This window comes from Oncorhynchus kisutch, linkage group LG15 (assembly GCF_002021735.2).
Source record: "Oncorhynchus kisutch isolate 150728-3 linkage group LG15, Okis_V2, whole genome shotgun sequence".
NCBI classification, from domain to species: Eukaryota; Metazoa; Chordata; class Actinopteri; order Salmoniformes; family Salmonidae; genus Oncorhynchus; species Oncorhynchus kisutch.
In genome coordinates this window covers 71,599,493-71,743,671 of record NC_034188.2, presented here as the reverse complement: position 1 = coordinate 71,743,671, position 144,179 = coordinate 71,599,493, and the positions used below count along the sequence as shown (strand labels likewise).

General features: G+C 43.1%; 4 protein-coding genes across 12 annotated transcripts; 3 read left to right on the top strand and 1 right to left on the bottom strand.

Moving 5' to 3' along the window:
* Positions 1–9,525: 9,525 nt before the first annotated feature.
* Positions 9,526–10,889, bottom strand: LOC109904873 (gap junction delta-2 protein-like). Its single transcript, XM_020501990.2, has one exon. It carries the CDS (start codon positions 10,820–10,822, stop codon positions 9,713–9,715), a length of 1,110 nt encoding a protein of 369 aa, XP_020357579.1. The 5' UTR covers positions 10,823–10,889; the 3' UTR covers positions 9,526–9,712.
* A 2,315-nt stretch (positions 10,890–13,204) lies between these two features.
* Positions 13,205–29,629, top strand: LOC109905825 (vascular endothelial zinc finger 1). Of its 5 annotated transcripts, XM_031791041.1 has the most exons (8): positions 13,205–13,326; positions 15,830–15,889; positions 20,776–21,569; positions 23,690–23,759; positions 23,988–24,153; positions 25,462–25,506; positions 25,938–26,006; positions 26,203–29,629. In XM_031791041.1, the coding sequence occupies exons 1-8, from the start codon at positions 13,294–13,296 to the stop codon at positions 26,523–26,525; spliced, it is 1,560 nt and encodes a 519-aa protein (XP_031646901.1). In that variant the 5' UTR covers positions 13,205–13,293; the 3' UTR covers positions 26,526–29,629. The 5 variants fall into 5 exon arrangements, with proteins under 5 accessions (XP_031646901.1, XP_031646902.1, XP_031646904.1 ...); XM_031791042.1 differs by lacking the exon at positions 15,830–15,889; XM_031791043.1 differs by lacking the exon at positions 25,938–26,006 and having other exon boundaries at positions 13,216–13,326.
* A 19,514-nt stretch (positions 29,630–49,143) lies between these two features.
* LOC109905824 (CUE domain-containing protein 1) lies at positions 49,144–102,953 on the top strand. Of its 4 annotated transcripts, XM_020503447.2 has the most exons (11): positions 49,144–49,460; positions 49,694–49,772; positions 79,812–80,505; positions 87,352–87,479; positions 89,007–89,133; positions 89,926–90,208; positions 90,527–90,592; positions 95,467–95,556; positions 95,715–95,808; positions 98,749–98,871; positions 99,238–102,953. In XM_020503447.2, coding segments are annotated over exons 3-11 (1,230 nt in total). In that variant the 5' UTR covers positions 49,144–49,460; positions 49,694–49,772; positions 79,812–80,187; the 3' UTR covers positions 99,239–102,953. The 4 variants fall into 4 exon arrangements, with proteins under 4 accessions (XP_020359036.1, XP_020359039.1, XP_020359040.1 ...); XM_020503450.2 differs by lacking the exon at positions 49,694–49,772; XM_020503451.2 differs by lacking the exons at positions 49,144–49,460; positions 49,694–49,772 and adding an exon at positions 49,497–49,652.
* Positions 102,954–103,559: 606 nt separating this feature from the next.
* On the top strand, positions 103,560–129,982 carry LOC109905823 (WD repeat and SOCS box-containing protein 1). Of its 2 annotated transcripts, XR_004203184.1 has the most exons (10): positions 103,560–103,900; positions 104,868–105,036; positions 110,446–110,714; positions 114,855–114,986; positions 119,192–119,292; positions 119,936–120,105; positions 121,582–122,252; positions 122,336–122,449; positions 123,570–123,677; positions 124,047–129,982. XR_004203184.1 is itself a non-coding variant. In XM_020503446.2 (9 exons), the coding sequence occupies exons 1-9, from the start codon at positions 103,861–103,863 to the stop codon at positions 124,207–124,209; spliced, it is 1,269 nt and encodes a 422-aa protein (XP_020359035.1). In that variant the 5' UTR covers positions 103,566–103,860; the 3' UTR covers positions 124,210–129,982. The 2 variants fall into 2 exon arrangements, 1 of the variants encoding a protein (XP_020359035.1); XM_020503446.2 differs by lacking the exon at positions 119,936–120,105 and having other exon boundaries at positions 103,566–103,900; positions 122,080–122,252.
* The last annotated feature ends 14,197 nt before the right edge of the window (positions 129,983–144,179 follow it).

Genomic DNA, 144,179 nt, shown 5'->3' with positions numbered 1-144,179 from the left:
ACTTTGGGAAACATGATCCGGGCCCTGCCAACGAGAGCAAAGCACAGATGGCCTCAGGCGCTGAAGTCCCTTACGTTTGCATACAATTGTACAATCCACGAGACCACAGGCTTTGCCCCGTTCCTGCTAATGTTTGGGAGGACGCCAAGACTGCCTGTTGACATAGTCTTTGGCTCTGTCATAGAGAACCCAGAAGTTGTCGACTATGACCAGTTTGTTCAGTCTTTGAGGAGAGATCTGAAAGAAGCCATGAATGCAGCACAGGCATCTGCAGCGAAGCAGTTGAAGAGGCATGCTGACCTTTATGACAGAAGAGTCAGAGGAGCACCAGTGGAGATTGGGGATCGAGTATTGCTGGCTAACAAGGGGGAGCGGGGAAAGCGGAAGCTCGCTGACCGTTGGGAGGATACTGTCTACCTTGTCACTGGATTGAATGCTGACAGTCACACTTTTAAGATTCAGAACAGCTCCACTGGACGGGAGAAGACGGTACATCGCAACCTGATAATGCCAGTCAACTATCTTCCTCTTCCCCATGCTGCGGTTGAGGAGGGAACAGACATGTCTGGATTAACAGAGTCTGAGGACATGAATGACAGCCTTGTGGTCTCAGCTGCCATGGACACTGCAGTAAATGATGGTGCTGAGTACAGAACCAGAGTGTGGGTGTCAGAGTTGTCTTCTGAAGGAACAGGTGACACAAGCCTGGAGGGTGATGTGCGATCCTTGGATGCTCAGGATATTCCACCTTTGGATTCCGTGGATGATATACTGCAGTTGGAAGGTCTGCCTCGATCAGAGAGTCTTCAAGAATCTGACCGAGACTGTAACAGTGTAGTGAGTGAGCTAATTGACCAGTCTGCTTACGATATCCGTACTGACCATTCCTTACCTGATCAGTTACGTACTGACTGTGTTGACGGACACACTATTGCAACAGTACACAACACTGTTACCCCTTATGCAGTTGAAGGTAGTCGGGGTCATATTAGGTCAAGGGCAGGAAGGCTAGTTAAACCAGTGTCAAGACTGATTGAGATTATGAATCAGCAGAAAGTTAGCTCTTGAAGGTTAAATATGTGAATAGAGGGTCAATGGTATTGACATCTTTTATTTGTTTTGCTTTTACATCACTGTGACCGTGATTAGAGGTTGCAGGATGGTAATGTGACATATGATAAAGTCTCTTATGGTGGTTTATTTTATTACTTGGATGTTTTAAAGTCACCGAGTGTACATAACATGTGACAGGCATGTTTACCTATGAGGGCTAAGGGGATTGATCAACCGCTTTTCACTCTAATTCTCAAGGAGAATAGTCTAATGACTGGAATATTTAGTGACTGATTTAAAGCAGGGTCTGCATCCTTGATATACACAGCTTTACCTTTTAGTTCTCTCTATTAGGTAGTATATATATATATTTTTTTCTCTGGATTATTCTGTACATATGTTGAGTGTCTCTGTATCTGGTATGTTTGCACAGTGCCGTTTTGTATTTTGTTATTTTTCTTGGCAAGTGGAATTCAGTAGGGGGGAGTGTAACAGGGTTATATTGGTGATTCCCCTTGCCACTTTATTGTTAAGCCAATGGGTTTTTGGTTTGAGTTTGTCTTGCCTTCACCTACTCAACATGGCATCTTATTGGCTGGTTTGCGTAGCTTGCTTACGAGGGGGGATGTTCCAGTTAGAATGGTCCCAGAGAACAAGCACCAAACCAGCGGTATGTTGTTGGTTGCAAAGCACTGTACATCAAAAGTGATTTTTATACTCTCAAGTGATGATTTAAATGTACAATTTATATCAAATTGTTTGTAAATGTTATTCGAACATCACACATAAGATGCAGTGGTTTTTGGAGAATATTTGTTGTGCATTTTGTTGTAGAGAATTCCCGCCAGTACTAGCTAGCAACTTACCGTGTCTGGTGGGGGGGGGGGTTTCATATATTTTGTACAGTGCGTGAGTGCAGAGTTGGATGGTGAGACGTGCATTGCATGACGTGCAATTTTGTGTCGTTCTTATCAGAATAAAGCTACATGACTGGTGCTACATGTTGGAGTTCCGTGTCGATGACTGATTGTACACAACGCAAGACGAGTACTGTTACACTAGTCAGCCTTAGGTTGAACCCAAAATCTTCTGGGAAATATTTGTTAATAATATTCATTTCAATATCGTTTTATTCTTTGATTTAGTCCCAATCCAATCCTATTGTTGGCTGCCAATCCCCACCAAATATGTCATTGTAGGACATACTGTAGCGGGAGAAAGTGAGAGCTGCAACGCGGACACGTTCGGTGGCTCCTTCAGTGCAGAGGCAAGCGCGTATTCCAGTGCCACTAAAGCCCGGGCTTGTGAGGCAGTAATATTCTGCAATTGTATTTTGAAGTGCTATTGCTCGAGAATGTGCTCTTCACGGTGGATAGACGACAGACGTAATTTCCGGTCACAACTTGCAGACTTGTTTACGAGTTGCTGTGCGTTTTGTTGCCAACCTATTTTGCTACCTGACAACTTTACCGTTTTTACTTTTTAATTACCGTTTATATTTTTGTTTTTTTCCCCTCAAATTTTTCACTCCGGACGCTTTATCTGGACACGGTTCGTCAGGACCTCCAACAGCCGAAGCTAAGTAGTAACATTAACATGATGCCTTCTAATTGCAGTCGCTGTACTCGCCTTACGGCGAGGATAGCTGTGCTACAAGCCCAGCTTCAGACGCAATCGTTAGGCAAGATTGATTTCAGTGTAGGAAAGGATGAAACAGCGTCTGTGCCACCAGTAAGTACAGATAGTAGTATAAATCCCCTGGCACAGTCCCCGCAGCCGGACAACTTTCTCACGGTTTCTGGAAGGAAATGCTGTAGGAATGCTCAACCGGTGTCGCTCATTCAGCCGACAGAAACTTTCAACCGGTTTTCCCCATTAAGCAGCGAGTCAGAGGCCGAGTCTTCTCTGGTCTCTACTCCTCCCGTTACGGGGTCTGAGACGCTGAAGCTTCCCACCATTAGCTCTGACAAATTGAAAACTCTAGTCATTGGCGACTCTATTACCCGCAGTATTAAGACTTAAAACGAATCATCCAGCGATCATACACTGTTTTCCAGGGGGCAGGTCTACCGACGTTAAGGCTAATCTGAAGATGGTGCTGGCTAAAACAGTCGAGTATAGAGATATTTTTATCCACGTCGGCACCAACGATGTTAGGATGAAACAGTCAGAGATCACCAAGCGCAACATAGCTTCTGCGTGTAAATCAGCTAGAAAGATGTGTCGGCATCGAGTAATTGTCTCTGGCCCCCTCCCAGTTAGGGGGAGTGATGAGCTCTACAGCAGTCTCACAACTCAATCGCTGGTTGAAAACTGTTTTCTGCCCCTCCGAAAATATAGAATTTGTAGATAATTGGCCCTCTTTCTGGGACTCACCCACAAACAGGACCAAGCCTGACCTGCTGAGGAGTGACGGACTCCATCCTAGCTGGAGGGGTGCTCTCATCTTATCTACCAACATAGACAGGGCTCTAACTCATCTAGCTCTACAATGAAATAGGGTGCAGGCCAGGCAGCAGGCTGTTAGCCAGCCTGCCAGCATAGTGGAGTCTGCCACTAGCACAGTCAGTGTAGTCAGCTCAGCTATCACCATTGAGACCGTGTCTGTGCCTCGACCTAGGTTGGGCAAAACTAAACATGGCGGTGTTCGCCTTAGCAATCTCACTAGGATAAAGACCACCTCCATTCCTGTCATTATTGAAAGAGATCATGATACCTCATATCTCAAAATAGGGCTACTTAATGTTCGATCCCTTACTTCAAAGGCAATTATAGTCAATGAACTAATCACTGATCATAATCTTGATGTGATTGGCCTGACTGAAACATGGCTTAAGCCTGATGAATTTACTGTGTTAAATGAGGCCTCACCTCCTGGCTACACTAGTGACCATATCCCCCTTGGTTCCCGCAAAGGCAGAGGTGTTGCTAACATTTACGATAGCACAATTCAATTTACCCCCCCCCCCAAAAAAAATATGTTTTTGTCTTTTGAGCTTCTAGTCATGAAATCTATGCAGCCTACTCAATCACTTTTCATAGCTACTGTTTACAGGCCTCCTGGGCCATATTCAGCGTTCCTCATTGAGCTCCCTGAATTCCTATCGGACCTTGTAGTCATAGCAGATAATATTCTAATCTTTGGTAACTTTAATATTCACATGGAAAAGTCCACAGACCCACTCCAAAAGGCTTTCGGAGCCATCATCGACTCAGTGGGTTTTGTCCAACATGTCTCTGGACCCACTCACTGTCACAGTCATACTCTGGACCTAGTTTTGTCCCATGGAATAAATGTTGTGGATCTTAATGTTTTTCCTCATAATCCTGGACTATCGGACCACCATTTTATTACGTTTGCAATTGCAACAAATAATCTGCTCAGACCCCAACCAAGGAACATCCAAAGTCGTGCTATAAATTCACAGACAACACAAAGATTCCTTGATGTCCTTCCAGATTCCCTTTGTCTACCCAAGGACGCCAGAGGACAAAAATCAGTTAACCACCTAACTGAGGAACTCAATTTAACCTTGCGCAATACCCTAGATGCAGTTGCACCCCTAAAAACTAAAAACATTTCTCATAAGAAACTAGCTCCCTGGTACACAGAAAATACCCAAGCTCTGAAGCAAGCTTCCAGAAAATTGGAACGGAAATGGCGCCACACCAAACTGGAAGTCTTCCGACTAGCTTGGAAAGACAGTACCGTGCAGTACCGAAGAGCCCTTACTGCTGCTCGATTATCCTATTTTTCTAACTTAATTGAGGAAAATAAGAACAATCCGAAATTCCTTTTTGATACTGTCGCAAAGCTAACTAAAAAGCAGCATTCCCCAAGAGAGGATGGCTTTCACTTTAGCAGTGATAAATTCATGAACTTCTTTGAGGAAAAGATTATTAGAAAGCAAATTACGGACTCCTCTTTAAATCTGCATATTCCTTCAAAGCTCAGTTGTCCTGAGTCTGCACAACTCTGCCAGGACCTAGGATCAAGAGAGACTCTCAAGTGTTTTAGTACTATATCTCTTGACACAATGATGAAAATAATCATGGCCTTTAAACCTTCAAGCTGCATACTGGACCCTATTCCAACTAAACTACTGAAAGAGCTGCTTCCTGTGCTTGGCCCTCCTATGTTGAACATAATAAACGTCTCTATCCACCGGATGTGTACCAAACTCACTAAAAGGGGCAGTAATAAAGCCTCTCTTGAAAAAGCCAAACCTTGACCCAGAAAATATAAAAAACTATCAGCCTATATCGAATCTTCCATTCCTCTCAAAAATGTTAGAAAAGGCTGTGCATCTGTCCTCGTGCTCCTAGACCTTAGTGCTGCTTTTGATTCCGTCGATCACCACATTCTTTTGGAGAGATTGGAAACCCAAATTGGTCTACACGGACAAGTTCTGGCCTGGTTTAGATCTTATCTGTCGGAAAGATATCAGTTTGTCTCTGTGAATGGTTTGTCCTCTGACAAATCAACTGTACATTTCGGTGTTCCGTTTTAGGACCACTATTGTTTTCACTATATATTTTACCTCTTTGGGATGTCATTCGAAAACATAATGTTAACTTTCACTGCTATGCGGATGACACACAGCTGTACATTTCAATGAAACATGGTGAAGCCCCAAAATTGCCCTTGCTAGAAGCATGTGTTTCAGACATAAGGAAGTGGATGGCTGCAAACTTTCAACTTTTACATTCGGACAAAACAGAGATGCTTGTTCTAGGTCCCAAGAAACAAAGAGATCTTCTGTTGAATCTGACAATTAATCTTAATGGTTGTACAGTCGTCTCAAATAAAACTGTGAAGGACCTCGGCGTTACTCTGGAACCTGATCTCTCTTTTGAAGAACATATCAAGACCATTTCAAGGACAGCTTTTTTCCATCTACGTAACATTGCAAAAATAAGAAACTTTCTGTCCAAAAATGATGCAGAAAAATGTATCCATGCTTTTGTCACTTCTAGGTTAGACTACTGTAATGCTCTACTTTCCGGCTACCCGGATAAAGCACTAAATAAACTTCAGTTAGTGCTAAATACGGCTGCTAGAATCCTGACTAGAACCAAAAAAATTGATCATATTACTCCAGTGCTAGCCTCCCTACACTGGCTTCCTGTCAAAGCAAGGGCTGATCTCAAGGTTTTACTGCTAACCTACAAACATTACATGGGCTTGCTCCTACCTATCTCTCTGATTTGGTCCTGCCGTACATACCTACACGTACGCTACGGTCACAAGACGCAGGCCCCCTAATTGTCCCTAGAATTTCTAAGCAAACAGCTGGAGGCAGGGCTTTCTCCTATAGAGCTCCATTTTTATGGAATGGTCTGCCTACCCATGTCAGAGACGCAAACTCGGTCACAACCTTTAAGTCTTTACTGAAGACTTATCTCTTCAGTGGGTCATATGATTGAGTGTAGTCTGGCCCAGGAGTGTGAGTAAGTTGGTAGTTGAAGATATCCCTCTAGTGGTGTGGGGGCTGTGCTTTGGCAATGTGGGTGGGGTTATATCCTTCCTGTTTGGCCCTGTCCAGGGGTGTCCCCGGATGGGGCCACAGTGTCTCCTGACTCCCCTGTCTCAGCCTCCAGTATTTATGTTGCAGTAGTTTATGTGTCGGGGGCTAGGGTCAGTTTGTTATATCTGGAGTACTTCTCCTGTCCTATTCGGTGTCCTGTGTGAATTTAAGTGTGCTTTCTCTAATTATCTCTTTCTCTCTCTCTCTCTCGGAGGACCTGAGCCCTAGGACCATGCCCCAGGACTACCTGATATGATGACTCCTTGCTGTCCCCAGTCCACCTGGCCGTGCTTCTGCTCCAGTTTCAACTGTTCTGCCTTATTATTATTCGACCATGCTGGTAATTTATGAACATTTGAACATCTTGGCCATGTTCTGTTATAATCTCCACCCGGCACAGCCAGAAGAGGACTGGCCACCCCACATAGCCTGGTTCCTCTCTAGGTTTCTTCCTAGGTATTGGCCTTTCTAGGGAGTTTTTCCTAGCCACCGTGCTTCTACACCTGCATTGCTTGCTGTTTGGGGTTTTAGGCTGGGTTTCTGTACAGCACTTTGAGATATCAGCTGATGTACGAAGGGCTATATAAATAAATTTGATTTGATTTAGTCTACAACGCTGACAGGCAACACCGTGTCATTTCATTAACTCACTAGAATTACCTTGTCTTCTTCATTCATTTCGATTGCACTTCCTTTCGTGGTGAAATTAGTTTTGATTACTATTAACTTTAATCCACAGAGTTTAAGTGTTTATGTTGCCCACGTCATCATGTGATGCTGTGAGCAAACAATTTATGCCCAGCCTTCCTAGATAGGCCTGGGCTGCATAACACTATGAATCTGGGAAAACATAACACTTTAAAAAAAGTTTTACAGTGCAAAAATAGCGTAGGCCTACTTGTGTACTATTCAAATCCACACTAAAGCCACACCTCTTCACACAGACGTACCCAGACTCTGTTGTTTTAGCTTTAACCTCTGTTAAATTCACTTCCCTGGTTAATCTGTCATCATGTTTAGTGTTCTCCATGGTTAATGTGTCTCTATGTTTAGTGCACTTTAATATAGCCTGTTTACTTATTTAAATGTTTGATTCTATTGCTTTTTATCCTGCAGATTTTGTTGTGGATTTAAATTGACTTTGGGTGTCTTGAAAATCACTTAAAATAGCACTGTTGTTCTAATCGTCAGATCGCAGGTATTCTGATCTTCACTGTCCATGGTGCTGAATCTGGCTGGGTAGATTAGTTTGAATGCTGAAAACTTGTTTGCCTACATTTAAAGGCCCTGTGAAGTCAAAATAATTGTATTTCATATTGTACAACAGCTGATGAAACTAACATTGTAAATGTGTTTTACAAAAATGTGATCGGGGTTGCTTCCTGATAATTCTGGTTGAAAATACGGAGCATGTTCCTCTGCCCAGGCCTTGCTGACACTTGCCAGATCTTACACTGCCCGGATGGGTATTTTGTGTGTCAGCTAACCACATCATATGTTATAGCAATCTGTCAGTCGATGACACAATGGATGACTTGGCACACAACCATTGGTTGATGCATGCAACACCTGAGCAGGGACATTTTCTTTTTACAGCACTTCAATGCAAAGTAATTTTCGTAGATGTTTTGGAGAGCATTTTCACTAACCCTAACCCTTTTCCTAACCTTAACCTCAGTTTCCTAACCTGCTATGAAAAATTCACTTCGATATTGAAGTGCCATGAAAAGAGAGTTTCCCACATCTATACAGCACCTTCTGATCAGCAGGTTTGCATGGGCGAGAGTTTTGGCTTTCCATGGCGACATCACCATGTGTAAATTGGTTTATAGACCAACGACAAAGAGAGTGCCAATAACAGTTAGTTTTAATTTCCCCTACACACTGACCACTACCAGACAGTCTTAGCAAAATTCTTGCTTGAGAATTTTTTGTTGTTGCAAAAAACACATTTTTCTACATTTTCATCGTAATCTATTACAGTAAGGTACTTAATTGTTACCCAGGAATGATTTGATATTGATATAAAACGTCTGCTTTGGGCCTTGCACTACATACTCAGAAATCACATATATTTACATTTTAGAATGTATGTTATCAAGGAAGTAAGTTATATAAGTCTTTTTTAATCTTACTCTTAGTTGCAAATAATTAATTTGGCTGTGGTTCATTTGATTTTCAGCACAACCCTGTTTGATAACTTATAGTATTATAGTGACCTCTTGTGGTGAAATTTCAAACTCACAACTAAACTCATTAAAATTGAGGTTTTCTTTACCCTGTCTTATTAAACAGTGCAACATTTGACTGATGAAATATTATTCTTCTAAAATTCTTACACTTCTAGATGCAAAATACAAGTCACTATTCCAATACTGTTTGATTCTGCCATTTTTGAAATACTATTTACAAATATGAGCGCAAATGTCTGAGATCGAGACACCAACATTTAACATTTCAGTTAAAAACCCTTTGGATAATTTCAACATTAATTACTTAACATCTTAACACATACACACCATGCAAATATCAATAAACAGAGGAACACATGCTACAAATAGTTAGTGACTACCTACCAGTCAATTAAATTAGATTATTCAGAAAAATAATATTGTTATAAGAGACAAATTGCCTTTAGACAACATAAATGACTGCATCTGGACACAGGTCAAAACTACTCTGCCAAGCTCAAGTACTCTGTCGAGCTCAAGTTACCAGCTATGTATGGTGTCAACACTTACATTTATTGAGTTATTGAAAAGTATCCTACAAACATTGTTCGAATGTGAAAGTGATCAGGTTTTCTGAAACAGGTGTGTTTGTATTGAAGAACCCTGAGATTGTGGACAGTAGGACTTGTGTGAACAGGTGTGAACAGCCTGAAGATAAGGATGTTTTCCTTTCTCTGTCTTTCGAAACTCAGGAACAGTTTGAATGTTTTTTAAATTGTAATTTAAACAATGGTATGGATGATTAAGCTGGATCTTTCTCTCTGAATCAGGAGTGCACTTTCATTCTCCCAATTTTTCCAAAAGCCCAATCTGAGCAACCTTTGCTATAAACCCTGTCTTTCCCATTGTTGTTTCAAAAGTGGAAAATGATCAATTCGATAATCACACATAATGGGCATTTCACAGCCAAGACTTTTTGATCCTTCCCATCAAGGCCATGTTGGCCAGTTTAACCTTCACCCGGTCCCTCTCTTCCGGAGTCCTCTTGGAGGTGCACTCCACAGTAGAGTCGGTCTCAAAGGAGATGGCTGGGACGTGAGTGAGCAGGTGGCCCCCAGCCTTCTCCTGGGCCATGGGCGTGGGAGTCTGCAGGACCAGCCTGCCTCTCAGAGAGTGTTTGAGCTGCAGCAGCAGAGGGTTGTGGTGGTCGTACAGCCCCACAGGGTGGCTCTCGGGCTGGAAGCAGGTGGAGCAAGCGGAGCACAGTACGCGGAAGATGTAGACCCAGCCCAGGTAGTGCAGCTCTGCGATGTTGAGCACAAAGCAGCCCACGCTAATGCTGAACATGAAGTTGAGAAAGATAGTCTTCTCAGTGGCTCGTGACACAAAGCAGTCTGTGCGGGTGGGGCAGGGGTATGTCTCGCAGCGGTACAGTTGGGGCACCTTGAAGCCAAACAGGTAGTACTGCCCCACCAGGAAGGTGATCTCCATGACGGAGCGCAGCAGCACGTGCAGGATGTAGATGAGCAGCACCTGGCTGGACAGCTCAGTTGGGTCCTCCCCTACCTCTCCACAGTCCTCCTCTAGCAGGCTCTGCTCCACCCCCTCCCCTTCCTGACCACTCCACTCCTCTCTGTATCCAGGGCAGTAGGTGGACATACCAGTCTCCGTGTTCTCCAGCCCTTTCCTCACCAGCTGCCCAAACACCTTCTTGGAGGTCCGCTCAGCCATCACCTGCCCCCTCTGGACCTCCGGCGTCTTATCCTTGGCGATCTTGTGCAGGACGTAAACGATGTAGAAGATGGACGGCGTGGAGACCAAGACGATCTGGAAGACCCAGAAGCGCAGGTGTGAGATGGGGGCGAAGGTGTCATAGCAGACGGTGTTGCAGCCGGGCTGCAGGGTGTTGCAGGTGAACTTGGACTGCTCATCGCTGTACACCGTGTCCCCCACCAGGGTCACCAGCAGGATGCGGAAGATCAGCAGCATGGTCAGCCAGATCTTGCCGATCACTGTGGAGTGGTTCTGCACCTCGGACAGGAAGCGTCCGAGAATGGACCAGTCTCCCATGGTTTAACCTGGGGGGATCACAACCTCTCAGTCCACTACTACCTAAAACAGTACAGTAGGAATCATTTAGACACCAATGTTAATTCTATGTAAAGGAACATTTTCTAATGTTTTGCAAACAGTGAGAGCAAATGGCTTCTCATCTGATCTAAGATGGTTGTATTGCAACTCACAATACAGAAAACCTTTTTATTCTGTTGAATAAATAAATGTTCCAAAAATGTCACTCATTATCTCATAACTTCTCAGACAGCTGTTGATACACGAGACGTATAGAGTATGCACATATCAATGAGGGGAATACATTGCAAATTGTAACAGCAGAAAATACTGTTTCCCATTTTTCCCTTTATCATAACAATTGAAAATGCAAACAGAGAAGAACAATCCGAACAAAACAGATAGAAATCCACTCACCCCTGGATAGTTAGTCTCTTTCCAATGCAAATCTGTAAAAAATGCTTTGCCATGCAGTCCGCATTGGCTATAATGAATATGAGTGCTGTTTAATGGACGATTTGAACGGTGTTGAGCCTCGTATGGGAGAATAGGCATATTCAGACATATTCAGCCACTCTATCTGAAACTCTCATTGTACTGTGGGGATACAAAGGCAGCCAATGTACAGTTTAACAAAGATTTAAAATACAATGGGAGGCACCTTTTCTGAACAGCCGGGAATAGTCAAACAATAACAGCAGGGAAAAAACTGGAAAAGGAAAACAATGCCAATTTATGCAAAGCTTCTGCTCTAAGCCTGTTTCAAAAATACAATTTAGAGAAATGGAAGATTTAATATTTCTCACTTTTCCAGACTATGCTCAATCTTTGAATGAAATGTGATGACAAAGTAGAGGAATCATCCAGCAGTTTTAGGCTTATAGTCACCAGTTATGACGACAGCATTTGTCTTTCTCTAGGCCACTAGCCTTAGTGCTGTGCCCCATCCACTTATAGGCCTGACCTAAAACAGAGATACAAATCTCACAATACATACAGTTCACTAAAATTGTCTTCCAGGAACTGTCTGAACTAAACAGGACTGTGGTATCCCTTCAAATTGTATACTGAAGTCCCTATAAGCAGCTAACTTCAATAACAATCCAATCCAAGTCCACAGCTGAAACACACAGAACAGGTTGTATCTCCATTAAAATAAGTATGTTTAGAGTCTATCCATCCACTTGAATGTCTATCATGGGATCAAATGTAAAGACCAAGCCTCAGTATCCTCCGCAGCATCCGTGTCTCTGCTTCATCATGGTGTGGTCCATACACTGGTGCTCTGGGACAGAGGACATCAGGACCATTACCCTGCAGTTTGTGAGGGCTGGAATTCAATTGTTATTTTGTGTTGTTGGGCTGAAAGGCTGGATTTGGTGTGGTCCGTGTGTGTCATATGTAAACTACAGGGCAGCCAGTGCCAGTGGGCCAAATATGATCATTAACTTAATTATTGATCGAGTTAATCTAAATTCAAATATTGAGGAAGCATCTGGCTTTCTGAAAACATCAATCTGTCAAAGACAGAAATTGCTAACGAAGTACTAAGGATTGTCATGCCTAGAGCTGTAGACCCATTGATAATTTTTATAATTTAACCTTCATTTAACTAGGCAAGTCAGTTAAGAACAAATTCTTATTTACAATGACAATCTACCCAGGACGACGCTGGGCCAATTGTGTGCAGCCCTATGGGACGCCCAATCACAGCTGTTTGTGATACAGCCCATGATCGAACCAGGGTCTGTAGTGACGCCTCTAGCACTGAGGTGCAGTGCCTTAGACCGCTGTGCCCCCATCAGATAATGGACAAATGGTAGGTCCTGAGCACATTTTTAAAAAATCTGTAAATATATATAAATATATAAATGCATGTTATGCATATGTTGTATCCTAATTGTGTTATGCAATTGTGTGTTGATGTAAATATTTTCCAATCCCAGCAAATCTTGAAAGGATTTCTTAAAATGTTATTTGAAGGGGTTGACAAATAGTAGCTAAACTGTATAGAAACAACATATTGCTTTTTACCTAGTGTTGAAGCATAATGTAATGATATATATGGGCACAATCAGTAACCATCTTTGACGATGGCATACTGAAAATGATTTAATTTTATGTTATCTCTTGAAGGCGCTCTAATGGACTAGTTAAGCTCGACAAATGGGGGGCCACGTTCCATATAGTACATATTTTACTGTTTGACACGCCACATCATATGCCATTCAGTAATTTTGTAATACATATATATATAGTAATACATATATATTAGAAACATGTTTTATATGAATACTATGTTAATACAAGGCTATTTACAATATCTTGATTTCTGAAAAATCTCTAACGTCCCATAAAAGTAAACTGGAAATGGTTCAGCCCGGAGCGTTACAGGAAGTTGTAGGAGCTGCCATGTTTAGCTGCTTTGTTATAGATTCCTTCTAGGTTTCCTGCAGATTTTAAGTGTTGCAATGGAACCGAGCTGGAGTACATTTTTATTCCAGGTAAGTGTCACGTATGAGTGGTAAATTGGATTAACTACATCTAAATGTTACTACATACCTAATGCATCGTTGCCCCTAGGGAATTTAAACGTTGATTTCTAATAGTTATTCAAGCAAAACAACGGTAGCTAGCTAGCTAATATTGGCTAGCCCAATCCGCTAAACGAGCTAACGTTAGCGAGCTAGCTCGCGACATCAAGCCTAGACTTCCAGCTGTGAAGTATGGATGACGCTCGAGAGGGGGGAAATCTGGTCGGTCTCCCCCATTTTTTTTGTGGAAAATGTATGTTTCGACAGATGTTTGTTCAAGTCCGCCAGTGCATGTTTATACATCGGATTGGCCCCCATTTAGCTAAATATAAAAAGCAAGCAAAGTGACCATGGCCGCGCGTTGGTTAGTTAGAAAGCTAGCCCGCTGTAAGCTAGCCTCGTAAAGAACGAGAACAATCCCCACCTTCACTCAAGCGGCGAGCCATGCTAACCAACGAATACATTTTCGCAATCAGTGGTTTTTGTTTACTAGTTTTGATGCATTTTGAATAAATGTCTACCGTTACAAATCGCATTCCTTTACATTCTGGGCACGAGGATGGAGAGGAGGGACGCCTCACTTCTGATTCTTAACTTTCCCCCGTTTTCCTCGTCCCAAAATATGTAACCGCGGGTTGGAGAAAGAATTCAGACTATGCAGTAAGCTGCTAGCTAATTCTTGCACTACTGATCATTTGAAACCCCGCTGCCCTATGTCTGAGATTTCTATTTGGCAGCTTGCAGAGGATATTCACGTCCTTGGTTGTTTGACTTTAGTACGATGTAAATTGCAAATCTAGGGATGGTCATCAATTGCCATTGTATTTGGAAATATTGAAATCCAAACTTCTTCTTTTTACCCTTTTAATAAGTAAGCACATGATCACGGTTATTCAGGAGTATTTAGTATTTACTGATGTGTGCTTGTAACGATGTAAAACGTCCAACAACTTAATTGGTCACTTGCAGATGTTATCCCAGGTGCAGTGAAATGCTTGTTTCTATCTCCAACAGTGCAGTAATACCTAACAATAAACACAAAAATAATGCAATTAAGGAATATCAGGAAGAGAAATGTCAGAGTCTGGAATAGAATATATGATGGTCTGTGTATGGACAGTATATGAATAGAAAAGGTGTACAGCAGTAGTTGTATAGGATGAGCCTTGACTAGAATACACTATATGCATATGAAGTGGGTAAAACGGTATGTAAACATTATTCATGTGCCCAGTGTTTCCCAAACTCTGTCCTCATCTTGGTTTTTGCTCTAATTCTACTCAGATGATTCAAATGATCAAAGCTTGATGATTATTTGAATCAACTGTGTCGTGTTAGGGCAAAAACCAAAACGTGCACCCCTTGGGGTCCTGAGGACCGAGTTTGGGAAACCCTGAACTAGGTAAATAAGGCAGCAGTCAAAAATATATATACATTTAAAAAAATACTTAAGGTAGTAAACGCGAAAGCCGTCAACTTGGCAGGTACACTACATTCATAGATTGTAGACATTATGTAACCATTGAGAATTCATCCACCAGCAGTCACGTGTCTGCTAGAGCTTAAAAATAGAGGTCTTTCCATCACACCTGAGGGATTGCATTTGAGAATCCAGAGTATCTACACTAGTGTAGATATTTGAAACATCCTCTGTCTGGGTATGGGAAAGCACATCAGTCATAATTTAAGACCCTTTTCTGTTTTCCTTGAATGTGTCATTAGCATAAGGGGAACAGGCTATTTCTCCTAGTGGACATGTACCTTTTTTACTGTCCTATGTGACAACCTAAGATGCATAACAAAATGCAGTGTCGGTTAAATTATTAAATGAATTGGACACTTGACCCTTAAGCTTCACACATCCTCTCAAATGGCTTACTATGTAGTGTTCTACTCCCCATCCCAGGTCAAATGTGAACACCAGTGTTGAAAATTTACATTTTCAAACCAAGTCCCCCCTACCTACTCCACATAATCATATTGCAGCCATAGTGGTAGGCCTATTTAGTTCTGTTCCCTCAGCTCTTGAGAGTTGCAGCTGTTGCCAGTTAATTGCCGCGAGCCAGGGACCCATGATAATGGTTTTATTTTGTGTCTAACAAGGCACAAATACCTGAAGCTGGTGTGATGGAGCAGTGGAGGAAAATGAAAACTAAGTAGTTGTTATTTGGAGGCTCCGTTTGATTTGCTCGATTTGATGAAGCGTCTAATGAGGCTGTGCGTCACTTGTTATTGTTCTGTAGGCATCAGAGGTTATGCGTGCGTGCGTGGGGGGGTGTCAAGCTATGCAGCTCTCAATAGTATTCTCGTAATCCTGAATCAGATGAAAATGAGTCATTTCTTTTCTCCCGATTTTTAGGACAAACCTACATTTTTATGATTCCTTTAAGACGATACGTAATAGGGTTTTGTTTTACTGTTAATGTTAACATTTTATTAACAAGCCCAGTATTTTCCTTTTCTTTTGTATTAGTCTTCTGTAGGTCCCATGGTTCCAGGGAATCCACGTAGGGACTACTACACAGGGATCAGAGTAAGTTAATGTTCTCCACAGTAAAATGTCCCTGTAAATTCCCCAACTTCCTTTTTCACAGGTTTTCTGCACATGACATGACCCCCACCCAGCCCTCGAAACATAGATAGAGCATAGTGTGAAGTCAGGATCTTAGTCCTGGTTTCAGGGTTAACACTCGGATCTTGTTGCTTCCCTCATGCAGGTTAGTGCCAGACATTGAGTGTGTTTATCAAGTTTTGTGAGAACAAAAGCAATACCAATATATTTGAACTATTACTGTTGTTTTTGGGATCATAAAATAATTTGGGCACTTGTCTGAGCAAATGGCAAGCTGCTGCCTTGGGGCCTCGTTGTCTGATATCTAAACAGAGTAACATTGTGGTAATTGAGATTCTCCTCCATTGTAAAGCCCAGTCAGTCAGGCAGGGATGTGGAGGCAGAACAACAGAACAGGCTGATTTTTATTTGTTGTAGTTTTGTTATTTTCCACGCCCCACTCCATTTCAACACTATTTATCTGGGAATGACCTCAGCCTTCAGAGCGAATTTGTATCAAAATCATCAGAGCAGCGTGAAGGCACAGCGGGCTGCAGCTCCCTATGCGTCTGTGTGTCTTGGTCTGAGCACTTTGCTGTCTCTCTCACTCACACACACACAGCTAGAAGAAATGCTAATGGTGGTAAGAATTCCAGTCTGGATCCAACTAAAGTGTGGACAGAGGACAAAAAGGGACATAACACCCTGTGACTGAACCATGTTTTTCTCCCATTCCCCAAAGCACTGCTTCCTATGGTAACTCACTAAGCAGTCTGCAGCGTCCGCCAGCTGAACAGAATCCCCAAATCAGGCAGGACTGGTGTTACAAAGGCCCCCCTGAGGGCCGTAAGTGCATCACTGCTCGGATTTGTGTCTTCTACGGCTCCACAAAAGAGCATAAAGAAAAAGGAACACAATTTGGGATTTTTTTCAGACTCCCCCAGCCCAGACAACCATCCCCTGCCTGCCTGGCTGACCGTATTGGGATGCTTGGCTGAACCTGAAAGCCCAGGGGTCAGCTCTTTAACCTTGCCCTATGGTGATTACGGAAAATAACAAGATCGTCTCAATCGGGGTGTCTTTGGTCGGCCCGTTGTAAGGTTGCTGGTTACAATGTGAAACTCTATTCACACACCAACCAAAAATATTCATAAACCCCCTGCCCCCCCACCCATTCTTTGGGGCCTGCCGTGACCAATTGGACAATGCCAGCAGCTGCAGCTGTCCTCTGTACACTGCTCTATTAGCTACCAGTGTTGGGTCATTTTTTTGCTACCTTATCAGTTTTTGTTACACTGCTACACATATATTTTTCAACCACTGCAAAACAATAGACAATCAGCAGCATTTTGTATGATTTATTAGGTCATAATGGAATAATTTACAAATTTAGTGTGTTTAAAGGAAATATTTAAAATGTTAGGTTTTAATGACTGGTTGTAGTAGGTTATATGAGCCTGTGTGATGAATGTGATTCGGGGGGGGGGGGTGTAGTTTGAGAGTATGACGCCTCAACCAGCCTGCGCCCACAGAGCCACTTGAAAGTGGTGTGAAATTGCTCCAAAAGGGATATTTATAGCAGATGTGTAAGCGGCTATTACAACTTGTACTGAGACACGACAGAAGTTGCATTTCAAACAATTAGCATTGATAGGTTCTGTTACCACCATTCAAAACGACACTGAATAGTGAAGGGACCAGTTGCTCATCATTGCAGATGGATACCGTGTTCAGGAGGCAGACATGGGAGGAAATGTTGATGTAGATGAGAAACTACCTGAACTTTGACCAATTGGTCAAAGCAACCATTCTGGACAATATTTGTTTACCGAGGGCACCATTTTTGTCTATATAATGTAGTTTTGTGAGTTTCCAAAGGTTTCTTGTGGTGCCAAGTCCGGCTCCTCAGTCTTGCATCATATTCAGTTGTGTTGGGGTTAGGTATTGTTGACTAACATACAGGTTGTCCCATGCTAGATGTTCTGCCAGTGGAGAGAACTAATCGGCTCAATCACCACAGGAGATCACCTTACATGCAACAGATTTAGATTGAGTGGCAGGGAGCTCTGTGTGTTCATCTCTGAAGGACTCATTTGAGCAGATCTCGAATTGCGGAACTTGAATACTTTGGGTGTACAATGCCATATTTAGTCATAGTTCAAGAAACTGAAGAGTTTGTGGGAAAGGTCAAGAGACTTAAGTCTACAAAGTGAAATTAACATGTTGATTCATTGTATGTGTACTGTATATTGTTCATGTTCTGGCATGACACAACTGACTTTACTTCACCCTCTGTGCTCAAATCGCAGTTTCTGTTTCTTTATTATACTGAACAAAACTATAAACACAACATGTAAAGTGTTGGTCCCATGTTTCATGAGCTGAAATGAAAGATCCCAGAAATGTTCCATATGCACAAAAAAACAAATTTCTCTTAAATTTTGTGCACAATTGTTTTCATCGCTGTTAGTATTTTTTCTTTGCCAAGATAATCGAAACTCCTGAAAGGTGTGACATATCAAGAAGGATTAAACGGCATGATCATTACACACGTGCACCTTGTGCTGGGGACAATAAAAGGCCACAGTAAAATGTGCAGTTTTATCACATTAATGCAACAGATGTCTCAAGTTGAGGGAGTGTGCAATTGGCATGCTGACTGCAGGACTGTACACCAGAGCTGTAGCCAGATATTTGAATGTTAATTTCTCCACCATAAACCGCCTCCAACATTGTTTTAGAAAATTTGGCAGTATGTCCAACCGGCCTCACAACCGCAGACCACATGTTACCACGCCAGCCCAGCACCTCCACATCCGGCCTCTTCACCTGCGGGATCGTCTGAAACGATTACAACTCATCCAGGCCCACCTATGGTAGTGCCCCTGCCCAGTCGTGAAATCCATAGATTAAAGCCTAATGAATTTATTTCAATTGACTGATTCCCTTTATATGAACTGTAACTCAGTAAAATCGTTGAAATTGTTGCTTTTTTATCTTTTTGTTCTTTATAGTTTATATGGAACCTGCAACAGCTGCCTCTTAACCCTTCTCTCCCCTAATAACCCTTGTCTCCTGACCCTCGTCCCCTTGTCTCTTGCCACATTCATCAAGGCTGCACTCTTGTTTTTTCTGAGGTGCTCAGATGCCTGGGCTGGAAATGACTCCCTTTCTATTTCTGAGAAATTAATGGTTGTTACTCTGTTTTAATCAATCAAATGTATTTATAAAGCCCTTTTTACATCAGCAGATGTCACAAAACATCTGAAACTCCAAACGGCAAGCAATGCAGATGTAGAAGCACGGTGACTAGTGAAGACTCCCTAGGAAGAAACCTAGATAGGAACCAGGCTCTGAGGGGTGGCCAGTCCTTGTATGGCTGTGGAGTTTATAAGTGTACATGGCCATATAAGGCCAGATTGTTCTTCAATATGTTCAAACATTCATAGATGACCAGCAAGGTCTAATAATAATAATAATAATCATCATCATCAGTGGTTGTAGAGGGTTCAACAAGTCAGCACCTCGGGAGTTAATGCCAGTTTGCTTTTCATAGCCCTGCATTCAGAGTTAGACAGCATGTCCGGGAAAAGGTAGCGGGTAAAACTGGCGCAGCAGTGTGACCAGGTGGACTGGGGACAGCAAGGAAGACCGGGTACTCCTGAGGCAAGGTCCTAGAGCGAATTAGAGGGAGCATACTTAAATTCACACAGGATAAGACATGTGGAGTATTTCTCCTATAACAGACAGACCCTAGCCCCCCCGAAACAGACTATTGCATCATAAATACTGGAGGCTGGGCCTGCCGAGTGGCACAGTGGCCTAAGGCACTGCATCGCAGTGAGTAGCTGTGCCACTAGAGATCCAGGTTCGATTCCAGGCTCTGTCGCAGCCGGCCATGACCGGGAGACCCATGGGGCGGCACACAATTAGCCCAGCGCCGTCCGGGTTAAGGGAGGGTTTGGCCTGCAGGGATGTTCTTGTCCCATCGCGCTCTAGCGACTCCTGTGGCGGGCCAGGCACATGCACACTGACACGGTCGCCAGGTGTACGGTGTTTCCTCCGACACATTGGTGTGTCTGGCTTTTGGGTTAAGCGGGCATTGTGTCAAGAAGCAGTGCGGCTTGGTTGGGCTGTGTTTCGGAGGACGCACGGCTCTCGACCTTCACCTCTCCTGAGTCTATACGGGAGTTGCTACCAATTGGATACCACAAATTGGGGAGAAAAGGCAATAAAATAAAGGAGGCTGAGACAGAAGGGGTCTGGAGACACTGTGGCCCTGTTAGACGATACCCCCCGGACAGGGCCAATCAGGCAGGATGTAACCCCACCCACTTTCTGTTAAAGCCTGTCCTTCCTTTTCGAATGCTGCATTCATGCTGACAGGGTTGGGGTTGTAGTAACTGGGCTGGCTGAATGGCACTGGGGAAGACTTACAATAATGGTATAAATTGAACAACATCTTTTTGAGCTTCAACGTCACCCACAAGGCTACCCTTAGATAGTATAGCTTAGTTCATGGAATTCGGCAACTGAATCTGGAAATAGAAACTGACATTCAAATGGACTCTTCAAAGAAGAAAAGGGGATGAAGTTGTCATACTCTGCTCAGTCCTTTTGGAGAAATGGGAAGTCCTGTTACTTTCTGTATTTACTTTCATCCCCATCACTAATTACAATTGTAAGCACATCTTGGAAACAGTGGTAGTTCTGCTGACAAGGCAGTCCGTTTCAGCTCTCGAGCAGTCAGAAACAGGTGTCTCTCCTTCTCTTCCCCCCCCCCCTCTGTAGTAGCTTTGAGGGTGTGGGACTGTCTAGACTGTGTACTGATGTGCTTCTGCATGGCTGTCTTTGTGTTGTCCTTCCAGCAGGCCAATGAAGCCCTGCATCACCAGCACCAGGTGGCCCAGAACAGCTTGCTGCCTCTCCTCCAGTCAGGAGGACCAGAGCCTGTGGACCAGAAGCCTGTGATGCCCATCCTCCTGGATCAGAAGCCCCCGGTCAGTGTCGCTGAGCTCCTCAAGGACAACGTAGCCAGCGGGACGGGGGGAGGAGGTGGCGGTGGTCCCGTTGCAGTGGTGAAGAAAGAGCCCAAGTCCAAAACACCGTTCATCTGCGGCTACTGCAACAAAGCCTTCCGGGACAGTTACCATCTCCGACGGCACGAGTCCTGCCACACTGGCGTCAAGATGGTGTCCCGTCCCAAGAAGACACAGACGGCACCCACCATGGTGCCCATGATCTCCACAGTGCCACAGCGCGAGAACAGCGGCGGCCAGCCCTCTTACATATCCACCATCGCTGGCATCCTCACCACAGCAACCACCTCGGCCTCCACGGGCTCCAGCATCATGTCTCCCACCATGGTGCCCCAGCAGCATCAACATCAGCAGCAGCAGCAGCATCAGCAGCAGAGCCAGCCCAAGAAGCCTGCCAAGCCAGTGAAGAAGAACCACGGCTGTGAGATGTGTGGCAAGGCCTTCCGTGACGTCTACCACCTGAATCGTCACAAGCTGTCCCACTCAGACGAGAAGCCCTTCGAGTGCCCCATTTGCCAGCAGCGCTTCAAGAGGAAGGACCGCATGACCTACCACGTGCGCTCACACGACGGGGGTGTTCACAAACCTTACATCTGCTCTGTCTGTGGGAAGGGCTTCTCCAGGTGCGTGGCACAGTTCAACTTACTCAAGTTTCCCTTTTCTTGTCCACTTACAAAATGTTGAGTATAAACTCCATAATGTTATTGTCCAGAGCACATGATGTTGTAATTGTCAATGCATTCTGAGAGTGAATTTATTATGTGTGAGGTTAGTTGGAATTTCACACATTTCTTACCATTACCACTGCACTGTGAAGGTGATTCCCCTCTTCACCTCTAATATATTTCCTTATTGTGGGGTTGAAAAGCAAGAGGGCAATATTACAATTTCCAAAAGTCGTCTTTATTCAGAATCTGATACATTTATGTACAGGATACGACTATGTAAAAAAATAAAGGCATAACGGGCTACAATTGGGCAGATTGTTTTGTGGGTCTGCACCTGCTGAAGTCTAACTATGTTAGATGCAGCCCTAGACGAATATGATATGGATGATGGCATACAAGTACATGGTGGGCTTGGTTGGGTAAAAACATTCCACTTAATTGATATTCAGTTGTCAGTAGCCAAATAATTTTAAGGTGTGATGACTTGTAATGTTGGAAATCCCCACGTGTTGGAATGTAATTGAGTTGAATTGGACTGGGTACTCACTCTCAATTGTTAATTCCGCTATGATGCTTTAATACACCTTCTGGCTATGTGCATTATGTACTATTTCCACTTTGAATGAAATTCCCCAAGCAAAGAACAATAAGTGTAGTATAATTTCAATGTCTAAAATCACATACCGGAAGCCCTATTTATATGGTATCTCTGAGACCTTGTCCTTTAATTGTTGTTCTGGACCACTTCTTGTTTGTGTGTAGCTTTATGAAGCTTGGCCATTATTACTGATGCCCCACGCAGCTTCCGTTTAGACCCTAGTACTGGCTCATGACATACATGGTGGGGCACTGCGTGCATTTAAACAGTATCTGGAGCTTTACGTGCGTCATAGCAGTCCCTCGTGTCCCCCCTCTCAGGGATGTCAGCACGGGACAGGGAGACTACTGCAGGGGCCAGACGGCACCAGAAGAGATGGTCCTGGGTCTCCAGTGTCACTCCTGCAGCTCCCAAGGCCAATGGTAGTGTTCTGACTCATTGACGGGTCTGATTTCTAATCACCAATTTAGCACCTCTCCTTTTTGCTATTTCCAATATTGGAGAGCACATGTCTCTTCACCCCAACCCCTTCAGACATCCATTAAGTTGTCCGTCAACATGGTGGGGTGTTTCTGAGCTAAATTATTAGCAACTAGGGAAGTGAAGGATATTGTATCATATCTAATGACTTGCGAAGTAACATCTTACTCTTGTGCGGCGAGAGGTGCATGTTCATTTTCACATTTGGCAGTCCTGAAAAAGGCTATTCCCGTCTTAAACGAAAGAGCGTTGTGTTGGAGGGGAAATATGAGCTTTTCAGCTCCACTGCACTCCTGAGGAGATGGGACTGGACTCCTGCTAGCCATCACAAAAAGCCTGCTAGTGAGAAACCGCCTCCTTCGAGACTTTTTCAAGCCACACTCTCCTCTTTTGTTGGAGGGGAATTCTCTGGCTGCGTTTGTCCAGTAGCAACATTTCACTAGTGCGGCTTAGTTGGGGCAGAGGAGGAGAACTAAGAGACAGCTGTGGTTGCCACATCATTGTCTTCTTCGGGGGTATATTGTAGAACAGGTATGATTTTCTGTCATGTTGTTGGATAGAGTTCTAGCTAGATTTTGAAGTGCCAAAATTCTATCCTTCTCTGGTAATTTATTTTTGGTGGGGCTCAACTGAATAACTCTGGTTTTGTTGCAAGAACATCAATTATTACTTTGGGAGAAGGAATGCTTGTGTCCCATGGGTCAAATATGGGCCGCCATGAGACGAACATTCATTACGTAAAACATCCGCAGAAATAGCCTTCAATACAATTGACATAATTTAATTATTAAGAAATGGCAGTGGGTTCAGAGAATTTGTCATTTGCCTGCCACCTTTTGTTGGCCCATTTGTTAATTTAATCACGTGTCAACGGTGTAGTAGTGTGTGCAGCTACTGTCAATGTATGGAGTGAGTTATAAAGCTGTTACCTGTATTGTAGCTACTATACCAGGTTTTAAAGTGCCTGTGCTCTTCTGTGTCCTCTCTCCCCCTGCAGGCCTGACCATCTAAGCTGTCATGTGAAGCATGTTCATTCATCAGAGAGACCCTTCAAATGCCAAGTAACGGTAAGGAGCCAGGCATCCTCCTCCGGACGCCCCCTTCCCTGTTTATGTTCACGCTCATATTCACTCCTGATTTGTTGGATTAAGGATATGATTAGTATGCGATCTCCCAATTGTAAATGAGTATACAATATTGAATCTCCCCTGAGTCTTCAGGATGCAGACTGTGTACACAGACAGATTGAGATTGTCTTCTAATATCCCCCTCAATGTCCCTGTATACCTCCCCAGGCCTGCACCTCTGCTTTCGCCACCAAAGACCGCCTGCGCTCCCACATGATCCGACACGAGGGCAAGGTGACCTGCAACATCTGTGGCAAGATGCTGAGTGCTGCCTACATTACCAGCCACCTCAAGACCCACGGCCAGGCCAGCTTCAACAATCCCTGTAATAAAGGTATGCCAGGCAGCCTCCACCACTCCCTCCCCTAAGCCACACCTAGCCTGGGGTCCTCCAGTCCTAGGTATTAAATCGTATTTGTATTCTTAAAAATAATTTAGGTACTTATTCAGTCTCCATCTTTATGCTGAAAGCACCCCAGGCCTTGTTGTTCAGTGCTGTACTATACACAATAGGAAAGCACTTTGTCAGGTTTGTCATGCGGGGTGTAATCATTCCGATTCTGTAGCTACACTTTTCCTAAATGGAAGCAAGCGTAATGAAACGTGGAGGGACCTACCTGAATTTGTCCAATAGAAACTCTTGTTTTTATCTGTTTGGTTCTTAAAAGGTTTCCGTAATGAATACACCCCAGGTTTCTGAAGTTGTCGTCAGATTTTTGGGATGTGACTCATGTCCGGCTGTATTTGATTCCAATATATATTTGGGTCAGGATAAAGAATGTTTAGGAAAATGGCATATTTATCTTGGCTGTTTTCATGGACATTCATCTCCTTCAGAGCAGTACCACAGCAAATTGACTTACAGATTCAAATGTACTGTACAACAGTCCACAACTGACAAGGACTGTGTCGTTACCACTCATTCATGAATTGATATCATGATCATGTCAGTGTGCTGGGGCTCACCTTCAGGCCAGCCCAGTCTGGTTTGTTTGTTGTTTGCACATGTGTGGTGGTGTTGACAAGTATCTCTGCTGACAGAAATGGATAGCCTGTAGCAAGAAATCTTTTAGGAGACGGTCTAAATTTAAAGGGCTTTGCACGTTCAATTCATTTGACGCACACAGCAAACTAGTGCAGCAATACAAGTCATTCAAATGCGATATGCGATCCGTCCAAACAAATAATTTAATATCCTCTCATTAAGTGTTGATGGGTCTGTGTGTGCGGTTTTCAAACTCAGTGGGTATCTTGTTTCTGTCAGCTCTTGAAATTGAGGTTCATGACATCTGCTCTGTCATTGGTTTGTCAAAGGTCCAGTTTGGAAGAATAAGATCGCTCTGACGCATTTTTCATGGGATTGATCACTCTAAAATAGCAAGGGCTATTGTTCAGCAAACCCTTGTCATTTTATACAATGGGTATGCATATGATACAACAAATCACATTTTTGTTCCCACCAGCTACGACACGCTATAAACATTTTAGTACTTGGTAGAAGACCATTTGATTGACCGTTCGTGTATCTAACCCAATGACCTGCAAACCCCTATGCCCTGCTGCCACCCAGGCCTAAATGATGCCCTGTCCCAATCAGTCCTGTCAATAAATGTAACCCCTATCTGTCTGTATCTCTGAATAGGGCTAAGTGACTGGCAGTGGAACCACCACTCAGGGATACGAAAAGGTAATCTAGTAACTAAAGCTGAAACCCATCCCGATCCCAACCCCTCCAAATTTGTAGCTGTATATTCTTACTTATGCATTGAAGTGGCCCATTTTCCACTACAGATCTGTTTTCTAGCCTAGCGTGTGTAGCTGTAGTGGTTTTCCAACCAAGTCGTTGCAGATGCTTGTGTGTTTTTGTGTGTTATGGTTATTCAGGTATCAGGGTTTTATTTCATTAAGCTGGATCAATAAGTTAGCTAGCCAAATAACTTTGATAAACCTTAAATTACAACTCAGAAGGTTTAAGTGGAATATGGGTTGTTGAAGGTATTGAGTTAATTATACCATACCATTTCAAGTTGACTATAGTATGAAATAAAGTGTTTCTGAATATTCGCTGAAAGTTAGCTGGCTAGCACATTGATCCTGCTTTTTGAATTGCCCCCTCAGGTGAGTTGACGGTAGGAGAGATCTTAAATAACTCGTTCCAAGTCCTTATGGACATCTCTCGTTTTCAAGGTAGGTTCATAAGAATCCTACCATTTTTGTTTTTTCATGTCTAATCATTTTAGTGTGTGTGACTGCTGCAGTGACTCCAACCACAGCCCCTCTAACCCTGTGGAGCTTGGGGTTATCCTAAATGGTTTGTAACGACCGATCATCCAGCTCATTCTGTCTTTATTTCGCTCCTTCCCGCCCTCTTGTCTTTCCTCAGACTCCAACACCGTGCACAACTCTGGCTCGGCGACACCTGTCACCAACTCTGCCGCCATCACCTCGGCGATGAACCGCAGCAACGCCAGCAACCCGGTGACCATCGCTGCCCAGATGAACATCACCACCAGCACGGTCAACATCACCTCTCCAATCAACTTGCAGCACCCGGTGACCATCACCGGGCCCATGAATATAGCCCACCCTGTGGCCATCACCTCTGGGATGCCCATGAATATAACCGGGCCGCTTAACATCGCCATGCGGCCCATGGATAGCATGCCTTTTCTCTCCCAGGTCCTGCCTTCCTCCCCTCCCTGGTAGTAACCCCTTCCCTGGCCCCTGGTTAGCATCTCTTTATCAACCCCTCCCATCTCTCTCCTTCTACCCCAAACCACCACCTCTTCCTCCCTTGCTTTAGCAGACCTTCCTCCTTACCAGGAGTACTATAGATGATGTTGTAGTATGGGGGGCTAGCTGGACGCTGTACCCGTCTGTCTGGCTGCAGTTGCTGCAGCAGTGAATGCAGCATGATGAGAGGTGGACTGGCCAGCCCCTGTAGATGCTGGTGCATTTTATTTCATTTAACCGCCGGTAGGAGGACCGTCCTGGAAGGCATGTGAAGTCTCAAAAGGAGAAATGGAGCTTTTGAATGATGCACCAAGTGGAAGCCTGACGTAAACAAACGGGTTATGCCTCGCCTCTTGCGTCAGAACATACCTGCACATTTGGCATTGGAATGAAACTGTAACACAAATGTATTGCTGGTATTAATGTCTTTTTAAATGCTCTCTTACAGAGCAGACTGTTTTTATATTTGTTTTCCTTTGTTATTATAGCCTGCTAATCAGTATTTAATAGTTGTAATAATTGTAAGGAGTTCAGTACAACAAAAGGGACAAAGGCTACCATTTTGCAGGAGGGTGATTTTTCTGGATAATTTTTAAGGCACCACAGTTATATCTTAGGCCAATGCCTTTGACTACATAATGTGATCCCTCCCAGGTCCTGAACATCTCTGGAAAATGGTCACTTCTCACTGCTGGATACTGTAAACCTACACATCATTTTTTTTGTTTTTTTTGTTAAGTAGTTGTGTGTTATATGAATTCACAAAGTAGCCGGAGGACATTACAGTGGTAATGTTACAGGAACACAAGGAGGAAATGTCTGGCACTGAAAGCATATCCCCAAGTTAATGTCCTGAAAACAGCAGTATTATCAAGGATCAAAAGGTTTAGTGTTGGCTGAGAGCCCTGTTAATGTAGAGGCTACCAGAGCCACCTAGTGGCACAGTAGACACTATGCTGAAAAAGTGGTCCCAAAGTTCACCTTTTAACATTTTTGTGAATATAGTTATGTTGGGAGAGGTTTTGATAGGGCCATTTTATCCCCCTCTCTTTTTGATTGCTAGTTTAGGATCCTATGTGTTTACTTCTACTCAAGAACCTTACTGAGAGTGGGCAACTCTTTTGATGAGTAAAAGGATCAAATCAAGTTTAACACACAACCTTGACCTTTTACCCTTTCATTGTAAATATTAAAACACACAATTATTTTGTCTTTGCCTGTCAGAAAAGAAAGAAAAAAGTAGATATCTTTCAACACAGGTCAGAGCTGCAAGTACTTTATCGTTGTCGATATGGCCGTCCATTGGACTACTTTTGCAAAGTTTACTTCCAAGGTTAGTTTAAGGTTTTTCTGTCTCCTGAGGTCCTTTTGTTATATTACTGTAGAACCAAAACTGCCATCTGGAGCCTGAGGTGCCCTCAAAGAGAGTGGAAGCAGAGACTAGAGGCTGTATCCACTACATGTTCTAGAAGGATCAAAGGTTATAGGTCAAGGGTCACAGGGCTGCTTCCTTGCTGTGCCTACTGGCTCTGCCTAGGCCTATGTTCAGTACACAGGCCTCTCACTCAATTGGCAGGTACTCTTAAAGAGCATGTGTAGCTGACATGACACATTGCCCAAAAATCAGGCTGTATGGGTTTGGTAGGAACAGGCGGTGCATTCAAACGTTACACTGGTGGTCCCTCTTCAGAGACTTGTGGCCTCGCCTTCCTTGTGTCAGTCTTGGGGGCGGCAAGGTGTTTGAGGCCTTTGATAGTATTGTATGCATGCCAACACAGTGCCCCAAGGGAATTGCTGGAATGGAATGGCGGGTGGTCTTGTTGCCATTTGGATTCCCTTTCCATCGATGTTGCATGTGGACGTCTGAGCTCGTCCAAGTTTGGATTTAGTTTTTTAAAAACTCAATAGAAGGCTAGTGACTTTTTTTACTGAAAGAAAACACTACAAAAAAAATAGTTTTGAAGTATGTGTGTTGTCCTTCCGCAGTAGCTGTAACTAGTGTGCCTGACCTGCTTTGCAACAACACTATTCCACACTTCTGCTTCCTCTTTTAGATGTGATGGACATAGACTTAGACGACACTAGTGGCCAAAAGCCCATTTTAGCATGGGCAGCACCAATGAGGACTTTTTGAAGTAGTCAACTACGTGGGACTTCCAATGGGTTAAGGAAGGAACACATCACATAATTCCATCCAGGTCATCAGGAGGGATCAGCCAATTTAAACTTGTGAGGAAACATTCCTTAACTGCAGTTGGCAGTAAATCGCCAACCCTGGATTTAAACCTGTTCAAACAACATTCTTCGTGACAGTATGCGCCCTTTCAGTTTGTTGGCCAAGTCATGGAAGTAATAGAATATTGACTATTTCAAAATGGAGATGGCCTCAATGGCGCTGCCTGCGCTTTCGCAGATGTCATGTCTATGGTGATGGACTTGTTTTGTGAAGGAAGCCTTAACTGTTCAGATGGCTAAGAGCTAGACAGCCCCCTCAACCAAATTGAAATGTTGTGATGTTTTTTTTTTAAGTATGATGAACACTGAATAAAGTGTTTTGTAAGTAACATTCTGTTAACATATTTGAGAACATGGTCTGTGTTTTTTTTAAAGGGCCATTACTCTTATGCATCATCAGTTTATTTTTAACCAAATGCTTTTAATTTGTTTGCAATGACACTACATTTATTTTGTTAAATGATTTGTTTTGGTCTTAACCTTTGATTTTGGAAGAGTGAAGTTGGTCTGATCTCAAATCTTTCTCTGAATTTGGAGATCTTGGAGTCCTGTGAAGGCTGCTGAATGTATATCTTTGTACAAAACCATTTAGTTCAGAGGACATGTTTAGTTATGATAGACACATGCAAGGGAAAAAAACTAGAACCTTTTTTTATAAATCTTTTTGTATTAGAACATTAACAATGGTAATTTTGTATATACAAAGACTAGGCTTTCTGATTAGCAGAAAGGTAACATTCCTACATTTTTAAATGTCTGTCAAGAATAATTGTAAACATATGCGCAATGTTTTTATGTGCCTTTTATTTGGGTTGTCTAAATAAAATAATTCTAAAACATGATTGTGGATTGTCCATACTGAGTCTGCAGGGAGGACAGAGTTAACATTTGGCTCCCCCAACACTTCCTGAAAGGTCTCTCGCTTTCTCTCTAACTCTATTTCTCTTTCCCCCTCCCCCTCAGGTGTCTACACTGCCTGGCTCACAGTTGGCATGCTATTGGAGTATGGTGTACTGATAAGTGCCTCTGTGACTATTTGCGTATTGAGAGGATTTTTAGGTGTATTGTGCCAAACCATGCGCTGTGCATGAAAACAATTTTTTTTCTTTACACATTTTATTTTTTATCAATTAAACTTGGAAACTTGAATGGTGTGTCAGCCTGTTTTCATTTTTAACTGTACACAATATTCTATTTTCTCACATCGTCACACCTGTTGGTGCCTTTTTTTTGTCCTGACTTTAGTTCTTACCATGAGTGTCCGTGTTATCTGGTTCCGTGCATGAGGAGTCGGCTCCCAAGTTATTTAGAAGGCAAGGATAAACATGACTGAAGAGGACGGAGTGAGGACTTCACACACACACACTCACCGGACAGTTTTAGGTACACTGCATTCATGAAAATGGATCGCTCTGAAAGGGAGTCTGGTTTTATATAACCACAAACTCAGCAAAAAGAAATGTCCTCTCACTGTCAACTGTTTATTTTCAGCAAACTTAATGTGTAAATATTTGTGTGAACATAAGATTCAACAACTGCGGCATGAACTAAACAAGTTCCACAGACATGTTCCTAATACAAATTGAATGTGCCCCTGAACAGAGGGGGTCACCAGCTGCATTAAGTACTGCAGTGCATATCCTCATGGATTGCACCAATTTGCCAGTTCTTGCTGTGAGATGTTACCACACACTTCCACCAAGGCACCTGCAAGTTCCCGGACATTTCTGGGGGGAATGGCCCTATCCCTCCGATCCAACAGGTCCCAGACATGCTCAATGGGATTGAGATCCGGGCTCTTTGCTGGCAGAACACTGACATTCCTGTCTTGCAGGAAATCACGCACAGAACGAGCAGTATGGCTGGTGGCATTGCCATACTGGAGGGTCATGTCAGGATGAGCCTGCAGGAAGGGTACCACATGAGGGAGGAGGATGTCTTCCCTTTAACGCACAGCGTTAAGATTGCCTGCAATGACAACAAGCTCAGCCCGATGATGCTGTGACTCACCGCCCCAGACCATGACGGTACCTCCTCCAAATCGATCCCACTCCAGAGTACAGGCCAATGGTGTAACGCTCTTGCGACAAAACCGCCACTCTTCAGTGAAGAGCACTTTTTGCCAGTCCTGTCTGGTCCAGCGATGGTGGGTTTGTGCCCATGCCTTACAATAGGCCTACAAGCCCTCAGTCCAGCCTCTCTCAGCCTATTGCGGACTGTCTGGGCACTGATGGAGGGATTGTGTGTTCCTGGTGTAACTCGGACAGTTGTTGCCATTGTGTAACTCGGGCAGTTGTTGCCTGTACCTGTCCCGCAGGTGTGATGTTCAGATGTACCGATCCTGTGCAGGTGTTGTTACACGTGGTCTGCCACTGCGAGGACGATCAGCTGTCCGTCCTGTCTCTCTGTAGCACTGTTTTAGGCGTCTCACAGTACGGACATTGCAATTTATTGCCCTGACCACATCTGCAGTCCTCATACCTCCTTGCAGCATGCCTAAGGCATGTTCACGCAGGTTGAGCAGGGACCCTGGGCATTTTTATTTTGGTGTTTTTCAGTGTCAGTAGAAAGGCCTCTTTAGTGTCCTATGTTTTCATAAACATGACCTTAATTGCCTACCAACTGTAAGCTGTTCGTGTCTTAACGACCGTTCCACAGATGCATGAAAATGAATTGTTTATGGTTCATTGAACAAGCATGGGAAACCACGTTTAAAACCTTTACAACCCATCCTATTCTAACCACCTCTTGCCGGCTTTGTATTCATGTTACCTGATGAAACTGCTGTACAATATGATCTTGTTACCATCTGATGCACATTCAAATGTCATAAAAAAAATCAATGCTGCAGAGCTCTCCCTGTCCTCTGCCGTGCCCTGATTGTATTATTGCTGATAATATCTGGAAATGTGCACTTACACCCTGGCCCATCTATTGTTGCTAGCCCCAATTCTGACTTGTGCTCTGATTTCTGCTTCACTGATTTCTGCTCTCGTAAAAGTCTAGGTTTTCTGCACGTTAACACTAGAAGTTTATAACCTAAAATGTATCAATTGAAAGTGTGGGTTCACAGCTCCAATCCAGATCTGTTGGTCATTACTGAGACGTGGTTAAGGAAGAGTGTGTTGAACACTGATGTTAACCTTTCTGGGCAAGATAGCTCTCCCGAAGGTGGTGGAGTGGCAATCTTCACCAAGGAACACCTTCAGTGCTCTGTTGTCTCTACCAAGTCTGTCCCCAAACAATTTGATCAGCTGGTTTTAAGAATTAAGCTTTCAAATAGCTCTGTGTTAACTGTTGCTGGGTGTTATCGTCCACCATCAGTACCAGCCTGTACCCTACCTGCCCCAAGTGCTCTCCTAGCCCATTACACTAAGGCTGAATTTGTCTTGCTAGGTGACCTATACTGGGACATGCTTAAACCACCTGATTAAATCCTAAAGCAATGGGACTCCCTAAATCTTTCTCAGATTATTACCAATCCCACAAGGTATGACTCCAAACACCCAGACAAGGCTGATGTTATCCTCACAAATAATCCTGATAGGTATCAGTCTGATGTTTTCTGTAATGACCTCCGTAATGACCTTCGTAATGGCTGCTTAGTTAAACAACCTTTGCTGATTTGTCATAGACGCTTGCTAAAAAACTTTAATGAGCAAGCCTTCCTTCATGACCTGGCCTCTGTAAATTGGAATAGAATCAGCTTGATCCTCTCAGTCGAAGATGGTTGGACCTTCTTTTTGATATTTTCAGTGGTATTGTTAACAAACGCCTCCGTAAAGAAAATAAGAATTATTAAAAGGTTCAGCCCATGGTTCCACCGTGATCTGGCAGAGTTACTCCACCTCCAGAATTCCATTTGGCGAAAGGATCGGCACACGCATACTGAGGCTGACTGGCTCTCGTTCAGGCAAATGAGAAATAAGTGCACTCAGGCTATCCGGAAGGCTAAAGTAAGTTATTTTAAGGAGCAGTTCTCTCTCTGTGGGTCTAACCCCAAGAAGTCCTGGAAAACAGTGAAAGACCAGGAGAATAAACTCTCCTCCTCACAGCTGTCCATGTCCCTTAATGTTGATGATGTGGTTGATACTGACAAGGAGCGCATTACTGAGCTCTTTAATCACCACTTCATTAAGTTAGGATACCTATTTGACTCAGCCATGCTTCCTTGCCCAGCCAACATTTCCTCATCTCCCAGCCCTTCTAATGTGACTAGCCTCGATGCTCCTCCCTCTTTTCCCCCAGCCCTGCTACAAAGTTTCTCCCTGCATGCAGTCACTGTGTCTGAGGTGCTAAAGGAGCTCCTTAAACTTGACCTAAAAAAAACATCTGTATCAGATGGCTTAGACCCTTTCTTTCAGGTTGCAGCCCCTATCATCGCCAAGCCTAGCTCTGACCTTTTTAACCTGTCTCTTTTTAACCTGGTGTCTCTGAGGGGTGCTCGTTTGCTAACTTACCTCTCTCAAAGAGTGCAGTGTATAAAGTCAGAACATCTGCTGTCTCAGCCACTGCCTGTCACCAAGAGAGTACACTAAGGCTCGGTCCTAGGCCCCACGCTCTTTTCAACTTACATCAACAACATAGCTAAGGCAGTAGGAAGCTCTCTCATCCATTTATATGCAGATGATACAGTCTTATACTCAATTGGCCCCTCCCTGGATTTTGTGTTAAGTGCTCTACAACAAAGCTTTCTCTGGCCTTAACCTTGCTTTGAACATCTCCAAAACAAATTTATTTTTTATTTTTTTTATTTTACCTTTATTTAACCAGGTAGGCAAGTTGAGAACAAGTTCTCATTTACAATTGCGACCTGGCCAAGATAAAGCAAAGCAGTTCGACAGATGCAACGACACAGAGTTACACATGGAGTAAAACAAACATACAGTCAATAATACAGTATAAACAAGTCTATATACAATGTGAGCAAATGAGGTGAGAAGGGAGGTAAAGGCAAAAAAGACCATGGTGGCAAAGTAAATACAATATAGCAAGTAAAACACTGGAATGGTAGTTTTGCAATGGAAGAATGTGCAAAGTAGAAATAAAAATAATGGGGTGCAAAGGAGCTAAATAAATAAATAAATAAAAATTAAATACAGTTGGGAAAGAGGTAGTTGTTTGGGCTAAATTATAGGTGGGCTATGTACAGGTGCAGTAATCTGTGAGCTGCTCTGACAGTTGGTGCTTAAAGCTAGTGAGGGAGATAAGTGTTTCCAGTTTCAGAGATTTTTGTAGTTCATTCCAGTCATTGGCAGCAGAGAACTGGAAGGAGAGGTGGCCAAAGAAAGAATTGGTTTTGGGGGTGACTAGAGAGATATACCTGCTGGAGCGTGTGCTACAGGTGGGAGATGCTATGGTGACCAGCGAGCTGAGATAAGGGGGGACTTTACCTAGCAGGGTCTTGTAGATGACATGGAGCCAGTGGGTTTGGCGACGAGTATGAAGCGAGGGCCAGCCAACGAGAGCGTACAGGTCGCAATGGTGGGTAGTATATGGGGCTTTGGTGATAAAACGGATTGCACTGTGATAGACTGCATCCAATTTGTTGAGTAGGGTATTGGAGGCTATTTTGTAAATGACATCGCCAAAGTCGAGGATTGGTAGGATGGTCAGTTTTACAAGGGTATGTTTGGCAGCATGAGTGAAGGATGCTTTGTTGCGAAATAGGAAGTAGAATAGAAATGTAATGTGGTTCGGTAAGAAAAATGCCCCTCTCCCCACCTGTGTGATTACTACCTCTGAGGGTTTAGAGCTTGAGGTAGTCACCTCATACAAGTACTTGGGAGTATGGCTAGACGCTACACTGTCCATCGCTCCAAACTGCAGGCTAAGGTCAAATCTATACTTGGTTTCCTCTATTGTAATCGCTCCTCTTTCACCCCAGTTGCCAAACAAACCCTGATTCAGATGGCCATCCTACCCATGCTAGATTACGGAGACGTAATTTATAGATCAGCAGGTACGGGTGATCTCGAACGGCTAGATGTTCTTTACCATTCGGCCATCAGATTTGCCACCAATGCTCCTTATAGGACACATCACTGCACTGCATATACCCGTCGCAAGAGCCCCTGGTTGATGCTTATTTATAAAGACCTCTTAGGTCAAAAAATCACTCAAACTGGACCGGTTTATCTCCATCTCAAATCAAACACATGTTTAGCAGATGTTATTGCGGGTGTAGCGAAATACTTGTGCTTCTAGCTCTAACAGTGCAGTAATATCTAACAATACACACAATCTAAAGTAAAGGAATGGAATTAAGAATATATAAATATATGGACGAGCAATGTCAGAGTGGCATAAACTAAGATACAGCAGAATAGGATAGAATACAGTACATACATATGAGATGAGTAATGCAAAATATGTAAACATTATTAAAGTGACTAGTGTTCCATTATTAAAGTGGCCAGTGATTTCAAGTCTATGTATATAAGGCAGCAGCCTCTAATGTGCTGGTGATGGCTATTTAACAGTCTGATGGTCTTAATATAGAAGCTGTTTTTCAGTGTCTAGGTCCCAGCTTTGATGCATCTGTACTGACCTCGCCTTCTGGATGATAACGGGGTGACCAGGCAGTGGCTCGGGTAGTTGTTGTCATTGATGATCTTTCTGTGACATCGGGTGCTGTAGGTGTCCTGGAGGCCAGGTAGCTTGCCCAGGTAGCTGATGCGTAGGGCAGACCGCAACACGGTATGGAGAGCCCTGCAGTTGCGAGTGGTGCAGTTACTGTACCAGGCAGTGATACAGCCCGACAGGATGCTCTCAATTCAAATCAAATCAAACTTTATTTGTCACATGCGCCGAATACAACAGGTGTAGACCTTACCGTGACATGCTTACTTACTCGTCCTTAACCAACAATGCAGTTTAAGAAAAAGTTAAGAAAATATTTACCAAATAAACTTAAGTAAAACATTATCAAAAGTAACACAATAAAATAACAATAACGAGGCTATATACAGGGGCTACTGGTACTGAGTCAATGTGCGGTGGTACAGGTTAGTCAAGGTAGTTTGTACATGTAGATAGGGGTAAAATGACTATGCATAGATAATAAACAGTGAGTAGCAGCAGTATGAAAACAAATGGGGGGGTGTCAATGTAAATAGTCCGGGTGGCCATTTGATTAATTGTCGGGCAGAATGGCTTGGGGGTAGAAGCTGTAAAGGAGCCTTTTGGTCCTAGACTTGGTGCTCTGGTACCGCTTGCCGTGTGCTAGCAGAGAGAACAGTCTATAACTTGGGTGACTGGAGTCTTTGACAATTTTTTGTGCTTTCCTCTGACACCGCCTAGTATATAGGTCCTGGATGGCTGGAAGCTTGGCCCCAGTGATGTACTGGGCCGTACGCACTCCCCTCTGTAGCGCCTTACAGAGGGGAGTGCCGAGCAGTTACCATTCCAGGCGGTGATGCAACGGGTCAGTATGTTCTCGATGGTGCAGCTGTATAACTTTTTGAGGATCTGAGGACCCATGCCAAATCTTTTCAGTCTCCTGAGGGGGAAAAGGTGTTGTCGTGCCCTCTTCATGGCTGTCTTGGTGTGTGGACCATGATAATTTTTGGGTGATGTGGACACTGTTGTGCCTTTGGCTGTGCCGGATTAAGTGATATGACATGCTATTCTATAAAATCCTTTCTCCGTAATTAATTTTCCCTGATTGAGCTAATCATGTAAATGTAATTAACTAGAGAGTCGGGGAACCACAAAATAATATTTATCGAGCTGTTATCTTCTGAATAAACTCTTAAAGACCTAGTAATATTTTACATCAATAGCAGTCAATATTAATCGTCACCTTAATTCAGTCTCATCTGAAAGTTGTAAATTCTTGGTTATCTTCACAAACCCTGGCTAACAAGTTGAATCAGCAATACAAAATTGGATTTAATTATTTATTTACTAAATACCTAACTAATCACACAGAAGAATTACATATACAAAGAATGAATCATACCTTGATTACAAATGACATCATAAAGGAAAACGTCCCTAGCGGGCCGAACAGATATGACAGCTGGTTACACAAAAGAAAAGGGGCTGGGTTTGAGTGAAAGAGCGGGAAGACTGAGGGACAAAGGGAGAAGCTGTGCTATCGTAAATACAGTATCTTATGCATTCTAAATTACCGCCCATTTGGAAAAGGAAAATGCAATAAATATTTACTCTGAGCTGCGCTTCGGAAGGTTGGTGGTAGATGGAAGGCCATGTTGCCAAACCAAGTCCTTTGTCCTTTGAAGAATATCTCTGGTGGTCAATTGGATACGTTGTAGTAACGTCGTTGTATGGTAGATGGGATACTCTGTCTGTGCGTTTGCAGCTGCTGTTTCTAACTCAACGGCTAGGAGGTATCATTTCTGTAGTGAATAAGAGTTGAAAGTTCATACCATTCGCAACCAAAGCTCACGCTGAGGTTGGCTTAGTTCTGTAGTTGACATGTTAGTCCTCTTAACGCAGAGGCTGCAGACCTCACGTACTTGGAACAGGAGGTTATATTGTAATCAAGGCTTTATATAGGAAGGGAGAGGAGGGCGTGTTTGAAAAGTTTTATAACCCATGTCAGGGGCGGGCCACTGATTAAATTACATTTAATCTCTACACCAATAATGTTATATTCAAACATTGAAATTGAACAACAATTCCATGTAAATCCGATAACTCTGATGTGTAGACTTTCCACTGTAGAGTTTATGTCACCCTATCATTGAGGAGAATGTCTCAGATGACAACCGAACTGACATCATATTCATTAAGTACCACCGCATATGATCAATTGGTCGGATTACCAGAATATAGTTCATTTCCCCCCACCTTCTGATGTTCCCAGAATCTCTATGTTAACCAAGGGGTTTTCAAATTTCACATTAGTAGGGTCCAGAGAGGAAAAAGGGGGGAAGAGGTATTTATGATGGTCATAAACCTACCCCAGGCCAACGTCATGACAACATCAAGGAACTTGAAACTCTCTACCCGCTCCACTACATCTCCATCGACGTTAATGAGGGCCTTTTCAGCCTGCCTTTTCCTATAGTCCACGATCAGCTCCTTTGTCTTGCTCACTGGCACCACACTGCCAGGTCTCTGACCTCCTCCCTATAGGCTTTCTCATTGTTGTCGTTGATCAAGCCTACCACTTTTGTGTCATCAGTAAACTTAATGATGGTGTTCGAGTCGTGTTTGGCCGTGCAGTTGTGGGTGAACAGGGAGTACAGGAGGGGACTAAGCACGCACCCCTGAGGGGCCCCAGTGTTGAGGATCAGCGTGGCGGATGTGTTGTTACCTACCCTTACCACCTGGGGGCGGCCTGTCAGGAAATCCAGGACCCAGTTGCAGAGGACGGGGCTCAGACCCAGGGCCTCAAGCTAAATGATGAGCTTCGAGGGTACTATGGTGTTGAATGCTGAGCTATAGTCAAGCTATATTGGGGCGGTAAGCAAATTGAAGTGGGTCTAGTGTGTCAGGTGGCGTAGCAGTGAAGACGTGTTTGTTTTGTCCTCTCGTGTACTTTTGTATTTTTCATATTTTTTGTATACATATTTCAATTTATTTTCAATCTCTTTTCGATGTTTTATTCGATTATACCTTCCAGTAACCTGCCTCACCCAATGTGATACGGAATCGCTATTATTTTCAATTTTCGAACACATTCAAGAATCTCCAGAAGCTAACCAGCTAATTAGCTACAAGCTATTTAGTCATTGTTAGCCACTGCTTAGCGGCTTTTACCTTCTGCACAGATACCAGCCCTGTTTTTAGCCTGGATAATACTCGCTAGTCTACCAATTTCGGACTGTCTCTCCACAACAACGCCGGATTCCTGCCGTAATCCCTGGACCACTACTTCTGATCTTCACAGCTAGCTCACAGCTTGCAGCTAGCTAGCTCACAGCTAGTTTTCACTCACTGTGGCACCCAGTACCGAAGCTATCCCTGAGGCCCACCTCCCGGCCTACTCAGCTGTTCACCCAAACCCAACTCATACACGGCTAGAGCCCAAAACTCTACGGATGCTTTCTGTAAACTCTGGACCTTGGCACCGGATCACCGCTGCTACCGATTGGATATAGTGGCTAACGTCACTGCCACGAAGCTAGCACCAGTTAGCCGTGAGCCAGGCACATCTCCCGACTAGCAAACTAAATTCTACAATACCTCTTTCGCCATCTGGCTTGGATTCTCTGTCGACACAGCGCCCCGTCGCACCACCACGACTGGTCTGCCGATGAATACTCCATCCGCTGTGCCTTCATCCGGCCTCCGTCGGAGCAGACGCTCCTACTAGCCCAGGGCTACTAACTTTAAATGCCGTGTCGCTAGCGTAGTGGCGGCTCCCCTGTTCCATCTACTGCTGCCCCCTGGACACTATGATCACTTGGCTACATAGCTGATGCCTGCTGGTGTAACGGAAGTGAATCAGCTAGCTTAGTTAGCGGTGGTGCGTGCTAAATAGCGTTTCAATTGGTGACGTCACTTGCTCTGAGACCTTGGAGTAGTAGTTCCCCTTGCTCTGCAAGGGCCGCGGCTTTTGTGGAGCGATGGGTAACGATGCTTCGTGGGTGACTGTTGTTGATGTGTGCAGAGGGTCCCTGGTTCGCGTGAGGGGACGGTCTAAAGTTATACTGTTACATTGGTGCCGTGACCCGGATCACTGGTTGCTGCGGAAAAGGAGGAGGTCAAAAGGGGGGTGAGTGTAACGGATGTGAAACAGCTAGCTTAGTTAGCGGTGGTGCGCGCTAAATAGCGTTTCAATCGGTGACGTCACTTGCTCTGAGACCTTGAAGTAGTAGTTCCCCTTGCTCTGCAAGGGCCGCGGCTTTTGTGGAGCGATGGGTAACGATGCTTCGTGGGTGACTGTTGTTGATGTGTGCAGAGGGTCCCTGGTTCGCGTGAGGGGACGGTCTAAAGTTATACTGTTACATTGGTGCCGTGACCCGGATCACTGGTTGCTGCGGAAAAGGAGGAGGTCAAAAGGGGGGTGAGTGTAACGGATGTGAAACAGCTAGCTTAGTTAGCGGTGGTGCGCGCTAAATAGCGTTTCAATCGGTGACGTCACTTGCTCTGAGACCTTGAAGTAGTAGTTCCCCTTGCTCTGCAAGGGCCGCGGCTTTTGTGGAGCGATGGGTAACGATGCTTCGTGGGTGACTGTTGTTGATGTGTGCAGAGGGTCCCTGGTTCGCGTGAGGGGACGGTCTAAAGTTATACTGTTACATTGGTGCCGTGACCCGGATCACTGGTTGCTGCGGAAAAGGAGGAGGTCAAAAGGGGGGTGAGTGTAACGGATGTGAAACAGCTAGCTTAGTTAGCGGTGGTGCGCGCTAAATAGCGTTTCAATCGGTGACGTCACTTGCTCTGAGACCTTGAAGTAGTAGTTCCCCTTGCTCTGCAAGGGCCGCGGCTTTTGTGGAGCGATGGGTAACGATGCTTCGTGGGTGACTGTTGTTGATGTGTGCAGAGGGTCCCTGGTTCGCGTGAGGGGACGGTCTAAAGTTATACTGTTACATTGGTGCCGTGACCCGGATCACTGGTTGCTGCGGAAAAGGAGGAGGTCAAAAGGGGGGTGAGTGTAACGGATGTGAAACAGCTAGCTTAGTTAGCGGTGGTGCGCGCTAAATAGCGTTTCAATCGGTGACGTCACTTGCTCTGAGACCTTGAAGTAGTAGTTCCCCTTGCTCTGCAAGGGCCGCGGCTTTTGTGGAGCGATGGGTAACGATGCTTCGTGGGTGACTGTTGTTGATGTGTGCAGAGGGTCCCTGGTTCGCGCCCGGGTATGGGCGAGGGGACGGTCTAAAGTTATACTGTTACACTGGACTGCCTATTAATCACGGTACACCATTCTGTTTATTTATTTTTTCGGCCCCAGCCGCGAACTCAGGCTCTGTGTGTAGTTAATCCGACCCTCTCTGCCTAGTCATCGCCATTTTACCTGCTGTTGTTGTGTTAGCTGATTAGCTGTTGTTTTAGCTAGCTCTCCCAATCAACACCTGCGATTACTTTATTACTTTATGCCTCGCTGTATGTCTCTCTCAAATGTCAATATGCCTTGTATTCTGTTGTTCAGGTTAGTTATCATTGTTTTAGTTTACAATGGACCCCCTAGTTCCACTCTTCATACCTCTGATACCTCCTTTGTCCCACCTCCCACACATGCGGTGACCTCACCCATTACAACCAGCATGTCCAGAGACACAACCTCTCTTATCATCACCCAGTGCCTGGGCTTACTTCCGCTGTACCCGCACCCCACCATACCCCTGTCTGCGCATTATGCCCTGAATATATTCTACCACGCCCAGAAATCTGCTCCTTTTATTCTTTGTCCCCAACGCTCGAGGCGACCAGTTTTGATAGCCTTTAGCCGTACCCTCATCCTACTCCTCCTCTGTTCCGCGGGTGATGTGGAGGTAAACCCAGGCCCTGTATGTCCCCAGGCACCCTCATTTGTTGACTTCTGTGATCGAAAAAGCCTTGGTTTCATGCATGTCAACATCAGAAGCCTCCTCTCTAAGTTTGTTTTACTCACTGCTTTAGCACACTCTGCCAACCCTGATGTCCTTGCTGTGTCTGAATCCTGGCTTAGGAAGGCCACCAAAGATTCTGAGATTTCCATACCCAACTATAACATTTTCTGTCAAGATAGAACTACCAAAGGGGGAGGAGTTACAGACTACTGCAGAGATAGCTTGCAAAGTAATGTCATACTTTCCAGGTCCATACCCAAACAGTTTGAACTTCTAATTTTAAAAATTAATCTCTCCAGAAATAAGTCTCTCACTGTTGCCGCCTGCTACCGAACCCCCTCAGCTCCCAGCTGTGCCCTGGACACCATTTGTGAATTGATCGCCCCCCATCTAGCTTCAGAGTTTGTTCTGTTAGGTGACCTAAACTGGGATATGCTTAACACCCCGGCAGTCCAACAATCTAAGCTAGATGCCCTCAATCTCACACAAATCATCAAGGAACCCACCAGGTACAACCCTAAATCTGTAAACAAGGGCACCCTCATAGATGTTATCCTGACCAACTGGCCCTCCAAATACACCTCAGCTGTCTTCAATCAGGATCTCAGCGATCACTGCCTCATTGCCTGTATCCGCTACGGGTCAGCAGTCTAACGACCACCCCTAATCACTGTCAAACGCTCCCTAAAACACTTCTGCGAGCAGGCCTTTCTAATCGACCTGGCCCGGGTATCCTGGAAGGATATTGACCTCATCCCGTCAGTTGAGGATGCCTGGTCATTCTTTAAAAGTAACTTCCTCACCATCTTAGATAAGCATGCTCCGTTCAAAAATGCAGAACTAAGAACAGATATAGCCCCTGGTTCACTCCAGACCTGACTGCCCTCGACCAGCACAAAAACATTCTGTGGCGGACTGCAATAGCATCGAATAGTCCCCGCGATATGCTCAGGGAAGTCAGGAACCAATACACGCAGTCAGTCAGGAAAGCAAAGGCCAGCTTTTTCAAGCAGAAATTTGCATCCTGTAACTCTAACTCCCCCCCCCCCCCCCCCACACACACATCTACTCGCCCAAGCCTCCCCAGCTTCTCCTTTACCCAAATCCAGATAGCAGATGTTCTGAAAGAGCTGCAAAACCTGGACACGTACAAATCAGCTGGGCTTGACAATCAGGACCCTCTATTTCTGAAACTATCCGCCGCCATTGTCACAACCCCTATTACCAGCCTGTTCAACCTCTCTTTCATATCATCTGAGATCCCCAAGGACTGGAAAGCTGCCGAGAGACACCCTGGACCCAAACTGTTACAGACCTATATCCATCCTGCCCTGCCTATCTAAGGTCTTCAAAAGCCAAGTCAACAAATAGATCACTGACCATCTCGAATCGCACCGTACCTTCTCCACTGTGCAATCTGGTTTCCGAGCCGGTCACGGGTGCACCTCAGCCACGCTCAAGGTACTAAACGATATCATAACCGCCATCGAAAAAAGACAGTACTGTGAAGCCGTCTTCATCGACCTGGCCAAGGCTTTCGACTCTGTCAATCACCATATTCTTATCGGCAGACTCAGTAGCCTCGGTTTTTCTAATGACTGCCTTGCCTGGTTCACCAACTACTTTGCAGATAGAGTTCAGTGTGTCAAATCGGAGGGCATGTTGTCTGGTCCTCTGGCAGTCTCTATGGGGGTGCCACAGGGTTCAATTCTCAGGCCGACTCTTTTCTCTGTATATATCAATGATGTTGCTCTTGCTGCGGGCGAATCCCTGATCCACCTCTATGCAGACGACACCATTCTGTATACTTCTGGCCGTTCCTTGGACACTGTGCTATCTAACCTCCAAACGAGCTTCAACGCCATACAACACTCCTTCCGTGGCCTCCAACGGCTCTTAAACGCTAGTATAACCAAATGCATGCTTTTCAACCGTTTGCTGCCTGCACCCGCACGCCCGACTAGCATCACCACCCTGGATGGTTCCGACCTAGAATATGTGGACATCTATATGTACCTAGGTGTCTGGCTAGACTGTAAACTCTCCTTCCAGACTCATATCAAACATCTCCAATCCAAAATCAAATCTAGAATAGGCTTTCTGTTTAGCATGCTTTTCAACCGTTTGCTGCCTGCACCCGCACGCCCGACTAGCATCACCACCCTGGATGGTTCCGACCTAGAATATGTGGACATCTATATGTACCTAGGTGTCTGGCTAGACTGTAAACTCTCCTTCCAGACTCATATCAAACATCTCCAATCCAAAATCAAATCTAGAATAGGCTTTCTATTTAGCAACAAAGCTTCCTTCACTCACGCCACCAAACTTACCCAAGTAAAACTGACTATCCTACCAATCCTCGCCTTCGGCGATGTCATCTACAAAATGGCTTCCAATACTCTACTCAGCAAACTGGATGCAGTTTATCACAGTGCCATCCGCTTTATTACTAAAGCACCTTATACCACCCACCACTGCGACCTGTATGCTCTAGTCGGCTGGCCCTCGCTACATATTCATCACCAGACCCACTGGCTCCAGGTCATCTACAAGTCCATGCTAGGTAAAGCTCCGCCTTATCTCAGTTCACTGGTCACGATGGCAACACCCACCCGTAGCACACACTCCAGCAGGTGTATCTCACTGATCAACCCTAAAGCCAACACCTCATTTGGCCGCCTTTCCTTCCAGTTCTCTGCTGCCTGTGACTGGAACGAATTGCAAAAATTGGTTGGAGACCTTTATCTCCCTCACCAACTTTAAACATCTGCTATCTGAGCAGCTAAGCGATCGCTGCAGCTGTACATAGTCCATAGGTAAATAGCCCACACAATTTACCTACCTCATCCCCATACTGTTATTTATTTACTTTCTGCTCTTTTACACACCAGTATCTCTACCTGCACATGACCATCTGAGCATTTATCACTCCAGTGTTAATCTGCTAAAATTGTAATTATTCGCCTACCTCCTCATGCCTTTTGCACACAATGTATATAGACTCTCTTTTTTTCTTTATTCTACTGTGTTATTGACTTGTTTATTGTTTACTCCATGTGTAACTCTGTGTTGCTGTCTGTTCACACTGCTATGCTTTATCTTGGCCAGGTCACAGTTGTAAATGAGAACTTGTTCTCAACTAGCCTACCTGGTTAAATAAAGGTGAAATAAAAAAATAAAAAAAATAAAAGGTAGAGGTGATATGATCCTGACTAGTCTGTAAAAGCACTTCATGATGACAGAAGTGAGTGCTACGGGGCGATATTTAGTTCAGTTACATTTTCTTTCTTGGTTACAGGAGCGATGGTGGACATCTTGAAGCATGTGGGGACAACAGACTGGATAGCGAGAGATTGAATATGTCCATAAACACTCCAGCCAACTGGTCTTCGCATGCTCTGAGGCCGTCTGGGCTGGCAGCCTTGCAAGGGTTAACACGCTTAAATGTCTTACTCACGTCGGCCATGAAGATGGAGTGCCAACAGTCCTTGGTAGGCCCACCCGTGTCGGTGGCACTATGTTATCCTCAAAGCAGGCAAAGAAGGTGTTTAGCTGGTCCGGAAGCAAGATGTCGGTGTCCGACATAGTCCGTGATTGTCTGTAGACCCTGCCACATACAGTGGCAAGAAAAAGTATGTGAACCCTTTGAAATTACCTGGATTTCTGCATAAATTTGTAATCAAATTTGATCTTCATCTAAGTCATAACAATAGACAGTGTGCTTAAACTAATAACACACAAATTATTGTATTTTTCTTGTCTATATTGAATACATCATTTAAACATTCACAGTGTAGGTTGGAGAAAGTATGTGAACCCCTAGGCTAATGACTTCTCCAAAAACTAATTGGAGTCAGGAGTCAGCTAACCTGGAGTCCAATCAATGAGATGAGATTGGAGATGTTGGTTAGAGCTGCCTTGCCCTATGAAAAACATTCACAAAATTTGAGTTTGCTATTCACAAGAAGCATTGTCTGATGTGAACCACGCCTCAAACAAAAGAGATCTCAGAGGACCTAAGATTAAGAATTGTTGACTTGCATAAAGCTGGAAAGGGTTACAAAAGTATCTCTAAAAGCCTTTATGTTCATTAGTCTACGGTAAGACTAATTGTCTATAAATGGAGAAAGTTCAGCACTGTTGCTACTCTCCCTAGGAGTAGCCGTCCTGCAAAGATGACTGCAAGAGCACAGCACAGAATGCTCAATGAGGTTAAGAACAATCCTAGAGTTTTAGCTAAAGACTTGCAGAAATCTCTGGAACATGCTAACATCTCTGTTGACGAGTCTACGATATGTAAAACACTAAACAAGAAATGTTGATCATGGGAAGACACCACGGAAGAAGCCACTGCTGTTAAAAAAACATTGCTGCACGTCTGAAGTTTGCAAAAGTGCACCTGGATGTTCCACAGCGCTACTGGCAAAAATATTCTGTAGACAGATGGAACTAGAGTTGAGTTGTTTGGAAGGAACACACAACACTATGTGTGGAGAAAAAGGCACAGCACAGCACACCAACCTCAAAACCTCATCCCAACTGTAAAGTATGGTGGAGGGAGCATCATGGTTTGGGGCTGCTTTGCTACCTCAGGGCCTGGACAGCTTGCTATCATCAATGGAAAAATGTATTTGCAAGTTTATCAAGACATTTTGCAGGAGAATGTTAGGCTATCTGTCCGCCAATTGAAGCTCAACAGAAGTTAGGTGATACAAATGGACAACGACCCAAAACACAGAAGTAAATCAACAACAGAATGGCTTCAACACAAGAAAATAAGATTTCTAGAGTGGCCCAGTCAGAGTCCTGACCTCGACTTGATTGAGATGCTGTGGCATGACCTCGAGAGCAGTTCACACCAGGCATCCCAAGAATATTGCTGAACTGAAACAGTTTTGCAAAGAGGGATGGTCCAAAATTCTTCCAGACCATTGTGCAGGTCTGATCCGCAACTACAGAAAACATTTGGTTGAGATTATTGCTACCAAAGGAGGGTCAACCAGTTATTAAATCCAAGGGTTCACATACTTTTCCCACCCTGTAGTGTGAATGTTATTAGTTTAAGCAGACTGTGTTTGTCTATTGTTGTGATTTAGATGAAGGTCAGATGATACTTTATGACCAATTTATGTAGAAATCTAGGTATTTTCAAAGGGTTCACAAACTTTTTCTTACCACTGTGTGTCTCGTGTCTGAGCCGTTGAATTGCGATTCCACTTTGTCTATATACTGACGTTTTGCCGGTTTGATTGCTTTTCGGGGGGAATAACTACACTGTTTGTATTCGGCCATATTCCCAGTCACCTTGCCATGGTTAAATGCGATGGACTGGCTTTCCGTTATGAATGCTCTTCATTCAAAGACTCAATCATGGACATTCTTATTGACACTTGTGGCTGCTTTACGTAATGTATTGTCTCTACCTTCTTGCCCTTTGTGCTGTTGTCTGTGCCCAATAATGTTTGTAACATGTTTGGTGCTGCTATCGTGTTGTTGCCATGTGGTGTTGCTACCATGCTTGCTGTGTTGTCTGTCGTTTTAGGTTTCTCTTTATGTAGTGGTGTGGTGTCTCTCTTGTCGTAATGTGTGTTTTGTCCTATATTTTTAATCCCAGCCCACATTCCAGCAGGATGACTTTTGATAGGCCATCATTCTAAATGAGAATTTGTTCTTAACTGACTTGTCTAGTTAAATTAAATAAAAAATACTGTTCGGCTGAATGTTCAAATGGGCAAAACGAGTGACCTAAGTGACTTTGAGCGTGGTATGATCGTTGGTGCCAGGCAGGCCAGATCCAGTATTTCAGAAACGTCTGCACCTCCTGGGCTTATCGTTGGTGCCAGGCAGGCCAGATCCAGTATTTCAGAAACGTCTGCACCTCCTGGGCTTATCGTTGGTGCCAGGCAGGCCAGATCCAGTATTTCAGAAACGTCTGCACCTCCTGGGCTTATCGTTGGTGCCAGGCAGGCCAGATCCAGTATTTCAGAAACGTCTGCACCTCCTGGGCTTATCGTTGGTGCCAGGCAGGCCAGATCCAGTATTTCAGAAACGTCTGCACCTCCTGGGCTTATCGTTGGTGCCAGGCAGGCCAGATCCAGTATTTCAGAAACGTCTGCACCTCCTGGGCTTATCGTTGGTGCCAGGCAGGCCAGATCCAGTATTTCAGAAACGTCTGCACCTCCTGGGCTTATCGTTGGTGCCAGGCAGGCCAGATCCAGTATTTCAGAAACGTCTGCACCTCCTGGGCTTTTCACGCATTCACTACAGTGTCTAGGGTTTACCGTAAGTGGTGCGACAAAAAAATAAAAATAAATGCAGTCAGCGGCAGTCCTGTGGATGAAAATAGCTTGTTGATGAGAGTTGGAAGGAGAGTGGCAAGAATTGTGCAAGCTAACAGGTGGGCCAAAACAGACAGATAACTGCACAGTACAACAGTGGCGTGCAGAACGCACAACTCATTGATCCTTGTCACGGATGGGCTATTGAAGCAGAAGACCACACCGGGTTTAATTTGTATCAGCTAAAAACAAAAAGAAGCGGCTCCAGTGGGTACGCGATCCATTGACACATCCTGCCTGGTATCAATAGTACAGGCTGGTGGCGGTGGTGTACAGCCGTCCAATCTGTCAGCATGGACCAACATCCCTGTGGAATGTTTTTGACTTGTTGAATCCATGCCCAGACGAATTCAGGCTGTTCTGGAGGCAAAGAGGGGTTCGACCCGGTACTAGATTGTTGTACCTAAAACTGTCCCGGTGAGTGTTCATTTGCACTCTCATTCCACTCCGCCATCACCACACATACATCATCTGCTATCACTGGGATTCTGCTCCTGGGCATGAGGCAGCCTGGCAGCTGCTGTGTGTCTGTCCTTCTGCAGCCTGTGTTGTGGCCCTGGCATGTGGCAGTATAATGGATCCATTCATTACCATTCAAGTCCTAAGAAACACATCGCATTTGTCACTTACTTCTCATTCAGAAACACATTTACACTTGACAGTTTCCCCAGATATTTTCATAATTCTGTATTGTGTATTGGTTGAACTTGGATATTGATAGTGATTTAAGCAATAATGCCCGAGGAGGTGTGGTATATGGCAAATATACCACGACTAAGGGCTGTTCCTAACCTTGACGCAACACGGAGAGCCTGGACACAGCCCTTAGTCATGGTATATTGTCCATATATCACAAAACCCCGAGGTGCCTTATTGCTTTATAAACTGTTTATCAACGTAATTACAACAGTAAATATAAACGTTTTGTCATAACCGTGGTAACCAGTATTATAAAATGTTGTTTAAAAAGTTGGTTGTTCTAGCCCTGAATGCTGATTGGCTGACAGTCGTGGTATATTTACGCAATAATGCCCGAAGGGGTATGGTAGATGGCCAATATACCACTGTTAAGGGCTGTTCTTAAGCACTACGCAACGTGGTATATTGGCCATATATCACACCTCCTCGGGCCATGTTCTATATTTGAGTTACTTTTGAAAGCAAAAGTTCCCCCACATTATTGGCATTGTTTAATTCAATTTTCGTAATAGCAAGTTAGGCCTGATGGTTTGGTTAGCTGAACTAGCAAGTATGTTTGATTACCAAGGCCACTACTGTAGCTAAACAGTAGCTAAATGTCCTAACTACATTATAGGTATCACAAAAGGGAGGAATTAAGTCAGTCACACATATTGCTGACCTAAAAAAGGAGAATATAGGATATCTGAAGGAAAGGGTAGGCCTATGTGTTTTTTTTGTTTGTCTCATAATGAAGTGCAGTACATTTATGTCATTATGTCTTCAGACATTCATCAAATATACATGCTTTCCACTGAAGCGCAAGAGTGTAAATTCTGATCGTGAGTCTCTGATCGTAGGCTACCCTTTCTCATGCGCTCACTGCTGTATTTCTCCCATTTCTCCGCTAGGAAGCTGTGTTGTTCTTTGTTTCTGGGACAACACGATGCAGGCTCTGTGCCTCCGACTGACAGACATTTTTTCTCTCCATTGCTCTGGTTTACTACTATTATCAACCAACATAAGGATAGTTTTGTGGACAGTTCTCTGTTGCAATAATTCGGACTATCAAAACACGGGCACTGAAGGGAGTCACCCACAATCTGTTTTTGCCAATAAAAAAAAAACATTCACAGGAGAAATCACCGTCGTAGTTCCCCTTCGGAAACCATTTGTCTGCTTTTCAATTAGTAAGTAACATTAGCTACATTTGTTGTTTTCCAGCTAGCTAGCAAGTTATGCTATCAGGAATAACCACATTAGCTAACGCCAGCTAGATGCCAATTTGTTTTACTTGCTAAGTGATTTAAAAAACAGCCAACGAAGGAACGTTTTTAAGTGTTCTCAGTTTACGAAGATTATGAATATCTAAAGGACACTGGGTAAGGTGAACCTTGATGGATTTTCCATGTTTTCATTGTAGAATTGGGAGTCAGCGAGGCCCTAAGAACAGAAGCGTCCCAGGATTGCACCATGGCACATTTGTCACAGATAGAACAAGGGTTAGTTATAAACATATTTTGTTGTGTCCGGAGTAGTTAACGTTACCCGTAGTTATCTAGCTAGTGAACAGAGATGTGCTTGCTTGTCTTAACTAAATGCTATCGTATTTGCATCATACTATTTATATGCACTACAGTATTTCAGCTAGCCAAATTATTGCAATGCCTAAATCTCCAGTTTCCATTCCTTTCTCACAATCCACTTCATTAAGCTAACGTTAGTTTGCATTCACTGATTTAGCTGACTAACGTTAGCTGTCCTCATGAGCAGTAAATGTTAGAGAATGTTTTAATATCATAAACTCAAATCCTAAACAATCATATAAAGGTAACACTTGGGTAAAGGAGTGATACAAGGTATTATGAAAGTATTTGCTTTTAATTAAGCTTATAACATCCCATCATGCTTATGGTCAAGTATAACAATGCCCAGATTACCATTTTTGGGGGGCTATCATGTCTAGAAGAAGAGATCTCAGTGACTTTGAAAGAGGGGTCTCAAAGGAGCATAGGGGGTTTAAAGTGTGTGTCAGTCACCTGATCTCAACCCAATTGAACACTTATTTAGATTATGGAGCTGTGTCTGAGAGCGTTTTCCACCACTAACAACAAAATACCAAATTATGGAATTTCTTGTGGAAGAAGGGTGTTGCAGCCCTCCAATAGAGTTCCAGACATTTGTAGAATCAATGCCAAGTCGCATTGAAGTTGTTCTGGCGGCTCGTGGTGGCCCAACACCCAATCAAGACACTACACCATTTGACATATTTTGGCAGTTACCTGCAGTTGACAGGAATTTGTTCATAAAGCCATCTAGCAGCATGTGCCTGATTTTAGTCAGCAACACAAACCAAGAAAGCTGCTAGAGCAATGTTGTGATGTGATGGTTCACCGTTTAATAACGCCACACTGTAAAGATGTATTTACCATCAATAAGATGCAGTGACTTAAATGATCTCACATAGTATATTATGAAAGTTCACATGTGCCAACAAAGCTTTCACAATAAAATGGCAAGTAAGGCAAGTTTATCGATAATTATGGAATTATAGTGCCTTTTTATCATGAATGTGCTCAAAATATGTTCTGGCTGTCATTCCTACGCTCTGCCAGCTAAACAGTGCAAAATTATTGATGGTGTTCATAAGATGTCCAAGCATGTCTTTGTCAAGAATGATGACATTCTCATGTAACACAGACTGCTCTGATATGTCCAAAACATTTTGGCTGCTTTAATGCCACTCTGTCATAAGTCTAAACTGAGAATCCATAAATATTCCTCTTTTCGTGCTCTTGGATTTATAGGTTTCAAAATATTCCGGGTCAGGAGTTTGTTCACACTTTGGTTGACTCTTTCCCATAGAACAGCTTCAGACGACAGCCCATGAATTGGCCGGTGAGGCTGAACAGAACTCACAACCATGTTTCCAGATGAGTGTCAGATGTGCTTATCGTTCAATAGAAATGTTTTGGACCGCTGCCTATGGCTTGAGAGATCACAGAGATGGTATTCTGAAGGTTTGCACTTCAGTTGGCCTCACTCTCTCCATCCTACTCTCATGATGTCCCAGAGCGTGCCAAAGTGAACTGATTGTTGTGGTTAAAATGCTCCCCGATCTTTTGAAAACGTGCACATTATCAATACTGTGAAGTCAATCATGTGGATGGATCAACAATTTCAAATTAGTATATGTTTGGTAATGGGCCTACTTTAAGTATTACCTGTGCAGCAGCGTTAATGTTAGTTGTCAATTGCAAAAAAAAGATGAAAAGCTGATTCAACTGTTGCTGGCCAAAATGACCGGCAGAAAAACATCCATTGAAAAATAATGCTGTTTATTCATGGATGGAAATACCAGTCGATGTACAGTGCATTTGGAAAGTATTCAGACCCCTTGACCTTTTCCACATTTTGTTACAGCCTTATTCTAAAATATTGATTGAATTGTTTTTTGTTCCCCATCATCAATCTACACACAAAGCATACTTTTTTTTCCAACAAATGAATAATAAAAAAACAGAAATAATACATTTACATAAGTATTCAGACCCTTTAATCAGTACTTTGTTGAAGCACCTTTGGCAGCGATTACAGCCTTGAGTCTTCTTGGGTATGACGCTACAGGCTTGGCACACCTGTATTTGGGGAGTGTCTTCCATTCTTCTCTGCAGATCCTCTCAAGCTCTGTCAGGTTGACTGGGGAGTGAAGCTGGGGAGCGAAGCACAGATATTTTCAGGTCTCTCCAGAAATGTTAGATCGGGTCAAGTCCGGGGTCTGACTTGGCTACTCAAGGACTTTCAGAGACTTGTCCCGAAGGCGCTCCTTGGCTATATTTATCCTACCATTTCTACTGTTCTGCGTGCCAGTTATGATTTTCATGTAACGTTTTTTTTTCTCAAAATTGTCAAGTGGTTAATCAAAAAATCTGTAAGCAGTAAATGACTAATACATGCATTAACAGAAATGTACAGTGGGGCAAAAAAGTATTTAGTCAGCCACCAATTGTGCAAGTTCTCCCACTTAAAAAGATGAGAGAGGCCTGTAATTTTCATCATAGGTACATTTAAACTATGACAGACAAAATGAGAAAAAGAAATCCAGAAAATCACATTGTAGGATTTTGAATGAATTTATTTGCAAATTATGGTGGAAAATACTTTCAACTCCCTCCAAAGATCTTCTATGGGGTTGAGATCTGGAGACTGGCTAGGCCACTCCAGGACCTTGAAATGCTTCTTACGAAGCCACTCCTTCGTTGCCCGGGCGGTGTGTTTGGGATCACAGTCATGCTGAAAGACCCAGCCACGTTTCATCTTCAATGCCCTTGCTGATGGAAGGAGGTTTTCACTCAAAATCTCACGATACATGGCCCCATTCATTCTTTCCTTTACACGGATCAGTCGTCCTGGTCCCTTTGCAGAAAAACAGCCCCAAAGCATGATGTTTCCACCCCCATGCTTCACAGTAGGTATGGTGTTCTTTGGATGCAACTCAGCATTCTTTGTCCTCCAAACATGACGAGTTGAGTTTTTACCAAAAAGTAATATTTTGGTTTCATCTGACCATTTGACATTCTCCCACTCTTCTTCTGGATCATCCAAATGCTCTCTAGCAAACTTCAGACGGGCCTGGACATGTACTGGCTTAACTTCTTGGATATAGGGGGCACTCTTTTAATTTATGGATAAAAAAACGTGCCGTTTTAAGCGCAATATTTTGTCACGAAAATATGCTCGACTATGCATATAATTGGCAGCTTTGGAAAGAAAACACTCTAAGGTTTCCAAAACTGCAAAGATATTATCTGTGAGTGCCACAGAACTCATGCTACAGGCGAAACCAAGATGAAACTTCAACCAGGAAATGGGCAGAATTTTTGAAGCTCTGTTTTCCATTGTCTCCTTATATGGCTGTGAATGCGCCGGGAATGAGCCTGCCCTTTCTATCGTTTCTCCAAGGTGTCTGCAGCATTGTGACTTATTTGTAGGCATATCATTGGAAGATTGGCCATAAGAGACTACATTTACCAGGGGTCCGCCCGGTGTCCTTTGTCTAAATTGGTGCGTAATCTACAAGCTGCACGCAGTCATCCAGTGATTGAGAGGAGAGAGGAGGCTTTCAACGAATGATATATCATGAAGAGATATGTGAAAAACACCTTGAGAATTGATTCTAAACATCCTTTACCATGTTTCAGTCGATATTATGGAGTTAATTTGGAAAAAAGTTCGGCGTTTTGAAGACTGAATTTTCGTTTTTTTTTGGTAGCCAAACGTGACGCACCAAACGAAGCAATTTCTCCTAAACAAATAATCTTTCAGGAAAAACTGAGCATTTGCTATCTAACTGAGAGTCTCCTCATTGAAAACATCTGAAGTTCTTCAAAGGTAATGATTTTATTTGAATGATTTTCTGTTTTTTGTGAAAATGTTGCCTGCTAATGCTAACGCTAAATGCTATGCTAGCAGCGCTAGCTGTTACACAAATGCTTGTTTTGCTATGGTTGAGAAGCATATTTTGAAAATCTAAGATGACAGTGTTGTTAACAGAAGGCTAAGCTTGAGAGCTAGCATATTAATTTCATTTCATTTGCGATTTTCATGAATAGTTAACGTTGCGTTATGGTAATGAGCTTGAGGCTGTATTCACGATCCCGGATGGCTCGAAGCAAGAAGTTAAGCAGGGGGACACGTCTGGCACTGCAGGATTTGAGTCCCTGGCGGCGTAGTGTGTTACTGATGGTAGGCTTTGTTACTTTGGTCCCAGCTCTCTGCAGGTCATTCACTAGGTCCCCCCGTGTGGTTCTGGGATTTTTGCTCACCTTTCTTGTGATCATTTTGACCCCACGGGGTGAGATCTTGCGTGGAGCCCCAGATCGAGGGAGATTATCAGTGGTCTTGTATGTCTTCCATTTCCTAATAATTGCTCCCACAGTTGATTTCTTCAAACCAAGCTGCTTACCTATTGCAGATTCAGTCTTCCCAGCCTGGTGCAGGTCTACAATTTTGTTTCTGGTGTCCTTTGACAGCTCTTTGGTCTTGGCCATAGTGGAGTTTGGAGTGTGACTGTTTGAGGTTGTGGACAGGTGTCTTTTATACTGATAACAAGTTCAAACAGGTGCCATTAATACAGGTAACGAGTGGAGGACAGAGGAGCCTCTTAAAGAGGAATTTACAAGTCTGTGAGAGCCAGAAATCTTGCTTGTTTGTAGGTGACCAAATACTTATTTTCCACCATAATTTGCAAATAAATTAATTAAAAATCCTACAATGTGATTTTCTGGATTTTTTTCCTTCTCATTTTGTCTGTTATAGTTGAAGTGTACCTATGATGAAAATTACAGGCCTCTCATCTTTTTAAGTGGGAGAACTTGCGCAATTGGTGGCTGACTAAATACTTTTTTGCCCCACTGTATGTAACCAAATGACGAAGATTAACGGTACATTTACTACTGATGACATATAATTGGGAAGTGCAAAAAAAAAAATCAAAGAGCGAACAATTCACACAGAGAAACAATGAATGCGCATGAATTGGCGGGAGACAGTTGAGCCTGATTTTCATCTCTGTCACGTATGGAACCGATATCCGTTTATTGGCTGCTTCATTACATGAGTTGCATGTTCTGTTAAGATGCATTACCAGAATCTAAAAGTGATTTCTGTAATTCTGAGTAGAGTGGGTGGATGCTCTAATTGGTTATGCACCCAATGCATTTGGGTCTGGTAAATTTCTCAAATGGCCTGTAAATAAAAACCTTCCCGGTCACGTAGTCTGGCGCCACATTTTACTAACGGATACCCTGCTGCCTAGTAGCACTGTTATTACATTGCTATATAGTACTTTAGTAATTACACCGTTATTACATTGCTATATAGTACTTTAGTAATTACACCGTTATTACATTGCTATATAGTACTTTAGTAATTACACCGTTATTACATTGCTATATAGTGCTTTAGTATTACATTGTTATTACATTGCTATATAGTACTTTAGTAATTACACCGTTATTACATTGCTATATAGTGCTTTAGTGTTACATTGTTATTACATTGCTATATAGTGCTTTAGCAATTACACTGTTATTACATTACTATATAGTACTTTAGTAATTACACCGTTATTACATTGCTATATAGTACTTTAGTATTACATTGTTATTACATTGCTATATAGTACTTTAGTAATTACATTGTTATTTCATTGCTATATAGTACTTTAGTATTACATTGTTATTACATTGCTATATAGTACTTTAGTATTACATTGTTATTACATTGCTATATAGTACTTTAGTAATTACATTGTTATTTCATTGCTATATAGTACTTTAGTATTACATTGTTATTACATTGCTATATAGTACTTTAGTAATTACATTGTTATTTCATTGCTATATAGTACTTTAGTAATTACACCGTTATTACATTGCTATATAGTACTTTAGTAATTACACCGTTATTAAATTGCTATATAGTACTTTAGTAATTGCACTGTTATTGCATACTAATGAAGTTGAGTGGTTTGTGTCAGTTATTTAAATGTTTATTTCTATCTCCATTGAAACTCCCATAACCTCTGGATCTCTGTCTCCCACAAGGCCAATGGTCTGTTCATCCATGGGATGATCAGAGTTAAATACTGATGGAGGAGGAGGCATGTTAAAAAACCTGACCCCATCTTCTTGTTTCGTCTGCTTGTTCCAGACAGCTGCTACCACTCCCTTCCCCCTTCAGTGTCCCCAGTTTGCAAATGGCTCCTGAGTCCTGACCCTCTGTTTGGCCCTCCCTGGGGATGCTGGGAAAGGCAGGCAGACGGGCCCTTCTCCCTTGTTGTCCCCCTCCTATGTCACCCCACGGTAATCGTCAGTGGTCATGTGATGCCACATGGGAACGTTCTCCTCTATCCCAGAGTTCTGTGTGCATAAGGGGATGAAAGGGTTGGGCGGGGACCCATTGGCGAGTATGGTCGGTCTATGGGCTGTTTTCACTACCTGCTGTAGCCCTACATCGATTTAATCTCTCTGCTTTATCATGAAATCTTTCAGTAAGTCTTAGTAGCCATGGTATTATAGCATGCAACTTTTGACTGTGGAAAGTTTTGTTCCATCACTTTCTTCTGTGTTTAAAACAACTTAATATAAAGGTGCTTTCTGCTTTGACAGTAAAAAATAAACAAGCCATTTCATTAAAGGGTATCTCAAGCGCACTCTTCCCTGGGTTGTGTTGGGTGAAATTAGATCCATGAATCATCTCAGTGAGTTGTTCAACTCCTTCCCTGGGGTAGTAGGAGGTAAAAACTGACAGATGGCCCAGAAAGGGCCTGCTATTACCATTATTGCCATTAGTTTTATAACGTGTGTTCAGATGCAGCAGGCACACACATCTAAGGCTTCCAAGAAGACAGGAAGAGGAGGACGACAAATGGGAGAGGGAGGGTTGGTTGAAATTTCCAATAACACTTTTACTGACACCGATGTGCCCTCCTCACTCACTCACTCACTCAGTCAAGCACTCTCTAACATTAAAAATCATTCACTCACTCTCTTCCTCCTCTGTTCCCAGAACCAGGTCATTGAACAGGAGGATTATGGGTTGTCACTGTCACGGTAGTCACTAGGCTTTGGTTCAGTGCCCCGTTGTCTCTGATTTGTCTGTCCCACTCCCATCATGCTTATGGGTCACAAATGATTACTGTAATTGGTTCAGGGAGGCAGGCAGCGCTTTTTCTTCTTTTCCTATGTTTTTATTTTTTACCTCTGACCTGGAAGTTGAAAGAATTCAGCAATCCTACGCTGCTGTTCAAAAAATGTTATTGGTTGTGTACATGTATTTTGCAGGTGCAGTGAAATCCTTATGTTTCTAGCTCCAACAGTGCAGTATACACTGAGTGTACAAAACCTTAGGAACACCTTCCTAATATTGAGATGCATCCCCCTTTGCCTTCAGAACAGCTTCAATTGGTCAGGGCATGGACCATACAAGGTGTTAAAAAGCGTTCCACATGGATGCTGGCCCATGTTGACTCCATTGCTTCCAACAGTTGTGTGAAGTTGGCTGGATGTCCTTTGGGTGGTGGACCAATCTTGATACACGGGACACTGTTGAGCATGAAAATTTATATTTTGCAACAGGGCTATACATTTGGGCGAGTTTTTTTTCTCGCCTGAGTAGCCTTGTTTCACTGCCAAAAGTAAAATTAAACCATCTAGTATTCAGCGAAACAACAACACAATGTCAAATACTGGTAGCCTCGTCAAATAATTAACATCCAATCACATTACTCGTTACTCTCTCACAGGAAACCTTCACTCTTGCGCAGATATTTAGAATCTAAACATGACAATTTGAAAAATAAGCTACAGGAGTTTTTTGAGCGAGAATAAAGACGACTTTCGAGTAGTAAGACGTATAAAAGCATCAGATACCTTTAATAAGAAGGGGTTAGAAGCATCTTATATGGTGAGCTACTGAGTGGCTAGGACAGGCAACCCCATACTATTGTGGAGGATTTAATTCTTCCTGCTGCCGTGGATATGGCTGGGGCAATGCTGGGGGAAAAGGCCCAAAAAACTATACAGACAATGTCTTCATCAAACAACACTGTTTCACGACGCATCAGTGACATGGCAGGAGATGTTTTGAAACATTTACTGCTTTGCATACAAGCCAGTGAATTATATGCGTTACAGCTGGATGAGTCAACAGATGTGGCAGGCCTGGCACAGCTCCTGGTATATGTCCATTATGTTTATGGGGGGTCAATTAAGGAAGACATCCTCTTCTGCAAACCACTGGAAACCAGGACAACATGAGAGGATATTTTTTTAAGTACTGGGCAGCTTTGTGGCATCAAATGGACTTTGGTGGTCAAGATGTGTTGGTATCTGTACTAATGGCGCAAAAGCCATGACAGGGAGACATAGTGGAGTGGTGACGTGCGGGCAAGCAGTTGCTCCCGATTGCACTTGGGTACATCCACCGAGAGGCTCTTGCTGCCAAGGGAATGGTTAACTTTGTTAATAAACTCTTGTGTATTTTCTGCACAATGCAATGATATGGGTAGCGACCATGTAACGCTTTTACAACATACAGAAGTGCGCTGGTCATCAAGGGGCAAAGTATTGACACATTTTTTTGAATTGAGAGACGAGCTTAAAGTTTTCTTTACTGACCATCATTTTCACCTGTCTGACCGCTTGCATGTTGAGTTTCTCACACAACTGGCCTATCTGGGTGATGTTTTTTCTTGCCTGAATGATCTGAATCTAGGATTACAGGGACTCTCCGCATTATAGTCAATGTGCAGGACAAAATTGAGGCTATGATTAAGAAGTTGGAGCTCTTTTCTGTCTGCATTAACAAGTACAACACACAGGTCTTTCCATCATTGTATGATTTTTTTGTGTGCAAATGAATTCAAACTTACGGACAATGTCAATTGTGATATAGCGAAGCACCCGAGTGAGCTGGGTGCGCAATAACGCAAGTACTTTCCCAAAACGGACGACACAAACAACTGGATTCGTTATTCATTTCATGCCCTGCCTCCAGTCCACTTACCAATATCTGAACAAGAGAGCCTCATCAAAATTACAACAAGCTGTTCTGTGAAAATTGAGTTGAATCAGAAGCCACTGCCAGATTTCTGGATTGGGCTGCACTCAAGAGTTTCTTGCCTTGGAAAATCGTGCTGTTAAGACACTGATGCCCTTTTCAACCACATACCTATGTGAAAGTGGATTCTCGACCCTCACTGGCATGAAAACTAAATACAGTCACAGACTGTATGTGGAAAATGATTTAAGACTGAGACTTTCTCCAATACAACCCAACATTGCAGAGTTACAGTGGGGAGAACAAGTATTTAATACACTGCCGATTTCGCAGGTTTTCCTACTTACAAAGCATGTAGAGGTCTGTAATTTTTATCATAGGTACACTTCAACTGTGAGAGATGGAATCTAAAACAAAAATCCAGAAAATCACATTGTATGATTTTGAAGTAATTAATTTGCATTTTATTGCATGGCATAAGTATTTGATCACCTACCAACCAGTAAGAATTCCGTCTCTCACAGACCTCACCGTTTTTCTTTAAGAAGCCTTCCTGTTCTCCACGCATTACCTGTATTAACTGCACATGTTTGAACTCATTACCTGAATAAAAGACACCTGTCCACACACTCAATCAAACAGACTCCAACCTCTCCACAATGACCAAGACCAGAGAGCTGTGTAAGGACATCAGGGATAAAATTGTAGACCTGCACAAGGCTGGGATGGGCTACAGGACAATAGGCAAGCAGCTTGGTGAGAAGGGAACAGCTGTTGGCGCAATTATTAGAAAATGGAAGACGTTCAAGATGACGGTCAATCACCCTCGGTCTGGGGCTCCATGCAGGATCTCACCTCGTGGGGCATCAATGATCATGAGGAAGGTGAGGGATCAGCCCAGAACTACACGGCAGAACCTGGTCAATGACCTGAAGAGAGCTGGGACCACAGTCTCAAAGAAAACCATTAGTAACACACTACGCCGTCATGGATTAAAATCCTGCAGTGCACGCAAGGTCCCCCTGCTCAAGCCAGCGCATGTCCAGGCCCATCTGACGTTTGCCAATGACCATCTGAATGATCCAGAGGAGGAATGGAAGAGTGTCGTGTGGTCTGATGAGACAAAAATAGAGCTTTTTGGTCTAAACTCCACTCGCTGTGTTTGGAGGAAGAAGAAGGATGAGCACAACCCCAAGAACACCATCCCAACCGTGAAGCATGGCGGTGGAAACATCATTCTTTGGGGATGCTTTTCTGCAAAGGGGAGAGGACGACTGCACTGTTTTGAGGGGAGGATGGATGGGGCCATGTATCGCAAGATCTTGGCCAACAACCTCCTTCCCTCAGTAAGAGCATTGAAGATGGGTCATGGCTGGGTCTTCCAGCATGACAACGACACGAAACACACATCCAGGGCAACGAAGGAGTGGCTCCGTAAGAAGCATCTCAAGGTCCTGGAGTGGCCTAGCCAGTCTCCAGACCTGAACCCAATAGAAAATCTTTGGAGGGAGCTGAAAGTCCGTATTGCCCAGCGACAGCCCCGAAACCTGAAGCATCTGGAGAAGGTCTGTATGGAGGAGTGGGCCAAAATTTCTGCTGCAGTGTGTGCAAACCTGGTCAAGAACTACAGGAAACGTATGATCTCTGTAATAGCAAACAAAGGTTTCTGTACCAAATGTTAAGTTTTGCTTTTCTGATGTATCAAATACTTATGTCATGCAATAAAATGCAAATTCATTACTTAAAAATCATACAATGTGATTCTCTGGATTTTTGTTTTAGATTCCGTCTCACAGTTGAAGTGTACTTATGATAAAAATGACAGACCTCTACAAGTAGGAAAACCCGCAAAATCGGCAGTGTATCAAATACTTGTTCTCCCCACTGTATGTGCATCCTTTCAAGCACACCCTTCTCATTAACCTGAGTTATTCACAATTTTTTATTCACAAATAAGGTTTTATATGTAAGATGGCTAAGTAAAGAGCAAAATTATTGTATTATATTATTATTTGTGCCCTTGTCCTATAAGAGCTCTTTGTCACTTTCCACAAGCTGGGTTGTGACAAAACCTCACACTCATTCTTATGTTTAATAAATGTATCATATAGTGTGTGTGGCAGGCTTACAATGATGGCAAAAAACATTTGAGAGTGCGCTGACCCTGGTGCTAGAGGGGGTACGCAGCTGGAGGTTGAATGTTTGAAGGGGTACGGGACTATAAAAAGTTTGGGAACCACTGATCTACACTGATTGAAGTGGATTTAGCAAGTGACTTCAATAATGGATTCACCTGGATTCACAGGGTCAGTCTGTCATGGAAAGAACAGGTGTTACTAATGTTTTGTACACTCAGTGTCAAATCAAATTTTATTTGTCACATGCGCCGAATACAACAGGTGTAGACTTTACAGTGAAATGCTAACTTACAAGCCCTTTAACCAACAATGCAGTTTAAGAAATATGGTAAAATGTTATTTACTAAATAAACAAAAGTAAAAAAATTATAAAAATAATCAAAGTAACACAAGAAAATTACATAACAATAACAAGAAAATATACAGGTGTGTGCGTGGATACAGGTTAGTCTAGGTAATTTGTAAAGTGACTATGCATAGATAATAAATAGCGAATAGCAGCAGTGTAAAAACAATGGGGGGGGGTGTTAATTTAAATAGTCCGGGTGGCCATTTGATAAATTGTTCAGCAGTCTTATAGCTTGGAGGTAGAAGCTGTTAAGAAGCCTTTTGGTCTATATGGTTCCTGGATGTCAGAGAGCTTGGCCCCAGTGATGTACTGGGTCATATGCACTACTCTCTGACGCGCCTTACGGTCAAATGCCGAGCAGTTGCCATACCAGGCAGTGATGCAACTGATCAGGATACTCTCGATGGTACAGCTGTAGAACCTTTTGAGGATCTGGGGACCCATGTCAAATCTTTTCAGTCTCCTGGAAAAGGTGTTGTCGTGCCCTCTTCACAACTGTCTTGGTGCGTTTGGACCATGATAGTTTGTTGGTGATGTGGACACCAAGGAACTTGAAACTCTCGACCCGCTCCACTTCAGCCTCGTCAATGTTAATGCGGGCCTGTTCGGCACTTCTTCTTTTCCAGTAGTCCACAATCAGCTCCTTTGTCTTGCTCACATTGAGGGAGAGGTTGTTGTCCTGGCACCACACCGCCAGGTCTCTGACCTCCTCCTTATAGGCTGTCTCATCGTTGTCGTTGATCAGGCCTACCACTGTTGTGCCGTCAGCAAACTTAATGATGGTGTTGGAGTCGTGTTTGGCCACACAGTTGTGGGTGAATAGGGAGTACAGGAGGGGGACTAAGCATGCACCCCTGAGGGGCCCCAGTGTTGAGGATCAGCGTGGCAGGTGTTGTTGCCAACACTTATCACCTGGGGGTGGCCTGTCAGGAAGTCCAGGATCCAGTTGGAGAGGGAGGCGTTTAGTCCCAGGATCCTTTAGATGATTTTTGTGGGAACTATGATGTTGAATGCTGAGCTGTAGTCAATGAACAGCATTCTCACATAGGTGTTCCTTTTGTCCAGGTGGGAAAGAGCAGAGTGGAGTGCGATTGAGATTGCGTCGTCTGTGGATTTGTTGGGGTGGTATGCAAATTGGAGTAGGTCTAGGGTTTCCGGCATGATGGTGTTGATTTGAGCCATGACCAGCCTTTCATGGCTACTAACCTGAGTGCTACAGGGCGGTAATCATTTAGGCAGGTTACAGGGACTATGGTGGTCGGTTTGAAACATGTAGGTATTACAGACTCGGTCAGGGAGAGGTTGAAAATGACAGTGAAGTTGTTTTAAAAAAAAAAATCCAATGTTTTTACTGACATGTGTCTCGAAGCGAGCATAAAAGGCATTTAGATTCGTCGGGTAGGCTCGCGTCACTGGACAGCTTGCGGCTTGGTTTCCTTTTGTAGTATGTAATATTTTTCAAGCCCTGACACATCCCACGAGCGCTAGAGTAGTAGTAGGATTCAATCTTAGTCCTGTATTGATGCTTTGCTTGTTTGATGGTTTGTCTGAGGGCTTAGCAGGATTTCTTATAAGCATCCGGATTAGTGTCCCACTCCTTGAAAGCAGCAGCTCTAGCCTTTAGCTCAGTGCGGATGTTGCCTGTAATCCATGGCTTCTGGTTGGGATATGTACGTACGTGTGGGGACAACGTTGTCGATGCACTTACTGATGAAGCCAATGACTGAGGTGGTATACTCCTCAATGCCATTGGATGAATCCCGGAACATATTCCAGTGTGTGCTAGCAAAACAGTCCTGTAGCGTAGCATCCGCATCATCTGACCACTTCCGTATTGAGCAAGTCACTGGTACTTCCTGCTTTAGTTTTTGCTTGTAAGCAGGAATCAGGAGGATAGAATTATGGTCAGATTTGCCAAATGGAGGGAGAGGGAAAGCTTTGTATGTCTCTGTGTGTGGAGTAAAGGTGGTCTAGAGTTTTTTTCCCCACTGGTTGCACATGTGACATGCTGGTAGAAATGAGGTAAAACGGATTTAAGTTTGCCTGCATTAAAGTCCCCGACCACTAGGAGTGCCGCTTCTGGATGAGCATTTTCTTGTTTGCTTATGCCCTTACACAGCTATTTGAGTGCGGTCTTTGTGTCAGCATCGGTTTGTGGTGGTAAATAGACGGCTACGAATAATATAGATGAGAACCCTCTTGGTAGATAGTGTGGTCTATAGCTTAGGTATTCTACCATGCTTATCGGGAAGGACACTCAACAAGCACAGCACTTACTTACACAAATGACTGATGATTGGCTGAGATAAATTGATGATAAAAGGATTGTGGGGGCTGTCTTGTTAGACTTCGGTGCAGCTTTTGACATTATTGATCATAGTCTGCTGCTGGAAAAATGTATGTGTTATGGATTTACACCCCCAGCTATAATGTGGATAAAGAGTTACTTGTCTAACAGAACACAGAGGGTGTTCTTTAATGGACGTCTTTCAAATATTATCCAGTTAGAATCAGGAATTCCCCAGGGTAGCTGTTTAGGCCCCTTACTTTTTTACATTTTTACTAACGACATGCCACTGACTTTGAGTAAAGCCAGAGTTTCTATGTATGCGGATGACTCAACACTATACACGTCAGCTACTACAGCGACTGAAATGACTGCAACACTCAATAAAGAGCTGCGGTTAGTTTGAGTGGGTGGCAAGGAATAAGTTAGCCCTAAATATTTCTAAAACTAAAAGCATTGTATTTGTAATTAAACACTCACTAAACCCTAAACCTCACCTTAATATTGTAATAAATAATGTGGAAATTGAGCAAGCTGAGATGACTAAACTGCTTGGAGTAACACTAGATTGTAAACTGTTATGGTCCAAAAATATTGACGCAGTAGTAGCTAAGATGGGGAGAAGTCTGTCTATAATAAAGTGATGCTCTGCCTTCTTAACAACACTATCAACAAGGCAGGTCCTGCAGGCCCTAGTTTTGTCGCACCTTGACTACTGTTCAGTCATGTGGTCAGGTGCCACATAAAAGGACATAGGACAATTGCAATTGGCTCAGAACAGGGCAGCACGACTAGCCCTTGGATGTACACAGAGAGCTAATAATAATAATATTCATGTCAATCTCTTCTGGCTGAAAGTGGAGGAGAGATTGACTTCATCACTCCTTTTATTTATGAGAGGTATTGACATGTTGAATGCACCGAGCTGTCTGTTTAAACTACTGGCACATAGCTCTGACACCCATGCATACTCCACAAGACATGCCACAAGAGGTCTCTTCACAGTCCCCGAGTCCAGAACAGACTATGGGAGGCACACAGTACGACACAGAACCATGACTACTTGGAACTCCAATTAGTAACTGACGCAAGTAGTAAAATTAGATTTAAAAAAAACTCCTTATGGAACAGCTGGGACTGTGAAGCAACACAAACATGTCACGCCTTGGTCTTAGTATTTTGTGTTTTCTTTCTTTATTTGGTCAGGCCAGGGTGTGACATGGGTTTATTTTGTGGTGTGTTTTTGTATTGGGGTTTTAGTAGGTATTGGGATTGTGGCTGAGTAGGGTTGTCTAGGAAAGTCTATGGCTGCCTGAGGCGGTTCTCAATCAGAGTCAGGTGATTATCGTTGTCTCTGATTGGGAACCATATTTAGGTAGCCCGGGTTTCACTGTGTGTTTGTGGGTGATTGTTCCTGTCTCTGTGTTAGTTGTCACCAGATAGGCTGTATAGGTTTTCACGTTCCGTTTCTTGTTTTTGTATTGTTCGTGTTTTTTCGTTTATTAAAGATGTATCGAATTAACCACGCTGCATTTTGGTCCGACTCTCTTTCGACGGAAAAAAACCGTAACAAAACATTGGCACAGACGCACGCACACACACACACACACACTAACATGCACAATAAATACACATGATTTAATAATGTAGATAGTGTGTTGTGAAATCTGTGAATGTATTGTAATGTTTTAAAATTGTATGAACTGCCTTAATTTTGTTGGACCTCAGGAAGAGTAGCTGCTGCTTTGGCAGCAGCTAATGGGGTGTCACGACTTCCGCTGAAGTGGGTCCTCTCCTTGTTTGGGTGGCGCTTGGCGTCGCCGGTCTTCTAGTCATCGTCAATCCACTTTTCATTTTACATTTGTTTTGTCTTGTTTTTCCACACACCTGGTTTCAATTCCCTCATTTTCGTGTTGTGTATTTAACCCTCTGTTCCCCCCATGTCTTTGTGTGGGATTGTTTATTGTAGTGCTTGTGCACGTTCCCCGTGAGTGCACGACGGGTGATTTTTGTGCTTATTTATCTTGTTGTTCTGGGTGCCATTGGTTTTGCTTAATAGATCTCCGGTTCTGCTCTCCTGCGCCTGACTTCTGTGCCGCCAATTACGCACCCCGCTACATGGGGATCCATAATAAATACAAAACAGTACTCATTAAAGAAAAAATCTTTGTCCAGTTCGAGGTGAGAAATCGCTGTTCTGATGTCCATCAACTCTTTTGCGGTTACAAGAGACGGTAGCAGCAACATTATGTGCAAAATGAGTTACAAACAATGTAGAAAAATTAACAAAATAGCACTGTTGGATAGAAGCCCGTAAAATGGCAGGCATCCCCTCCGGCGCCATTACTATATGTACAGTTGTCATGGGAATTTAATAATTTCTATATGTGTTCATTAACCAATAGACAGAGACCAGTCTTATCAAAATTAGACAATCGTATTTATTCTCGGAGCGCGCTGCCCATAGAACCATGTACAACAGTTTATATATAAAATATAACGTCAGGTTATAAAATGAATCTCCTCTCGACCAAGACAAAGCAGGTTCAAATATTTATTCCAAACTACTAGCGCATACTCTTGACACACACACTATATCAAGATTAACTTCTGAAGTCTCACCATTATCTATCATTACTTAGCAGACAGTTCCAGATACGGAAAACCTGGAGAGGCTCTCGCTGTCTTATTTAATCGCCACAGAGTTATAGCTGAGTGGGTTCAAACATAGGTTAATGATCCTCTTTGCTTACTTCAAACACACACAACACATTCCTCTCCAACCTAGTTGGAATGGTTTTTATTATGTTTAATTACTCCTTGTTCATGCTACATAATCTCTTCCTTATGAACTAACATTATTAATCAGATATAATAAAACAGGGTAGAGTTTAATTAGTTATAGTTCTATTTAAATGTAGATATTGTTTAGTCATTATTCATAAAATTCCTAACAACAATTGAAGTCGGAAGTTTACATACACTTAGGTTGGAGTCTTTAAAACTCGTTTTTCAACTACTCCACAAATTTCTTGTTAACAAACTATAGTTTTGGCAATCAGTTAGGACATCTACTTTGTGCATGACACAAGTCATTTTTCCAACAATTGTTTACAGACAGATTATTTCACTTATAATTCACTGTATCACATTTCCAGTGGGTGGGAACTTTACATATACCAAGTTGACTGTGCCTTTTATAGAGCTTGGAAAATTCCAGAAAATTATGTCATGGCTTTAGAAGCTTCTGATGGGCTAATTGACAACATTTGAGTCAATTGGAGGTGTACCTGTGGATGTATTTCAAGGCCTACCTTCAAACTCAGTGTCTCTTTGCTTGACATCATGGGAAAATCAAAATAAATCAGCCAAGACCTTAGAACAAATATTGTAGACCTCCACAAGTCTGGTTAATCCTTGGGAGCAATTTCCAAATGCCTGAAGGTACCACGTTCATCTGTACAAACAATAGTACGCAAGTATAAACACCATGGGACCACGCACCCGTCATACCAATCAGGAAGGAGTCGCTTTCTGTCTCCTAGAGATGAACGTACTTTGGTGCGAAAAGTGCAAATCAATCATAGAACAACAGCAAAGGACCTTGTGAAGATGCTGGAGGAAACCGGTACAAAAATATCTAGTCCTATATCGACATAACCGGAAAGGCCGCTCAGCAAGGAAGAAGCCACTGCTCCAAAACCGCCATAAAAAAAGCCAGACTACGGTTTGCAGCTGCACATGGGAACAAAGATCGCACTTTTTGGAGAAATGTTCTCTGGTCTGATGAAACAAAAATAGAACTATTTGGCCATAATGACTATCGTTATGTTTGGAGGAAAAAGGGGCAGGCTTGCAAGCCGAAGAACACCATCCCAACCGTGAAGCACGGGGGTGGCAGCATCATGTTGTGGGGGTGCTTTGCTGCAGGAGGGACTGGTGCACTTCACAAATTAGATGGCATCATGAGGAGGAAAATTGTGTGGATATATGGAAGCAACATCTCAAGAGGGAAGTTAAAGCTTGGTCACAAATGGGTCTTCCAAATGGACAATGACTACAAGCATACTTCCAAAGTTGTGGCAAAATGGCTTAAGGACATCAAAGTCAAGGTATTGGAGTGGCCGTCATAACGCCCTGACCTCAATCCCATAGACAATTTGTGGGCAGAACTGAAAAGGCGTGTGCATGCAAGGAGGCCTATCAACCTGACTCAGTTACACCAGCTCTGTCAGGAGGAATGGGCCAAAATTCACCCAACTTATTGTGGGAAGCTTGTGGAAGGCTACTCAAAATGTTTGACCCAAGGTAAACAATTTAAAGGCAACGCTACCAAATACTAATTGAGTGTATGTAAACTTCTGAACCACTGGGAATGTGATGAAATAAATAAAAGCTGAAATAAATAATTCTCTCTACTATTATTCTGACATTTCACATTCTTAAAATCAAGTGGTGATCCTAACTGACCTAAGACATGGAATTTTTACTCTGATTAAATGTCAGGAATTGTGAAAAACTGAGTTTAAATGTACTTGGCTAAAGTGTATGTAAACTTCCGACTTCAACTGTAACTAACAATACACATAAAAATGAAGTTGAAGTTATATTAGAATGTTGTTATTGTACCCTCTAAGTGGCCTAGGCCTACACTCTGGCCTATCACTTGACATGTTAATGGAACGTGTGTATGTGGTATGTAAATTATGAATCAGCAGTGTATGCCAAAGGCAAGAGTTGGGAAAGAGAACTGGGGCCTGATAGGGGTTCAACTCCACAGGAGCTGCACTTCATTCAAAATAAATGTGTCATCAAAGACATTTGCCGTTGTGGTTCCTCGTCCATTAAAACTCCATATTTCTCAGGTCCCACTGCTAACTGTGACTGCTGAAAGCCATTGTGCTTCTGATGTGGAGGAGGCAGTTGGAGCCAGACATGTCAGACTGTGTGATTTATTACACACCACCTCGCTATCACTTGGTTTTGGCTTCTCTTCACTATCACTTCTGTCATCCTGTCGCCAAGATGTTGTGGTTGGCCAGGGCTGCAGGAGCAATGTGCAAATTATGCGGCGTTGTTGAATGGAACATTTCCTTTTTATTCCGGAAACCTCTTTTTAGGTCCTCTGAATAATGACAAAACGACAAAAAAATCTTTAGAATCCAGTTAAATGAACTCTATCTGTCTGATACTTCTACGGAATTTAGAGTTATGTGTTATGGTGTGCATGAGTGAAATTTTGGCAAACGGGACAACGCGTCTAGAAGTCTCTTGTGAATGTCTCACTCAATAATGTATTGACTGAATGTCTGTGGCATACTGTCCATACTGTCTATACACACCATTATATACATACATATTTATATTCTGCACTCTGACATGGCTCGTTCTGATATTTCCTTCTTTTTTATGTCGGGATTTGTGTGTATTGTTAGGTATTACTGTACCATTAGAGCTAGAGCTAAAAACACAAGCAATTCACTGCACCTGCGATGACATCTGCAAAATATGTGTACGCGACCAATAACATTTGATTTGATCCCATATCAAGACCCCAGGTGATTGTCTCAGAGTGTTAAGCAATGACCTTTCTCTCGACAGCATTTTGCCCCCTCCTCGCTAAAGGCGTATCTGTCTTCTGCTTCTGTTGTGGAAGCGTTATCTCATCTGACAACTTCCTGTTTCCCATTTCCTCACAGTGATTGAGGCCCTCTCTGTGGCACCAAAGCCTCACCAAATCAATGGTGGCCAATTGTTTCCAAAAAAATGTTAGCTTTCACGATAGATAACAGGCCTTATATTGTTTTTTTTTATTGATTGCATCACATGCAATGACTTGTAGCTTTTTACCCTTTTAAGGGATGGATGAGATTTGATTTAGACTACTATGCCATATAAGAGTTATTGAAAAATAATAATGCTACAAACCTAATAGCCAGGTAAATAGATGAATGCAGGGATGGTGTGCATAACAGATCACAGTGAAAATATGATTACACTGAAAGGCCTGAAACTTGTACTTCAAAGCCACATGACTGAATAAATGTTATGTTTATGGATTAGTCTTCAGTACAGTCAGGCCATGGCCGGATGCACCTATTGTAATGCTACACGATGCTCTGTTGTGCTAATGTAGTTAGGGATAATGTCTGGGTCAGGCTCTGTTGAAATAGACCCTTTCTGGTTGCTTTTGGGCTCCTTTGTCAGCTGTGAAAACAAGATGAGATGGGAAGAGGTCTTGTTTTCAGAGGGGCACAGAGTCCACTCCCTGTCCCATGGAATCACCCCTATTGGAAGTCTGGGGGCCACTGGGCTTGGCGCCACTGAGTTCATTGTGTGAGGCTAAGTTAATACACAAACTAAACGTAGACTTGGACGGATTTGAGAGTGAGGGCCACCATATTGTTTTACTTGGTACTTGGATGTATTCCCTGTGGTCCTCATGCTTCTTCAATATCTACAGATGTTTTGAATGATCAATTCATTATTTGAATCAGACTTCACTCTTATTAGTACATTATTGTATACCATTGATCTTCTGCTTCTTTATAAGCAGCTTTAGTGAGTGAGTCGGCAATGACGCTACTGCCCCAAGCACTGGATTCAAGGCCTGCTTTTCAAAATGTTGTTTTTAAGAGCTGCAGCATCTGGCTGTCGTGCTTGGCCCGCAGGCAGAATATGATCCCTTTTTTAAATTCACATCATGTGCACAATCTGAGAACACTTGTTTTACCTTAGACACAATAGAGATAAACAAATGTGTGCATGCCATGTGTATGTTTTTACATTCTCAAAATAGCAATGTATGTGTGCCTGTGTGCAGCTTTTGCCCTCTCACATGGCTGTAGCTAGGGCTGGCGCTATTAATGTATAACTGTGTAGCCTAACCGGTGGTTCTGGGTGAAGACTGTCATGAAAATGAAACTACCCATTATAACGATTAAATTTTTTGTGGGACGAACAGCTTACTGAAGACGGAACCGCCAGGCATTCGTGTGGATGAGTTTGTTTCTGCTGTTACATGGACTCTACAAGGTGATGAAACTTTGTTGCTCCTTTTTGAAGCAAGCAATGTGTTGTAACAAACACACCTTCAGTTACTTAGGCAACACCACCCTCCCTGCAGCAGCAGAACAGTCAGGAGTGGAGGAGAGGAGAACATTTGTTTTTTATAGTGACCTCGGTCATTCGGCTGACCATTAACCGTCGTCCAAAATTCCATGACCGTCACAACCCTAGCCAGAGACGTCTCTAAGGGATGGCAAAGCTGGGCATGGATCCCCCCCCCCGATAGAATTTGTGCCCCCCACACACAGTTTTGTTCCCTCATGAACATAACAAATGATATATGAATTACGGTTTTGCCAATGTAGAGAACATTGTCAGGCCTGACAGTAGCGCAGACCGGGACAGAGGCTATGCTGGGGTGCGCACATGATCTGAGGAGGCGGGGTGTAATAATGTCATATTTAGTCGTTAAAAATGAAGGGTTTTTTTTTTCTCAGAGGGAAAAAGTTATTCACTTTTCCAGACAGCTACAGCTAATAATAGGCTAGCTAGTAGCTACTAGCTTCGTTAAGTGTTGGTAGAGGCGAGCTGAATAATTATAGCTGGTTAATCAACATGGATATCCAAAAATGTCTGGGCACTGCCAAGAGCAACAGAGGACCACCATGTCGAGTGCGATACCGAGCTCACATAGCAGCCCGCTGGCCCGACCACAGAGGTTGAGGATTGTAGCAGCCCACGCTGCCTGTTGACCAACAAGATCTAGATGAGCCAGGGCCTACCACCAACAGTACGAGGGTAACATCACAACAAGCACCTGCACCTCCGTTACCCCCAGCCACTAGTACCTGACGACATGTTGGATATAAACCAAACTTAACCAGGGGAAGCAGAGTTTATTGGTTCTTGCAAAGTGAATTCGAACCACAGCTAGCAACAACAAATGGACTTCGCTCAGTGTTCTTCAAAGATACGGCAGGTCTTTGTCAGCAATGCCAGCTGTGCTGTTGGCACTGAAACATGGATTTGTGCGTAAAGATTTGGACTTGTGAAAAAATTCCGAAAAATTCCTTCACTCTGAAGAACGTATAGCAGTGAAGACAGATGCAGCATGTTACATCAACGAAAAGCCCAGATTGTCCAGCTGGCATTTGAGAGCAACCTAACAAGTACATTTCGTCAGGAAGGAGAATGGAATCGAACTTCTCATGAGGAGGAGGCTGCAACTCATCTAAATAGTAAGCTACAACCTTTATGACCCTGGTCGCCATGCCAGAATTATACATTTATTGGTTTTCCCTCACTGGTTGTTTAGCTGATTTTTAAATGTAATGTATAGTTTAGGCATTTTGCTTTTTACTTCAATGCATCTTTTAGATTTATCTGTGATTCTTAATGTAATTTCTTGCTTTTGCGGATCTAATTGCTTTTGATAGATATAGAGCTTGGCATTATTTGACAGGTATAGGGACAAGGACCATTAGTTGTTGTGCTCTAAAATTGACAGAGCATCTAACGTTATCTTTTCATTGTGCTGACTCATTCTGTCCATGGTTCTGAATCAATGATTACGGTGTGTGCTGTTTTAATGTGCATATCTTGGGCTACCAGTCTTCCTGGGGCTTCTTTTCAACATTACATGTGTATATTGCTGCATTTCCGTTTGACCTCCATTTTGTATGTATGACCAATACTGTGTGTAGCCTACTAAAACAAGTAGGCAAACTTTCCCTCTTTCACCCATTTGCATTACACAGTCATTGTATGATGGGCTACTGTAAAAGTGATGTCATTGTGCCCAATAATTTGGTTTCATGAAAATATTGCACAGCTGGAGGAGTGGCGGCTTGGTTATGCTCATTGCGTAGTGTCACAAATTCGACAGAAATGTAAGAATCCTGTAAGAATCCTGTCGCGCTGATCTGTGCGTGTTTGGTAGGCGCAAATTAAGGCGGCATTTTGGATACACATGCAGTAGTGGGGCTCATATCTTGTGTAAAGCGACAGTTGTTTGATATGTACGGCTACATTTCAGGATATTTTTGTACTTTTGAACAGTAGTAGGACCAATCTATCTTTGTGTTATTCGGGCTCTGTATCAATTTTAGGTATGTCTTCCTGGGAATGGGTCTGGCACTAGCTGGGTCTGGCACTAGCTGTAGTCTAAGTGGGTGTCTTGGATCTATCTGGCTCTCATGCAGATGGCTGGCATAACAGCCGTTGCATCCTGAGAGCTAATAAGGGTGAGTTTATTGTTGTTATTGTTGGGCCTTGAGAGTGGGGGAGGGGGATTGCCATCTCTGCCTTAGTCTGCCTGCCCCTCTGAAGAAAAGTGGGCCTCACTCTCTTCAAATGGCTGTTGAACACATGTGAAAGGCACAGGGCAGGACTGTGAACTAGCTGGTCTTGTTGGGAGAATGAATGGCAGAGCATAGATGGAGGGGAGAGACTGTAGTTAGACTAGCCAAGACTCAAAGGACTTTCAGTCACGTGTCTGTGAAGATGTAGGCCTATAGAGTATTGACACAGACAGTCTTACCATTTGTGTGGGAGATTTAGTAAGGGACTACAGAGATGATTTTCATTGTGGTGTTTTACTGCCACTTATTGAGTGTGGATTTATCATAGCTGAAATTATATTTTCTCCCGTAAATTAGAGATGTATAAATGGAGCTTTCTGGCCCTAAATAATGTGATAGTCTAGCAGCAGTGGTCAACACAGGATGTCCCACCTACACTAGGATGGCCCCACATAGAATGCAAGGGTCTGGTTGTCATGGGGACAGACAAGCCTGGGACTCGTAATCGTGTTGGGAGATGGAGCCTACCATCTGAGAAGACTTTAACACTTGAGTAATGAGACTGTTCTCCACTAAATAGATAGGAAATTCATTTTTTAATGTATTTTTCTGTTGTCAACGTGTTCCTACATATTGAAACCAGATTAATTCATGATCATCCCCTCCTCCATTTTCTGCTTAACTGTGTTAATGTAGGCCAGTTTAAAGGGCTCCAGCATCAAAGTGAATGACTGGCTGCATTTAGTCATTCAGAGTCTGTTGCTCCACATAGTTACTTTAGATGAGTGTAATCCATCAGATGGTGACTTCTTAGTACTCTATCGAAGGGTCGTGTATTTTAAATTTTGACCTGCTCTAGCACAATGACCAGGGCTGCGCTGCTGTTTCCTTTTTGTTCACTGTGTGTTGGGAGACAGCCACACATACAGGCCCAGGAGGACAAAGAACAATGGATTCCCTGCTAAATATAGCAGGTTCTTAGGTGCAGATGAATATGGTCTTGTTGATGTGAAGAGGTCTGTGTGTGAAGGAGAGAGGAGTCTATGGCTGGGCCTGGGTTCTTTGCTGAGATGCGCACGCTTAGGCCTTGATATACATAATCAACCTTCTGAAAAGAAATATGCAGTTTTCCATAATCTTGGGCTGCTGGTACAAAAATAGGGATGTTGAGCCCAAAAGAAGGAAGCTATAATATGTATTTACGATAGGGAAGTGTTTACAAGTAGGGGGTGATTCTGGTCCCATAATGCTGACAGTTATTCTACATGTCTTTTTATAGCCCGGAGATGGATCAGATGCATAATTTATAATATTATCAGCATTCTTTACTGGAAAGTTGGGGGATTGATCCTTTGTAGTCATCCCTGAATGTATCCGAGCATTTAGTAGTCATAAGGAAGAATTATGATGTTTCTGGCATGATAATGTGAAGACATGACAGGGTGTTCTATCATAAAGCACTTTATCATATTGTCTGATATCCTGTTTCCTGGCTGGCCAGTGACGTCCTTGCCTGGGGAGCTCAGTGTCCCAAGCTACCGGCAGGAAGGTAACTCGCCCTTTCAGCAGCACGTACTCTGTACGTTCGAATGTGACCTCAACAGACCAGACCACACAGCTACAGAGGGTAACATGGTAGAAACAACTATGGGCAGAAACCCACTTTAATAAGTTCTGCTTAACTGGTATTATGACTGACATCTCCCATTGACAGTCAGAGTGAAACACTTTCTAATTTCCTAGCTAGCTAGCTAACAAGCTTGTGTGTGCAGAGCAGCACTAGTTAAAAAGATGTCTTACCTTTTTGTAGTTAATAACTCCTGTAGTGTCCTTAACTTAACTAGTATTAAAAAAGGTGATACATTCTTCTCTAATTAAACATCTCTCTCTTTAATTTCTGAATCACGCTTGTAAGCTATGTTTCAGAGGGGGAGGGGCAGGTAAGGGGGATACCTAGTCAGTTGTACAACTGAATGCGTTCATCTGAAATGTGTCTTCCGCATTTAACCCAACCCCTCTGAATCAGAGAGGTGCAGGAGGCTGCCACGTCTTTGGCGCCCGGGGAACAGTGGGATAACTGCCTTGCTCAGGGGCAGAAAGACAGATTTTTTACCTTGTGAGCTCTGGGTTTCGATCATGTGACTTTTCAGTTACTGGCCCAGTACTCTAACCACTAGGCTACCTAGGAAGTTTACACAACCACGCACACACACACTGCCAAAGATTTTGAGCTGGCAGGCAGACACTGCAATACGTTTCTGAGTGACAGATGAGGGCTTTGCATATGCACTTTGTTGCCATTTTTGTGGGACAAGAAAAAAATGCCTGGAACATAAAATAACGTTATTAACCGGTTCCCATGCTCTTCAAATAAAGGTTATCTTCCGGAACAGTGTAGATCGCTTTCCTTTCCTTTCTGATTCGGTTTATTGAATCATTTTCTGTTTTTTTGGTTCTGTTCCCTGAACCGGTTCCAACCCCTGGCTCCTATAAACTTGACGTAGGTGCTCATGGGTCCTGTTACAGACTTTGGATTTACCATTTATGTTTTGAGCTCGGACTTTAGCAAGTATAGCTTGTTAGCACGTAGGACACACCAATTTGTGTCACCTCGTTGGTCAGTATGTGTTACATCTGTGCTGGTTGCCATCTCCTTGGTGGGAAGGTGTTTTACCCGTGGTGGTCCAGGTGCTATTTAAGAGTGGCTGGCTTAGTGCTCCAGTTGTCTTGAGATAAGTAGAGGGTCAACACCTTTAGTTGACTCTCCCTATTTGATTTCTAGGAAAACATTCCTTTGTCTGATTTTTGTTTTGCTCCACCTTTTTGGTTTGCTTCCTGTCTTCAAGTTTGGTGTGGGTGTTTCTTTTGTTTGCCTCTTCTTGATCAAATGTACTGGGCAGTCATGGTGGGTGTCTTTTTAGTTTCCAGTTGTTGTTGCTAGTCAACTTTCAGTGGACACTCCCATGAGTGTCTTTCAGAACCCCCTCCTAAAACCCACCTGTTTTGTTGGGTTGTTGTCAGTGACTCTTTATTAGTTCCCCTTTCTGTATGAGCAACATTTTTTGGTTTTCTTGCTGGGGAATGTAACAGTCCTTTTACATGAAAATGGCCTGCCTTCCCTCTGACTGTCTACTGCAGAGAGGATGCACAGGACACCAGGTGAAACATAGTCATGTGCAGCACTGGTTTCAATAGTCCTCTTGAACAATGCCTTTTGAGATTAGGTGCCTTCCTTGGGATAATCCACTTTACAGCTAAGTTTCCACAACCGTGAGAAGACCCGCTGTCTCAGTCTCACACGCACACACTATCATCAGTGCCAAGGCGAGATGACCCTGTTTACATCAGAGCCAGTCTCCATGTAAAAGAGAGCGAAGTGGGAGAAGTGACGGACTCTGTCTGTGCTGCTGGACGGGGCCTGGCACTACCATGTGGGTTGGGCTGGCACTGGATGCATTGTTCCCCCATCGTAGCCAGGGATTTCTCTTCCCAGCACTACAGGGACAGAGAAGAGGGAGGGAGGGCGAGGGGGAGAGTAGTGATAGCTATTAACCAGAGTATTGAAAGGACACTCCAGTTCCTCTCAGAGGACCCTTACATTTTTGGAATTCTGTTTTCTTTCCTCTTCCCCCTTGGCCTCTTTCTTGTAATGGAAACCAGGATGAGGAAAATCCAGGTACTTGGACCCAGAGATGACTCCTAGCAATAGTCCTAGTCAGGGATTCTGGCACTTGTCAGGGATTCTGTGAACTAAACTGTCACTGCAACTCTGCTCTCTGTTTCAGCTGTGGAGAGGTAACTTGAAGGTAAAGGATCTTGTTTCCTATTCTAGTGTTTACTCTACGTAGCATAAACTTTTATAACTAGCAATGTAAATACACTACATGGCTGCTCGTTGAACATCTCATTCCAAAATCACAGGCATTAATATGGAGTTAGTCCCCCCTTTGCTTCTATAACAACCACCACCTCTCCTAGGAATGCTTTCCACTAGATGTTGGATCATTGCTGCGGTGACTTGCTTCCATTCAGCCACAAGCGTATTAGTGAGGTCGGGTACTGATGTTGGGCGATTAGTCCTGGCTCGCGGTTGGCATTCCAATTCATCCCAAAGGTGTTCTATGGGGTTGACGTTAGGGCTCTGTGCAGCACAGTCAAGTTCTTCCACACCGATCTCAACAAACCATTTCTGTATGGATCTCGCTTTGTGCACTGGGGCATTGTCATACTGAAACAGGAAAGGGCCTTCCCCAAACTGTTGCCACAAAGTTGGAAGCACAGAATCGTCTAAAATGTCATTGTAAGCTGTAGAGTTAAGATTTCCCTTCACTGGAACAAAGGGGCCTAGCCCGAACCCTGAAAAACAGCCCCAGACCATTATTCCTTATCCACCCAACTTTACAGTTGGCACTATGCATTGGGGCAGGTAGCGTTCTCCTGGCATCCGCCAAACCCACATTCGGCCGTCTGAATGCCAGATGGTGAAGCGTGATTCATCACTCCAGAGAATGTGTTTCCACTGCCCCAGAGTCCAATGGCTGTGAGCTTTACACCACTCCAGCCAATGCTTGACATTGCGCATAGTGATCTTAGTCTTGTGTACGGCTGCTTGGCCATGGAAAGCCATTTCATGAAACTCTAGACGAACAGTTATTGTGCTGACTTTGCTTCCAGAGTCAGTTTGGAACTCGGTAGTGAGTGTTGCAACCGAGGACAGGCGATTTTTATGAGCTGAACCGAGGACAGACAATTTTTACGGGCTTCATGCTTCAGCACTCGGTGGTCCCGTTCTGTGAGCTTAAAGTTGACCAGGGCAGCTGTAGCAGGGCTGAAATGTTATGACCTGACTTGTTGGATAGGTGGCATCTATGACAGTTCCACATTGAAAGTCACTGAGCTCTTCAGTATGGGCCATTCTACTGTCAATGGTTGTCTATGGAGATTGCATGGCTGTGTGCTCAATTTTATACCCTGTCAGCAACAGGTGTGGCTGAACTAGCTGAATCCACACATTTGTAGGGGTGCCCACATACTTTTGGCCATGGAGTGTATGTATCAAGTTCGACTCCAGGCAACAACCAGATGTTTGGTTACTGAGAACCCATGTTAACGTGTAGCCTAGGTGTGAGTTCCCATAACACCTCAAAGGTTCAGAATTTGACATTACCCTTAGCCAAAGGGTTTTAAACATGTGTCCAGGTTGCTAATAATTACCTAAATGAAAGCTCGACAGTTAGGGAGCAAAAATGATAGAGGACAATTTGTTTGCAAATTTTTTGCTGATGTTGATGGCAAGAAAATATAAGCAGTTTTCAGTGCGGCCCTACAGACCTCGTTGAAGGTCGAAGGCAGCCCCCGGGGAAAAATGAATTTGAAATCCCTGCCTAGCCTCTGAGAATCTGACTGAAGGTCTGCAACTGAATGTAGGCTTACACCAGGCTAACAGTTGTGGAATGGGGCATTTTTGTAAGCTCCATCAAGCATGACAGACCATGGAGTGCATGACAGACCTTGGAGTGCATGTCAGCCAATGCTCAACATCCAGAGAGCTGGTAGATGTCCAGTCGGACGGTCAATAGGTCACAGACTAGTATGTTACATGATACTTCATTTTCAAGCCATTGGTTTAGAATGGGTCTAAGCTCAAAACATTTTGAAACTGACTGTTTGGAGTTTCCCTTGATATTCATCTGACACATTTCTGTGGTTTTTGAAAAACTGTCCGCCTTCGCTTTAGTGGTGGATTAATGGTTAAATGAAAATAATTTCACAGTGGTTTGAATGCCATGAAAGGAATATCTGTTTGTGTCAATGTCAAGTGAATCCCCAGTAAAAATCCATTCACTTATATCCATGTATTGTTTGCTGGTTATGAAAAACCAGTCCATCAGTTGAGTAGTCCAAGGTCATCCAGACACATTGACCCTCTTTGTCTCTATCAGGCTTAATTCTCGCAAGGTCCTTCAATTGTGTCAGAGAGAAAAGAAGGGACAGCTAAGCAAGCCCATGCTAAATGCATCACAGATCTTCATGTGGATAATCCTCATTGACCAATGGTACCTTTCTTTGCTCTTGCTGCATGTTTTTGTTTTACTGCTCTCGAGTGCTTGTCCTGGTTTGTGGTGGCTGACTGGTTCTGGTTGATTTTCTGCTGCAGCTGTCACTCCCTCCATGTCCATACCCAACTGTTCCAGTAGAGCATCTCAGTCAGTCAGTCAGTCAGTCAGTGGTCTAGTTGGTCTCATACTTTCTCTGGACTGGCTGTGTGTAGGCCAATGTTTGGGTTCCTCCTTCAGTCCTAGTTGGCAGAACGTTTGTTCCTCTATGGCTCTTATTTGGCCCTGGGAGAAAGAAACAGGCTTTGTTTTAGAAACTGGAAAGTGAGACTGCAACTGTATATCCTAGCCTTGTTGGTGAGTCGGATTATAGGCGTATAACGTGATTCAAAATATGATATTCTCCTACAGTGCTGGCCATGTAAAGTTTAACCTTTTCATTCAAATGCCAACTGTTTAGTCTACAGACGTTGTCTGGGTTGCCATGGTAATGCCTGGCAAGGTTGAGCAGAAAGGCGGAGTGGGGACGCAGTCCATCTTTCCCCATGGGACACCCTCTTGGACAAGGCCATGTCAAATCTTGTGGAACCATGTCAGTTTTCCCTATTCTATTTCAATGGCTCTGGGGCTGTAGCCTTTTAGCCCGTAGTTGTATTGAGCCTAGGTGCTTTATTGGGATTGGAGCCTAGGTGATTTCTTCTCAGTAGAGCCTAGGTGACTGCTTCTGTGTAGAGCCTAGGTGCCTGTTAATTAAAGGAGCAATTAACTGTGCGTATTACAGAAACATGGTAGCTTTGCTAACCCGTTCACCCCCCCCCCCCCTCCTTATATCCCTCTTAGGTGCTGACTGTTTTAGACCAGAGATGCAGGTCCCCCAATTTGGCGCTCCCCGGACCTGAAACTGGTGACGGGACTGAGGAGTGGACACAAACCAAAGAACCCCTTCTCTACAGCCAGCCGTGCTTGGATGCAGCTGAATAACAAGCTGAGGAAGAGAAAAAGAAAGAGCATTTGATTCTTCTGCTCCATTCAGAGGACTGCCATCCATGTGGTGGTATGATGAGACTGTGAGTCAGGAGAAACACAATCAGACGGGAGCGTAGTGATAAAGGGAGAGAAAGAAAGAAAGGCAAGAAAGGTAGAGGATTAAGGGTGCGAGGTGAGTGTCAAGGTGCCCTCCTAACCCCTAGGTGGTAGCACCAGTCAGGGCAGCAAGATGACCAGCCTGTTCAGGCGCAGCAGCAATAATGGAGGCTCCAGGGGAGGTGGAGGAGGAGGGGGAGGCAGTGGTGGTTCCACCCCAGGAGATCTCAACAACAGCCGGCCTAACCGACAAGTCCGGCGCCTGGAGTTCAACCAGGCCATGGAGGACTTCAAGATCATGTTCCCCACCATGGATTACGAGGTCATCGAGTGCGTCCTGCGTTCCAACAACGGAGCGGTGGACGCCACCATCGACCAGCTCCTCCAGATGAGTATCGACGGAGAGGGATCAGATGACAGCTCTGACTCCGATGACAGCATCCCACCAGAGGTCAGTCAGTGCAGGGTCACTGACTCTCTTCACTTAAAAAATTAAAATGGCAATAGTACTGTTTGTCCATCTTGAGACGCCATAGTGAAGATCCTTGCCAGCTGGTCAGCACATGCTCCGAGTATGCATCCTGTTTAAAGGTCTTCCTCACATCGGCTACAGAGAGCGAGATCACACAGTCGTCCAGAACAGCTGGTGTTCTTATGCATGGCTCAATGTTGCTTGCCTCGAAGCGAGCGTAGAAAACATTTACCTTGTCTGTTAGGCTCATGTCGCTGGGAAGCTCGTGGCTGGGTTTTCCGGTGTAATCTAAGATAGTTTGCAAGCCCTGACACATCAGTCGCGCATCAGAGCCAGCATAGTAAGATTCGATCTAAGTCCTGTATTGATGCTTTGCCTGTTTTGAATACTTGTCGGAGGTCGTAGCGGGATTTCTTATATGTCCAGGTTAGTGTCACGCTCCTTGAAAGCGACAGCTCCATAGCTTCTAGTTGGGGTGTGTACGTACGGCCACTGTGGGGACAACGTCGTCAATGCACTTATTAATGAAGTCGGTGACTGATGTGGTAAACTCATCAATGTTATCTGAAGAATCCCGGAACATAATCCAATCTGTGCTAGCAAAACAGTCCTGTAGCATAGAATCCGCTTCATCGGACCACTTCCATATTGAACGAGTCACTGGCACTTCCTGTTTGAGTTTTTGCTAGGAAGCAGAAGGATAGTGTTATGGTATGATTTGCCAAAGGGAGGGCAAAGAAGGGCCTTGTATGCATTTCTGTTTGTGGAATTAAGATGATCTAGAGTTTTGTTACCTCTAGTTGCACAGGTGACATGCTGGTAAAAATTGTTAAACGGATTTAAGTTTCCCTGCAGTAAAATCACTGGCTATGAGAAATGCTGCCTCTGAATGTGCATTTTCTTGTTTGCTTATGGCCCTAAGCAGCTCGTTGTGAGTGAGGTCTTTATGCCAGCATTGGTTTGTGGTGGTAAATAGACAGCTACGAAAAATATGGATGAGAACACTTTTGGTAAATAGTATGGTCTGCAGTTTAGCAGGTATTCTAACTCAGCCAAGCAAACCTTGAGACTTCCTTAACATTAGAGCTCACCCACCAGCTGTTGTTAACAAAGCGACACACTCATCATCCCTTCGTCTTACCCGAGTTTGCAGTCCTGTCTTGATGATGCATAGAAAAGCCAGAAAGATGTGTATTCATGTCCTCATTCAGCCACAACTCTCGGAAATTTAGGATTTTACAGTTTTTCAGGTCCTGTTGATAGGATAGTCTCGAACGGATTTCACCCAGTTTGTTCTCCAGTGTTGCACGTTTGCCAGTTGAATAGAGAGCAGTAGTTGTCTATTTGCTCACCGACCTAGTCACGTCAGGGTTCTGGCTCGCCAGCCTCTCTTTCGCCACAGCTTCCTTTCGAGTCCCGGGGATTAGGGTCTGGTCCGGAGTAAGCAGAACATAGAAATGTTTGTCCAAATTGAGGTTAGTGATTTCTGTTCTGATGTTCCAAAGTTTTCTTTCATAGGAATTGATGGTAGAGACCTTATGTACAAAAAAAGTTAAGATCAGCTTAAAAAACACATGAAATAGCAGAATTGTCCAGGAGCACGTAAGACGGATGCTATGCACTGCATTGTTATCATGTTGGACGTAAAATACTGTCAAATCACCAGGAAAAGAGTAAGGTTGGACGGGATCCACATTTTCATACTGTCATACCCTTTTTGTACCATAATGTCATACCCTTTCTGTACCATACTGTCTGTACCATATTGTCATACCCTTTCTGTACCATACCATACTTTACCATACTGTCATACACTTTCTGTACCATACTGTCTGTACCATACCATACTGCACCATACTCTCATACCCTGTCTGTACCATACTGTCTGTAGCATACCATACTGTCATACCCTTTCTGTACCATACCATACTGCACCATACTGTCATACCCTCTCTGTACCACACTGTCTGTAGCATACCATATTGTCATACCATTTATGTACCGTACTGTCTCTACCATACTGTCATACCATGTACAGTGCCTTGCGAAAGTATTCGGCCCCCTTGAACTTTGCGACCTTTTGCCACATTTCAGGCTTCAAACATAAAGATATAAAACTGTATTTTTTTGTGAAGAATCAACAACAAGTGGGACACAATCATGAAGTGGAACGACATTTATTGGATATTTCAAACTTTTTTAACAAATCAAAAACTGAAAAATTGGGCGTGCAAAATTATTCAGCCCCCTTAAGTTAATACTTTATAGCGCCACCTTTTGCTGCGATTACAGCTGTAAGTCGCTTGGGGTATGTCTCTATCAGTTTTGCACATCGAGAGATGTGCAAAACAGCTTGAGCTCAGTGAGTTTGGATGGAGCATTTGTGAACAGCAGTTTTCAGTTCTTTCCACAGATTCTCGATTGGATTCAGGTCTGGACTTTGACTTGGCCATTCTAACACCTGGATATGTTTATTTTTGAACCGAATACTTTCACAAGGCACTGTATGTACCATATTGTCTGTACCATACCATACAGTCATACCCTGTTTGTACCATACCATACTGTCATACCCTTTCTGTACCATACTGTCTGTACCATACTGTCATACCCTTTCTGTACCATCCCATACTGTCATACCCTTTCTGTACTGTACCATACTGTCATACCCTTTATGTTCCATACTGTCTGTCGATACCATACTGCCATATCCTTCCTGTACCTTTCTGTACCACACCATACTGTCATACCCTTTCTGTACCACACTATACTGTACCATACTGTCTGTACCATACCATCATACCCTTTCTGTACCATACTGTCATACCATTTATGTACCATACCATACTGTCTATACCATATCATACTGTCATACCCTTTCTGTGCCATACTGTCTGTACCATACCATACTGGCATACCCTGTTTGTACCATACTGTCATACCCTTTCTGTGCCGTACCATACTGTCATACCCTTTCTGTACCATAACATACCATACTGTCATACCCTTTCTGTACCATACTGTCATACCCTTTCTGTGCCGTACCATACTGTCATACCCTTTCTGTACCATACCATACTGTCATACCCTTTCTGTACCATACCGTACTGTCATACGCTTTCTGTACTGTACCATACTATCTGTACCATACCATACTGTCATACCACACTGTACCATACTGTCATATTATTTCTATACCATACTGTATCATACTGTCCTACCATTTCTGTAGCATACTGTCTTAACCATACCATAGTAATGACAATTACAACAATACTGAATGAAAACTTATTTTAACTTAATATAATACATCAATAATAATCAATTTAGCCTCAAATAAATAATGAAACATGTTCAATTTGGTTTAAACAATGCATTAACAAAGTGTTGGAGAAGAAAGTAAAAGTGCAATATGTGCCATGTAAAAAAGCTAACGTTTAAGTTCCTTGCTCAGAACATGAGAACATTTGAAAGCTGGTGGTTCCTTTTAACATGAGACTTCAATATTCCAAGGTTTTAGGTTATATAGTATTTATAGGACTATTTCTCTCTATACCATTTGTATTTAATATACCTTTGACTATTGGATGTTCTTATAGGCACTTTAGTATTGCCAGTGAAACAGTATAGCTTCCGTCCCTCTCCTCGTCCCTACCTGGGCTCGAACCAGGGACACATCGACAACAGCCACCCTCGAAGCATCGTTACCCATCACTCCTCAAAAGCCGCGGCCCTTGCAGAGCAAGGGGAACAACTACTCCAAGTCTCAGAGCGAGTGACGTTTGAAACGCTATTAGCGCGCACCCTGCTAACTAGCTAGCCATTTCACATCGGTTACACCAGCCTAATCTCAGGAGTTGATAGGCTTGAAGTCATAAACAGCGCAATGCTTGAAGCATAGCGAAGAGCTGCTGGTAAAACGCACTAAAGTGCTGTTTGAATGAATGCTTACGAGCCTGCTGCTGCCTACCACTGCTCAGACTGCTCTATCAAATATCAAGTCATAGACTTAATTATAACAATAACACACAGAAATATGAGCCTTTGGTCATTAATATGGTCGATTCCGGAAACTGTCATTTCGAAAACAAAATGTTTATTATTTCAGTGAAATACGGAACCGTTCCGTATTTTATCTAACTGTTACGGTTTTCTTCCGTCGAAAGAGAGTCGGACCAAAATGTGGTTACTCATGTTCTTTAATGAAAAAATTAACTATACATGAAATAACTTAAATATACAAAACAACAAACGGAACGTGTGAACCTATACAGCCTATCTTGTGACAACAAACACAGAGACAGGAACAATCACCCACGAAATACTCAAAGAATATGGCTGCCTAAATATTGTTCCCAATCAGAGACAACGATAATCACCTGACTCTGATTGATAAACGCCTCAGGCAGGCATAGACTATGCTAGACACCCCACAAAACCCCAAGACAAAAACGCACCACAATAACCCATTTTGCACCCTGGTCTGACCAAATAAATGAAGACAAACATAATATACTTCGACCAGGGCGTGACACTAACGGCTGGCATCCATAAGTCTAAATATTGCTGTTACATTGTACAACCTTCAATGTTATGTCATAATTACATAAAATTCTGGCAAATTAGTTCGCCAGGAGGCCCAAACTGTTGCATATACCCTGACTCTGCGTGCAATGAACTCAAGAGAAGTGACACAATTTCACCTGGTTAATATTGTCTGCTAACCTGGATTTCTTTTAGCTAAATATGCAGGTTTAAAAATATATACTTATATGTATTGATTTTAAGTAAGGCATTGATGTTTATGGTTAGGTACAGTCGTGCAACGACTTTTTTCGCAAATGCGCTTTTGTTAAATCATCCCCCGTTAGGAAGAAATAGTCTTCACGCTGTTCGCAACGAGCCAGGCGGCCCAAACCTGCTGCATATACCCTGACTCTGTTGCAAGAGAGGTGACACAATTTACCTAGTTAAAAGAAATTCATGTTAGCAGGCAATATTAACTAAATATGCAGGTTTAAAAATATGGTACACATTGGAGCAACGACAGTCTTTTTCTGCGAAATAGCATCGATTATATGCAACGCAGGACACGCTAGATAAACTAGTAATATCATCAACCATGTGTAGTTAACTAGTGATTAGGATTGATTAATTGTTTTTATAAGATAAGTTTAATGCTAGCTAGCAACTTACCTTCTTTCTGCATTCGCGTAACAGTGGGGTTCCCCATGGGGTGCAATGAGAGGCAGGTGGTTAGAGCATTAGACTAGTTTACTGTAAGGTTGCAAGATTGAATCCCCGAGCTGACAAGGTAAAACATCTGTCATTCTGCCCCTGAACAAGGCAGTTAACGAGGTTAAGTTAAATAAGAATGTTAACCCACTGTTCCTAGGCCGTCATTGAAAATAAGAATGTGTTCTTAACTGAAATACCATACTGTCTGTACCATAACTTATCCTTTCTGTAACATACTGAGGTATACGGTATTCCCGGAAGTGCCCACAAAAGACGCTATTGTCACGATCGTCGGACCAAAGTGCAGCGTGGTGTGAATCCATTATTTTATTGAATGACGAAAAACACAAAGAACACTTAAACAAAAACAACAAAACGAACGTGACGCTATGATAACGAGTGCTGACACAGGCAACTACACATAGACAATAACCCACGAAATACCCAAAGAAGATGGCTGCCTAAATATGGTTCCCAATCAGAGACAACGATAAACACCTGCCTCTAATTGAGAACCAATCTAGGCAAACATAGACCAACATAAACCTAGATGAAAACAACCCCATAAATCTACAAAAACCCCTAGACAGTACAAACACCCTAGAATGAGACAAAAACACACATCACCCATGTCACACCCTGACCTTACCAAAATAATAAAGAAAACAAAGAATACTAAGGTCAGGGCGTGACAGCTATATCTTAAATAAAATCAATTGGGCAACATGGATCTTGATCCAGGAAAGGGATGGATTTATTTCTGCTGTAAGCAAGAAGCTTGAACTTGCCATCTAACCACTTAGCTAGCAAGTTAGCAAACCAAATGCAAAGCTGAAGCCCTGAGCTGGATGTAATTTATTTGGCACATCTATGACAGTTAACTTATAGTTAGTTATAAGCAGTGGTGTAGCACGTGCTGACGGTATGATTTACGGTATTGAAAATCATACCAACTGTATGTCTAAATGCCCCAGTATACGGTATATCACCGAAGTTTAGCGCAAATATTTTCTTTATTTAGGAAATATGTTCAAGTATTCCCACGCATATATAGAAAGGCATATGTGATCATATCCCAACTGTAATCAAGGTTTGAAATGATTCTGTTTTTGTCAAATACTATATCTGTTTGGGATTCTTGCGGTTAATTTGCAGTCTACAAATTATTTATAGCTATGTTCTGACCATCTGCTCAAGGAAAAATGGGCCCATGGCTGAATGTAATTGGGGACCGCTGGTCCACATCCTCTGCTGGCCTCCCTCCCCTCCTGTTATTGTTGTAGTCTAGGTATTAATAAAAAATAAATAATACATTATGTACCACTACCACACACAGAAAAGAAAGGAACTGCAACCCATCTCATCTCACTAGAATATAAATAGTAAAGGCAGCACTAATGCCTAAAAGTAATGCTGTTTGTGTGCTCAAGTTACCGTATCAGACACTAACCTAACCAGCTTCTTTCTTAAAACTGAAACTATTTATCTTATTGACATGAGTGATTTTAAATGGATAAATGTGTATGGATGTTATTGATCAGGGACATGCTCTATCTTTCTCTTGCTCTCCTCCATTCCCCGGGCCAGGTTCTGGAGAGGACATTAGAACCAGACAGTTCTGACGAGGAACCGCCTCCTGTCTACTCACCGCCCACTTATGACATGCACATCTATGACAGGAAGTACCCAGAGGCCCCGCCCACTCCTCCACCAAGGTAAATTGTCATACTATCAGAGGAGGCTGGAGGGAAAGTGCTATAGGACAAGCTCATACAAGCTCATTGTAATGACTGGAATGGAAAGAATTGTGTCAAGCACATTGTTTCCATGTGTTTGATGTCATTCCATTTATTCCATTCCAGCCAATACAATGAGCCTGTCCTGCTATATACCAGCCTCCCACTAGCCTTCTCTGTACTATACTATACAGTTCAACAGATCTAAGAATTGCCCGGAGTGGTAATCTTTTAATCCTGTATAGAATATGTGCATCTCAAACATGAATACTGATTAGTTTATGAAAGGGAGGAAGGAAGGATGCATGTTTTAAAAAACCCAACAGGACATTTTGCTCACATGCAATCCCCTAGCCTGTACTGTTTTTAAAGCCCAGAGGAAGTGGTCCTATGAGGCTCTGGGATTTACATGCTCTGAATTAGGAGCAGAGGTCTGTTGATGTCACAGTTGACCACATGCTCTTATTGTTAGTCAATGCTCCACCTGGTGGCTGTTTTAAGGTGTGTTTTATTTTAATTTTATTTTACCTTTATTTAACTCGGCAAGTCAGTTAAGAACAAATTCTTATTTTCAATGACGGCCTAGGAACAGTGGGTTAACTGCCTGTTCAGGGGCAGAACGACAGATTTGTACCTTGTCAGCTCGGAGGTTTGAACTTGCAACCTTCCGGTTACTAGTCCAACGCTCTAACCACTAGGCTTGTGTGTGTGTGTGTGTGTGTGTGTGTTTGTGTGTGTGTGTGTGTGTGTGTGTGTGTGTGTGTGTGTGTGTGTTTGTGTGTGGGGGTGGGTGGGTGGGTGTGTGTGGGGGTGGGTGGGGGGGTGTGTGTGTGTGTATGTGGGTGTGTGGGGGTGGGTGGGTGGGTGGGTGGGTGGGGGTGTGTGTGTGGTGGGTGAGAGAGATACTGGACCAGTTAATAACAAACCTCCTTGTATTTGAATTTTCTTCAAGACCAAGATTATATGATTCAAGATCATGTCCACATTTCTTCTGCTTCACACCACCAGCTAAGAGATTCAGTTATCAAATTTTATTTGTACATACACATGGTTAGCAGATGTTAATGCGAGTGTAGCGAAATGCTTCTGGTTCTGACAGTGCAGTAATATCTAACAAGTAATCTAACAATTCCCCAACAACTACCTAATACACACACATCTAAAGGGGTGAATGAGAATATGTACATATAAGTATATGGATGAGCGATGGCCGAGCGGCATAGGCAAGGTGCAATAGATGGTATAAAATACAGTATAATGAAGTGGCAGTTATTGATTTCTTGGTCTGTACAAAGTAATGTGTTAAATGTGGTGACTGCTGCTCAAAGATGATTTTATTGTAAAGACAAACAGACATTCATTATTATTTGTGTTTTCATGCATTGCTTACTTTTCACAGAATCCGTACGCAATGTATGACGTGTGCATTTAGTTTAATTATAGTATGACATGGCATATGAATATCTAGTCTGACCCTAACCTTTTTTTGACCCTTGTCTGACCTAGGTTCGAGGCTCAGCCACCTCCAGGTCACCGGCAGGTCCGCAGCTTCAGGAACTGGAATCCGCCATTGCTTGGAAACCTTCCAGATGATTTTCTGCGGATCCTGCCACAGCAACTGGACAGTATACAGGTACACAGTAGATGTGAAGAAAACCACACACCAAAAAACATTAGCACTGTGACATTTTTTTATTTTTTTACCTTTTTTTCTCCCCAACTTCATGGTATCCAATTGGTAGTTAGTCTTGTCTCATTGCTGCAACTCCCGGTACGGACTCGGGAGAGGCGAAGGTCGAGAGCCGTGCGTCCTCCAAAACCCAACCCAACCAAGCCGCACTGCTTCTTGACACAATGCCCACTTAACCCTGAAGCCAGCCGCACCAATGTGTCGGAGGAAACACCGTACACCTGGTGACCGTGTCAGCATGCACTGCGCCCGACCCACCACAGGAGTTGCTGTTGCGCAATGGGACAAGGACATCCCTGCTGGCCAAACCCCCCCCCTAACCCGGACGACGCTGGGCCAATTGTGCTCCGCCCCATGGGTCTCCCGGTTGTGGCCGGCTGCGATAGAGCCTGGACTCGAACCCAGAGTGGCTCAGCCTTAGACCTCTGCGCCACTCGGGAGGCCCCTATTTATTTTTATTTTACCTTTATTTAACAAGGCAAGTCAGTTAAGAACAAACTCTTATTTTCAATGACGGCCTAGGAACTGCCTTGTTCAGGGGCAGAACAACAGATTTTTACCTTGTCAGCTCGGGAATTCGATCTTGCAACCTTCCAGTTACTAGTCCAACGCTCTAACCACTAGGCTACCTGCCACCCCATAATGACATCATCATTAACAGCAGAGTGACATCCTGCTTACAGAAATCAATAGTAACTAAATTAAACCTCTCTTTCTCCATCTCTCCTCCTCTAGGGCTCACAGAGCAGTCTGTCCCAGCCTTCTTCCTCCTCCTCCTCTCTGTCCTCCATCGCCCAGCAGACGGCCCAGGGAGGTATCTCCAGGCCAGGGGCTGGTGGAGCCCTAGGGGCCCCTGGAGGGCCAGGCGGTGCCGAGGGTGTGGAGGGGGCAGGCACGGAGCAAGAGCGTAAACTGAAACAGTACCTGGATGATGAGCGCATCGCCCTGTTCCTCCAGAACGAGGAGTTCATGAGGGAGCTGCAGCGCAACCGCGAGTTCCTGGTCGCCCTAGAGAGAGGTGTGCATGCGTGTGTGTGTGTGTGTCACATACAGATATATGCATACATGGTCACCTGCATGATATACTTTAACACACTCAATACATGTTCAGGACACAGTAGGCTAGTACAGTAGTCAAGTTTATGCTTTTTCCGGAGCAAGTCAGCCACTGTTGAAAATGCTCCTCTTTCTTTCATGATATGCTAGTTGCAAAGTCCCTTTTGTATCTTATGATGCTTCATCCTACAATAGTATACATTTGGGAACCATGTCCCACTTCATAAATGTTTCTTAGTGTCCCGTATTGCGTCATAACATCCAGCTCTCTCTGTTTTAGATCGCTTGAAGTATGAATCAAAGAAGTCCAATCATTCATCCACTCACATGGAGAGTTCCACAGCAGGTAGATATCATTCATAAGCTTCACCAGTAAATGTGTGTGTGGGTGATCATTCTTATTCAAACACACAATAGGCCTACACATTTCAATGACCTGGTTTGTTTTGATAACTTCACTTTATCACATCCCACATCTAACCACCTATCTTTATCACTTGCTAAGACTAGGTTTGGTGAAATCTTCTCCAAGTAGTTGTTGACACAATAAATAGCTTTCTCTGGAGTGATTAATTTAGTATTTTATTAGGATCCCCAATTAGCCACTGCTAGGAAACAGTGATTTACATAACATTACATAATAATACCAAATATCTTTTTTAAAATGTCTGTCTTTTCACAGTCCCCGTCGTTCAATAAGGTTTTCTTTTATCTGTTTTTTATTTGGTTGTATTGCTAGCTTGAGTTATCTGGGTCATGGCTCTATTTAATACTGTGCATTTCCCAGCCTCTGTTCTGGACCTGGGGACTGTGAAGAGATCTCTGGCTGCATGTCTTGTTTGGTACCGATGAGTGTCCTAACGGTGTTCCAACTGCTTGAACAGACAGTTCAGTACCTTTTTAACCCATCAACACCTCCCACAAAGACCAATAGTGATGCAGTCAATTTCTCCTCAACTTTGACATGCGTACCACTGACATTCACCCTCCATATAAATCTTCATGGAATACATGCTGCTCTGTTCTGGAACCAATTGCAATCCAACTCATCCCAAACCATCTCAATTGGGTTGAGGTCGGGTGATTGTGCTGGTTAAGTGTGCCTTGAATTCTAAATAAATCACCAACAGTGTCACCAGCAAAGCACCCCCACACCTCCTCCATGCTTCACGGTGGGAACCACACCTGATCATCCATTCACCTACTCTGCGTCTCCCAAAGACACGGTGGTTGGAATCAAAAATCTCAAATTTGGACTCATCGGACCAAAGGACAGATTTCTACCGGTCTAATCACCATTGTTCGTGTTTCTTGGCCCAAGCAAGTCTCTTCTTCTTATTGGTGTCCTTTAGTAGTGTTTACTTTGCAGCAATTTGACCATGAAGGCCTGATTCACGCAGTCTCCTCTGAACAGTTGATGTTGAGATTAGAGGTCGACCGATTAATCGGAATGGCCGATTAATTAGGGCCGATTTCAAGTTTTCATAACAATCGGAAATTGGTATTTTTGGACGCCTATCTTTCCAGATTTTTTATTATTATTATTTTTTTTTTACAAATGTATTTAACTAGGCAAGTCAGTTAAGAACACATTCTTATTCTCAATGACGACCTAGGAACGGTGGGTTAACTGCCTTGTTCGGGGGCAGAACGACAGATTTTCACCTTGTCAGCTCGGGGATTCAGTCTTGCAACCTTACAGTTAACTAGTCCAACACTCTAACCACCTGCCTCACGAGGAGCCTGCCTGTTATGCGAATGCAGTAAGAAGCCAAGGTACAGTGCCTTGCGAAAGTATTCGGCCCCCTTGAACTTTGCGACCTTTTGCCACATTTCAGGCTTCAAACATAAAGATATAAAACTGTATTTTATACTAATAATAATTTTGCACGCCCAATTTTTCAGTTTTTGATTTGTTAAAAAAGTTTGAAATATCCAATAAATGTCGTTCCACTTCATGATTGTGTCCCACTTGTTGTTGATTCTTCACAAAAAATACAGTTTTATATCTTTATGTTTGAAGCCTGAAATGTGGCAAAAGGTCGCAAAGTTCAAGGGGGCCGAATACTTTCGCAAGGCACTGTAAGTTGCTGGCATTAAACTTATCTTATAAAAAACAATCAATCAATCATAATCACTAGTTATACACATGGTTGATGATATTACTAGTTTATCTAGCGTGTCCTGCGTTGCATATAATCGATGCGGTGCGCATTCGCGAAAAAGGACTGTCGTTGCTCCAACGTGTACCTAACCATAAACATTAATGCCTTTCTTAAAATCAATACACATAAGTATATATTTTTAAACCTGCATATTTAGCTAAAAGAAAGGTTAGCAGGCAATATTAACCAGGTGAAATTGTGTCACTTCTCTTGCGTTCATTGCACGCAGAGTCAGGGTATATGCAACAGTTTGGGCCGCCTGGCTCATTGCGAACTAATTTGCCAGGATTTTACGTAATTATGACATAACATTGAAGATTGTGCAATGTAAAAGCAATATTTAGACTTAGGGATGCCATCTGTTAGATAAAATACTGAACTGTTCCGTATTTCACTGATTTCACTGATTCGAAGTGATAGTTTCTGGATTCGACCATATTATTGACCTGAGGCTCTTATTTCTGTGTGTTATTATGTTATAATTAACATTAACAATTAAGTCTGTGATTTGATAGAGCAGTCTGACTGAGCAATGGTAGGCACAAGCAGGCTCGTAAGCGTTCATTCAAACAGCACTTTCGTGCGTTTTGCCAGCATCTCTTCGCAATGCTTCAAGCATTGCCCTGTTTATGACTTCAAGCCTATCAACTCCCGAGATTAGGCTGGTGTAACTGATGTGAAATGGCTAGCTAGTTAGCGTGGTGCGCGCTAATAGCGTTTCAAACGTCACTCGCTCTGAGACTTAAAGTAGTTGTGCCCCTTGCTCTGCATGGGTAATGCTGCTTCGAGGGTGGCTGTTGTCGATGTGTTCCTGGTTCGAGCCCAGGTAGGGGTGAGGAGAGGGATGGAAGCTATACTGTTACACTGGCAATACTAAAGTGCCTATAAGAACATCCAATAGTCAAAGGTATATGAAATACAAATCGTATAGAGAGAAATAGTCCTATAATTCCTATAATAACTACAACCTAAAACGTCTTACCTGGGAATATTGAAGACTCATGTTAAAAGGAACCACCAGCTTTCATATGTTCTCATGTTCTGAGCAAGGAACTTAAACGTTAGCTTTCTTACATGGCACATATTGCACTTTAACTTTCTTTGTTTTTGCATTATTTAAACCAAATTGAAGATATTTCATTATTTATTTGGGGCTAAATTGATTTTATTGATGTATTATATTAAGTTAAAATAAGTGTTCATTCAGTATTGTTGTAATTGTCATTATTACAAATAAAAAAATAAAAAAATTGTCCGACTAATCGGCATCGGCTTTTTTTGGTCCTCCAATAATCGGTATCGGTATCGGCGCTGAAAAGTCATATTCGGTCGACCTCTAGTTGAGATGTTTCTGTTACTTGAACTCTGAAGCATTTATTTGGACTGCAATTTCTGAGGCTGGTAACTCTAATGAACTTATCCTCTGCAGCAGAAGTAATTCTAGGTCTTCCTTTCCTGTGGTGGTCCTCATGAGAGCCAGTTTTGTCATAGCGCTTGATGGTTTTTGCAACTGCACTTGAAGAAACTTTCAAAGTTCTTGAAGATTTCCGCATTGACTGATCTTCATGTCTTAAAGTAATGATGGACTGTCGTTTCTCTTTGCTTATTTGAGCTGTTATTGCCATAATATCGACTTGGTCTTTTACCAAATAGGGCTATCTTCTGTATACCACCCCTACTTTGTCACAACACAACTGATTGGCTCAAAAGCATTAAGAAGGAAAGAAATTCCACAAATTAACTTTTAACAAGGCACACCTGTTAATTGAAATGCATTCCAGGTGACTATCTCATGAAGCTGGTTGAGAGAATGCCAAGAGTGTGCAAAGCTGTCATCAAGGCAAAGTGTGGCTACTTTGAATAATTACAAATATAACATATATTTTGATTTGTACAACACTTTTTTTTTCATTCCATATGTGTTATTTCATAGTTATGATGTCTTCACTATTATTCTACAGTGTAGAAAATAGTCTAAACAAGGCAAACCCTTGAATGAGTAGGTGTGTCCAAACTTTTGACTGGTACTGTATATCCTTCTTTGCCGCACATGACCACACAACAGGGCAGTAGTTCAGGTGTGACAAAACATTGACAGACCTCTTCCCATTTTAGAAACCATTGAGTCTAATTGTTTTGACCATGACAACTTGCTGTCTAGGGTTACACCGAGCAGTTTAGTCTCCTCAACTTGCTCAGTCGCCACATTATTCAATAATAGATCCTAGATAAGGTTGAGTGGGTGATTTGTCCAAAAAACTATGCTTTTTAGTTTGAGATTGCTAATCTTGGCCAACGGAATTACATTTGCCTTCCTTCAGGCCTGAGGGCACACACTGTCTTCTGGGCTTAAATTGAAGATGTGGCAGAAAGGTGCAAACATGTATTCCTTTATCAACTTCAGCAATTTACCATCTATGTTGTCGGTACCGGGGGGCTTGTCCTTATTTATAGAGTGCAACAAGTTTTTCACCTCTTCCACACCAACTTTGCAGAACTCAAAACTACAGTGCTTGACTTTCATTATTTGGTCCGTTATGCATGAATATGAAAGCTCAGCGTTTGTTGTTTGCATGTCATGCCTAAGTTAGCAAATCTTGTCAACAAAAATGGTTGGCAATATCCAAGGGTTTTGTTATGAACAAGCCATCCGTTTCAATGAAGGTTGGTGCCGAGTTAGCTTTTTTTGCCAGGAATTTCATTTAAAGTACTCCAGAGATTTTTACTATCATTCTTTATATAATTTATCTTTGTTCAATAGTAAAAACATTTTTTTTTAAACTACAAGTTTTGTTTAGATTCCATCAAGTCTTAAAGTTCCCAGATAGTTTTTTTTACGACAACTATAGTAAATAATTTAGACTTTACATGGTCAAATCAAAAATGGTTGAAATAAATTGTTGGTTGACTACTCGGGTTCATTATTTGTGCATGTGTGTTCTTGTGTTCGTACAGTATGTGTGAGCACATGTTGTTTTTGTGTGTGTGTGTGTGTGTGTGGTGTGTGTGTGCGCATAATATGTTTGTCCTTTACAACTTCTTTCTTTGTTTCCAGGAGAGCACTGTGCGTCAGGGTCAATGGAGGCTTGTACTGCTGTGTCAGATGACGCCATGTTTAGAGACAAACTCAAACACATGGGCAAATGTAAGACAACCTCTACACATTATTACCATCACGTGTCTTTCTGGCAATGGCTTGTTAACTAACTCAATCAAGAGAACAGCATACTTAGGCAAACCCTTTTTACAATCCTTTGTTCTGGTAATTTATTTTGTGATGATACTGTTGTCTCTCCCACCTAGCAACAAGAAAGAAGCTGTTTGAAATCGCCAGATCATTCTCTGACAAGACAAAGCGAAGAAAGTTAAAAAGAAGAACGCTCCTGAAGCACCAGTCGTATCCTTCATTGCCAGTCGATTCTAATTTCCAATCAGAAACATTAGATGGGTTCCATTTTGCAGTGTTTTATAGAACTCAATGATCACGTACCACATACTGTATAATACAGATGTCCAGTGCCTTTGGTAATTTTCAGACCCCTTTTGTTAGGTTTCCACCTTTTGTTAGGTTACAGCCTTATTCTAAAATGTATTCGTTTTTTTAATTCATCAAAAATAAACATCAGAAATATCACATTTACGTAGGTATTCAGACCCTTTACTCAGTACTGTGTTGAAGCACCTTTGGCAGCGATTACAGCCTCAAGTCTTCTTGGGTATGACTCTACAAGCTTGGCACACCTGTATTTGGGGAGTTTCTCCCAGTCTTCTCTGCAGACCTCAAGCTCTGTCAGGTTGGAGTGTTTTCAGGTCTCTCCAAAGATGTTGGATCGGGTTTAAGTCTGGGCTCTGGCTGGGCCACACAAGGACATTCAGAGACTTGTCCCGAAGCCACACCTGCATTGTCTTGGCTGTGTGCTTAGTGTTGTTGTCCTGTTGGAAGGTGAACCTTCGCCCCAGTCTGAGGTCCTGGGCGCTCTGGAGCAGGTTCTCATCAAAGATCTCACCGTACTTTGCTCTGTTCATCTTTGCCTCGATTCTGACTAGTCTCCCAGTCCATGCCGCTGAAAAACATCCCCACAGCATGATGCTGCCACCACCATGCTTCACCGTAGGGATGGTGCCAGGTTTCCTCCAGACGTGACGCTTGGCATTCAGGCCAAAGAGTTCAATCTTGGTTTCATCAGACCAGAGAATCTTGTTTCTCATGGTCTGAGAGTCTTTAGGTGCATTTTGGCAAACTCTAAGCAGGCTGTCATGTGCTTTTTACTGAGGAGTGGCTTCTGTCTGACCTAATTGGTGGAGTTCCAAACTTATTCCATTTAAGAATGATGACTTTCCTAGTTAAATAAAGGTTACACAATGATTGAGGCCACTGGGTTCTCAGGGCCCTTCAATGCTGCAGAAATAATCAAGTTGTAGAAGCATCTCAAGGATGATCAATGGAAACAGGATGCACCTCAGCTTCATTCCCTCAGCTTCATTACTTTTGTACATAAGGTATTTCTGTTTATTTTTGTTTTATATACATATATATATATACACACAGTGGGGAGAACAAGTATTTGATACACTGCCGATTTTGCAGGTTTTCCTACTTACAAAGCATGTAGAGGTCTGTAATTTTTATCATAGGTACACTTCAACTGTGAGAGACGGAATCTAAAACAAAAATCCAGAAAATCACATTGTATGATTTTTAAGTAATTAATTTGCATTTATTGCATGACATAAGTATTCGATACATCAGAAAAGCAGAACTTAATATTTGGTACCGAAACCTTTGTTTGCAATTACAGAGATCATACGTTTCCTGTAGTTCTTGACCAGGTTTGCACACACTGCAGCAGGGATTTTGGCCCACTCCTCCATACAGACCTTCTCCAGATGCTTCAGGTTTCGGGGCTGTCGCTGGGCAATACGGACTTTCAGCTCCCTCCAAAGATTTTCTATTGGGTTCAGGTCTGGAGACTGGCTAGGCCACTCCAGGACCTTGAGATGCTTCTTACGGAGCCACTCCTTAGTTGCCCTGGCTGTGTGTTTCGGGTCGTTGTCATGCTGGAAGACCCAGCCACGACCCATCTTCAATGCGCTTACTGAGGGAAGGAGGTTGTTGGCCAAGATCTTGCGATACATGGCCCCATCCATCCTCCCCTCAATACGGTGCAGTCGTCCTGTCCCCTTTGCAGAAAAGCATCCCCAAAGAATTATGTTTCCACCTCCATGCTTCACGGTTGGGATGATGTTCTTGGGGTTGTAATCATCCTTCTTCTTCCTCCAAACATGGCGAGTGGAGTTCAGACCAAAAAGCTCTATTTTTGTCTCATCAGACCACATGACCTTCTCCCATTCCTCCTCTGGATCCTCCAGATGGTCATTGGCAAACTTCAGACAGGCCTGGACATGCGCTGGCTTGAGCAGGGGAACCTTTGGTGCGCTGCAGGATTTTAATCCATGACGGCGTAGTGTGTTACTAATGGTTTTCTTTGAGACTGTGGTCCCAGCTCTCTTCAGGTCATTGACCAGGTCATGCCGTGTAGTTCTGGGCTGATCCCTCACCTTCCTCATGATCATTGATGCCCCACGAGGTGAGATCATACAACTTGAACTTCTTCCATTTTCTAATAATTGCGCCAACAGTTGTTTCCTTCTCACCAAGCTGCTTGCCTATTGTCCTGTAGCCCATCCCAGCCTTGTGCAGGTCTACAATTTTATCCCTGATGTCCTTACACAGCTCTCTGGTCTTGGCCTTTGTGGAGCGGTTGGAGTCTGTTTGATTGAGTCTTTTATACAGGTAACGAGTTCAAACAGGTGCAGTTAATACAGGTAATGAGTGGAGAACAGGAGGCCTTCTTAAAGAAAAGCTAACTGGTCTGTGAGAGCCGGAATTCTAACTGGTTGGTAGTTGATCAAATACTTATGTCATGCAATAAAATGCAAATTAATTACTTAAAAATCATACAATGTGATTTTCCGGATTTTTGTTTTAGATTCCGTATCTCACAGTTGAAGTGTACCTATAATCAAAATTACAGACCTCTACATGCTTTGTAAGTAGGAAAACCTGCAAAATCGGCAGTGTATCAAATACTTGTTCTCCCCACTGTGTGTATATATATATAAATGTTCTTAAAAAATCTAAACCTGTTTTCGCTTTGTCATTATTGGGTATTGTGTGTAGATTGCTGAGGAAATTGTTTTATTTAATCCGTTTTAGAACAGGGCTGTAACATAACAAAATGTGGAAAAAGGTAGAGGGGTCTGAATACTTTCCGAATGCACTGTATGTATCATATCCAGCCCTTTAGGTGTTTTCCTCAACCATATCCCCACTAAGACTGGGCATAGCCAACTCTACAGCCAACCTCCTGGAGGATGTGGAGGGAAGCCCAGAAGATGGCCAGCCCAGAAGATCAGACACTCAAGAAGATGATGTGCCACACAAGGAGCTGTTGTCATGGTGAAAACCTGTGTTCTTCCCTGTTGGGAATTGTATGGCTTTACTCTGTGTAACTACTAGAACTGCTCTAATCAAACAACTTTGGTTTTAGAAGTGGGTGGGACATAAGTTTTCATATTTTTGTATTAATTTTTTCAGTCGTATAAATGTTCCACACAGCCTACCCGTCCGCTCGGAGGCATCCGCATGATCCTAAAGCACACCGTAGCATTGCTTTGTATCACATTCCACGTTATAAAACTGGGGACAAAAATGCCATTTCAGAATGTGCAAATTTCCCATTTGAAAGTTGGTTGAAATAAATCCTTTGTTTATAGATCAACTTTTGGCTGTAATCTGACAAACATGTCACCTCCTCCATTTCAGATCCTCCAAGGCTGTACCACATCAGTGTTTCCATGGTGACAGCAGAATGACCCATGGCTGGTGGCCAAGCAATACTTCGGCTCCTTCCTCCCCTAACACAGACCAGCTAATCCCAGGCCAAGAAGTGACATGGGACCACCCACTTGCCCAGGGGGAGAAGAAGCAAACTGCTATCCACACACCACCTCTCCTTAACTCTGACTGTTCATAACCGCATTGGATTACCATTATAATCTCTGTATTATAACTCTTAGTTAATATATGATTTAATATGTAAAGGACAGATGCATTAGTCTTTTGACTGTTCTGTATTTTTTTAAATATATCTGCTCCCTTTAATCCCCATTGCAGAAGGCATGGCAGCCTTGCTAAGGATGACCATATGGACTCATCTAGTGTTACCAGTCTAATCTATTTTATATGGCTGGGATAGGTCACTCCTGAGCCAAAGTGTGCACCTCTGAAATGTCCCATAATAAACCATGTTCACTCCCAGTAGCCATGTGTTGCTACGTCCATTTGGTCACAGTTTTAAACAGACAGTAACCAGTGATGACGTGGCACGTTTTTAAACATCTCAACTAGAATCACAGCTCAATCCAAGTTCAATCCCATTTTCCCTGAAAATTCAGGAAACAGAAAATACTTGTAAACAGAGACCGTAACATTACAGTCAATATTATAGTAGACCCCCCCCCCCCCCCCCCCCCTGTAAATCTAGAGTCTCCTCTGAGCAATTTGACACCCTTCTGCTGCACCCTATATAAAAGAGGCATTCCAACCTATCAAAATAGTCACTTGTCCCTAGCAGGTCATATTTCATCCCATATTGTTATGTCAATGTGTAACTAAATGCCAAGCTTTCCCTTTAATCCAATTTCAGGAATTCTGACAATAAACATAAGCTTTCATGTGAACTGAAATAATTCCTCAAGCTACACTGACTGCCATATCTCAGTATTCTCATGTCTTTTTCAATACAGCATTTATATCTTGTTGAGAGGAAGGAGGGGTGCATATTGCCGAATTCCAGTATTATTGAGTACACAATATAACTAGTTGAAAAATTGGATAAACATATATACCAGTCATCTGTGCACATTGATGATAAACATGTGTTTTGTTTTGTGGTGTATTGGGAAATGAACCACCTGTAATGGGAAGTGTTGGGTATGGAGAGAGCAGAGCAGGATATGGATGATGCCTCTGTGAGGACTGGCATTGTTCTTTATTAAATATGCTGTTGGATGTATCAGTAGAAAAGAGAAGGCTGATGATGATCCAGTGCTGTGATATGAGCTTCAACAGACAGTCGAGGTAGATTTGAAATCAACCCTTTGAGCAACTAGCTGATTTGCAAGGCTTCACATTGATCTGTCAATTTCCCAACTATTGGACATTATTACCAGCTTCAATCTTATTCTGAAGCCTTCTCCCCAAAGTGTGCTCTTTGCTCACAATCATTAAAAAGGAAGGGAATGACTGGTGTAGGAAATATATTTTAATGTTTTAAAAGGTATTCGTAGGAGTGAGCAAGCCAAGTGCACTTTGGGGAGAAGGGTGGGGAATTGGAACACACCACTCTTCCTTCTAAAATGGATTTACATGTAAATGTTGATTTGCTACCTCTCAAATTATGACGTATCCACGATTGAAAATTAATATTTTTACGATTGAAATTTACCAATTTACCATTTTTTCCTTGATTCAGGAATGAGACATGTTTTAACCCCTTCTCTGTCAGGGATGTTGATAGAAGATCTCATTGGTGATAGGTCATGTGTTGTACATAAGGAGAAATGTCTGTTTGTTGTACATACGGAGAAAATTCAAGTATTGATTGTGTGAAGGGAGGCTGAAACGGACCCTTTTGGTGTTCCTTTTGAAGTCTGTTGATGTTATGGATTGGGTTTGGAATTTTGCCCCTTAGACAATTTCTATGTGTTGTCAATTTCTTGTTTGTTAGTTTTGCTCTCAGCATTTCTCATACAGGTCTTCACAAACTCTCACAAATGTATGCCAATAAAAGGAGTTTATTGCCCTTGCCATAATGAAAACAATTTGCCAGACTGCTGTAATGTCACCCAATCATTTGTACTGTTATTGAACAACAGATCACTCAGCTTACTCAAACTGCCATCAGACTATCCATTTACCTTCATTATTACTGTCATGCTATTCACACATATCTTTATAGGTGTTTAAAATGGGCTTTTATAAATAAAAAAAATAGCTTCTACTGTACCAGACTTTCAAATGTCACCCTATGATAGTGGAGTGCTTTCATTTATTTCCATAGAAGACATTCTAACTCATATCTGCAGCAACCGAGGGAGCATCAGTGACAAGAAGCAGGTTATGTTTGTTTACAATATCCTGTGACCTTTCACCCACTGACCAGTCAGCAGGTTTATGTCTGTTTATTCCAACATTGCATGATATCAGTTAGTCACCAAGTGCTTGCACACCATTGGTCTTTTGCTTAGTTTTGTTCTTTTCAGAAAAGTGAGAAATTAAATGTTTTGTATCTTCAGTTCCAGGCTTTTGATTGACATCTGTACATGAGTGCAGTTTTGTTATTGTACTGTCGAGGGCAACACTCGTCTGCATGGTTTTGTGATGTGATTTCAAAATCGATTGATGTTTGATGACTGCTCATAGAAACTTGTAGATACGTTATCGTCTCAGGGAAGTTTCCATCTTGTTTCTACTGTTCTTCCATTTCCAATTGGTCCGACTTGGTAAACGCACAATTAAGAATCTAGGCCAGGAAGTTTATTCCATCAGAAGCTTCAAATATGATTTTGGTGGCCAGACATGATTTCAAATGCTGGACCTGTATATAGGCCTAGTTGTTGTATGGAGAAGAGCATACTCAAAGTCATTTCTCACTCTAACGTTTTAACCTTTTCTGACCAATAGACATACAGCACCACAAATGCTTGGTCAGTGATTTTTGTTGTTGTTGAGATGTTGAGACGTACAGATGATTTTATTGTACTGTATGTGTGCCAGACAGTGATATGCTTCATGATGAATGTACATGAATAGAGATGAGGCCAGTACTAGCAGACAACATGCTTGTTTACAATGCACTCATGAGCCTGCAATCTTCTATGGCTCATAACCCTATCATAAGAATGTATGCTATATTTACTTTGAATAACTACCACCACAGAGCTGATGGTTTTCAGCCTCTTTTGTATTGAACTCGGTGAAATCTGTGTGGTCTGTCCAGAAACAACCCCTATAGCCCCTAAACCATTTTTGTAGATCTGTTTCTGGATTGGGCTGTAACCAATCCTACCAGTCAATGTAGGTCAAACATATGAAAAGGGTTGCTCATTATCAAAACTGAAATACATTTAAAGAACTTCAGAATTTGTATGATTCAAAATGTATTTGTTTGTGTCATATTTTGGAAGGACAAGGTCAGAAGCCAGTTTCTCCCCACAAAATATGTTTAAGGTTCTTTAGGTGATTGTTTTGCTCAAAATTGATTTCCGGATCAGATTTTTCTTACACTTTAAGAAAGTTTCTTACAGCTATTGAAGTAATCAAGTTGTGTTGTACCCTGTCTGATGTGATTGTGTTACATTTGTAAAGATTTATTAACATCCCTTTTCATTAAAGTTGTTTCAAATCAAATTGTATTTGTCACATGCACCATGTAGGTATAGTTATTAAAGTGACTATGCATTTCTATAAATCCCTTACACAAGATTGTCACAACTGACTCGTGAAAATTACTGTTATCGCTCAACGTCTGGCTCCTGGTGAGGCCTATCTTTTTGAAGAAAGAGAAAGACCTAGGACTTTTGTGCGCTAGATTTAAAGTGAAATGTTTCTAGCTAAGACAAAACACATTGGGAATAGATACTATAATGCACCGGTTGCACACATCTTTCTTGTTACAGTCAGAAAGGAATATAGGTGCAGTATAAACTATCTTTGGTATTGTGACATTCTTGTTTATGAATGGTTAAGGTCACGTGACCATTGACACAAATGTGTGTCATGTCGTGATGTGTCCCATCCCCCAATGTATATTATGTAAAATTGACTTTGTTGTCCCCCTCCCCACAGCTTTAAGCTTCAACAGAAAAAATAGTTATAGTTGGAAATATAATATATTTGTGATATATACTATTTGCCGTTGCAAAAGAACAGTGCACAATAAGAGTGAAATACTGTATATCAATGGTGATAAATGAGAGGGAAAACTTAAACGCTTACAAATGAAGGGGCGGTGCCATTTTATCACCTTGGTAACTGTGATGACGTTTGACGGAAACGTCCCAATCAGACAGACCTCCCCTATAGAATGAAAAGATGCCATCTAGTCTACGCCTCAGCCATTGTATTTCGCCGTTGTTTCTATTCAGTGGTGTGCTGTAACTCAGTAATTTCGTCGATTTTAATGAACGCAGATTTTAGCCATCCAGCTGAATTTATCAAAACCTAGTCTGCACACGGATTGCAAAGAAGATATTTACAAAAATAATTTTTGGGGCTCACGCGATATTAAAATTAGCAGCTAGGTACCTTTTTGGTTTATTTCCCCCAAAAAAGCTTTGTTATTAAACCAATAGACATTTCTCCACGGATCCGGTTTCTATTTAGATGGCAAGCTTCCCAGATTCTGTAAATGAAAATGAAATAGGTAAGTTGAGATTCTTCACTATCTTGCTCTGTTGTGTTTGGGGGAGCGGTTGACTATGTTTGAATATTCAGCTAGCTAGTTAATATGTATTCGCTACTATTTTACACCTTTTATCTGTCGATGACGCCATAAGTTGTCTTAGTTTATGTATTTTATGGGTCAAGTCGTTTCTTCCATAACCTATATCCCTTTAACTAGAGACTCGCACACTAACCGCCTGTCCCATATTCACCATGCCCCCACCGATTATGCTCCGTGGCCCTACACCAAAGACTGTATGGTAGAAACTTTGTGGCCACCCACAGCGCGAGCAGTCGGCACACTTTGTTTTCCATGTCCTTCTGTGGTGGTGATAACTACGTTTCTTCAGTAGGACTCATTCCTCACTAGTCGGGGGAACGCACTGATATTTTACGCATGCTAGATGTTTTATACAACGGGTGTTTTGATGCAACACTGTTGCGTAAAAACCCGTTATACATATGTATGTATGTATGTTGTCTCATTTACTTGGCCAAACATATGTTTACGGTACCCAGTTAAAATGCGTTTCTTGGACTAATAATATGTTGTGTATTATAGCCAACTTCATTCTCATTCGTTTACATTTCTAATGACGTCAAATAACAGTCTTGACTCTCAATCTCTCAGTGAAAGTAATTTTAAGCATCTGTTCTTACATTGAACATTCATATCCAGCTACATCAGAGGTCAGCTGAGCCTGGTGGAACCAGCCTGATCCGTGTTCATTTTATTTCACTATGAAGTGAAATAGATTGATGAATGCAGCAACCAGGCTTGTGTAATATAATGATAAATGCAGCATTCAGGCTGGTTCCAACAGGCTATGGTCAGTTGGGCCTGAAGCATCTTTTCTACACGGTCATTCAGATGTTGCTCACAAGCACCATGTCATTATGTTATTTCTGCTTTCAATCCTAGACTGGTCTCTTGTTTCTGTTTCAAGGTAAGGCTAAGTTCATCGGTGAACTCTTAGTGCCTGTTGCTCCCTTTGACCAGAAGTCTGGGCGAGAGACCTGGACTGTAGCCTTTGCACCTGATGGTTCTTACTTCGCTTGGTCTCAAGGGCATCGCATCGTGAGGCTCGTTCCCTGGTCAAAATGCCTGAAGAATTTGTAAGTACCTGTACTAGGTCTATCCACATAAAACAAATGGTTAGGCCCTACTTTAAAGGTCTGTTTACATTTTGAGGGAGGCCTATAGAGGCAACAATTCCTTTGAGTTTTGAAATTCAACAATGATGTTTCTGAATATCCTGTGCAATGAATGCACTGATTGATGTGGAGTCCTATTTGGCAGAGACGGCTGCAGAGGGCAGGGGAGCAAGAGAGACGGTGAATGAGGCTGGTGTGTTGCTGGTGCCCACTGGGTATTTGTTTGGCGGCTGCCTTGCCTGTTACATTATCTGGCGATTTTAAGGCCCTTTCAGCGCTCCTCCACTCCACAGGTCGCACTGATACATCTCACCTTACTGCACACGTACCAAGGCCACTGCAGGGTGAAACAGGGTTTGGAAAAGTCCCATTGTAGCCCAAACAACCGTGTTCATGCCCCTCAACAGACTGGTCCTTTATTGAGATTTATCTTCAGAATTACATATTTTTAGTTATTGTTGCTTCCTGTCTCCTAGTGCTTCTTACAATATGTACTTTTGTTTTGCTTGAATATCTTAATGTTCTATACTAGAGTCTACTTTTGTTTTGGCAACAGCTGATTGTTGATAACGTAGAGTGGACTTTCATTAATGGGGAGTTTTGGGTAAACCAAGTTAGAGGAAAGAACACTGCTTCTTGCTATTCAGGAGTGGACATATACTCCAAGGGCTTTGCGTTGTCATTTTGGCCCGGTACAAAGGCTGCTTTAAAATGCAGTCAAACTTGTACAACGGCGGTCTTGTCTTTGGCGAGAGAAAGCAAAACATAGCAGCTGAGGGTTTTATTACTATGTCCTTATGTTGTAAAATAATGTACGGTTTACTGCCATGAAGTCAACTTCTACATTTCTGCCTGTAAACTCTTCTGTAAACAATGACACGTCAAATCAATACTAAAACCATGTTGAGGGTTGTAAATGCACTTTGACATTATTTCAAGGCTACATCCTATTTTCGTTTTAAGTGGAGTCATAGGCCTTGGTAGCCTTGCTGACGTGGCTCACATGGTCAGGGATGTAGCGCTGACATACTGGTGTGGAGAGGATGCTGTTGCGAATGCATTATTTGCGCAGAGTTGTGCTTAATTCATGCTGAATTTTGATTGGTTCTGTTTTTTTGGGGGGGGGGGGGTTGATACCTCGTATTGTTTGGGTTTGAAAATCTAACAGTTGTATTAGAAGGGGGTGGATGCTCAGGGACTGTAGGTGGCTGTTTGAGTGAGAAAGACAGAGGAGAACAAATCATTTAAAAAGCACGTTATTGACGCATCGTGCTGACAACATCAACATAGCTTTTACAGACTCTGGAGTCAGGAGGACTTTGAGTTAGGTGTCAGCCAGACTAAATCATAGGTGCATCCAATCTGATTTCTAATATCCACAACATTTTATAACACCACACAACTTGAAATTCATTCTAGATCCTGATAGTCCAAATTGTTGTTTACAGTTGTTATTGGTCTCTTTCGAGAATATTCTAGTAGTTCATTATATGTGCTATCCCTCCCTATGAGGAGGAAACCGAGGTCAGTGTGCTGTGGAGTGTATTATCAGTTGCCTTTCTGCAGAGCTGGCTCTTTTTCCACACAATAATGTCATGCGATGCCCCCAGAACCTTTTCAGCTTGTAGACATGTTGTACACCGTTTTGTCTTACCTATTGGGTGTTGTGTTAACCAGGCCAGAATGGTTTAGGCAAGTCCTGTCTAATAGAGAGATATTGGTCAAGGTGTGTAAAATATAAGGCCAACAACTTCTATATTTAAAGGTTTAATAGACTAAGATATGCATATGAGAGAAACAGACCTGCTCCCCTGACAGCCTTTCTCTGACTTTCGGACCAGCAAGGCATGGCCTTCTTCCCCTGGTGACCGCTTTGGTAAAAAAATAATTAACTGTTCCTTTTTCTTTATAAAAACACATTGTATTTCATTTATTTTTTACTTTACACTAAATTGAATGAATTACATATTTACTTGACTTTCTTCATAGTTTGTCTGTGTCTCTCTCTCTTGGCTTTCTTCAGGGGCTGCCTGTCTATAATTGACGAAACAATAAAATATAATATAATTTAGTCATTACACGATCACATTACCTGCGCTGTCAATGAAAACGATGTAACAACTGAATCTTTATAAACAAATAACAAATCTTTCATTCTATTGGTATACATGCATATAATATTAATCCATGACCTGTTATTCTGAACGAATAGGCCTACATACAGTATTTCACCTGCAGCTGTATTCTGAGGCAACTCTTTGCAACAAATAAATTCTTAATTCATTTGGAAAGTATTCAGGCCCCATGACATTTTCCATGTTTTGTTATGTTACAGCCTTATTCTAAAATTAGGGATGCACAATATATCGGTGAACATATCGGAATCGGCCGATATTAGCTAAAAATGGCAACATTGGTATCGGCCCGATGTATAAATAAAACGATGTCAAAGCTACCGTGCATACCTATATAACGTTGGTACACGACGTAATGACGCCACATAATATTTTGCGCTACCTAGCGTTGTCCGGGTTAGGAAGGGGTTGGCCGGTAGGGATATCCTTGTCTCATCGCGCACCAGCGACTCCTGTGGCGGGCCGGGTGTAGTGCAATTGGATACCACAAAATTGGGGAGAAAACGGGGTAAAAATGAATTTAAAAGAAAAAAACACAAAAAATATACACTAGCACTGTCAAAGCTGTACAAAAAAGTCTGCAAACACCGGTCACAAATAATGTGTTTACAATGCCGCGTTGGTAGTAAAGCATAATTTGTTTGACCGCAACTTCTAGGATAGCTAGCTTTAGCTTGGTGCCTAGCTAGTACCAATACAACCAGCCTGAAAACAATGACCAGTAGAAACTGCAGTCATTTTCCTTATTAGCAATGATTTCGGGAATCCTTGTGAGTAAGTATTGTTGTTCGCCTGTTGACATTGAACTTCAGTTAATGAAAATAAATAGCTAGCAAGCTGCTTAACCCTGTTGCCCAAAGCTAACGTTATAAGCAGCCGGCTAGCTTCATCTGGCTAGTGAAGCTCGAACGGACCGGGTTGTGTTGTGAAGTTAGCCACAATAAGGATTAGGCACAATAGTGGAATTTGCGGTTTGCATTCAAAATAAAATAGTCATTGACAGTGATGCAAATTAATACAAATAAGCAGAATTATGCCTTTTATTTTGAAGGCTAACTGCAAATTCCACTATTGTGGCTAATCCTTATTGTGGCTAGCTTCACATAGATGGGTCCAACCACCATTTCATAAAATTAGAACTGTCTTATACATTAGGGTTATTTTAGATGACACCTAGCTATATAGCTACTGAAACAGATGTAGTTTTGCTATGTTTTTGGGGAAGAACATTGTTTGCATCCATGAGCTAGCTAGCTTCTTTTTTTTTTATGACCCGCACTGTAGCAGCATCGTAGCATTCGTATCGATGAATCGTTGATACATATGAAATACGAGTGATGGTGTAGTCAATGTGTATTAACTGCATAACATTTTTATGAACGAGTTAAATTATTATGTGATGTGCAGTCATATTCAGGTCCTGATTGGTCAATGAGATTATTTGACGTATCTTTTTGGACACACAAAGACCCATACGGCATTCCATAGAAATCTTGGTTCCGAATGAAACGATTGAACAAATGAACCACGAAACAGCACAGAAAGTAAGTGAAAGAAATAGGTTTTGATGATGTTTTACTGGTATTGGGGACATGCGACAATGCCAACAAAATAACTTTTGGGTCAGTGTGTAACCTTTATTTAACTAGCCATGTCATGGTTATTTACGGTGACGGCCTGATGACGCTGGGCCGATTGTGCCCTGCCCTATGGCACTCCCGATCATGGCTGGATGTGATACAGCCTGGATTCGAACCAGGGACTGTAGTGGCAGTGAGATGCAGTGCCTTAGACCGCTGCGTCCATGTGTGTGTTAACTATTTAACTGTACAAGGATGCTTAAAAGGCTGCAAAAATGTAGAATATTAGTATCGTTTATTTTTTTATTTTTTGCAAGGATAATATCAGTATCGGACAAAAATGTAATGTCTGTGCATCACTATCTAAAATGAATTAAAATGTTCCCTCATCAATCTCCTGTAATGACAAAGCAAAAACCGCTTCCTAGAATTTTAGCAAATGTATTCAAAATAAAAAAGTTACCTTGTTCACGTAGGTATTTAGAACCTTTGCTATGAGTCTCAAAATCAAGCTCAGGTGAATCCTGTTTCCATTGATCATTCTTGAGATGTTTCTACAACTTGATTGGTCGAAGGAATTGTCTGTAGAGCTCCAAGACAGGATTATGTCGAGGCACAGATCTGGGGAAGGGTACCCAAACATTTCTGCAGCATTGAATGTCCCCAAAAACACAGTGGCCTCCATCATTCTTAAATGGAACAAGTTTGGAACCACCAAGTCTCTTCCTAGAGCTGGCCGCCCAGCCAAACTAAGCAAACAGGTGAGAAGGGCATTTTTCAGGGAGGTGACCAAGAACCAGATGGCCACTGACAGAGCTCTAGAGTTCCTCTGCAGAGATGGGAGAATAAGGCTTTAACTTAACAATGTGAAAAAAAGTCAAGGTGTCTGAATACTTTCCGAATGCGCTGTATCCTGTCTTCAACCTAGACTGCAGTATGCATAGTTCAGCCCATTGTGCAAATAGGCCTATGGCAAGTATTTATTTAATTCAATTATTCTGCTTCCCGGCAAGCATTCCTCCACAGACCGGCACCGGTCCACGGACCAGGGTTTGAGAAAGGCTGCTCTAAGAAGTCAGCAGCAAATCTCTCTCCCTCCAGGCCAGACCTAAATACTCATCTGTTCATTGTCTCATCCTGCCCTGGGTCACAACATTATATCAAGGCTGAGACCTAGTGGTTCAATAGACTATACATTTGACACCAATGGCTGATTCTTATGGCTCAAGGGCCCAGATATCAGTTACTAAGACCTGCTTTATGGTGACCTCTGCACTTTGAGAGGGTACCTGGAGGCCAAATTCCAATTGGGAATAATCATCATCATAATATCGTTCTTAACAATATGACGAAGCTTATGGAACATGATAGCCAACCGTCTCACCACTTAGACTGCATGTATCACTCAGTGCTCTCCTCCTGAATGTGCATTGTTTTTTTTTAGCTGTTTGGCACCTAGATCAATTTAATTCAGGTTTGTTACATTAAAAATTGATGTGACAATCGCACTGTAGGCCTACATGTAACTCATCTTTCTCCTTTCCCTCCATTACCCTCATTTCCCTGTGTTCTATTTCTGTTCCCTTTCTTTCTCTGAACTCCATCTTGCTTCCCATCTTTCCACATTACCCCTCTCCTTCTATCCCACTCTCCAGCGGTGGGGAAGGCTCCAACAGAGCAGGCACTCGGCGTTTGTCGCGGCAGAACAGCGAGGGTGGAACAGTGGTGCCAGTGGGCGAGCCCAGGGAGCACACCATCGACTGCGGTGACATTGTGTGGGGCCTGGCCTTCGGCTCATCAGTGCCAGAGAAGCAGAGTCGCTGCGTCAACATCGAGTGGCACCGTTTCAAGTTCGGTCAGGACCAGCTACTGCTTGCCACGGGCCTCAACAACGGACGCATCAAGATCTGGGACGTCTATACTGGTGAGAACCTGATTAAACATAAACATCACAACCAGCTGTACTCTTCTGTTTTCACAGTGCATCATTCCTAGTTCCATGTACCAATGCAAGTTATAGAATCAGCATGCCTGTTCTCAGTAGAGAGAAAGTTGAAGCCTCATAGGTGGGTTTATCGGACCAACTTTCTCCACACAAATCCTGGACTATGTTTTCATTTTTGAAAGTCCACCTCGTCCTTCTGCCTTTGTTCATTTTCTCACAGATCTTATATTTGAAAGCAGCACGGCCAAAATTTGGTGTGGCTGTTTACACCTATGTGAAGGGGAGAGGACATATTATCTCTTGCCTGGAGCTCAACTGGTGCTAGCTCGCCAGTCGTGTCCTAAATGGAATTAAGGGTTTTATAATATCACTGGCTGTGCTGTGTTTCCCCTAGTATTCTTTACAGCAGCAGTGTTGGGGGAGTCGGGCACTCCTGTGATATTTTTTTCCTGTAGAATGACTGAGGTCACTGCTGGTGACTTTTTAAAATGACATTGTACTCCAAAATGAATGAATGAAAATTAAATTATGACGTCAGGATCTGAAATATAATTTCCCCTTCAAAAGCATTAGAACCTAGTGTGGCAAAAAAAAGTATTTAGTCAGCCACCAATTGTGCAAGTTCTCACATTAAAAAGATGAGAGCCCTGTAATTTTCATCATAGGTACACTTCAACTATGACAGACAAAAGGAGAGAAAAAAATCCAGAAAATCACATTGTCGGATTTTTTATGAATTTATTTGCAAATTATGGTGGAAAATAAGTATTTGGTCAATAACAAAAGTTTATCTCAATACTTTGTTATATGCCCTTTGTTGGCAATGACGGAGGTCAAATGTTTTCTGTAAGTCTTCACAAGGTTTTCACACACTGTTGCTGGTATTTTGGCCCATTCCTCCATGCAGATCTCCTCTAGAGCAGTGATGTTTTGGGGCTGTTGCTGGGCAACACAGACATTCAACTCCCTCCAAAGGTTTTCTATGGGGTTGAGATCTGGAGACTGGCTAGGCCATTCCAGGACCTTGAAATGCTTCTTGCGAAGCCACTCCTTCATTGCCCGGGCGGTGTGTTTGGGATCACTGTCATGCTGAAAGACCCAGCCACGTTTAATCTTCAATGCCCTTGCTGATGGACGAAGGTTTTCACTCAATCTCACGATACATGGCCCCATTCATTCTTTCCTTTACACGGATCAGTCGTCCTGGTCCCTTTGCAGAAAAACAGCCCCAAAGCATGATGTTTCCACTCCCATGCTTCACAGTAGGTATGGTGTTCTTTGGATGCAACTCAGCATTCTTTGTCCTCCAAACACGACGAGTTGAGTTTTTACCAAAAAGTTATATTTTGGTTTCATCTGACCATATGACATTCTCCCAATCTTCTTCTGGATCATCCAAATGCTCTCTAGCAAACTTCAGACGGGCCTGGACATGTACTGGCTTAAGCAGGGGGACACTGACACTGGCACTGCAGGATTTGAGTCCCTGGCGGTGTAGTGTGTTACTGATGGTAGGCTTTGTTACTTTGGTCCCAGCTCTCTGCAGGTCATTCACTAGGTCCTCCCGTGTTTTTCTGGGATTTTTGCCCACTGTTCTTGTGATCATTTTGACCCCATGGGGCGAGATCTTGCGTGGAGCCCCAGATCGAGCGAGATTATCAGTGGTCTTGTATGTCTTCCATTTCCTAATAATTGCTCCCACAGTTGATTTCTTCAAACCAAGCTGCTTACCTATTGCAGATTCAGTCTTCCCAGCCTGGTGCAGGTCTACAATTTAGTTTCTGGTGTCCTTTGACAGCTCTTTGGTCTTGGCCATAGTGGAGTTTGGAGTGTGACTGTTTGAGGTTGTGGACAGGTGTCTTTTATACTGATAACAAGTTCAAACGGTGCCATTAATACAGGTAACGAGTGGAGGACAGAGGAGCCTCTTAAAGAAGTTGTTACAGGTCTGTGAGAGCCAGAAATCTTGCTTGTTTGTAGGTGACCAAATACTTATTTTCCACCATAATTTACAAATAAATTCATTAAAAATGATAAAATGTGATTTTCTGTTATTTTTTTTCTTCTCATTTTGTCTGTCATAGTTGAAGTGTACCTCTGATGAAAATTACAGGCCTCATCTTTTTAAGTGGGAGAAATTGCGCAATTGGTGGCTGACTAAATACTTTTTTGCCCCACTGTATTTGCGCAACTGAGCGGCGTAGTGGCTTTAAATAAATATTTACCTAATTGGAATTCCCCCAAAAGACTTTGAATGCATTAAATGCTACAAATATACTTTAACTTGCCACTCCGGGGTTTTTTCTTTATAAAAATTGGGCTTATTATCTAGAGGCCCCCTTCTTGGCCACAGATGTTTTTGCTGTTTTTAAGGGCATTTCATGTAATTATACACCTTTTGTCAAGTGGTCGGCAACAATTTCAATGAATATGGGGGAACCGCTGGGGATCATACGCATGATTGCTGTTACATCGACCCGTTGCACAGATGCAGGATTTTTGGTAATCTTTTAAGCAGCTTGTCATTAAAGAGAGTAGATGTAACCCTATCCCAGTAGGGTTACCTAAGCCTTCCTGATGCACACAGGGCTATAAAATGAGTTTTTTTTATTCTAATAGAACAGCCAAGAGAATGCTCATTGTTCTGTTCCAGATGGGAAACCAGGTTGCCATTGCCTTCTACCCATCACGTCATCTACACACCCACTTCTAGCTGGCATCCTGTTTTATGGTCTGTGTGTTGCAGACAGTCAGTGGGTTATATAACGTGTTTTAGCCCTGCTGGTTGTTTGCTTGCGCCTCCTGTCCTGCTCCCATTTATTATTTATTTTTTATACTGACAAACCTGATTGATGATGTTTGACCACGGACTCTCTCTTGCTGCTGCCAACACAGTGCTGACGTCCCAACCCTGCCAGGCTCCCTGCTCTCCTAGTTCTCTCTCTCACACACCTACATACAGGGCCTTTTAAACCTGCCTTTTTAAATGTATCTACCAGAAACACTATGTTAATGCTTAAGTATGTACAAAAGACAAATATAATGCCCTAGTCAAAGTATTTGGCCAACTTCTGTGTGGATAAATAGTTATCTCCAGAGTATGACTTGATTGGTGGGAGGGTGTGTAATGGGATACCACCATGACAGCCAATGATTTACAGTTAACCGCTAGCTGTGTTGCAATTGGGTGGAGATATAGTTGTCAGGGGCCGGTCCCAGAGCCATGTTGCCATTTTATGCTGTGCTGATGAGCGTCTGTATCTGGGCTACTGTGGTCTGGTGTGAGTCATGACTATAAAAGATGGATAGATTATACTTTTTTTAGGAATGTCCCAACTCACACCAGACAACAGTAGCCCAGGATTTAATAGTTTGTGTTTTCCCCTCTGGCCCACTATGGAGGACAGGAAACGAAGCCTAGAGACCATAGACAGTCAGGGGATAAAGTGAACTGGAGATCTTGGTTGATGTCAGAATGTCACACTTACAAAGGTTTTTCATCGATTAAAAAAATATATATAATCTCTCCAAACCCCACCACCCCTCCCCAATTGAAGTAAACAAATCAAAACAATTAGGGTGTGATTGTGATAACTATTATAATAGATTATTATACCCCAATTCGGAGTCTGTCGACTGTTGGCAGACTATTTGAGAATAACTACTGTAATTGAGTCCCATCCTCCCCTCAATGTAACCAGTGTTGGGACTGCATATCAGGAAGCAACAAATTGCCGGGATTAAGTTTGGATTACTTTGATTGCACTTATTCTATGTCAGTATACCCAGAGGGTATTCCATGCCACTCTACCTGTCAAAACCAGGCCCAGCCTTTGAAATAGAGCTCTCCAAGGCTCTACTTCATCAGATTGAGAGAAGAAAGCCCAGTCAGTGGATCCAGTAGTTACATGGCGATTTCATTTGTGACTGCCCTCTTTCTTTCCCCCTCTTAAATTCTGTCTTTTCTCTACTCAATCTCTTTTTTTTATATATATATAAACCAATTCTGTGCCTCTATATAAACTGACAGTGCCCTCGTTACTTTGCACATGGGTGAGGAACCCACACTCTTATCTAATGTAGTTTTATTATTAACTCTGGGGTTGTTTGCCTTTCCAGGAAAGCTGTTGCTGAATCTCATGGACCATACAGATATAGTGCGAGACCTGACATTCGCCCCTGATGGCAGCCTCATGCTGGTATCGGCATCCAGAGACAAAACCCTGAGGGTCTGGGACCTGAAAGATGACGGTAAGAACACTGAGTCCTGAGGAACGGCTTTTGATTTAGCTTGAGTTTTATTATCTTGGAACTGAAACCGTTTTTCAGGGTTATTTACATAGCTTTGTACAGCTGTGCCAGCAAGCCACACTGATACATGCAAATGTCGTTTTTGAGTGTTGAGCTAATACACATCCTCAAACATTAAGCTAAAGAAGTAGGTAGCATGTGATGAGTTGCCTTTGTTCCAGTGGAATTTGCTACTGCTGCTGGCGGTTCCACCTTGAAAGGCCCCACACCCCCTGCTTGCATTCTAAGCTCACATGAACAGAGAATAATGATACATTTGGCCCAGGTCCAAGAGTAGGCTATTCTTTTCTTCTGATATAGACTACATTTTCTTATGTTTCTTTATTACACTTGTCTAAAATACTGGATTTATTGTGATGTAGGCTATATTACATGGATTTATTAGACTTTAAAAAATTTTGATGTTCCAAAGGTCTGCATCAGTGGCTTGCTTGTAGGCTATGCATGGAAGCCAGGAGATTCTTTCTGTGTGTTTTAATTAAATCAAATCAAATCAAACTTTATTTGTCACATGCACTAACATCTGCTAACCATGTGTGAGTGTAGCGAAATGCTTGTGCTTCTAGTTCCGACAATGCAGTAATAACCAACAAGTAATCTAACAATTCCAAAACTACTGTCTTATACACAGTGTAAGGGGGTAAAGAATATGTACATAAGGATATATGAGGCAAGATACAGTAGATGGTATCGAGTACAGTATATACATATGAGATGAGTATGTGAACAAAGTGGCATAGTTAAAGTGGCTAGTGATACATGTATTACATAAGGATGCAGTCGATGATATAGAGTACAGTATATACGTATGCATATGAGATGAATAATGTAGGGTAAGTAACATTATATAAGGTAGCATTGTTTAAAGTGGCTGGAGTTGAGTCAGTGTCAGTGTGTTGGCAGCAGCCACTCAATGTTAGTGGTGGCTGTTTAACAGTCTGATGGCCGTGAGATAGAAGCTGTTTTTCAGTCTCTCGGTCCCAGCTTTGATGCACCTGTACTGACCTCGCCTTCTGGATGATAGCGGGGTGAACAGGCAGTGGCTCGGGTGGTTGATGTCCTTGATGATCTTTATGGCCTTCCTGTAACATCGGGTGGTGTAGGTGTCCTGGAGGGCAGGTAGTTTGCCCCCGGTGATGCGTTGTGCAGACCTCACTACCCTCTGGAGAGCCTTACGGTTGAGGGCGGAGCAGTTGCCGTACCAGGCGGTGATACAGCCCGCCAGGATGCTCTCGATTGTGCATCTGTAGAAGTTTGTGTGCTTTTGGTGATAAGCCAAATTTCTTCAGCCTCCTGAGGTTGAAGAGGCGCTGCTGCACCTTCTTCACGATGCTGTCTGTGTGAGTAGACCAATTCAGTTTGTCTGTGATGTGTATGCCAAGGAACTTAAAACTTGCTACCCTCTCCACTACTGTTCCATCGATGTGGATAGGGGGGTGTTCCCTCTGCTGTTTCCTGAAGTCCACAATCATCTCCTTAGTTTTGTTGACGTTGAGTGTGAGGTTATTTTCCTGACACCACACTCCGAGGGCCCTCACCTCCTCCCTGTAGGCCGTCTCGTCGTTGTTGGTAATCAAGCCTACCACTGTTGTGTCGTCCGCAAACTTGATGATTGAGTTGGAGGCGTGCGTGGCCACACAGTCGTGGGTGAACAGGGAGTACAGGAGAGGGCTCAGAACGCACCCTTGTGGGGCCCCAGTGTTGAGGATCAGCGGGGAGGAGATGTTGTTGCCTACCCTCACCACCTGGGGGCGGCCCGTCAGGAAGTCCAGTACCCAGTTGCACAGGGCGGGGTCGAGACCCAGGGTCTCGAGCTTGATGACGAGCTTGGAGGGTACTATGGTGTTGAATGCCGAGCTGTAGTCGATGAACAGCATTCTCACATAGGTATTCCTCTTGTCCAGATGGGTTAGGGCAGTGTGCAGTGTGGTTGAGACTGCATCGTCTGTGGACCTATTTGGGCGGTAAGCAAATTGGAGTGGGTCTAGGGTGTCAGGTAGGGTGGAGGTGATATGGTCCTTGACTAGTCTCTCAAAGCACTTCATGATGACGGAAGTGAGTGCTACGGAGCGGTAGTCGTTTAGCTCAGTTACCTTAGCTTTCTTGGGAACAGGAACAATGGTGGCCCTCTTGAAGCATGTGGGAACAGCAGACTGGTATAGGGATTGATTGAATATGTCCGTAAACACACCGGCCAGCTGGTCTGCGCATGCTCTGAGGGCGCGGCTGGGGATGCCGTCTGGGCCTGCAGCCTTGCGAGGGTTAACACGTTTAAATATCTTACTCACCTCTGCTGCAGTGAAGGAGAGAACGCATGTTTTCGTTGGAGGCCGTGTCAGTGGCACTGTATTGTCCTCAAAGCGGGCAAAAAAGTTATTTAGTCTGCCTGCGAGCAAGACATCCTGGTCCGTGACTGGGCTGGATTTTTTCCTGTAGTCCGTGATTGACTGTAGACCCTGCCACATGCCTCTTGTGTCTGAGCCGTTGAATTGAGATTCTACTTTGTCTCTGTACTGACGCTTAGCTTGTTTGATAGCCTTGCGGAGGGAATAGCTGCACTGTTTGTATTCGGTCATGTTACCAGACACCTTGCCCTGATTAAAAGCAGTGGTTCGCGCTTTCAGTTTCACGTGAATGCTGCCATCAATCCACTGTTTCTGGTTAGGGAATGTTTTAATCGTTGCTATGGGAACGACATCTTCAACGCACGTTCTAATGAACTCGCACACCAAATCAGCGTATTCGTCAATATTGTTATCTGACGCAATACGAAACATATCCCAGTCCACGTGATGGAAGCAGTCTTGGAGTGTGGAGTCAGCTTGGTCGAACCAGCGTTGGACAGACCTCAACGTGGGAGCCTCTTGTTTTAGTTTCTGTCTGTAGGCAGGGATCAACAAAATGGAGTCGTGGTCAGCTTTTCCGAAAGGGGGGCGGGGGCAGGGCCTTATATGCGTCGCGGAAGTTAGAGTAACAATGATCCAAGGTCTTTCCACCCCTGGTTGCGCAATCGATATGCTGATAAAATTTAGGGAGTCTTGTTTTCAGATTAGCCTTGTTAAAATCCCCAGCTACAATGAATGCAGCCTCTGGATAAATGGTTTCCAGTTTGCAGAGTTAAATAAAGTTCGTTCAGAGCAATCGATGTGTCTGCTTGGGGGGGGATATATACGGCTGTGATTATAATCGAAGAGAATTCTCTTGGTAGAAAATGCGGTCTACATTTGATTGTGAGGAATTCTAAATCAGGTGAACAGAAGGATTTGAGTTCCTGTATGTTTCTTTCATCACACCATGTCACGTTAGCCATAAGGCATATGCCCCCGCCCCTCTTCTTACCCGAAAGATGTTTGTTTCTATCGGCGCGATGCGTGGAGAAACCCGTTGGCTGCACCGCCTCGGATAGCGTCTCTCCAGTGAGCCATGTTTCCGTGAAGCAAAGAACGTTAGTCTCTGATGTCCCTCTGGAATGCTACCCTTGCTCGGATTTCATCAACCTTGTTGTCAAGAGACTGGACATTGGCAAGAAGAATGCTAGGGAGTGGTGCACGGTGTGCCCGTCTCCGGAGTCTGACCAGAAGACCGCCTCGTTTCCCTCTTTTTCGTAGTCGTTTTTTTGGGTCGCTGCATGGAATCCACTCCGTTGTCCTGTTTGTAAGGCAGAACACAGGATCCACGTCGCGAAAAACATATTCTTGGTCGTACTGATGGTGAGTTGACGCTGATCTTATATTCAGTAGTTCTTCTCGACTGTATGTAATGAAACCTAAGATGACCTGGGGTACTAATGTAAGAAATAACACGTAAAAAAACAAAAAACTGCATAGTTTCCTAGGAATGCGAAGCGAGGCGGCCATCTCTGTCGGCGCCGGAAGTAAGTGTAATGGTCAACTACTGCAAGACCGGCAGTTATATGCTTGACATTCTCCATCTGACAGAATTTCAGAGCCCTAGTTAAGCCCATTCATTTAAAAAAGCCAAATTATCCCTAAAGAAAATCCTTTTGCAGAAAATCCTGTAAACTTTGGAAACATAATCAGCAGAGTTTTGTTACTGTTACTTCATCACGATAATTTCTTAAGCAAATCATTTGTGTATTTTTCTATAATGTACATGTCATAACCAGCTGTGATTCTGTGTTGTAGGTAACATGGTGAAAGTGTTGCGGAGTCATCAGAACTGGGTCTATTGCAGTGCATTCTCACCAGACTCCTCAGTCCTCTGCTCTGTTGGAGCCGGTAAATCGGTACGTACACCTGTTCCCCTTTCTCTCCTTTTTGAGAACTGCTACTCTGTGTGCTATTGCTTGTGTCTAGTTATGCTCAATGACCTACCAATGAAACACTCCCACCTTCCCCCGTCCCATCAACTGAGTCTTGACCGTTATGCTTGGTGTCATAGTTCAACAACCCTGGCTGGAGTTCGGTTTGGCTTTGTTTTGAAGTTGAAACATATTTGATATTCTAATATATGCATGTAGACTAAACAAATGATCACACATTTGTAATAGTTCCAGTATTTATTCTCGATCTACAATCTAAACAGTGCACTTGATGTTTTAGAGTGGGGGATACAGATTGCTATGCTTTATTTAATGACCCAAATGCAGACTCAAATCATTAAAAGAAATGTTCTATAAAAAAAATTGGCTTCCCTTTTTGATACATTCTACATAAGGAGAAAATGAGATGGTTAAGTAGTGTTGTCCCCAAGATGGCTGCCCAGCCAGTGAGGGATCAGACCTATGGCTTCAGTCACAGATACACTTTGCAACAACCGCATCAACATGCTAGTAGTTAGTTACTGTAGCCAGCTCCATCCTCCTTGTGCAGGGTGCAGCTAGATTGTTAGGCTGTGTGTCCATAAGTGTCTTGCTTTCCCTGTCACAGGTGGCAGGTGTGAGTGTTTTTGAAGGGAGGGAGCGCCGCGCTGACATAAAGCAGCCGGTGCAGGCCGCTGGCTGGTGGCACCAGTGCCACTACTACTGCCGGGCTGGGACGCACTGTGCCCCTGCCCAGGGGGCAGCCTTGCACCTACCTGACCGCAAGGTCTCCCATACGTAGGTGCTGCTGTCTCCATGTTTGTCTACCTCCGCTGTTGCAGTACCTCCTTTTATATCAGTTATGAAACTTTGATTGTAAATGGCAGTAAAGTAAAACCTTTCCCACCCACACAGTCCCTTACCCCTCTCCTTCACCTCCTACTGTCCCTCTCTACCTCCCCCCAACACACACACACACACACACACACACACACACTTAATTAGAAACGCTACCTATTATAGCACACCTTAACTGACATTTTGTTAGGTTTGTAGTTTTTTGTCAGTCTCGCCGCCTGCCCACAGTCTAACTATGAATTACATTGTTTATTTGTCTCTCTATAATGAGGCTCTTAGCATCAGTAATTGTAGTTTGATAGCCTTAGTTCTCCCTCGTCCTTCTGACTTCTCTCCTGTGGCCCACATTTAAGGGCCAGTCAGCACACCCGTCTGTTGTGGCCGCACCGCTCCTTTTGTAATGGAGTTAGTGTGCAGGGGTCAGGTCATTGTTGGCGTAAATGAGAATTGAAAGGACTCTTTGTGGCTCCGCAGACTGCCTTCATCCCCATAAATGTCCGCCTTTGTCCCAAAATTAACATGGACAATGTTGGAGTAAAAAAAAACATGATGTTAGTTATTGAATTCCCTGTTGCCTCATAATTGGCCAAAGGGCAGTATTTTCCTCTTTCGGCTCCCCCACGGATATGTCCCTATGTTTGATTAGCATTCACATGTTTTTCTGTTAAAACAGAGGGAGAGAACCATAGTGGGAGAGGAAGAACAGGCTCTCATAGTGTGACTGAACTTACACACACTCGCCTTAGCACTGAACCAATCCTCATCCAAAATACATTCGAACTGTACTCCGAATTGCTTGAACAGAAATGTATAAAAAGAACTGAGCCTCACTAAAAAGATTACAGAAAACAAAAGAGGTAACTGTCTGCCATTTCGGAGCAGATTTTCCCCATCCAGTCACTGGCAACTGTCTTCTAAACTGTAGAGTGGTGCAGCTTGCCTAAAATGCAGGCAGTAGCCTCATGACTTGGATTCCTTTCATTTCACACTAACGCTAGAGGAGGGCGTAGGAGAATATGAACTCAAGTAGCCCCCAGAAACCATCGACTTGATTGTGGAATGGCATTCATCTACTTTAACGGACATTTTGCTCAAGTGCAATGTTTTCAAAACTCCTTGTTATGTTTTGAATAGGCCTATACAATCTGGTTTTGGTTCTAAAAGTTACAAATAAATTCAACATCACTGATAAAGCCTCCTGTAGAATTTAAATTGAATTAGATCTGTTCTGATGAATTGAAAGTTTTAACAAATGACAAGGCATGTTGCTCTTGAGCATGCACTACATTTCGCTGGAGCAAAGGATCGTTCAAACCTATGTGGCTGACTGTTGAAAACTGTGTGCAGATGTTGCAAATATGTGTGTCCAAAGGCGTCAACCTTTTGGCCATCAAATGTTTTTTTTTTCTCTTGCAGTATGTCTCTTCGTAGGCTTCCGCCGGAGGTGCGAGTCTATTGTAATCACAGTGAACTAAAACTCAAAGGGGAAACCAGTGGAGTAACATTATGTTACCTAAAGTTACTAGTTTTATTTTCTCATTTTTCTGACCTAAGTGTTAGTATTAAGAAAACATTGTAATTAGATATTAATATGTTTAAATGCTAGCCTAGGTCATAGAAATTACAATTTATATGGAGCACAATTTTAGCAGCTATGTTAAGAAACCAGATGTGCAGTGACATGCATTTTGTAACAACATGGAATTGCATCGTTTGGTCTGTAGTTCAAGACATAAGCCATAAAATGACACTGAGCATACAATGATATTTCTTGCTTAATTTTTTCTTGGCTTAATTTAATTACTTGTAATATAGATTCTGTCTGTTTTTACATTTTATGCTAGTAGCTTTTAAATGCTTGTCCCTGCATAGTGTTATTTCGTGGGCTCTAACATGGACCTCTTCCTTCTGTAGGTGTTCCTTTGGGATATGGATAAATATTCCCTGATCCGGAAGCTGGAGGGTCACCATAACGACGTGGTGTCCTGTGAGTTCTCTCCCGACGGCGCCTTGCTCGCCACCGCCTCCTACGACACCCGTGTCATCATCTGGGACCCCCACATGGGCACTGTGCTGCTTGAGCTAGCGTAAGTCAGACACACTAGGAACTAAGGCAAAGCAAAGACATGATGTTAAGACCTTTTTATGTCTGTTTTTTTCTCTCCTTCAGGCACCTCTTTCCCCCCCCCTCGCCCATCTTTGCTGGAGGGGCCAACGATCGCTGGGTACGCTCTGTAGCGTTCTGTCACGACGGGCGTCACATTGCCAGCATCACTGACGACCGGTAAAGAACAAAGCCTGAGGCCCGTGTCTGGCGCATCGGAAGCTTCCTAGAAAGAAAAGCTCAGCTTTAAAAATGGTTGAGATTCTTATAGCTAATGTCCACTTGTTCCTCTCTCTAAGGCGTTCTCTTCTACCTCAGGTGTAGAGCATGTGCTGGTGTATTTGTGTTGACCATAGCTGCTTCACCACGCCCTTTTGCGCTGTCACACTTCAGTGTACACGGTAAACTGCATGCTCTCTCTGCTGATGAAAAAGTGTTTGCTGTAGTAGCAGAGCGCTGTGAAGCAGAGAGCGAGAGAGTCTTAATGGGCCTGAGTGGGAGCATATCTGTTGTAGCCAGGCAGGGCCCCCTTTGCGAATTGGTCACATGACCCTCACATGACAGCCATTAATCAACCGCTGATGCCTTTTCTCCTTAGCCCCGCCCTTCCCTTCATTGGTTAGGCTGCTAAGTGTTTACCATTGAGAAGGCAGTGCTAGAGGGAGAGGAGGAACGAGCCTGACAAAATGGCGGACACAATTTTGTTGCTCCCACGATGAGATTTTCAGATAGGATGAGGAGAAAACATTTGAAGTTTTATTGAATAGCCAAAATACATGGCTTCTTTGATTTAGAATTGACTTCACCCTTTTTTACTTTGAAAATACAAAACCACTAAAGTGGAATAATCTGAATCAATCCTACAGTTCAGTGTTCACATGGTTGTCGTGTGTTTTTATGCTGTATTTCAGCCAGCTTGTTTAGGCCCTAGTGCAGTTCCCATGTGTTCTGTCTGACCAGCTCCCCGCTTCTCCTCTCTCTCTCCCACACACCCGTTAACCCCCCCCCCCCCCCCCATACACACACCCGCTAACCCCCTCCCCCATACACACACCCGCTAACCCCCTCCCCCATACACACACCCGCTACCCCCCCCCCATACACACACCTTCTGTCCCTCCCTCTGTCTCTCCCTCTCTCCCCTCCCGTACACACCCACTGTCCCTCTCTCCCTCTCTCCCCTCCCGTACACACCCACTGTCCCTCTCTCCCCTCCCCTCCCGTACACACCCACTGTCCCTCCCTCTCTCCCCTCCCGTACACACCCACTAACTCGGTCTGTCCCTCCCTCTCTCCCCAGAATGGTGCGTTTCTGGACAATTGATGAGACGTCTCCCCAGGCCATCGCCCCCCTCACTAACGGCCTCTGCTGTGCGTTCTCTACTGACGGGAGTTTCCTAGCAGCTGGGTGAGGCACACACACACTCCTACACACTTACCTATACTTCCCTGGCACACACACACCTCTCCACACACACCCATACCTCAGTCCGTTTACATACTGGGGGCGATTACTCCTGTTTGAATCGCACAAACCCTAGTCTTTAGGCAAGTGGCAGGTGATCAATCAAGACTTTATGTTCTGCCAAAAACGGGTCTTCCAGCTTTTTATTTGCATGCTGTAGGAAGCGCAGCGGCCCCTATATGTTGGTGGTTACACCCAGGCACAACATTGCTTCAACCAGTTGTGTAAGGTAGACTACAGCTACCTAGTACCTAGCTTTTCAGTGCTGTTGTGAGGGATAGATCGACTTGGAAATAACTCTCTCTCTCTCAGGTCTCGAGACGGCAGCGTGCATTTCTGGGCGTGCCCAAAGAGCATTGCCAGCCTGCAGCACCTGTGTCGCATGGCACTACGACGGGTCATGTCCACCCAGCAGGTGCAGACGCTGCCCATCCCGCCCCGCATACGCTCCTACCTGTCTTACCAAGATCTCTAGCCCTCCACATTCACCCTCACTGCCCAACACCGCACGCTGGAAACCAATGAATATTACCTTCCTAGTAAAAACACCCAGGAAAAATACCAAACATAACCGAAGAGGAAGAACTGTGACTAACTGTTCTGTGACAAGACACATTTTGGGGTATTTATTTTTGTAGGTTTACTTCCGTGTGTGTGTGCCATGGCCCCCCCCAGGGAGCGTGGTTGAATGGTTAAGTTATTTCAGTGGCCTGTCCCTCAGCGTAAGATGGCCTTTACCATATGTCACCTCTGGATAATTCTACATTATTACTCCAATAGACTTTTTTGCTGCTGATAATTGGCCTGGTGGTGGTGGAATCAATATTGATGTGCTGTCTCTCAACCTGTCTCAAACCATGCAACTCCACTGACTTTACTGTAAGGACTACTAAGGTTGCACAATTCTGTGAACTTTCAATAAATTCCCTGGTTATCCCAAAATCCAGTTTGGAGGAACTCTGGAATCCGTAGGGAATAAGGAGGAAATCCGGAATCCTCCAACCAGGATTTTGCAACTCTACTAACGACTGAGTGAGAGGATGGAGGGTTCGTCCCAACGCTGTGCATTATTTTCAGTGCTTCAGAGACTGGCATGAAGGGTTGAGAACTGTGTATGGCCACATGTACAAGTGTGTGTAAGCCAGGGGAGTCAAACTCATTTTGCCACATGGGTCTTCGCCGAGGTCCGGAGGGCTGCAAGTACAATTGATTATATTTCCTCTGTCAGAATGTGTTAAAAGTCCTCTTTCCATCGCTTTTGGAATTTTCGATTCTCCTTGACTGTCTAGCTTTCATTTCGATTGCCTTTTAGAAAGCTGGACAGAGTGAGGTTACACCGTTTTGATTTGGTTTTGGTCATTTCAATATCAATTGAGATTGTTTTCCATTTAAAGCCCAAAAAATCATATAAAAGTTGAAAATGGTTTAAGTGAATGACTGCTGATAAGATTTGACCTTCTGCTGCAACGGGCTGCTGGATCCCTCCCTTAGTTTTCTGCTACCCTAGATCTCCTCAGATCTTAACCCTTACTCCCTCGCTTGCCCAGGTGCTCAACGTGCTTTCCTTTCCACACATCCTGCCTCACTCACGCCCAGGAGGGCAAAGACTGCCTGTAGCCTACACTGTCTCATCTCCGTCTCAAAACAATAGCAACCCATGGTCTGACCTGTTTGGTTCTCATTTTTTACCTGGGGGGGATCTGTATAGAGACAATTGATTGTGTGTGTGTGTGTGTACAGTGGCTTGTGAAAGTATTTGCCCCCTTGGCATTTTTCCTATTTTGTTGCCTTACAACCTTGAATTAAAATGTATTTTGGGGGGCTTTATCATTTGATTTACACAACATGCCTACCACTTTGAAGATGCTAAATGTGTTTTATTGTGAAACAAACCAGCAATAAGACAAACAGAACTTGAGCGTGCATTACACCCCCAAAGTCAATACTTTGTAGAGTCACCTTTTGCTGCAATTACAGCTGCAAGTCTCTTGGGGTAGTTCTCTATAAGCGTGGCACATCTAGCCACTGGGATTTTTGCCCATTTTCAAGGCAAAACTGCTCAAGCTGCTTCAAGTTGGATGGGTTCCACTGGTGTACAGCAACCTTTAAGTCATACCACCAATTCTCAATTAGATTGAGGTCTCTGACAAGGCCATTCCAAGACATTTAAATGTTTCCTCTTAAACCACTGAAGTGTTGCTTAAGCCATATGCTTAGGGTCATTGTTCTCCTGGAAGGTGAACCTCCGTCCCAGTCTCAAATCTCTGGAAGACTGAAACCGGTTTCCCTCAAGAATTCCCCTGTATTTAGCGCCATCTGTCATTCCTTCAATTCTGACCAGTTTCCCAGTTCCTGCCGATGGAAAAACATCCCCACAGCATGATGCTGCCACTACCATGCTTCACTGTAGGGATAAGGTTCTCGGGGTGATGAGAGGTGTTGGGTTTGGGCCAGACATAGCATTTTCCTTGGTGGCCAAAAAGCTCAATTTTAGTCTCATCTGACCAGAGTTCCTTCTTCCATTTATGTTTAGGGAGTCTCCCCATGCCTTTTGGCAAACACCAAACGTGTTTGCTTATTTTTTTCTTCTTCAAGCAATGGCTTTTTTTTCTGGACACTCTTCCGTAAAGCCCAGCTCGGTGGAGTGTACGGCTTAAAGTGGTCCTAATGGACAGATACTCCAATCTCCGCTGTGGCGCTTTGCAGGGTCATCTTTGGTTTCCTTGTTGCATTTCTGATTAATGCTCTCCTTGCCTGGTCTGTGAGTTTGAGGGCGGCCCTCTCTTGGCAGGTTTGTTGTGTTGCCATATTTTTTTATTTTTATGGAAAGGATTTAATGGTGCTCTGTGGGATGTTCAAAGTTTCTGATATTTTTTTATAACCCAACCCTGATCTGTACTTCTCCACAACTTTGTCCCTGACCTGTTTGGAGAGTTCCTTGGTCTTCATGGAGCCACTTGCTTAGTGATGTTGCAGACTGGGGCCTTTCAGAACAGGTGTATGTGTACATATACATTCATGCATCCATCTGTTCTGAAAGGCCCCAGAGTCTGCAACACCACTTAGATTGCACACAGGTGGACTTTTATTGCACTAATTGTGACTTCTGAAGGTAATTGGTTGCACCAGATCTTATTTAGGTGCTTCATAGCAAAGCGGGTGAATACATATTATCACACCACTTTCCTGTTTTTGATTCTTTAGAATTTTTTGAAGTAATTTTTTAAAACTTCACCAATTTCGACTATTTTGTATGTCCATTACATGACATCCAAATAAAATCAATTCAAATTACAGGTTGTTATGCAACAAAATAGGAAAAAAGCCAGGGGGGATGAATACTTTTTGCAAGGCACTCTATATGCAGTACTAGTCAAAATTTTGGACACCTCATTCAAGGTTTTTCTTTTTAATATTTTCTACATTGTAGAATAATAGTGAAGACATCAACTATGAAATAACACACATGGAATCATGTAGTAACAAAATAAGTGTTAAACAAATCAAACTATAGTTAATATTTGAGATTCTTCAAATATAGCTTTGCACAATTGGCATTCTCTCAACCAGCTTCACCTGGAATGCTTTTCCAACAGTCTTGAAGGAGTTCCCACATGCTGAGCAGTTGTTGGCTGCTTTTCCTTCACTCTGCGGTCCAACTCATCCCAAACCATCTCAATTGGGTTGAGGTCGGGTGATTGTGGTGGCCAGGTCATCTGATGCAGCACTCCATCACTCTTGGTCAAATTGCCCTTACACAGCCTGGAGGTGTGTTGGGTCATTGTCCTGTTGAAAAACAAATGACAATCCCACTAAGTGCATACAAGATGGGATGGCGTATCGCTGCAGAATGCTGTGGTAGCCATGCTGGTTAAGTGTGCCTTGAATTCTAAATAAATCACTGACAGTGTCAACAGACCATCCCACCTCCTCCATGCTTTATGGTGGGAACTACATATGCGGAGATCATCCGTTCACCTACTCTGTGTCTCACAAAGATACGGCGGTTGGAACCAAAAAGCTCAAATTTGGACTCATCAGACCTAAGGATAGATTTCCACCGGTCTAATGTCCATTGCTCATGTTTCTTGGCCCAAGCAAGTATCTTATCGGTGTCCTTTTAGTGGTTTCTTTGCAGCAATTTGACCATAAAGGCCTGATTCACGCAATCTCCTCTGAACAGTTGATGTTGAGATGTGTCTGTTACTTGAACTCAGTGAGGCATTTATTTGGGCTACCATTTCTGTGGCTGGTAATGAACTTGGTAACTCTGGGTCTTCCTTTCCTGTGGCGGTCCTCATGAGAGCCAGTTTCATCATAGCTCTTGATGGTTTTTGCTACTGCACTTGAAGAAACTTTCAAGGTTCTTTTAATTTTCCTGGATTGACTGACCTTCATGTCTTAAAGTAATGATGGACTGTCGTTTTCTCTTTGCTTATTTGAGCTGTTATTGCCATAATATGGACTTGGTCTTTTACCAAATAGGGCCATCTTCTGTATGCCACCCCTACCTTGTCACAACACAACTGATTGGCTCAAACACATTAAGAAGGAAATTCCACAAATGACCTTTTAACAAGGCACACCTGTTTAATTGAAAAGGTGAATACCTCATGAAGCTGGTGGAGAGAATGCCAAGAGTGTGCCAAGCTGGTTTCAAGGGTGGCTACTTTGAAGAATCTCAAAACACTTATTTGGTTGCTACATGATTCCATATGTGTTATTTCATAGTTTTGATGTCTTCACTATTATTGTACAATGTAGAAAATAGTACAAATAAATTTAAAACCCTTGAATGAGTAGGTGTATCCAGACTATTGACTGGCACTGTGTGTGTATATGAACATATCAGAGGATGTAGTATGCTTTTTACTTGTTTCTTTTTTATTATAACGTTACTGTTGTAAACATTTTTTCCCTCTGTACATTGTTTTCTCTCATTTTAATGTGAAGACCTGTATATGAATTAATGACAGTCTCTTATTGTAGAGACCAGGGTGTAGTCTGCTCCTTCAGAAGTGGTAAAACGGAGATGGTGAATTTATAGTGTGCCCTAGGACTTACAGAAAAAGCCTTAAAGGCGGTTGCCATCTATATTAATGACTGTCTGAAACCCATGTTCAGTACAAACCTCTCTTTTCTCCTGTGCTATGCTGCACAACTCTAAAGTGGAGTTCCTAAATGTAAGAAATAACCTATAGGGGAGAGCAATACAAGATAATCTTCTGAAAATAAGTCATCTTCACAGTTGCCATCTGTAGCATGGGATCTTTATTGATTGTGACAAGCCTTTGAAGCCTTACTGTTATATGCAGGCATTTGATAGTAAATATTAAACTGGGCCAAATGAAAAAGTATTAATGTTCTACTTTTGGTATTTTGTCTATGTTGACCTAGATAGTGGATACAGGCCTGCCGTTAATCAATCTTGGCAATACGTTTTCTAAAGTCAATGGTGATGCCAAAGGTCTCTCTCGTTTTGTTGTCGTGTTCTTGTCAGTCTGACTTCTCTCACATGGCTAAAACTTGAAACTCTTGTGCATCTGTGAATTTTATTGAATGTATTCTGATTTGATTTCTCCTCTTAGTAAGGCTGTCTTCAGTAACCGGTTGGTGTGTTTAGTAAAGCCTTTGCTGATAGAGCTAGAGGAGGTGAATGAATCAAAAGCTCTGGGTTCTCACCAGTGTTGGGGAGTAGTAAACTAGATGTAGTTCAACTAGTAATTTAACTACATTTTGTAGTAGCTCGGCGCTAATATAATTCAAATCTAGGTAGTGTTTTCACTGGTGAATAAATGTTTTACCATGTAGTGGTGTAGCTAACTACTGGAACTACACACTACTTTTTGTGCAAAAAGAAAATATGGATGTTGTCTTTTTTTCGGCATCAGACCTGCCTAATTCTCTGTTTTTAATAGGCTGTTAACCCCAAAGGGATCTGTCTTGCAATTTATAGTCTTGACATTTCAGATTTACATATGATATATTTATCAAAGTAGTTTGATGTCGAACTACTTTTTCAAAGTAACTAGTTAAGTAAACCTATTTTTTTCGAAGGGTGACTTTTTAGTGTAGCTTAACTTGTTTCAGTGTGAAGTAATTGGTAGCTTGGTAAACTATCTTTTCAGAGTAGTGTCCCCAACACTAGTTCTATTCCACTTTGGGAACACACTATTCGACAAGTGTGTTCCCAAAATGATTGAAAGGGTTTTGGTATCCTCCAACCATTGCAATGTTAAAGAAGCTCCAATCAATGTTGAATATATTGAAATGAATGTAGTCTTTTCTTTTCTGGTCTGTTTCATGTATGTAATTTTTGCATTTATAGTTTGAATAAAATATATTTTTGAAAAACAGAATAAGTCATCCAAGTCTTCTGTTTTGCTGTTTTAAGTTGTCATTTTATTTAAATCATCAGGCACATTATCCTGGAACCCACAAGGTGAAAAGGGAAAAAGGGCACCTGAGAAACACTTAGGCAGGAGCACCAAGTAAAAACTAAATCTATACATTCAACGACTTGTTCAGCTACAAATGTGTCTATGTACTGAGGCTACCAGACTGCCCTTTTCATTATTTTGTCTACAACATATCAGCCTATGTCATTGTAAAATAGGGACCATGTAGCAGTCATAAGGGCAGAAATCAGAAGAAGGAAATGCAGGTTGGCTGCTCAGTGTAGATTTATATACAGGTCTTGGTGGTCCAATGGTGGAAGCGCCATATCATACAAAATATATGATTAGATTGACCAAATATACACCGGCAATAGCCCAAAAGAACAGGTTAACCCTGATACAATCTGAACAGACACTGGTAGAGGGCAAAACTGTACACCCCCCCACCCCCCACCCCCCCCCGTATTATGTAGGCCTACATAATATAAGGGCTTGGCCCCCTGGACCATACAATTACCCCCGTTGGCAATTCAAACCAATAAACTGGTTCTACTGCGTAAAATGCAATTTACACGTCTATTGTCCGTCTTAACCAGACTTAATGATTATTCATGACGTTTCAACACCATGCATACGTCGATTAAGAGAAAATGATTGTTCAAACTCCACGTAGCTTCTTGTTATGCGGATTGAGGCGTGCGCGCTCCCTATTACTCACAACAAAAATGACCGAGACGTAAGGTTTATGCCGCGTTCAAACAACTGGGAACTAGGAAGACTACGAGGTCAGATTTTGCCTTCACTGATCTGCAAGTCGAAAAAGTCGGAGCTCTAGAAAGAGGCACGAGATGAAATTCGGAGTTCAAATCGATTTTCCCCAGTCTGAACTTTCCCCAGTCAGTTTTTTTTCCCCGAGTTCCCAGTTGTTTTGAACGCTTAGAAGTCAGATATTTCCGAGTTCTAAGTTGTCTTGAACGCGGTAATTAAATAAACAGAACTTCTACTTTATACTTTCTACCTTCAGAACTTCTACGAACGTTCATGCGCACTATAAACATCGCGCCCACTCAGAGCAGGGTAATAAATGGTTGGCTATCAAATAAAAATGTATCGTAGGGCTATCAAACATGAAACAAAAATGTCTACATGTTGCAATAAACAGTACGGGGATGGATTGATGAAACACCACCAATTAGAATTTAGATTTACCACATATGGCCTATCCATTTAAACGTGTGAAAGCAACAGCAAACAATTCACCAGACCTGTGTTGATTGACAGTTTGCTGGTCCAATCAGAGTGCCGAGTGTGCGTGTTTTGCAAGGGCCATACTGCGGCTACTGTCTCTGGCTGTGTGTAGAGTATTCCACATTGACTCTGTGACAAAACATTACAAAACCTGGTCAGATAATTTCAAGTCAAAGTCAAATCCCGAGACTTGAGGCTCCAAGTCAAGTGACACGTTTTTAAAATGTTCTGTCAAGTCAGACTCTAGTCCAAGTCATGTGACTGGAGTCCACAACTTTGCACCCCAGGCATGGGGATAGTGACCCAGCCCCTTAGAGCTAGCTGTAAGACCACAAACCTCCTGTTTAAGCTTTCTCAGCTGTGGTAATTGCCCCCACAGGACTCCAGGACCTCCAGAAGATTCTAGTAGTCTGGGAGAAGGGGGAGTGAGGAGTTAATGTAGTTCTCCAGATGTCCTGCTTTGTCAACAATGTCAGCTATGACACAAATTACCAGCACACTCCTGAAACTCCAGTTTGGTTTACAACAGACCAATTTCACTGACCCACACAGTACTGAAGCTCCAGTTTGGTTTACAACAGACCAGTATCGGGTATGAAGTACTGAAGCCCAGTTTATTTTACACCAAATCCATGTCACAATGACACTTGCCACATAGTACTGAAGATCCAGTTTAAAATAAACCACAATCATCTGTCCTAGATAGCGTTCCTGACACAGGTAGAAAACATGTTATATAGATTAAGTGTGACTGCAGATCCATCAAACATGTGGCATAATATTATGATGAACTTTGAAGCTTGGTGAAGAATTGTTTATGAAATGTGTCATAAAATGTGTTGAAACCAAAGCCAATGACTAATTCTCATTGATCCAAACTGCATTATTTATGACACATTCATGAATGATTCAATTTTTTAAATTTAATATCTTTACAATACGTGGTATTAAAAACATGTTGGAGTGTGTGTTCTGATAATATCATGTTTACTGACACTGCACACTTCGCTACCTGATATTGGATAATATTTCAATCGTGGAAATATACCAGCCAGCACACATGGTGTTGTCTGGTGTGGTGTAAAAAAAAAAGCTGGGATCACCGACTTGCTGGTTTATCATTGACTTGAACCCTTAATACTCAGGTTAAACATTAAAGGCTTAGACCGATTAGGACATGAGCACGCTGGATAGATGGAGAGCAGGAGGCTGTTGGCTTCACAGAGAGCAGAGCAGGAGGCTGTTGACTTCACAGAGAGCAGAGCAGGAGGCTGTTGGCTTCACAGAGATGGATAGCTGCAGGCTGTTGGCTTCACAGAGAGCAGAGCAGGAGGCTGTTGGCTTCACTGAGAGCAGAGCAGGAGGCTTCACAGAGATGGATAGCTGCAGGCTGTTGGCTTCACAGAGATGGAGAGCAGGAGGCTGTTGGCTTCACAGAGATGGAGCGGAGGAGGCTGTTGGCTTCACAGAGATGGAGAGCAGGAGGATGTTGGCTTCACAGAGATGGAGCGGAGGAGGCTGTTGGCTTCACAGAGATGGAGAGCAGGAGGATGTTGGCCTCACAGAAATGGAAAGGAGGAGGCTGTTGGCTTCGCAGAGATGGAGAGCAGGAGGATGTTGGCTTCACAGAAATGGGAGATTGAGCAGAGATGGGAGATTGAGATAGTAGCCTATGATTACAAAGTACGGCAAGAGCAGGTCCCCCGACCCACACTTGCCATCAAAACAGATGTCAGCTGACTATCTGACTGTAAAGCTGACTGTAAATCTTCCAAGTTCTTCTTTCTTGCACTGCGCTGTAACTATACATACATGACCCTTGTTCTCATTCAGTGATTCACTTCCCACACATTTTTTGCACTGTGACCCACCTAAAGCTTTTTGAAGTGTCTTGTGATTCACCAAGTAAACAAAGACATTGTTTCTTGTCAGAGGCCTAAAGGGCCTAGCAATTTTGGAATCACCGCTTTGACTCGTTAACAGGTGACTCAGTGTCTGTATTCTCATTCCATTAGGTCATGATGACATTACAAATGTTTCAAATTCTCTCTCATGAGTAGATAAATCTTAAAAGGGTAAAGGAGGAACTTCCTTATAATTTCTAATCCATAAAATATGGAACATTTTACAAACGGAAATGGCTACTGTGGAGATCTAAATCGAATCTAGTTTTATTTATCCAAACGTATTTGGTACAGCAACTCTTCCATAAAGCCGTTATCATTTCCTGTCCTTGATTGACAGGATTAAGATTGCCTCTGTGTGTTGGTATGTATTTGAGGGCATGGGGTAGAGGGATTATTTTTCTGCAGCCTTGAAAAACTAGTGTAAAGTGATGGGCAGTGCAAGTCACGTGTTCAACGGCCACACTTCCTGAAACAAAATAACATTGACACCTCATGGAGGGAGGGAGGGAGGGAGGGAGGAATGGAGGGAGGGAGGGAGGGAGGGAGGGAGGGAGGGAGGGAGGGAGGGAGAGAGAGAGAGAGAGAGAGAGAGAGAGAGAGAGAGAGAGAGAGAGAGAGAGAGAGAGAGAGAGAGAGAGAGAGAGAGAGAGAGAGAGAGAGAGAGAGAGAGAGAGAGAGAGAGAGAGAGAGAGAGAGAGAGAGAGAGAGAGAGAGAGAGAGAGAGAGAGAGAGAGAGAGAGAGAGAGAGAGAGAGAGAGAGAGAGAGAGAGGAGAAACCACTTGCTACAGTACTTTTTCTCTATCACTTAATTTGGATCCTGGACTCTGTCTTTCTCTTCTTTTGTCTATTTCTCTAACTTTTTCTCTCTTTCGCCAACTGTAGTGTGTTGATTTTATTGGTCTCTGAGTGATTATTGCTTTCTGAGTAATTACTGTTGATTTAGTACTATTGTGCATCAGTGGTAAGTGTTATTGAGAGGACATGGCTGAAGAAGTAACTGGCCTAGCTAGCCATAATATCTGACCGGACAGCTGCCTCTGTGGGTCAGAGGTGTATTTCTAACCTCACTTTGTCAGGTGATCCTTGGCCAGCCAGTGTAGGTGCTCAGCAGGCTAAAAGAGATTCAGGCTGTCCGAAATCGAACCCTCTTCCCTCATGGGCTCTGGCCAAAAGTAGTGCGCTATATACAGTGCATTCCACATTTTGTTACGTTACAGCCATATTCTAAGGTGTATTTAATAAATGTTCCTCATCAATCCACACACAATACCACACAATAACAAAGCAAAAACAGGTTTTTAGAAATGTTTCCAAATGTATAAAATAAAAAACAGGAATAGCTTATTTAGTAAGAATTCAGACCTTTTGCAGGCGCATCATGTTTCCATTGATCATCCTTGATATGTTTTTACAACTTGATTAGAGTCCACCATCAGTTGTCCAACTGAATGTACTCAACTGAAATGTATCTTCCGCATTTAACCCAACCCATCTGAATCCGAGAGGTGCGGGGGGCTGCTGGCCCAACGCTCTAAGACTCGATGCTGCGATCGCTGCCAAAGGTGCTTCAACAAAATACAGAGTAAACGGTCTGAATACTTAAGTAAATGTGATATTTCAGTTTTTTAATTTGTATAAATTAGCAAAAATGTCTAAAAACATGTTTGTTTTTTCATTATAGGGTTTTGTGTGTCGATTGATGAGGGAAAATAACAATTTAATCCATTTTAGAATAAGGCTGTAATGTAACAAAATGTGGAAAAAGTCAAGGGGTCTGAATATTTTCCCGAATGCACTGTAGGGAATAGGATGCCATTTCAGATCCACCACCCCTAGTGTGCTTTTACACTATGTTTTGGAATGGTCAATGAAGAGAATCTGGCAGTTGGTCAGCACAGAAGGGCCTCTCCTTCTCGCCTGTGAAATATCACGTTGTTCTCATATTGACATGTCTGTGAACAAGGACACAAATCGGGCCTTTACATAAGATCTGTACTGGATGACCTATGCACTGAGAACAGGGAGAATATGGTGGAACTGTGACTAGTACAAGATTCTTATCAGGCATGAGAATGTGTGACTTAAATTGTACTAAGTCAATTTGCATTGGTTCGTTGCCAGATCAATTGTTTGTGCAATAGCTGTTTCAATTGCAATTTATCACATTTATAAAACCATTTATTGGTGTACTGATGTGATAAACACTCTTGTTTCTTAAACGTGGATTGACATTTGAGGAATGATACATATATTAATATAACAAGAACAGAGAGGATATGCATAAATGCATAAGTAAATATTGATACAATGACATGAATTAACGTTACCAACATTCTTTCCCTTCCTCCAATTGTGACCACTTCCTGTGTCTCAATCTCCTAACAGTCACTTCCTGTCCTTGTTGAGTGTCTTCATTGCCAACTACATCACTCTTAACAGACCTCCAAAATAATGGATTTTTTTTCCATAGAAAATATAAGGTCACTTTACAATTCATACATTGAATTGACCTGGGGGGATATGGAACTCTCGCTCTCTCTCTCTCTCTCTCTCTCTCTCTCTCTCTCTCTCACTCTCTCTCCCTCTCTCAATTCAACTCAATTCAATTCAAGGGGCTTTATTGGCATGGGAAACATATGTTAACATTGCCAAAGCAAGTGAAGTGCAGTTGAAGTCGGAAGCTAACATACACTTAGGTTAGAGTCATTAAAACTTGTTTTTCAACCACTCCACAAATTTCTTGTTAACAAACTATAGTTTTGCAAGTTGGTTAGGACATCTACTTTGTGCATGACACAAGTCATTTCTCCAACAATTTTGTAAATACAGATTATTTAACTTATAATTCACTGTATCACAATTCCAGTGGGTCAGAAGTTTTCATACACTAAGTTTGACTGTGCCTTTAAATTGTTTGGAAAATTCCAGAAAATTATGTCATGGCTTTAGAAGCTTCTGACAGGCTAATTGACATCATTTCAGTCAATTGGAGGTGTACCTGTGGATGTATTTCAAGGCCTACCTTCAAACACAGTGCCTCTTTGCTTGACATCATGGGAAAATCAAATGAAATCAGACCTCCACAAGTCTGGTTCATCATTGGGAGCAATTTCCAAATGCCTGAAGGTACCACATTCATCTGTAAAAACAATAGTACGCAAGTATAAACACCATGGGACCACGCAGCCGTCATACCGCTCAGGAAAGAGACGTGTTCTGTCTCCTAGAAATGAACGTACTTTGGTGCGAAAAGTGCAAATCAATCCCAGAACAACAGCAAAGGACCTTGTGAAGATGCTGGAGGAAACAGGTACAAAAGTATTTATATCCACAGTAAAACGAGTCCTATATCAACATAACCTGAAAGGCCCCTCAGCAAGAAAGAAGCCACTGCTCCAAAACCGCCATAAAAAAGCCAGACTACGGTTTTCAACTGCTCTTGGAGTCTCTCCCCTCTGTCACTCACTGACCTTAATGTACCAGTAGATGGCAGGACATTCTCACAAGAAAGTTGGGACAAGAGGACAAAATAACAGTAATTTGAAAATAAATGACAACAATCATTTTGGAGTATTTTTTTAATTGAACCTTTATTCATCTAGGCAAGTCAGTTAAGAAAAAAATTGTATTTACAATGATTGCCTACCCCGGCCAAACCCTAACCCAGATGACGCTGGGCCAATTGCCACCCTATGGGACTCCCAATTATGGCCGGTTGTGATACAGCCTAGAAACGAGGTCTGAAGTGATGCCTCTAGCACTGAGATGCAGTGCCTTAGACCGCTGCGCCACTCGTGAGCCCAAACATGGGGAGCAGGGTGTGCAAAACAGTACAGGAGAGACTGTATACAAATTGTGTTTTCATCCTTCTTTGCATGATGAGATATTTATATATAATGAAACAGCAACACGTTTTGATTATCTTTGTTTGATTGTATTTCTATAGACTTGCTCCAAATAAAAGTAGAGTCACTAGAGCCAAATTCAAACAACTTAGGTCAAGCCATCATTCTCCACTGATCCAGAGAGGGTAGCAGGCGGGAGTGGCACGATGGCCCAGTTTCTCTCTAATCACCTGAAATCTAGGCAACAGGGCAGAGCCAATCGGTGTGAATGTGATTAGAATTAGACACAGCAAGTTGCCTGAGGTCAGAACCCTCTGGGCTGTAAAATTAAGTGTGTCTCTTTTTATGTGTCCTTTATTCATCGAGGTGAGTTGTATTGGACTTCGAGAATGGATGACATTTTGTCTGTATTTGCCTCCCTTACATACCATTACATTATTCCTGCTCTTCTGCAGGACTCAGGGAACTGGCTGTGTGCCCTCCCATCCTCCAGGATTTGGCTGCTCCTCCTCCCCTGCCTGCGTCATGAAGGGGGCTTGTTTTCTAGATGTTTGGGAGCGGGGAGCTTTCCCATGGGAAACACAGGCAGAGCAGGTCACAGCATGCCAGTCAGAGCTTCATCTCAACACACAAATTAAACAAAAACCTGGCTATTGTCTGCACTCTGCTAACTACTCTGGTTCCCACCATATTTCTCTCTCCATCGTTCTATCTCCCCCAACCTGTATACTGGTAAACCACGTACATAGAGAACATTTTAATGAACAAGTGCTGTGCTTTGATCTTTGTATTTAGTGATAGTTAGGCCAGGGTCAATGTGATCATCGATGTGCCCTTAGGCACGGCACTTCACCCTGCACCATTGAGAGCATCTTGACTAGCTGCATCACCTCTTGGTATGGCAACTGCTACAGATGGTAGTGCGTATGGACCAGCACATCACAGGGGCTGAGCTCTGTGTCATCCAGGACCTCTATACCAGGTGGTGCCAGAGGAAGGCCCTAAAAATTGTCAGACTCCAGCCACCCAAGTCAGAGACTGTTCGCCCTGCTACTGCACGGCAAGCGGTACCGATCCACCAAGTCTGGAACTAACAGGACCCTGAACAGCTTCTACCCTCAAGCCATGCGACTGCTAAATAGTTTGTTAAATGGTTAACTAATAGCTACCCGGACAATCTGCATTGACCCTTTTTGCACTAACTCTACTCAAATCAAATCAATCTAATTTATTTGTCACATACACATGGTTAGCATATGTTAATGCGAGTGTTGCGAAATGCTTGTGCTTCTAGTTCTGTCAATGCAGTAATAACCAACAGGTAATCTAACCTAACAATTCCACAACAACTACCTTATACACACAAGTGTAAAGGGATGAAGAATATGTACATAAAAATATATGAATGAGTGATGATACAGAACGGCATAGGCAAGATGCAGTAGATGGTATAGAGTACAGTATATACATATGAGATGAGTAATGTAGGGTATGTAAACATAAAAGTGGCATTGTTTCAAGTGGCTAGTGATACATGTACTACATAAAGATGGCAAGATGCAGTAGATGGTATAGGGTACTGTATATACAGTGGGGCAAAAAAGTATTTAGTCAGCCACCAATTGTGCAAGTTCTCCCACTTAAAAAGATGAGAGGCCTGTAATTTTCATCATAGTACACTTAAACTATGACAGACAAAATGAGAAAAAATATCCAGAAAATCACATTGTAGGATTTTTAATGAATTTATTTGCAAATTATGGTGGAAAATAAGTATTTGGTCACAGCAGGGTGGAGATGTTGTTACCTACCCTCACCACCTGGGGGCGGCCCGTCAGGAAGTCCAGTACCCAGTTGCACAGGGCAGGGTCGAGACCCAGGGTAGGTCTGTGGACCTATTGGGGCGGTAAGCAAATTGGAGTGGGTCTAGGGTGTCAGGTAGGGTGGAGGTGATATGGTCCTTTACTAGTCTCTCAAAGCACTTCATGATGACGGAAGTGAGTGCTACAGGGCGGAAGTCTTTTAGCTCAGTTACCTTAGATTTCTTGGGAACAGGAACAATGGTGTCCCTCTTGAAGCATGTGGGAACAGCAGACTGGGATAAGGTTTGATTGAATATGTCCGATAACACACCAGCCAGCTGGTCTGCGCATGCTCTGAGGGATGCTGTCTGGGCCTGCAGCCTTGCGAAGGTTAACACGTTTAAATGTTTTATTCACGTCAGCTGCAGTGAAGGAGATTCCACAGGTTTTGGTAGCGGGCCGTGTCAGTGGCACTGTATTGTCCTCAAAGCGAGCAAAGAATTTGTTTAGTCTGTCTGGGAGCAAGACATCCTGGTCCGCAACGGAGCTGGTTTTCTTTTTGTAATCCGTGATTGACTGTAGATCCTGCCACATACGTCTCGTGTTTGAGCCGTTGACGGCGGGAATAGCTACACTGTTTGTATTCGGTCATGTTTCCGGTCACCTTCCCTGGTTAAAAGCAGTTGTTCACGCTTTCAGTTTCGCCCGAATGCTGCCATCAATCCACGGTTTCTGGTTTGGGAATGTTTTAATAGTTGAGGAATCTTTTAATAGTTACTCATCATTTACGCTGCTGTTACTGTTTATTATCTATCCTGTTGCCTAGTCACTTTATCCATACCTATATAGTGGGGAGAACAAGTATTTGATACAGTGCCGATTTTCCAGGTTTTCCTACTTACAAAGCATATAGAGGTCTGTCATTTTTATCATAGGTTCACTTCCAGAAAAAAAAGAAAAAAAATCCAGAAAATCACATTGTATGATTTTTTAAGTAATTAATTTGCATTTTATTGCATGACCTAAGTATTTGATCACCTATCAACCAGTAAGAATTCCGGCTCTCACAGACCTGTTCGTTTTTCTTTAAGAATCCCTCCTGTTCACCACTCATTACCTGTATTAACTGCACCTGTTTGAACTCGTTACCTGTATAAAAGACACCTGTCCACACACTCAATCAAACAGACTCCAACCTCTACACAATGGCCAAGACCAGAGAGCTGTGTAAGGACATCAGGGATAAAATTGTAGACCTGCACAAGGCTGGGATGGGCTACAGGACAATAGGCAAGCAGCTTGGTGAGAAGGAAACAACTGTTGGAGCAATTATTAGAAAATGGAAGAAGTTCAAGATGACGGTCAATCACCCTCGGTCTGGGACTCTATGAAAGATCTCACCTCGTGGGGCATCAATGATCATGAGGAAGGTGAGGGATCAGCCCAGAACTACACGGCAGGACCTGGTCAATGACCTGAGGAGAGCTGGGACCACAGTCTCAAAGAAAACCATTAGTAACACACTACACCGTCATGGATTAAAATCCTGCAGCGCACGCAAGGTCCCCCTGCTCAAGCCGGCGCATGTCCAGGCCCGTCTGAAGTTTGCCAATGACCATCTGGATGATCCAGGGGAGGAATGGGAGAAGGTCATGTGGTCTGATGAGACAAAAATATAGCTTTTTGGTCTAAACTCCACTCGCCGTGTTTGGAGGAAGAAGAAGGATGAGTACAACCCCAAGAACATCATCCCAACCGTGAAGCATGGAGGTGGAAACATCATTCTTTGGGGATGCTTTTCTGCAAAGGGGACAGGATGACTGCACCGTATTGAGGGGAGGATGGATGGGGCCATGTATTGCAAGATCTTGGCCAACAACCTCCTTCCCTCAGTAAGAGCATTGAAGATGGATCGTGGCTGGGTCTTCCAGCATGACAACGACCCGAAACACACAGCCAGGGCAACTAAGGAGTGGCTCCGTAAGAAGCATCTCAAGGTCTTGGAGTGGCCTAGCCAGTCTCCAGACCTGAACACAATAGAAAATCTTTGGAGGGAGCTGAAAGTCCGTATTGCCCAGCGACAGCCCCGAAATCTGAAGGATCTGGAGAAGGTCTGTATGATGGAGTGGGCCAAAATGTGTGCATACCTGGTCAAGAACTACAGGAAACGTATGATCTCTGTCATTGCAAACAAAGGTTTCTGTACCAAATATTAAGTTCTGCTTTTCGGATGTATCAAATACTTATGTCATGCAATAAAATGCAAATTAATTACTTAAAATTCTGTTTTAGATTCCGCCTCTCACAGTTGAAGTGTACCTATGATAAAAATTACAGACCTCTACATGCTTTGTAAGTAGGAAACACTGCCAATTTTGCAGGTTATCAAATACTTGTTCTCCCCACTGTACGTATGTACATATTTACCTCAATTACCTTGCACCCCTGCACATCGGCACGGTACTGGTATGCTATTATTTTTAGCCATTTTTACTCATTGTATATATCTTTGTTCTCTCTGCATTGTTGGGAAGGGCCCGACAGTAAGCATTTCACTATTAGTCTCCACAAGTTGTTTACTAATTAGATTTGATTTAATTGCTCCTGTAAGTCTCTCTGAATAAAAACTTCTGATAAATTACGTAGCCCTTTTCTGCAGTCGAATGACCAAAGCGGAATGTCAATCATATTTTTAATAATTCCTTAATGAATCAACTCTGGTGTTTCTATGTCAAACGGTTTTGTTATATTTCAGTCTTCTGTGATGTATATAAAGTGTAATATTGGGATGCAAACTGGTAATTGAAGACACTTCAACTCTATATCTGACATGGTACAGGTGTCTTCTTTTTTGTAAGCCCATAACCATGTGTTTAAGGTGTATACTTTTACATTAAAGTAGATTTGTTTGACTACCAAGCCCACTGCAGTAACTACATGTAAATTAATAGGTTATTTAATAAAAGCTAAATTGCTGTTCACAGGTCTCTTACATTAGGGGCTAAAGAGGAGAATGTGTGTCACTCAGGGCTCATCGTGGCTGTTCATCCTCTCTGATGTAAGCACATGTAAACAGTGGTTCAGCAGATGCTACTTGCTCTGCCTGCCTGTCTGCTTTATATCTGTCTTACAAGGGGAAATACGGCGTGGACAGCAGCGAGTGAGAGAGCAAGTGGTGTGTGGAAGCTTTGGTGTGCTGTGTCGTCAGTTGGTGTTTTTAATCAGAGAAAGGTGAAACAGACAGTGTATGTGTGAGAGGAATCAATCCAAAGCACGCGTATGACTATAGCTTCTTTAGTTAGCTCTTGAGTATTCTACTACATCTCCAACAATGCATCTCGCCTAGAAGGGCCATTCCAGGCAGCCTTTATTGCAGTCATAATGCTGCATATTTGCTTAAATTACTGTACACATCAAGACAGGCTTCTATTTGAACCAGGTGTCTATTTCCTTAATACACACATAATTTGCTCATTTGCATAGTTAATTGTCTAAGTCCAGCATTCACTTCCAGCATTTTAATCAATTTCCTGCAATAATGTGTTGTCATTTACACAGTCACGTGTCTTTTGTCTTAGTGTGCCTCTATTTCACAAAAAGTATTATTTTCCTTGTAATGGAGACGCAGGGAGTTTAATAGGAATGAACATAGAGTGAATACAAAAACAGGAGTAGCGTCTAAACATGAAAACAGGAAACCATACTACCTAATGGGTGATACAAAGGAGTTCTAGATAAAGGTGAAGTAATCAGGGAGTGATGGAGTCCAGGTGTGCCTCATGATGGGGAGCAGGTGTGCGTAATGATGGTTGCCAGGTGTGTGGTTAGTAGACCTGCAATGTCGAGCGGGGGAGCGGAGGTAAACATGACTGTAACCCCCCCCCCCCCTTCTGGCGGTTGGACAACGCGTTGGAGCCTCACGTGGGCAGCATTCCAAACTTCTTTGGTGCCCCAGAACCACTCGTACACCACAGGGGCTTCGGTCTGGCTCGGGGTCCACAGGGCCAGGGCCGGCTGGTACGCCAGGACACACTGGAAGGAAGACTGCCCGGTGGAGGAGTGACAAACTGAGTTCTGGGCGTACTCCGCCCAGGGAAGGAACCGGGTCCACTCCCCCTGCCGGTCCTAACAGTGACTCCTCAGGAATCTCCCCAGCTCCTGGTTGATCCTCTTCAGCTGCGTGTTGGACTGAGGCCGGTACCCGGATGTGAGGCTGACCGTGACCCCCAGCTTCTTCTAGAAGGCTTTTCATACTCGCGACGTGAATTGGGGACGGGACCACAGTTGGTGCTGGAAGACCTGGAGAGTGCTAGGGAGACCATCTAGAGGGAGAAAACAAAAGGATTTGGAGAATCTGTCCACAACAACCATAACAGTGGTGAAACCATCAGACAGGGGAAGATCAGTAACAAAATCTATAGACAGATGGGACCAAGGCCGCTCAGGCACTGGGAGGGGAAGGAGTTACCCTGCTGGGGCGTGCCTGGAAGACTTGGTTTGAGCACATACTGAGCAGGAATTGATGTAGAGGGTGACGTCCTGCTCAATGGTGGACCACCAGCACTTAATGGAGATGGATTGAGCTGTGCGGGCGATACCTGGGTGTCCAGCGGCAAGGGACATGTGTGCCCAGGTTAATTGCCGATCCCTTACCTCCAAAAGAATGTGGGTGCTCTCCGGAGGACAGGTAGCAGGTGCAGGTTCCCTCTCCAGAGCTTGGCATATGTCCATGTCTATGTCCCAAAGCACAGGCGCAAAGATTCGGGAGGGCAGTATGATGGGCTCCCTCAGATCCGGAACGTCTCCCGAATCGTGGAGACGTGACAGGGCATCGGCTTTTAATGTTCTTTGAACCTGGGTGGTACGACAGGGTCCTCCTGCTGTAGTTGGAGTAGTCGCTCACCCCCCTCTCTGCCCTCCCGTGGATGATCGAAGACTCCTTTGAACAGAGCCATGAACCTCCCATAGGAACCCAGCTCCTCCTCTCTGCCAGATGGCCGTATCACACTCAGCAGTGAAATAACCAGGGCAACGTTGGACCTCTCATGGGCGGGGGCTCCCGTTTGATGAGCAAAATAGAGGGAGCACTGGAGGTGTAAGCCACTGCATTTGGATGGAGTCAAGTCATATTTGTCCAGAAGGGACAAACGGGCATCGTTGACCTGGGCAGACTGCTGAATGAGCTGGGGTGCATGCTCGCTGTGTTGACTCATGGTAGAAGATCCTCCGATCGTTGGGGGTGGC

Bases quoted from the DNA above. Each gene is read 5' to 3' on its own strand.
- LOC109904873 (XM_020501990.2), bottom strand. From the start codon at position 10,822: ATGGGAGACTGGTCCATTCTCGGACGCTTCCTGTCCGAGGTGCAGAAC.
- LOC109905825 (XM_031791041.1), top strand. From the start codon at position 13,294: ATGGAACCGAGCTGGAGTACATTTTTATTCCAG. The intron at 15,890-20,775 runs GTAAGTTAATGT...TTGTCCTTCCAG, and splicing joins ACTACTACACAGGGATCAGA to CAGGCCAATGAAGCCCTGCA. The intron at 23,760-23,987 runs GTAAGGAGCCAG...ATACCTCCCCAG, and splicing joins CCTTCAAATGCCAAGTAACG to GCCTGCACCTCTGCTTTCGC.
- LOC109905824 (XM_020503450.2), top strand. From the start codon at position 80,188: ATGACCAGCCTGTTCAGGCGCAGCAGCAATAATGGAGGCTCCAGGGGA. The intron at 90,209-90,526 runs GTGTGCATGCGT...TCTCTGTTTTAG, and splicing joins CCTGGTCGCCCTAGAGAGAG to ATCGCTTGAAGTATGAATCA. The intron at 95,557-95,714 runs GTAAGACAACCT...TCTCCCACCTAG, and splicing joins ACTCAAACACATGGGCAAAT to CAACAAGAAAGAAGCTGTTT.
- LOC109905823 (XM_020503446.2), top strand. From the start codon at position 103,861: ATGGCAAGCTTCCCAGATTCTGTAAATGAAAATGAAATAG. The intron at 103,901-104,867 runs GTAAGTTGAGAT...TTCTGTTTCAAG, and splicing joins TGTAAATGAAAATGAAATAG to GTAAGGCTAAGTTCATCGGT. The intron at 119,293-122,079 runs GTACGTACACCT...TTCCTTCTGTAG, and splicing joins CTGTTGGAGCCGGTAAATCG to GTGTTCCTTTGGGATATGGA.